Source organism: Puma concolor, chromosome B1 (assembly GCF_028749965.1).
Source record: "Puma concolor isolate L17-30 chromosome B1, mPumCon1.1.hap2, whole genome shotgun sequence".
Taxonomy (NCBI): Eukaryota; Metazoa; Chordata; class Mammalia; order Carnivora; family Felidae; genus Puma; species Puma concolor.
In genome coordinates, this window is record NC_141670.1 from 21,116,213 (window position 1) to 21,241,812 (window position 125,600).

Sequence of the window (125,600 nt, forward strand, 5' to 3'; positions counted from 1 at the left end):
ATGGACCCTTCTGTATGCTCATTATGAAGCATGCTGAGGAGGTGACTAAAATGAAAAGGAAAAAGTATTGGGGCACCTGGGTGGCTCAGTCAGTTAAATGTCCAACTTCGGCTCAGGGCATGATCTCACAGTTCGTGGGTTCGAGCCTCGTGTCCCACTCTGTGCAGACAGCTCGGAGCCTGGAGCCTGCTTCGGATTCTGTCTCCCTCTCTCTGCCTCTCCCTTGCTTGTGCTCTCTCTCTCTCTCTTTCTCTCAAAAATAAACAAATAAACTTTAAAAAGAAAGGAAAAAATATTGCAAACCAAAATATAATTCAATGCTAAGTGGTGTAATAGATACTATTAATAGTGGGGAAGTTCAGAGGAGTGGGAAATTCCAGGGGTAGGGCTTGAGTTTGGAGACCACAGGAGGGAGGGGAGGGGGCAGGAGTGCATCGGCTCTGATTCCTTGGCCAGTGCTCAGGAGAGCACGGGCCAAGGCACAAAGCATAGACCTGGCCCGGTAGTGTGGGCTGGCCAGGCTGGAAGGGTAGCTTGGCTGAAGGACTAGAGTGGGAAGGAGACTGAAGCAAGAGTCTGGGGCTGCGGAAGGTGGGCTGTGGTGGGGTGGAGGATATGGACGTTCATATGCCCCTCTGCAGAGAGGGTCCAGTTACGAGCTTATAGATTCATATGATGAAAGCCGCTCGCAGGTGCAGGCGAGGTGAGGAACAGGTTTTCCCCAGGGGAGGAGCAGGGTCTGGGCTTCCAGCCCACTTTGTTCAAACAGTACTATTAAAGTGAGCTTGATTCAAAATAGCAGGAAGGGGACCTCTCCAACACTCAAGGGAAAAAGTTTAGCACAAACTAGTGCTTATCAGCCACTTCACGCCTGGGGACCCAAGAATTCCATCTGCCATCACCTGCTTCCCTTGGTGCCATTCAGGTGCCAGCTTTGCTATTCCCTGAGTGCAGTGGAGAGAACGGTTTCCTGGGAATACGGGAGATCAAGGTCGGGGCCTGACATTGCCACTAGCTCTCAACTCCTCCCTCAACTCCCTTAACCTCTCTCGAGTGGGGCTCTCTCCTTGGTAGAGGGAGGGGGCTGGATGATTATTTCAGTATGTGTTTACTATGTGTTTCTTGTGAAGGTGGAGACATCCTTGTTGTTTTTATGGAGTGGACACTAGTCTGAAGGCAAGCATCCGAACTGCCCTAACGGGAGGTGTCTCATTCTGGGGAGCACTCAGGAGTAGACCGAGTCTGCCTGGGCTGCCTGCACTGGGATCTTCTTTCATCTTGACTCCATGAAGTTGACAACTTCGCTCTTGCCCTGTGTGGGAGCCTGGGTTCCGTCTACAGCTCCCCTCCCCCACTCCACACACTCAACCAGACCCTGCCTGGTCTACCTGTTGACTGCCTCAAGGCCACCCCTCTTTACACATCATCCCTCGCCTCACTGTCCTGGCCACATCCACCTAGTTGGTCTCCCTGCCCCTCTGTCTTGCGCCCCAATCCATCCTTTCCTCAGCGATCACATCTATCTGTGAATAATACTCTAAAACTCTAACCCAACTGAAACCTTTCAAAGGCCCTCCAGCAAGGCTGAGACTCCTAAGTTCACGGCTCTGCTGGCCTCTCCAGCTGTTTCACTTGGTGCCACTTCCTGTCCCGCCCTCCAAACTAACAGCACGCCGCCCTTGCCCACCCCTCAGCCATCATGAGGGTCCACTGCTCCTGTGGCTCCCTCTGCCCCAAATAGCCCCTTCCTCTGTTTTACCACCTGCCCAGCATCTCACCACAACCCAATCCCTGGCCTCACTTCCCCTCTAAGACTTGGTTCAGACCTTGCCTTCTCCCAGCTGGTCTGAGCACTTCTCTGGCAATAAAAGCTTCCATCATAGCACTGAGAACAAAAGGCAGATTTTAGCTGTGAATCTGGTTACGCCTCTTTCTCCTGCGCTATTCTATGAGTTCAAGGGCAGGAAGTGCATCTTGCTAAATGTTGTGTCCCACCACCAGGTTCTGGAAAATAACAATTATTTGTTAGGAACTTTCTGTGTTCCAGGCAGTGTGTTTCTCATTGATCTAATCAACAAGCCTATAAGGTAGGCTGTGCTGTCAGTATCATCCCCGTTTTATGGATGAGGGTGCCCGAAGTTAAACTTGTAGCTGAGTTATAATCCAAGCTTTGTCTGACTCCCAAATCTGTGGGTCTAACCCCTCACTCTATTGGTTAAAATGAGCTGTTGAAATCGGTATGAATAAAAGCTCTCAAACAGGGGCCTTCTTCCTGACCTGTAAACTGGAGACACCACTAAGTTGTTCGTCTTAAGCTCCTGAGACTGGAGGCAAATGTTGTGCAAGATGGCAAGGCAACCAGTTGAACAGAATTGCAGTTTTCCACAGAGACAGGAAACCCACACTCTTCTCGTTTGCAGGAGCCTGAAGAGTGGCTGGCGGCCGTTAAAGCAGCCATCAGAAGACAAAGCTAAAATGTTAATGAACTGTTATAAAGCCGGAATGTAGAGGGGAATGAAAGCTGAGGGTCCCCGGGAGCCTCAGACTCGAGGAAAGTCTAGAATCACGCAGGAGCTCTTCCCATCAGCCTCTGCCGGCTGTTCACGATGAAAAGAGACAAAATGGCACCACATGGGAAGAAGATTGGCTTTAATGAAGAGCTGCACTCAGCTGCTCCACCTGTGTCTTCTTTTATTTCAAGACCTTTTTTTTTCAAAATTACTCAATTAACCCACTTAAAAATATTTTAAACATCCACAGAATTATATAGACCAGAAAACGATAAGAAACATTAAAAACACCTTTTCACGTCCCCTCCCCTTCCTACTGGCTATAAAATACTGCATAGGAAAGATGCACCAGAGCTTACTTGTTCTGTTGATAGCTAGTTCCGTTGTTTCAAACACTGTCTTACAAAAAATACTGCAGTAACTATTGTGATCCAAATATCTTGATGCTCATGAATATTCTATAAGATAGATACCTAGATATTAAGTTATTTAGCCAAAGGTCATGATATTTAACACTTTTGGTGAACCCTGCCAATTCAAAAAACTCTCCCTATTTACAACCAATTCCACTTTCCTTGGGAGTACCACCCTCACCAGGACTGCATACAGTCATGCTATTCAATTTTTACAGCCTGTGGGTGGGGGAGGGGAGTCTCATTATGCTCTTTTTTTCCCCTTTTTTAAAAGTTTTATTTACTTGAGAGACAAAGGAAGCCAGCAGGGGAGGGGCATAGAGAGAGAGGGAGAGAGAGAATCCCAAGCAGGCTCTGCACTGTCAGCTCGGAGTCCAGTGAGGTGCTCAAACTCACAAACTGCAAGATCATGACCTGAACTGAAATCAGGAGTCTGGCGCTTAACCCACTGAGCCACCCAGGTGCCCTTCACCATATATGCTCTTTTAATTCCCATTCCTTTTGTTACTATCAAGAATGAGCGTGTTACCGTGTTTTTATTTGCCAATTTTTGAAAATTGAGTTATTTTTATTACCGTCTTACCATGGTAGGATCTTAACATATTCTGGCCACTAAGCTCTTGGGTGTTACATATATTGCAGACGTTGTCTTCTAATCCTTTGCTGGTGCTTTAGTTTTGCTAATGGTGCCTTTCTTCAAATAATTACAATCAATGTTTAAGCAATTACATTTTCAGGAACTTCTTTCATGGCTTCTGGGTTTTACATTTTTTTAAATATTTATTTATCTTGGGGAGACAGAGAGAGTGGGAGACACAGAATCTGAAGCTGGCTCCAGGCTCCGAGCTGTCAGCACAGGGCCCGATGTGGGGCTGGAACCCACGAAGCTCAGGATCATGACCTGGGCTGAAGTCGGATGTTTAACCAACTGAGCCACCCATGCGCCCCCATGGCTTCTGGGTTTTATATCTCCTTAGGTAGGTCTTCTCTGCCTCCAATTATCCAACTATTTTTATATTTTCATCTACAACTTTCATGATTTGTTGTGATGTTTGGTCTTTAAACCTATCTATAATTTTTTTTTTCTTTTTTTAGTATCACAAGTTAGGAATCTAATTTTATGTGTTTCCATTTGGATGGTCAGTGTCACACTATCATTTGTTAAAAGGTTGGTCCTTTTTCCATCTTTTTGAATCGACTTCTAGTGTGTGTTAAATCACACATGTATATGGGTCTGTTCTATACTGCTTTAGTCTATTGATTTCTTAATACCTGTAGAAATATCAGACTGCATTAATTGGTACTGATTTATAGTATGTTTTGTCACTTGTTTGGACCCCCATCATTGTTCTATTAATTATCATTGTACATTTTCTCTTCCAGGCGAAGTTGGGAATCAGCTTGTTGATCTCCGTAAAAATTTGATTGTGTCTTGATGATGATTGCATTGAATTTATGTTTGGGGGAAGAATGGTCATATTTACAACATTGAATCTTCCTATCCAGGAATGTGATAATGTAATATAGCTTTCAACTTATTCAAGTCTACTTTTATGTCCCCATTATATTTTATAATTGTTTAATGCTGGTATTAGGACAATAATTTTAGAATTCTGCATTATCAGGTATATTTTGTATCAAATACTCTTTAGCTAAGTGTTGGCTACATAAGTGTGTGTGTGAGAGAGTGTGTGTATATAATTACATAGCTAAACACTTAAATAGTTATGTTCACATAGTTAATCATTTTCCATGTAAGTCTTGCTTAATACCAAGCAATAATAATATACAAGGCTTATTTCTTATTTTTGCTTGCTTATTTGCTTTGCTATTATGAACGACTTTCCTCAAGTACATTGCCAAATAATTAACCAGTACATCAAAAATAATTTTGGAATGCTGCTTTCCCAGCATTTTTTTATCGCATACACTTCAGATAGATTTAGGTATCTGTTTATCTGAGGTTCGTGTTATGACCTGAACTGTGCTCTTTCCTCCTTCCAAATTTTAAATGTTGAAGTCCTAACCTCCAGCGCTTTAGAATGTGACTTTATTTGGAAATAGGGTCTTTAAAGGGGTAATTAAATTAAAATGCGGCCATTAAAGTGAGTCCTAAACCAGTATCCCTGATACTCTCAAGGAGTAAACCTAGACAGAGATACAGGTACAGAAGGAAGGCCAGGTGAAGATACAAGACAGCCATCTACAAGCCAAGCACAGAGGCTCAGAGGAAACCAATCCTGCCCACGCCTTCATCTCAGACTTCCAGCTTCCAGAGCTGTGAGAACACACTTCTGTGGTTTAAGCCATGAGTCTGTGGTACCTCATTATGGCAGCGCTAGGGAGCAAATACTCTATTAGGATGGGAGCAAAAGTTACAAGAAATACGGGGCTTTTCCAAGACATGTAGCTGCTTAATCATAGACTTATTACCCTTGAATGAGGCAACCTCAAGATGACTGAATTTGAAAAATGAAACGGCCAAAGTTGTATTTTTTATGGGTTGTATTTCACTGTAAAAACCCATTTTCTTCTTCTCTAGGGTGAGAAAGAATTTTATTTCTAGAATCTCTGTTTGCTTTGGTCTTTGTGCATTCTTTCTCCCAATAATTGCTGGAATATCGGCCAATTAAAATAAGCATTTACGGACAGCTCCAAGTCAAATACAACTTGAAGCCTGGTTTCCTAAGGCATGATTAATTTTTGTGTGTTTGTATCTGGTCACCTTAATGGACCCTCTTATTAGTCCAAATGGTTTTCTACTGAGCTCTTGGGTTTTTGGATCAATGATCATATTACCTGCAACACCCACTCTTTCTTTCTTTATTAGCTGCTGCCTGTCTGTTGCTTCCACCTTGCTGGTACAGCGGCCTTTAGTGTTTGTAATCCACTGACCCCCAACCTCACGGAGCACAGAGCGGCTCAGGGATGGAACAAATCAGGGACTCCAAGCCTTCCCCGAACCATCAGCTACTTCCTGATGTGGGAAGAGAGGAGGCTGAAAACACGGCAGTGGCCTTTTAACAATAGTGTCTAGGGAACCAGTGTCACCCGTGGGAGGAGACAGCATTACCAGAGCAATTGTGCATCACTGCTTTTCTCTGATGAGCTGGGGCCTCAGTCACCGGCACTGGCTTAACGAATGAAGACCTGAAGAGAAAAGAGGAGTAGCAGAAGGGAGAAACAAAAATCGGGAAATGGAAGAGCGAAGTGAGTGGGAGGCTGTACCTGGAGACATAGGTCTAGAGAAGCATATTTCTTTCAGTTGTCTTTACAAGCACAATTGGTACACAATGTGTGTCTCATGGCCGATGAGACACAGTGTCAGCAATCCCTTCAGGTTACCAAGGGCCAGACTGAAAGGTCAGCACTTCCATTACGATTTCCTTGTTTGTGAGTGATTGTGTAGGTCGCATTTGCATTATAAATTAATGATCATTTTCTAGGACTCCTTTGTGCTGAAGAAATCTCTGTTCCCTCCCTTTTTTCTGTCCCCTTAAAGGGCCTATATTTTGGGCATCTGCTCCCCACCCCCAAAAACAGGACATTTCCCTCCTCTAACTGGTCTTCACTAACTGTGGAAATACAACCAAGATGAATATATATTTTTAAATTAATGTTTCAAGGTTTTAGTAGGAGCTAACGTTAAGGGTTTTAAATACAGCTCTGAAAATTTAATAGAATGCCAAATGTGGATCCCAGAAGCTTGTAGTACTTTCCTACTCCAGGATATAGCATGCTGTAAAGATGTGTTGCCAGTCTGTTGGTCACATGAGCCTACATGTAAGTGTAGGTAAGTGGCTAGGGGAAGAGGGGCAACTCTGAGCTGTGGTGGAAGGGACTTGAAACCCCCATTCTCTCCGTCCTTTTTATTTATTTAATGGTAAACTCTCAACTATCCTTGCTTACTTGCTCTAAATGCTGACCTTTCCAAAGTGTCTTCTGTTATTTACAACTTGGTGCCAAGTGAATGTTTCAGTCCAAGGACAGTGGCATTTTAAGTCTCATTTCTACCAGGGCAGTGAAACCCTTGGCCCTTGTTTGAAGAAATGGCAGACAACAGTGCACAGATAGGGGAAGATTGGGGAGACCTGGAGACTCAGCGATTGGGGAGCCCAGAAATGAATCACAACAATGGTATGGTACTTGTGGGTTAAGGGACTCAGAGCCCAGAAACAAGCTTGTTCCCCATCATCATGGAGATACAGGCCCACCTTGGGCTGTAGAGTACTCCTGGGCAGAATAGCTGATCTTGTTTTCCTCTTCATGGTGGCTGCTCCATTTTTAGGAGAGAGCAAGGATTCTTTACTCAGCTTTGACTAGAAAAGTTCAAGTAAGTAAATCAGTATGGAGCTGAGTTTCTTTCTGGAGTTTCATCTCTTTTTTGACCTACTCTAAACAAGATGAGATAATGTGATAATAGGTTTTGTATGTCTTTGGGATTTTTTTTTTGGAGATATTTTATGGGATGAAATGAATCATTTTTTCCACAGAGATAGGGATTTCTCAGTATAATCTCTTAGCAATCCATGGGCTTTGGGCCCTTTGCCTGAAAAGGAAGGCTACCCGTGGCCTTCTTTAAAGAACACAAAGGAGATGGTATTCTTATCGCCAAGGGTTCCTGGCTGGACCCACAGCCCAGACACAGTTCCTGGCAGATTACTGCCTGCATGTGACCATATGGTACCAGGGCAGATGTGGGTCATCAAAACCTAGTAACAATCCTAATAGAAAACAATTAGATAAATTAGGTTTTAGGCTTCTACTTGGCAAATACTTTGCTGTTTCAGCTTGGTTTTCCATGCTGGCTAAAGTGATAACTACCGTTTTCTTACTTCAATAAGGTGTTCCCTCCAATTTAGTAAAATCAGTGGGAATTAAGTATATACACAAAGACATTTCAAAATTAATTAATTCAAGAGATTTGCAATTTTAAATAACTTTGAGCCCTGTCCAGAACGCTCTTTGAATCCTTTCTTCCAGAGGGTTGAAGTTGGTAAGAATGCTTTACTATACCGTAAAAAATTTGTTAGTTGTACATAACTGATTGCCAATTATTAAAGGCTATGATTTGCTGAGGAGAACATTGAGAAAGGAGTTTCTTACGGATAAAAGCAATGAAAAGACCGGCAGTTGAAGTGGTAAGATCTCAGCTCTTTGGTCCTGGGATGGCATGCTTTAGGACCCAGTGCTATTTTTTAGAACGTGCCATGAGGACTGAGGCTTTGTGAAAACATGTCTTTTATCTTACAGGACTGGGTAGTCCTCAGGCTGCCAGGTGAGTATTCTTGACAATAAAATCATTTCAATTTAGATTGCACCATATTTCTGAGTTTTAAAAGTTCCCAAATTAAAAAAAAAAAGGTTACATTAGATAAGTGTGTGACATGTATGCTTTTTGGGTGTGTGATACATATGCATATTATATTATCATAAGTCATATTACAATTTATTTAAAAAGTACATGGTCACATTAGAAAGCATATTTTACAGTGGTAAAGCAGCAATAGTTTTTATTTATTACACTTCTAAAACATAATCTAATGTTATAAGTAAAAAGGAACTCTGATTATCATTTAAAACACTTAAATTTGAAATTACCTACTCAACAGAAAGTCTTTACATTCAGATCAGACAAGTCCTGTGAACCTGTTGGTTTTTTACAGACATAGAATTTCTGTAGGGTTTTGGGCCCTATCAACAGTTTCTGTTAAGTACAATGACAACAAAATAGAGCAATAAAACAATGGGGCAGCCTAGTGGACACCAAAGACGAAAGGCCCCCTACCTGGGCCTGGGCCAGTGAAACCCACCCTGTTGGAAGTACCAGCTGAGCCTGGGCCTGTGCACTTTCCACCTCAAGGCTGTCCGTGCCGTATGGGGACTGTAGTGGGCCCGACCCCGTGGGACCAGTTCCAGGAAGCAGCCATCCTTCCTATGAGTCACAGACCTTCCTTAGTCCCTATCATTTACGTGATGTGTTGATGGGATATTTGGACCCCACACTCCTTACTTTCATGTGAAGGCTTTCACTTCGTATCCCACCCTATCATCCCAAGACCCCACCCAACAAGGCTAGCTCTAGATGCTTACGCTCTACGGGCTGCCTGACTCTAGATCCAGCCCAGGCTCCTGGTCATGATCCCCATGGGGCACCAGTGGTCAGCAAAGGGTCTTTAGGGCCAGATAATGGCAGCGGCTTCAGCCAGGGTGAAGAAAAGCTAAGTACTACTCTCAACAAGGCTGTCACGAGAGTCGAGCCATCACAAGACACATCTGAAATCAGTGAGACTAAACTGTGCACATATAAACAATGATGAATGTTACAAAAACCAACAACCACAAAAACAGAGCAGGCCTCTCAAAATCCAGAAACCAGAAATCCATTTAAAAATGTTTAAATATAATTATACAAAGAGAAAAAAAAAAAATCTCAGCTAAACAACAAAGCTAAGCAACCTTATCTGCAAATCTACATGACTGAAAAATGACCTGTGCTGGCATTATTTACTACTTGAACTTTGGTACTTTTTTCCCCTTGATATTTTAGGACATGTCAGAGACTGTAAGTAGAAAATGTACAGAGAAGGCAGTATTTTGGCACTAGCAAAAAAAAAAAAAAAAAGAAAAAAAGTTAATCCCCTCTCCCCTCCCCCCCCATTCACACTAATCATGTGAATTTTAATACGCTGTGATATACACTCTAAACCCAATCCTTTAAAATGCTGTGCAAACTGTAGTTTGGGTGTTAAGTAGGAGTTGCTTGAAGGGCATCAGGAGGAAATCAGGCAGCCACATCACGAGGCAGAGTTGGAATCTTGGCACGTTATCACGTGGTTTGTCATCTCAGAATATGCCCTGATTTACAAAGAAAGAAGAGTAATATACTCCTCTGGCATTATCAGTATTGCAGGGCAATAAACCTCCTTATTCCCCCTGCTAAGCATTCCCATTAATTTAGAAAATAACTCAGTAAATACAGACTCTGATTCACAATATGGTTAACAACTACCAAGACTTAGCAAATATGCTGGCTAGTTTCTAAAATTAAAACATAAAAAGTTAAAAAAATCCTTTATTCATAAAATTGAAAGAAAGGCTTTTGGATTTTAAAGGAAAATAATTCTCAAACAGACATTTTCTATTAACTATGGATGGCAACAGTAAAGTTTTACATATATCAAGGTTAGTTTTTCCTCTAATGTATATATCCCAGATGATGTTTTTGGTCTTAAGAAGTTTTCTTGATGTTTATCTCTGGGGAAAATGTGGGTAAGCAATAATCTGTATCTCGGTATTGATCAAAAGTTCTAACATAAGTTTTCTCATAAATAGGTTTTAAACTTGGATTTGTATAGCTACCTTTTTAAACAGAGGGTAAGCATATTGCCTTTATATGGTTATTCATAAGTCATCTTTTCCCTTTTCTCAAGAGCTTAAAATAATGGTGCTATTATAAGTTTCTCACTGAAAATGTTAAGACAGCATATTTCCTAGTGTAGGAAAAAAAAGTAATTTAAACTGTTTTTACTCAGTCACAACTAAGAGATTGTGTGGTATGTATTTTTTCATTCCTGGAGAGGAGTTTGTGTAAGTGTGACTGACTACTAGTCAAATCTATACAAAACCTTTTGGTAATCCTAAGAAAGTAAAAGCAATATTTTGTTCTCAAGGTTATGAATTCAGATGTGGATGCGGGAGGCTAGTAAAAGAGCCAGTAGTACGGGCTTTTACTAATAAACACAGAGCAAGACAGAGATGTCAGAAAAGGGGCCACAGAAACAAGTAAACAGAAATACCCTAATAGCTCCTACCCCTACTCCATTTCAGATTATAAAGCACCTGTTATAATAGAGTTTAGTGATTCCATATTACATTATAAATATATCTTTCTTAAAGAATCTATAGAAAATATCATACATATAAAATTGCTGTATATTGCAAAATAGTTTAAAACCTAAAAATTTTGTATAAGCATACCTATCAATATAAAACATTATTTTTTTCTCCACATCAATTGGGTTTTTTTTTAAATCCATATAATGGTATTGTTTCCAAAGCCCATCATAAACCCAACCGACTTATACACTATTTGAAATACACAGACATATACATATATATATACACAGACTCATACAGGGATATGACTCATACATATTTGAGTCTTCACAGAAAAAAAGCACAGTCACCGACGAAGCATCTTTTCATAGATACTTGTGTTTGCAAAGTGTTTTAATGTGGAAAAATAATTTTTAACTAAATTCTTCTCCTAATTGAACACAGTGGGCATAATAGTTTTAGCTGCCTATCACATTCTAAATAAGTTTCTTTTGTTACAGTAAAAGACCTAAATATTTATGTAGGAAATTCCTTATGTTCCCTGTGTTAAGGGCCTATTCTAGATTGATTATAGAATAAAAGGGTGTTCTCAGTGTATTACTCTAACAGCAAAGACTTGTGATCATACGTAAAGTCCTTACAGAAATATTTTACCCCTTGCATATCCAACTCTTCCTCTCTAGAAAAACATGCTTAAAAGAGAATTCTGGGCTTCAGATTTTACCCTGTGCAGCCTGGAAACTGTGGAATGTCAGGACTGAGTTCTAGGTCAGGGATGCTTCAACAGTAGCAGCCAGAAACCCAGGCTTTCTACCTGTTTACCTGATATTTACTCACAATAAACTCTTGGTTCAACAAAACAATCACAAGTTGCTTTTTAATGGCATCAGTGAAATAACTAATCTCTTGGAAGTGCTGTCAGAAAACAAATGTTTTCCTTGCCTTTCGATTAAGCTGGTCAACTGGTGTGCTTGATAACATTTATCTTGGGAATGTAACCCATATAAGTTTTTAGCCTCTAGCCTCACCTAGTAAACCATGTAATTATTTGTAAGAAAAACAATTCATTAGAAGCAAAGCACACTGCAGATAAACAGTCCACTGCTAGAGAACGCTATCCAGTAAAATATAGTAATTAGAGAATCTTACATGTAAAAACAAATCATTTACTTATAGAAACGTTACTGTGCTTATATAGCTTTAATTTAATTAGGTTACATTTTTTCAGTTGGAGGTTTTAAAAATCATGTATTTAACTAAAATATTTTATTCCCCAAACACTGTTGGGTTACTAGAGTTTTTATTAATAGATTTAGTGTGGTCAATTAAAAATAAATGAGATAAAAAGTGCCAAACAATTTATGGGATTGGGGGAAGAAAAACATCCTTCAATGTTTCCAAAAGAAACAACAAAGGCAAATTAGATCCAAACCCCTCAAACTCGGTCAAATGCAATTTAATATCTGAATAGGCACTTTAAACTCAAAACAGGGCAATTTTTTCTTCTCGTGTCCCTTCAGTTCTCCTCTTTGGCACGTAATAAAGACGTAATTTGCTACTGTAGCCCCTCATGTCTAGGACAAGGCAAAATAATAGAAACAAAGGAGTGAAATCTGTACCTGAGGAGGTTTAAAAAACTGAATTGTGATTAGTTATTAAGTAATAGAAAAAAGTATGAATCGTTCTACCAACTGTGTGAGCTAGAAGATTCTACTGGCTTATTTTAAGTGACTTTAAAGACAAGGATGCTTAGTGTCTACTTTTCCAAGCTTATGTCTAACTCTGATTTTCAAATATACCCTCGTCACTGCCACTCACGCAAGCTTTCCAGCCATGGGGACCAGCTTCACCTTCTAGCATAAAGGGCCCCATGTAGATCACACATACTGCTCTCAAATCCCTGACTGGACTGAGGGATATACAGCACTCACAGGAGGTGAAGTCTTCATATGTAAAGAGCACATCTCTTAAAAAAGACAGCGGTTGAAACAGGCCCCATTGGGTGACACGGAACACCACTTTTGCCCCATGTGGTATATCACAGGTACAAATCCCCGTGGCGGCTGAAGTTTGGGCAAAGTGCCATCCTTCATAGAATAAAAATCTCTACTAAACCCACTGCTGGCATTTATAAGTTATAGAAAAGGCTCATTTCTTATCCCCTCCTCTTGCTCCTGACCAATGACAGACACCAAGATGGGTAAGTGCATTTTTAGCATGTTCTAATTGACATTAATGACACCTAATAAGGAAAAGCAACAGGTATTTCCCCAAATGCACCAGGCACATACAAAACACTTCTATTCAGTGACTGCCTCCATTTCAGCATGTGCTGTAAGCCACCAATTAATGACAACACTGGAAAAATGTAATGTGGTAGTAGTAAAACACAACCAACTTTCCACATTCATATACCCCAACACACACACACACACACACACACACACACACACACACACACACACACCCACACACACGCTCCTGCTATTTGGGGGGTATTTGCCACTGAGGAGAGGGCTTGGGAGGTCTCCCCAGGTACATAATTCACCATCTGAGGAGGTGCTGTTCAGGTAAGCATAAGTTAGGGTGAACTATGTTTGCAGCAAACCCACAGCAACCTAGCGCGATGCTGACACCCTGTCACGGTTTACTCCACGGAGGATAGGTATGTTAAGACTGTGGCCCAACTCAGCTCCTGTAAGCGTTAGCATTCGCTCGTCTTTTCGTGGAATATGAAAGGCAGACTCAGGTTTCTTTGGTGATGGTCATTGGCTTGAATGGCAGATTTTTCTTCTGTTGTTGCATGAATGTTGTCTGAGTACGTCTCTTCTTCATCTTCTTCATCTCTTGGATTACCCTCCAGGCTGTGTCTAATGCCATAAGCGAAGTAGATCAGGAAACCTTTTGGAGGGAAAAGAAAAAAAAAAAATCAATGTTTTAAGTATATCAGAAAATGACAGTTTGAACATGGGAAACTTAATATAGAACTTAATAGAGTTTTCTGCCTTCTCTTTCTGGTCTACTTTAGAACACAAGGCAAGAGGATTCCCCTGCAGAAGGTCCCTGATGGATGCTTTCTCAGCACAATGTGTTTCTCCATTGTTAACACCCAATCTTTATAGAACTTATGTTGCTCTCAATAAGTGTTTTCAGACATCTAGGTCAAAAAAATACACTGATTTTCTCAAAACTCAATACTACACTCTAAACAAAAGGATATGGGGGGGGGGGTAAGATCTCAAATGACATCCCAAACACAAGTGGTGGGGTGTCAGACTCACAGTGAGATATTTTGGAAAGCATGCCCTATGTAAACAAAGGGGGCATGTGTAAACATGTTAATGTCACCAGGAGAGGCCAAACAATCATGTACAAAGCAACTAGTTATTAACAGCTACGTTGGCTGGGAATTAGAAGCAAAGGTTTTAAGTATCCCCACTAGATAGTTTATTACTTACATGTAGGCATTTTGCTTTGAGTTATATATTTAAACATTGGTTGAGAGTTTGGGGTTGATGTGAAATGCATTATAATCTTCCCATCTAGGGGCGCCTGGGTGGCTCAGTCGGTTAAGCATCTGACTTCAGCTCAGGTCGATCTCGCGGTCTGTGAGTTAGAGTCCCGCATCGGGCTCTGGGCTGATGGCTCAGAGCCTGGAGCCTGCTTCCGATTCTGTGTCTCCCTCTCTGTCTGCCCCTCCCCCGTTCATGCTCTGTCTCTCTCTGTCTCAAAAATAACTAAACGTTAAAAAATAAAAAATTAAAAAAAAATAATCTTCCCATCTAAAATAACAGGAAGCAGGCTACCAATTAGCATTTTGGCAGGTATGTTGAGGAATGATTCTACTTCCTCTCATACCTCAACGGTTTAAAGACCCAGCCCTCCCTGTCCTCACATAAAGGTACTATGATCACCATTTTATTTTTTATTTTATTTATTTATTTATTTTTATGATCACCATTTTACAAAGAAACAGGCACAAAAGCAGAGAGGTAACTTGGCCTCGGCCACACAGTGAATAAATGGCAGATGTAGATTCAAACACAGAGAGTCTGGCTCCATAGTCGATGCTGTTAACTAAGATCAAGTACATTAAACTAGAGTGGACTATGTTTGAGGAAAGAAGCAAGGGCTCATGGAAAGGTAGGAAGCATGCTGAAGTTCTCTGCCAGATTTCAAAGAGATTCTTCTGGGCTCAGAGGAGGGGAGAGAGTTCTAGAGTCCTGTGCCCTGGGGGTTTTGGGCTCCGCTCCCTGGCAGCATGTGCACAGGACCCCAAAGGAATGGCTGTGTTGCTACATCCATGAGGGTGGGGCTGACCGGCAGGGGATTCCTGTCAGGATCCTGGCCCTGAAGCAACAGAAGCACCTACCAGAAGTGGCCACAGTGATAGGAAGAGAGGACAACCTGGTGTAACCTGTGTGAATGGATAACCTGTGACCCAAGGCACCAGCACCCCCGTTCCCTGGCACAGTGTGAGGTCCCCAAAGTATGGGCAAAGCCCTAGTGTGGGTGTGGGGAGATGAGCAAAACTGACAGAGGTCAGATCTCCCATCAACTCAAGTGGGTTGGTGGCTTGAAACTAAAATGAAGTTAATTTCTAGCCAAAGCAAACAATTACATACACAAGAGTGAATCAGGTTCATTCTTGCTAAGCCAATGGGAAGACTGACAAAAAACACTCTTCAACTGCTCAGGCAACCCAAACAATGCAGATTTAGCTCTTGTTTCTCTCTGCTTCACCTTACAGACATTTCTCCTCACATTTTCTTTAAAAATGTTTATCTGTGTTTGACAGAGACAGCGGGAGCAGGGGAGGAGCAGAGAGAGGGAGGGAGACAGAGGATCTGAAGAGGGCTCTGTGCTGAATGCACCCAGCCAGATGTGGGGCTCAAACTCGCCAACTGTGAGATCACGACCTGAGCAGGAGTCGGTCGGTCGACTGATTGAGCCATCCAGGCGCCCCTCTCCTCACATTTTTAAGACAAGTGCTCAGGGCTTTAGTTACAACAAATGCAAACTTTTATTTTATAACTCAATTTTTCACATAGGAAAGAAATCATAATGAAAAACAGTATAGTATAGATATAAATAAGCATACTGACGTCATTTAATGCTAAATCCCAAGGTTCAAACAGTAAGAACTTTAGATAACAGAAATTTCTTGCTATCAGCTCACTCAAAATGTCTTCAGGGGCACCTGGGTGGCTCAGTCGGTTAAGCGTCCGACTTTAGCTCAGGTCATGATCTCACAGTTTGTTGGTTCAAGCCCCGCCTCAGGCTCTGTGCTGACAGCGTGAAGCCTGGAGCCTGCTTTGAGTTCTGTGTCTTCTCTCTGCCCCCTCTCACTCACGCTTTCTCTCAAAAATAAATAAACATTTTAAAAAATTAAAAAACAAAACAAAACCCCAAATATCTTCAGAAGTCTACTGGTATACACTGACAAGAACGGGCTTTGGAATCAAAGTCTCACACTGCCATTCACAAATTTGATCCCTGGACTTTTTGGGGCTTCTTTTTTCTCTCACCCATTAATTGGAGAAAGCAGAATTTACAGATTCTACAGGGTTACTGGGAAAATGTAATTTAAAAAAAAAGGGGGGCGCCTGGGTGGCTCAGTCGGTTGAGCGTCCGACTTCAGCTCAGGTCATGATCTCACAGCTCGTGAGTTCGAGCCCCACATCGGGCTCTGTGCTGACAGCTCAGAGCCTGGAGCCTGCTTCGGATTCTGTGTCTCCCTCTCTCTCTGCCCCTAACCCACTCGCATTCTGTCTCTGTCTCTCCCAAAAATAAAAATAAACATTAAAAAAAAAATTAAAAAAAAAGGTATCTGAAAATATTTGGAAAAGTAAGCATGCTGATGATCTAAAATTGGGAAAGGAAGAAACTGAAAAACCAAACAAATAAACAAACAAACAACAAAACCCTTTATTTCCAGGAAGGGGGAGGGGATGAATTTGTCTAATCACAGAGCATGAAAACTGGAGAAACAGAGCCAAGGTTCAGAAAGCTAAAACATTAAAAGACCTACCAAGTGCCATCCAAATGCTAAATCGGATCCACGTGTCTGCACTCAATTGGACCATCAAGTAAATGTTCACCAGGATGCTGAAGGCTGGCAAGAATGGTAAGAATGGAACCTAAGGGGGAAAAATATCTTCTTAACTATACTCAGATTTGGAAAGCACTTTCCCCAAACTGTGTCAACACTAACTTGACATATGTACTTTCACACTGTGTCAGTAAGCTTATATTCTTAGAAAAAGAACAACCTGGAGAAAAATCATTCCTGTAGAGTATACTAAAGGCAACGTCCCATTTTACACTATTTACGTGCAGCCCAGAGCAACAGGGATTTATCCAGCCTGCTAACATCTACATCATCACCAAGATGCAATGGGTTTTAGGGTTTGGTTTAGTTTAGGGTTTACTGGTTTAGTTCAGATATCAGCAGGCACGCCTCTGGAAGTCTGGATACATTTGGCATCTCAGAGGGATCCTTCCAGGAAGCTCTCTTCAAGCCCAAACCTGCTCTTAGTTCAAATCCAACAGGACAATTATAGCAGAAGGGCTTTTAGTGGGAATAATCTTCTTGAGAGAGTACTGAATCTCTAAAATAAAATTTCTTTATTCCTTGATTCCATAGATTACTTGACAAGAAATCTGTTTACTATTATACATAATAATGTGATAGGAGCATATTCAGGGTTTTGAAAAGCCACGTAGAGAGAATACTTATGACAAAAAGTATCATTTCAAAGAATCATGACACTCTAGTTCCCTGGTTAACTTCATCAGAAGTGACTTTTTTTAAACTTATAAAACTAACCCATAAGAGAAAATGTGCGAAATATTTAGGATCTCTAATGTTCACAATTCGTACCATGAAGGCTACTTTTTGCTGATTCTGGGGCTGCCTCCAAATGGTGAGCACGACAACGATGCAGAGAACGAGGAAGAGCACAAGGAGAGCGAGACTCCACGCCTCCAGCCGGGCAATAGCGTGGACTCCGTAAGTGGTCAGGATGCTCAGACCCAGAACCAGAAATGCTGTAAAGGTGATGTGTATGGAAAACAAAGTCAGCACGCGCACGTCACTCATTCCCTCAGCTCAAGCCGTCTATTTTGATAAGATATCAAGTTCTTTCCGGATCTACTTTGCCAAATACTAAGACTCTTCATTTCCATTAGGGGAAGACATGGCTGATCCCACTGACTTAACGTCCACTCGCTTCCTCCTGACGGTCTCCTGCCCCCCTCCTGGGACTACCATCTTGCTCCCCCTCCCCATGCGTCCTCTGGGTCCCCCTTCGTGACATCCTCTGACTGTATCACATGGGTTGATGGGATGCTGTCTGGGCTGGAGATTTCTCTGTTCTCAAATGGGAGATGGCAGGTCTGTCCACGGTTGTAAACAGTGATTGTTAATGCAAACAAATAATAAATGATCTGTGTCTTTTCCCCCTATTTCAGAAGGTGATGTCACCACCCACCCACCCTATCTCTGACCATCACGTCCCTCCTCTGTGCTCTGGAGAAGTCTGTACTTCCCTCAGCTTGCCACCAATAATCCTGTTCCTTTCAGCCCCCCGAGAACAGGGACCATTCTTCCTGCTGTCCCAGGTGCCCAGCAGAGCTCTTGGCACGTTGCCAGTGCTTGGTAAATGTTGCTGAAAATATCACCCATGACATAACTGCGGGTGAGCAAACAAGACTCTCTCTACTGCGTCCCAGTGTGTTACTGGCAGGTGTTCCTGGGAGCCCCCGGATGGCCACTGAGATGTACCAGCTTTGTACGGCTGCCACTCACACCCTAGGGAATGTCTTCCTTTCTTCTTCAATTACATGATAAATCTATCCCACTAATACATGCTCTCAACTACCAGTGACCCATTGGGCAGAAACTTCAGGGCCCGGGGCAGCGGTAAACTTAGTCTAAGGCAAGGTATGGCCTTTTGTCCGTGTCCACATACCCGCTCCAGCTACACACCCCTGGGGGCCTGTGCTCTGTGCGCGGCACGGCGGACTTACCGAGGAACCCCACCAGAAAGCTCACGAGAGAAGATGACTGTTGCGTAGGCAGAGCCGAAGGGCTGAAGAGAATCCGCAGGCTGAAACCCTGCCCCTGCAGCATGGTGACTTGGGACTCGCTTTTCGAGGCAGCGCTGGCACATGATCCCAGCGCTTCTTTTTCAGGACAGCATTTGGGCTGCTCGTAAGACAAGCCGGGCTGGTACCTGTTGCCAAATAAACGTCCGTGTCTTCATTCTCCAACAGACACTTGGCCCAAATGAAATGAACGCCATAAACTCTAAGTGAGACCCCTTGCAGGGTCCCAGCTTGTGCAGTAAACTGACAGACACTTTTCATGACTCCGCCCCAGAGTATGCTGAGCCAGGCCACAAACCTGCTCAATAAAACATCTGCAGCAACTCTGAATTTTCTCTGACAGCCGTTTCATTACAAAATAACACAGTAGATGCGGAAGAGAGTTACGTTTTCCAAGGGAGGCGACTGTGACTAGAGGAGGATTATCCTGAAACTATCTGGGTCCAAAGGAAATGTGTTTCAAGAAAACAGCACAGAAACTCTGCTTAAGCGTCAGCTGCAGAGGGACATCCAGTCTTCAGGTTGGCATTCAACTGCCGCTGGCCATCTGCCTCTCTGGCCTCATCTTCCTCAACCTTCCTCTCCCAGTCCTCCAGTTTAATCCAGATGAGCTCCGCCCGCCATGCTTCCCAACCCCATGTATGCCAAGTCTCTTGATCAATTTATCTCCTTCCTCTCCAGCCTGCGTCAGGACACCAGCCTACTTCACCTCCTAGGATCTGCCCCTGTCTCCTCAGTGTGGTCTCCTTCCCTCTGAGCAGCCTTTCCTTAAATGTAAAAGTAACATTTGACCTCAATCTAAAGAAGAAATATGCTCACTGAGGGAAAAAACTCACAAAATACATAGAAAAGAATCAAAACCACCCAGTGTTTTGAGGCAATTTCAGCCAAACAGAAATGCATATATATGATATGCATTAAAGAGATCATAAAAGATGCATTAAAGTGAAATCATGAAAATGATTTCTTCATGTAAATCTATGGTATTATTTAAATAAATTCAGATGTTAATACAGCTTTGCTGAATCAGATACATTTATCCATACAATTATCATATTATTTGCTGTAGAAGAAAAAGCGTTTACCTCTTTTGTAGAAGAAAAAGGGTACCCTCATTTGTTTCACCGTTCTGCTATTGATATGCAGGTCAGTTCAATTGTTTTCACTTTTGCAAATTGCTTTTTTCATAAACATCCTTTACATATCTATATAGATATCTTTCTCTATATCTATATATATCTGTGTGTGCCTCTTTCATTAAAATCTTTATTATAAAATCTTAGCAGCTGAAATACTGGGACAAAAGATAGAATATTTTTAAGTGTTTTTATACATTATAAGAACTTGCGGTTCATATAGATTAGGCCAACTTACTGCTAATTATCAACTGTATTTAATTCTTTGCTAAGTAAGGACCAGGGCGCCTGGGTGGCTCAGTCGGCTAAGCATCTGACTTTGGCTTAGGTCATGATCTCGCGGTTTGTGGGTTTGAGCCCCGTGTTGGGCTCTGTGCTGACAGCTTGCGGCCTGAGGCCTGCTTTGGATTCTGTATCTCCCTCTCTTTCTGCCCACCCCCACTGGTGCTCTCTCGATCTCTCTTAAAAATAAACATTAATTCTTTGCTAAGGACTAAGTATGTTTATTACACTTTATAGTGATGTTTTTCTGCCCATGACCTCTTGCCTCATGAGACCACTAGCTCCTCGAAAGCAAGGATGGTGAGCCCTAATTTTCTTTATTCCCTGGGCTCCATGTGACACGCAGCACTCGGGACCAATGAGGAAACTCACCTGAGGATGAGAACACATGCTGCAACCAGAGAGTAGGCCAGAAGAGTGCCAATGGACATCATGTCCACAAGGGCCTTCAGGTCAAAAAGAAATGCCATCACAGCTATTGGGGAGAGAGCAGAATGGTAAAGAAAATGGCCTATCATGTAACTCCACACAGTTGATAACTTTCAAGTCAGGGACAGTTGTCATTTTATGGTTCCAGGACCAATGATAAATCAAACAAACCATAGAAAATATATTTCTCTCAGTCAAAAAGGTGTTCCTTAGGTCATACAAACTGCTGGTGAAACTTCCAAACCCCTTAGCTATCTATCAAGTATAAAACACATCTACTTTGATTATTTAAAAAATACTGGCCTGACAAAGAGTGAAAATATCATATGACAGAACACTCTCCTTTGATGTTTCAAAAGAGAAACATTGCTCAGAAATAGGGACTAGCTCTTGTGAAACAACCATTAAAAAATTGAAATGGAAGAACTTTCATTACAGAAATTCCATAATCATTTGCATTTCCATCTGCATCTTGAATTATGCATATATGAAAGAAAGTAATTTCCAATTAAATTACATTTCTGGTATAGGTGAAATTCCATGCTGGTTAAAACTCCTCACTCTGAGAAGATGGGACTAAATTTGAGGGATGAATCTATGTCCTACACTCAAATTGCAGTAATGTTATGAGGCAAAATATACTTTCTAGCTGAACAGTTAACTTGCACTTGGCAATTTTTTTCTCCATTGAAACATCAAATACCGACAATACTAACTTGACTTGACCGCATAGTTGTCTCTATCATTGTTAGGTAGAAACACCACATTCTATTCCCATGGTGTACCAGACGTCTCTTAGCAAGCTTTATATCTCTATGATCTCAATTTATCTTTACTCCAATAATCCTATGAGACAGGGAAATTAAATAGGCTTAACTATATGCAGTGGCCAGAATCTGACTGGTTTTGACCTCCAAACCAGCAATTTCACATGGTTTGACCTGATAAGATAATGATCCTCATTTTATAGACAGGCTAATTTGGCAAGGTTATAACTGGTGGCAATAGAATTCCATGTAAACTCTACTTCTACCCTGCTTCCTCATGTTCTTTCCATGATACATCATTTCTTTAAATGCACCTCATGCCTTACTTTGAAAACCTTCCATTGCTAGTATACTTATATATTAGATTATTACAGTTTCAGTATGTTTTATAAGAATTACAAATAGCAAAATAAGTAGCTAAGAAAGAGGAAGATGATTAATTATCCAGATAAGCTCTCTAATCTAAGCTAAAAACAAGCACAGTAAGGTGTGGGAGTAGAATAACAAAAATATAGTATTTCAGAACGTTTAAAAAAAAAGCCTTCTGCTATAATTATCTTCTTTTGTTATTAATGTCAATATGTTATACTGCCAAATTAAATTCCTTCTCAAGAAAGAAGGATATATTTTGTAAAACTCTGAATACAAAATAAAGTATTACTGGGCAAGATTTCACTGGGAAAAAATAAACATTCTTATGGAATAAATAAAATGTATGATCCTTTGTCAAGATTTATAAATTCTTTTCACTAGCATAATGGACTGTTTAGTAACAAAATGGGCTATAGATCATCTAGTGCAACCCTCATTTTATGGGGGCAGAAACCTAAGCCCCCATTAAGAAAATAAGTGACTTGGCCTTCCAATGTATGTCTAATAAAGTGCCAAATTTATTAAAAAACATTTACAATGTGAAGCTGTTTAGGCAAATATTTTCTGACTCTGAAAAAATACTATTTCATGCATAATTTAAGCATTAGCATTCTGTAATTTCCCCCCAATTCAGAGCCTCAATCAAGTTATCAGTTTTGGTTTGAATTTTTACTACTAAAACAGCTTTATAAAGCTTGCTGACGTCTCTCTCTTGCTTCCTAGAACAGGACCTTTAAGGCCGTTCTCTCAGCCTGTATGAATCTCCTTGAAAATTTCTTCATGGAATAAATAAGAATCTGGCCAACGGCATTTTACAGAGATATTATGACATCCCCAAAGATAGGCATCTGCAAGTTTTTTTTAATATGAGTTAAACACCAAAACACATAGTTGAAAGCAAAAATAGAGTCCAAATGGGGTTTAAGAGGAAACAGTTGTTAGTAAGTCTTAGAGAACCATGGTGGTCCAGGCAGTGCAGATATCCCCCACTCTGAGGGTGGGTAATTACCACAGCAAGTATAAATTACCCTGACATTTCTTATACTTAATTAAAAATGAGTAAAAATACGGTGAAGACCCATTATAACCCTTTGCACATTTGTTAGGTGCCCCAAAAATTAAAATAACGAAATGGTAAAAAATCCCCAAGGGTCAGTTAAGAATGAATTTCAGTAGACCACCACCACCACAATTTTCAGATCTCAATGTTCATAACCTAATTTATCAGTGATTTTTTTTTTTTTCTTAACTTACATGCACAGCAAGCAGACCCTCTTTATAAGTCCATGCATGCGCATAAAACGTTTAAGGCCAATGCTGAAGAATCCTATGTTTGAAAAGCTTACCAGAAATGACCCCTGCCGTCAACGTGGCGGCAACTGGTGACTGCCTCTTACTCACTCTGCCAAGAAATCTAAACAGTAAACCGTCTCGGGCCATGGCAAATAGAATTCGGGGTAAAGGAAACATAGAGCCCAGAAGACTAGAACAGAAAAATTCATAATCCGCATGTGAGTTATTGTGAAGTATTACTCTAGACAGGCATACACAGGTAAAGACCGGACATACTAAAATGCAGAACCTAGGCCAAAAAACCCCACAAAAACAAAAAGAAAACATCAAAAAAGGAAACATTCACAAAAAAAGTTACTGACCTTTACTTAGATCAAAACAGAAAACTACCTAACTGCATTTCTCTTCAGAATCCTTGATGAGAAAAAAGATCCCCCTTTTCTTAACAAAAGTCAACTCTCTCTCACCTGCCACCGCACCCGATGATAAAGTAGCAATTACTGGTGTCTTCGTTTTGGAATTGATTTGAGCTAGACATTTGAAAAGCAACCCATCCTCCGCCATAGCATAGATTACCCGCGGCATTGGGAAAATGGATCCAAGAAGACTGAATAAAAAGCAAACACATGCAGGATGGCAAATACATTCATGCAAGATGACATCTCAGAACTGAAATTAAGCGACTCATATAAAACTCAGCATCACAACCATGATTATGACGTCTTGTTATTTTTAAATGTGTTATGATTGGGCATTTAAAAATACTTGCCAATATTTACCATTGTGCTACCTATTATTCTGTTATAGATATTTGCCCCGCACACTCACCACACTAAGAACAACAGTGCAAGTAATTTGTGCATGCCCGCAATTATTACTGAATTAACACTAAGTAATTAAGATTAAGAAAACCAAAACCAATCATAGCATTAAGACGTTTTTAGTGGCAATAACTCAGAAAACAAAATTTCTCAACGGATATGAAATTAGAGATTAAGTAATTTGAATTCATAGTATAGTCACTTCATTTATTCAATGATTATGATTCTTGTATTTATTTTACCACTATTTTCCCTCCTATTGCTTGGTATTTGATCATATTAGTAATAATACCCAGCATCACAAGATAATCAAGAGAGAAAGGGTAAAAAAAAAACACAAAAATACACCAACTTACTGTAAATTTAGTACATAGAAGTAGCCACGATTAAAAGTCAGGAACAGCAAAGTTTTAAGAAAATGCTCTTTGCTTTAGATGTTTCAAATTTCTTGTGTGTTTACTGGCTGCACGAATCCATACATGACTTAGTTATAAAAAAAATAACCATTTGAAAGAAAATATGTAAAATATTTTGTTTTAAATATTCATTTTATCTTTTGATAAAGCTGGGCTGACTTGGCCATGGATAAATCTTTGTCTATCTTCTAAGACCATGATGGTATGATGTCTTCATAGCTCAGATTTTTTCAAACTATTCAGAATAAACCTCAACATTAGCAGATGGCTGAGAAACCAATGGGGGCAATTTCTACTTGCTACTACATATTATCCTGAATAGAAAATAAATAGGATTTTTTGAGAGCGATGAAAAGCTAGGCTGATGAATTATATGAAAAGATTTTTTTTCTAATTCAGACTTTTAACAACTTATTTTCACTTAAAAAAATTAGTAATCAGGCAGAGATTAATTTTCTCTTTGTAATAATGTTATATAGTATCCCATGATATAAACCAGAATGAAATATCTTATAATGACATGTTAATTTGAAACGTGAATAGCTCAGGGAGCCTGAGAAATGGATTCTCAAGTACGAAAACAAGTAGCCCCTGAAAATCTGGGCACTTGAGATTCAACTACCTTTTTCTTTCCACATAGACATTATATGAACTTTCAGCATTAATTTCAAAACAGTAATTTCTATTTCTAGACCAAGTTCACTCCGATCAGTACTAAGAGAAAGTCTCAGTGTTTCACAGTAAAAAGCATATTACATTGGACAATGTCACAGCATTCAGCTCCCAGTCACAGAGACTTGATATTATTTTAAAAGACGACAGAAAACATCAAGTCTGCACACCAGGTCTCAGTGGTCTGTAACACTACAAGTAATACCGAAGCCAGCAGGGAAACATGCTGGTAAAAGTGTCCTAGAATTTTATAATATATACACATATGAATACGTGTGGCATACATGTGTGTGTATGTGTCCACGTGTATCAATGCCGTATACATTTCTACTGAAGCTTGGACCACCATTATCTTGAAAAACTGACTTTTAACTGATGGGTGAAAAACGTTTTGTCACTTAAGAGTTTCATATGGAAGTTCTGGTCAAACTATTCAGAGAATATGTAGTTGCATAACATATACCTTATACTAGGAGTATTTTTAAAACCTACTGAAGCAATTCTTTAAACAATGACTCCTCTGCAGTAACACCCACAGCCCCTGCCTCACAGGCAATGCAATATACCTTGTTGACAAAGCACAGAGGGAGCCCGCTGCAACAACGTATTTGGCAGGACCCCATCCAACATATTCAAATGCTACTGGAAGAGGGCTTTTCTCATCCAGGAGGTAGTATGGCATCATAAGTGTTAAAGCTGCAGAGACCCCAAAATAGGCCATAAAGCAAACAAGCAAAGAAGTCACAATTCCAATAGGAATCGCTTTCTGAGGATTCCGGACTTCTTCACCTAAGGAGATATAAACAAAATATTTGCATATTTACTAAAACATTAATAGATAAAACACGGATTCTTCTTCTCCTTCATGGTAATTTCAGTCTGCTTTTGTCCCTTCTGTCTTCTTAGCTTGATCCATCTATTCTACATGAAATTTTCTCTCTTCTTAAGCATACTCTGGGGCGTCTGGGTGGCTCAGTAGGTTAAGCGTCTGACTTCAGCTCAGGTCATGATCTCACAGTTTGTGAGTTCGAGCCCCGCGTCGGGCTCTGTGCTGACAGCTCGGAGCCTGGAGCCTGCTTTGGATTCTGTGTCTCCCCCTCTCTCTGCTCCGTCCCTGCTCATGCTCTGTGTCTCTCTGTCTCTCAATAGTAAATAAATGTTAAAAAAAAAAATTTAAGCGTACTCCGCTATTACACAAAATTCCAATTCCCAGAGGCAAGAAGAGAAAGCAAGATATCATGCAGGTCAGTTTCCCATTTCTAGAAAGAAAACATGATATACCAGCATATTAAATTTTTTGGGATAGCATAGCAGTCTTAATCATTTGGAAAGTGATTCATCCACAGAAATTAAATGACTGCCATGGCATTCTGTGGGCCCTTACATAGGAAGGCTTCCATAAATATGAAGGTAAACTTTTTCTACCCAGTGTGCCAATTTATATTAAGATCCAGTTTCAATAACAACAAAAATAGTGCTTTGAATCTTTCTAGTAAGAATTGGCATTTGCAATGCCTCAAAATGGTCAATCACACGGCCATACTGTAATCTGAACCCAGAAGAAGCACGTAAGAGAGTGATTCTGACATGATGGCTTTGTTGCATAAGATAAAGAGAAAAGAATTACCACAATATATTTTATCTTACTAAAAAAGAGACAACTTAAGAGCATGGTCATCATTTGTTACTCATTGTGATAGTACTGAAGGTTACTTCCAGGTTGAAGGTTAAGGACAGTAATTATGACTAACATTTATAAAATATTTGACAGCTTGCAAAGTATTTTTCAAGTGTATTATATTTAAAAAAAATTTTTTTAATGTTTATTGAGAGAGACAGAGTGCGAGCGGGGGAAGGGCAGAGAGAGAGAGAGACACAGAATCCGAAGTAGGCTCCAGGCTCCAAGCTGTCAACACAGAACCCGATGTGGGGCTCAAACTCACAGACTGTGAGATCATGACCTGAGCTGAAGTCGGACGCTTAACCTACTGAGCCACCCAGATGCCCCTCATGTGTATTATATCTTAAGTAACCTTCATAACATGAGGGGTTAACATGAGGGATGGGTACTGGCTCTCCCAATTTTACCAAAGTGGAAACCAAGGCTCAGAGCATTTTGCTAAGTTTCTTTTTTATCACATACCGTAGGCACCACAGCTGGGTCCAGAACCAGCCCTGATTACCCCAAATCTCACTCTTTCCTTGACCTTCTGCTGCCACCCATGGGTACTTGTGTACAACAAGGAACACCTTTCCTTCCACAGAGAACCAAGATTCTTCCCTTACCAGTTGTTGCAATGCAGTCAAATCCCACGAAGGCATAGAAGCAGGTGGCAGCCCCAGCCAAAGTCCCTGCAAAGCCATACGGCATAAAGCCACCAGCCCCATAGATACTTGTTCCATTTTCGGAAGGCAGCTCTCTAAGGCAGAAAATAAGCACAAGGGAAAGTTATTTTCATAGAAAACTTCTTCTGGTGATTTGTCTCAAACTACCTCTTTGGAAAGCTATTGTGTTCACCAGCTCTTTGAAACTTACATATATAAAATTAAGAGTAAATCCTACTTTTCTCACCCTGTCCTAGAGAATGTAGTGGTGTTGCCAACAATGGCGTCCTCCTGGGTTGCTAACACTCAACTGGAGGCTGATCAATAGCATAAGCACAAAATCCAGATCCACTCTGGCTGGAACTCACAGCCAGGCAGGATAGTGAGAGCAGAGATGCTATATATGGGCCACGCTCTGAAACAAACACATGACACTTCCTCTTCTCATGGATAGTTGGGCAGGCGGCACACTTAAAAATTTTCCTAATAAGGCATTTGAAAAGGTGGCATCAAATTCTCTAGGCTTGATTACTAATATTGAAGTTGAATATTTTATTACATGGTAAAAATTGTATAAAACCAGGGGCACCTGGATGACCCAGTTGGTTAAGCGTCTGACACTCAGTTTAGATTCGGGTCATGATCTCACAACTCGTGAGTTGGAGCTCTGCATCAGGCTCCTTGCTGACAGCCTGGGATTCTGTCTCCCTCTCTTTCTACCCCTCCCCCACTCATACTCCCTAAAAAATAAATAAATTTTTTTCAAAATTGTTTAAAACCAGAGGATATTAATTTTTTGCCTCAAAATAATGACTATAAACAACATACATAAAGAAAACCATGTAGTTACACCTCACTTCATGTAACAGATATTTCTGTAACCTTATTTTATTTACACATAGGAATATTAATATAAATCTTGGGCTGAAACCTTCTGTATATAATTATCACAAGTTCAATTTTTGAGCCTATCAGGTTTAAAGTAAAATGCACAGACAATTCTGCTTTTGCAACCAACAACATTTTCCAAAAATCAAGGCCTGAAAAGTACTACAAGGCTGCAAGAATGCAAGGAAACCAAACAGTGTTCCCCAACGGAAGCACTAAGGAATTCAAGTCTCCAAAACACCCATTGTTTGTAAAAGGGGGCAAACCTTTGTGGGGAAGGAGCATCCTTCCTCCAGTTAGGATCTCACTGCGCTCTACTCCCATACCAACCGCAGAGCTTGAAGCTGAGAAGGAGCCGCTGCAGGCCTTCCAAAGGCTGCTCAATAGTGAGCACACGTATGCATTTGTGTGGGGGTGGGGGGACACTGGGAAGAAGGGTCTCGGAAGAGAACAGACCCTCAGAAATCTCTCCTAAGCACAAAAATTGAGAACCACTGTTGGTAAAGGAAAATGTAACATAAGACAAAAGTAGGCAAATTGATGGGGGGGGGGAGGGGGAGCAGGTGGAGAAAGCACTCAAAATAAGGGAAAAACCCAAATATTATACCTGGCACTTGCTGATATATTTTTGAGAAACTCTTCGCTAATCTTCCAGTTTGCCACATTGCCTTTCACAAACCCAGCAACCATAACAAAAAGAAGGACCAGGATGTTAATAGCTGTGAAGATTTTATTCACCCAAGCTGATTCTTTCACTCCAAAAGATAAAAGACCTACGGAAAAAGAAAGGGTATTTTAATTTTTACCCAAGTTTTAGCAAAAGCAATGGCATTTTGAGGCTGTTACACGGTTTAGGATATTATTTCACCAGGATTCATATATTTAACTTACATTTATCCCTTTCTATCGCCCGTTTTGACTCATTTAACTGTGTAACAATGTCTCCTAAACACAACCAACTTGGTCTTAGAAGGCCGGCTGTGCTCGTAGCCAGGAGACGCCACACTTCAAGAAATCAGTAGGTCTAGTGACTTTGGCTGTTATCACCAATAGATAGACAGAGGTAAAGTAACTGAATTTCAATGAAATGCTCGTCTAAAAAAGCCATCTCAACATACATACAATAAAATAATTCTTCAACTGTTACACCAAACGGATATTTTTAAAAGTCAATTCTCATTTTAATAGCTTTATTTTATTTATTTATTTATTTTTTTTAAATTTTTTTTTCCAACGTTTTTTATTTATTTTTGGGACAGAGAGACAGAGCATGAACGGGGGAGGGGCAGAGAGAGAGGGAGACACAGAATCGGAAACAGGCTCCAGGCTCTGAGCCATCAGCCCAGAGCCTGACGCGGGGCTCGAACTCAGGGACCTCGAGATCGTGACCTGGCTGAAGTCGGACGCTTAACCGACTGCGCCACCCAGGTGCCCCTTAATAGCTTTATTTTATATTCTTATTGTAAAAGTAATCAATTTCCTATTCAAGTAATTTGAAGATACAGAAAAAATATGAAGGAAATAAAGATCAAGTATAATCTCTTCTCCAGAATTCTGGGCGTGAGCACGTATGCATGCACACACACACATTTTCATGTTGACAAACAGAGAACCTCATTTTTAACAGCCACATACTCTTCCACAATATGAAGACACTATAATCCCTTATTTATAGACTGACAGGCAGCTCTTAGTTTCTTACAACTATAAATAGTACTGACATCACATCATCATCCTTTTATAAATATCTTTGTACATTTTCTAATTATTCCTTTATAATAATGTTATATAAGGTAATACCACATCAAAGGTATGTCCTTTCATACAAGGCTTTCGGTTCACATTATCAGAAATATTCTCCAGAAAGTTGTGGCCCAATTGAAGCTGCCCATTTTTTCTATTACGTTATTCTATTTATATCAATTTGTTAGATTTATTTATATAATAATGCAAGGAGCTGTCTTCCTGTCATGTATTGCATGTTTTCCCCAGTTTATCATTTACTTTTATTCTTAGTGCTGATTATATATACATATGTAAAAGTTTCAGAACACAAATTTTTCCTCTTTAGTTTCTCTACCTTTAGAAAGAGTCTCCCCAATATTAACACCAAACGTTTACCTTTGTTTCCTTCTATCATGACTGTATTTATCATATTTTTATTTTCAATCCATCTTATGTTAACATACGAATTATGGACCAAAGAAAGTTTACTTGTTCCTACTAGGGAGAGGATGGTGATGAAGGGATTATGTCACATAACTACTTGCTTCTCCCACAAATCCATACCACCCAGGATCGAATAAGCAAAATTACCCAAGTAAAGAAGAGGGAGACTGGGTTTCATTCTTCTACCTATATAATTCCCAGAATTTTATGATAATGTAACTATAATGAAAAAAAGGGAACTGCATGAACGGTATAATTATTGGCTCTTTCACACTAGAAACCTGTATACACCTACACGCTTTGGAAATACACTCTATACGCTGCACCCCTATCCATCTGGAAAAAAATAAAGCCACTGTCAAGTTTTATTAGAGTTTCCCAATACCCCGTGTGCATGCTCTATCCTGAGATCCCTACCTCCTGCCAATAGATTAGAGACCAATGACTATCTCCTCTAAATACTGTATACACTTACTTCCCTGTGTCTTTAATAAAGCAAAAGCTTCAGCTGACAAGACATCTGGTATTACAATATGAATCGAAATTTATATTCAGAGGTTCTGATCTTCAGATATTCTAAGGACAAAGTTATCATGTGAGCTTAGCCTATATATAAAGTAAAAACATACTGGTCAACGACACAGGACAATGATGCAGGCCAAGGCCTGAGTCCTGCCATGGACTTTCATGATTCTAACCTTGTCACAGCTACATGCTTCTCATCGCTTAGAGATTAAAGCTGAATACGTTAAGATCATTGAAACCATCCCTAAATAAAATATGATGTAACTAATTTAATGTTAGCTAGGCTATTTAGAAACCAAAACAAATGAAATCTCTCATCTGTTGAGAACAATTGTTGCAATTTTTCTTGACATTACAGGTAAAATGTCAAATAGTTTTGAGCTATAAATTTTGTTCATGTCCTTAACCCTACATAAAATATTTAATAAATGACTAACTTTTTTAAAGATACAATTTTTTTAAATTGTATAATTGTATAAGTAAAACGTTCATTATAAAAAGATATTTCTGTCACACCTTTGTAAGCATGGGAGAGAGTAGATGGCGAGAAGGTTGGACAGGAAAATAAGGGGCAGCTATCCAGGGCACATCAGGTAGGAAGTGAGAACATAGATTTTATTCTTAGTAAAATCCTTGATTGGTTTAAGCAGGAGTGCAAGTGAGGATGACCATCAAAATAGAAGATGTTCAAATAATCAAAACAAATGTAATGTTTGTTACAGGGATTAAGTATGCCTACAAAATAAAACTGTCTGCCATCTAAGTGCTTCCTATGAACTAGGCAAGAAGTCTGTACAAGACAGACACTGATATCCCCATTTTATGGATGAACAAACTGAGTCACAGAAAGATTATGTCATTCAATGGTCCAAAGATAGTGAGTGGCAAAGTAGGACTGAAAATCTGGTTGTTCTGATTCTAATTCCTTTCTAAATCACTATGCTACATGACTGATAAACATGGGAAAATTCTAGCCTCAAGTATGTTTGGCCACATAATATCTGTATTAAAAAATGACAGGTGGTTTGAATATGCTTCTTTTTCAGCTAGATACCTACATTACATAGATGAAGGCATGAATAGAGAGAAATTCTTCTAGAAACCGTATGTTTGCCAATATGCTTATTGCAGCCAAGATAAAATAATGCCAAAAAGTGTACATTCCTCCTTATTGAAACTTCATCCCTGCAAATCTCCAATTGCTACTATAATGATGTGTCTTATCCTATTCTTCAGTGCATTCCAAGTACCATTTACTTAGAAGTGCTATTTCTCCCCTTCCACACAATTTAGATTTCTTTTTAAAACATGTCTGTCACATAAGAAAAAATGTGATTCTAGCCGGTGACAAGGCCCATGGGTACCCAACAGTAACCTAAACACATAAATATGCCATCTCATCTTGGGAACTCAGGCCCGAAATCCAGTGGTAACTTATTTTGCCAGGATGATTAGTCTGGCTCACCTCAGGGAGGAGTGTGATTGGTCTTCTTACCTGCTAGAAGTAATATAAGACAGACAGCAAAAAAGTCAGGATACTCTGCAAGGCCGGTATAATTCATTTTGAAGTAGGTCCTGAAAAACTGACCAATCTGTTTGCTAAGAAGTTCATCAAAGGTGCCACTCCATGCTCTTGCAACACTTGACGTACCTTCCCAAAATAAAGAACATACAGAGAATACGAGGTCACTGGGAGAAGATTAACATAACACCATTCGCTACTCTATTCGACGAGGAACGTGGGTTAGTTCAGACAGAATTCAAAGTTTTAATCACATATAAAATTACCCTGATAATTTTATATAGAATATATATATTATTACATATAACATAAATATATATATAATAATTTTATAATTATACATTGGTAACCAAATGCTCAAGTATATAACTGTGGAATCAGCTAACTTTATTTGCATTAAAGAACCATGGTTATTTATTCTATTTATTTTATTTTATTTTATTTTATTTTATTTTATTTTATTTTATTTTATTTTATATTATTTTAGAGAGAGGGCAAGAGTGGGAGTGAGGGACAGAGGGAGAGAGAGAGAGCAAGAATCCCAAGCAAGCTCCATACTCAGCACAGAGCCTGATGCAGGGCTCCATCCCATGACCTTGGGATCATGACCTGAGCTAAAATCGAGTCAGGTGCTCAACCAACTGAGCCACCCAGGCACCCCATGGAACCATAGTTTTTCAGAAAGCAGGTTTCCAAACCCACTAAGAAGCATATTCAGAGATGAAGCAGAATCATTGGATTTTGCAATTAGGGAGACATTTTAGAGGTGAGATAAATGGGACATAAAGGGATCAAGTGAGTCACCCACGATCACATGGTCACTAACTAATGAAGACCTACAAAGATAGGCCAAGGCCTCCACCTCAGTGCTATTTCTACCATTTCACAAAATTAGATTGATTTTTTTTTTTTGAAACATACCTATCACATAAGATAAAATGAGATTCCAGCCAGTGATGAATGCCCACAGCTCTCCAACAGTGACATATGTGTATAAATACGCAGACCCAGTCTTGGGAACTCGGGCCCCAAATTCAGCATAGCAAAGGCCTGCCATCACGGAAGCAAGGGCAGCAATGAGGAAGGACACCACAATGCTGGGACCAGAATCTGCTTTGGCCACCTCCCCAGCCAGGACGTAAACCCCAGCACCAAGAGTGCTTCCAACCCCCAGGGCGATGAGGTCCATGGTGGATAAACAGCGGCATAATTTGGAATCTTCTAGACTGTCCAGAGTGACGATTTTTCTCCGGATCAGACATCGGGCAAAAGACAGCACGGCTCTGCAGGGAATCATTCTGAAGAAAGTAGCCTGAGGAAGAGAAGAGAGGAGGTTAGAGGTGGAGCTGGAATCATCATCCCTCCAACTATTGGCCTAGCTTCTCAACACAATTATGGCACCATGTTATTTTTGTTTCTGTTTGACTTTTACTAGAAACACAGCCTAGAGCAATCAGAAAGAGGGCTGGAAAAGTCAAAGTTGTGAATTTCTTAGAGTCCACTAATACATGGCCTTTTCTAAGACACTACAACAAATGGCTTATCTGGGGAACACAGGAATAGAAGCTTTGGGTGGTTAAAAAGATTTGCCATTTTTGTTCATTTGTGCTGCTACAATTTTTAAAGATATGCTGATAGAAATCTCTTCCGGGACACGGCTCCTTTGTCCTCACTACAAGCAAGGAGATGAATTACCTCATCTTTCTTTTCTTCAATCATTCATTCAACTCATGTTTTTTATGCCTTATTGAATGCTAGGGATTGTGCTAAGAAACAGAGCACCTGGGTGGCTCAGTTGGTTAAGCATCTGACTCTTGATCTTGGCTCAGGTCATGATCTCACAGTCTGTGAGTTCGAGTCCTCTGTTGGGCTCTGCACTGACCTGCTTGGGATTCTCTTCCCCTCTCCATGCGTCTCCCTTCCATGAATGCATGCACACGTTTTCTCTCAAAATAAATAAATAAACTTAAAAAAAAAAAAAAGAAACATGTCTAGAATGGGGTGGTATGTATTCACAGTCTCCAATTTTATAGGGCTTGCAGTCTACTTATTGTCTAAAAGCTGGTAAAAAAAACACCATTATTATGTATTTTACAGCTTTATCAAATACATGTGAGCTCTGTTTTCATTTCAGTCTCTTTTAATGTGAAGCCATTTGAACATTTTAGAATAAAAAAAACTCCTCCCCAAACACACTTGAATTTGTCTAAATAAAATTGCTATTCAGTGATAGTTTGAGTGTGAATTTGTAGTAAAACATACACGCTCATTTACAATGACTTGAGATTTCTAAATAAATAAATAAATAAGCCCAAAGTCCATGCCAAATATGCTGTGTTCTTTTTAAAATGGAATGAATAAGGTAGACAGAAAGACTTACTCCCCATACTCTATAGGCCCAAACAACCTAACACCGCAAAAAATTATCAGGCTATAAAATAAAGTATGGATCTTAGTAAGGAAAAAAAATGTATACATATTGCAGTAAAAAGTCTGAAGTAAAATATACCAAAATATTAACCATGATGATCTCTGGGTAGAAGCTAATTTCTACTTCCACGTATTTCACAGAATGTGTATTATATTGCTAATATATATTTCTAAATTATCTCTAGTAGACATGTACACCTTATATGCAAAATACATATTAAAATTAAAAAGCCCTACATGGCCTTGTCTACAGAGACACATAACTCAGCAGACTAGGAAATAACTGAGGAATGGGGAATATAATAGCATATGCAGCTTATCAGTCAGCAAAATTAAATGTATTTAACTTTCAGAAGTTCCGAGTCCTGTTCGCCACTTCTGCACAATGATGCAGAGATTGCATGCGGCCTCCTTCAATCGCATTCTGTTATCAATTATCTAAACTCATGAGATCACAGCTTTGCCACCTTCTCTGAAGAACCTAGAGCTTTCTATCTTACAAAATAAGCCCTTGAACATTTCTCAACCTTCATATCTATAAAAGACAGCTATTATCAAAATTATTTAAAAACAATGAATAAGATGAATATTCTATGTTAAATGTAAACGACTTGGTGCTCAGAAGAGACACAGACATTTCTGGGATACGAATCATCCAGTTTTACACTAAACCTAGCAGACAAAGCTCACTCCCTGAACAGAATTCATGTATCAATGTACGTGCAAGTCCTTGATTTCAAGAACAGCTAGTTCAAAGAAGGTAGAGAAAAACCCTGCAGAAATAGTAAAATGAGTGAAAAGTCCCTTGACAGTGAAAATAAACATTTTTTAAAATGTTTGTTTATTTATTGATTGATTGAGAGAGAGAGAGAGAGAGAGAGAGAGAGAGAGAGACAGGAAGGGAATGAGGGAATGAGAGGGAATTCCAAGCAGGCTCTGTGCTGATAGCAGGAGCCTAACGCAGGGCTCGATAGTACGAACTGTGAGATCATGACCTGAGCCAAGATCAAGAGCCGGATGCTTAAGTGACTGAGCCACCCAGGTGCCCCTAAAGTTTTACGTATCACTACTGTCCACACCCCCTGACCTAGTGCCCAGCACGGCCCTTCACAAATACTTGTTGAAAAAATCTGCAAATACATGTGACCTCTCCAATGTTGCCAATATATTCTAGCTTCCAAAGTCTAAACCGAATACTTCTATAAATCAAATGTGTATCAGTTTCTACCCCTACCTAGCCCTAAGTAGCTATTTCTCAGATAACACAGCTAGAAGATAAGGTAAGAAAGTGATCTGCTTAAAAAAGAATCAAGACTTGAAAAGGTGAAGTTATATAAAAGGCCAAGTGAGAGGAAGTGAAGGGGTTTACTACACTCGCCTTCCATAACACCAAAGTGTTTTTACACAGAGATGTGCAAAGAGCAAGGAGTAGGGATCACTGCCAGCTGAAAAGTGCTCAGCAATGAAGAAGAACAGAGTAAAAAATTTTTTTAATGTTTATTTATTTTTGGGAGAGAGAGAGACAGAGCAGAAGCAGGAGAGGGGCAGGGGGAGAGAGACACAGAATCCAAAGCAGGCTCCATCCACGCTCTAAGCTGTCAGCATAGAGCCCAATGTGGGACTTGAACTCAAGAACCCTGAGATCATAACCTGAGCCAAAGTCAGACACTTTACAAACTGAGCCACCCAGGCGCCCAAATCCACTGAATTTTAGTAATGATTTAAGATCATGTGAAAATGGGACACGTCGCCTACGACTTTAGGAAACAAGTGATAGGCAAAATGAGGCATATCTGTTCCTCACTGAACTCAGTGAAACACTCTTGATAAAGTACTGGATTAACCCCAGTTTTCATGAATAAAAGAAGCAAATTCTGCAACTATTGCAACTATTTCTATTTAAAGGGAAAGCATCTAGAAGGAAGCAAAGCAAACTAAAAAGAAAGTGGCGGGATTCTGGGTGGGCTCTTATTTTTTTAATTCTTTTTTTCTGGTAATAGAGTAACAATGCTGTTTGTGAAATTTCTAAAAAATAAAAAGACAAAAAACAAAAAGCCACACACAGAAAATGCAGCATAAAAATTAAAGGGGCTAAGCAAGCCAACCAATACTACAAACCTCTCTGAAATGTTAAAAACAGCAAAAACTCTTATTAACATTTATCCAAAATGAATACGTGAGTGACCGTCATCTTGTCAACAGAAAAGTGAATTTCATTTCCTCCAGATTACATAGGAAGCAAAATAGTTTTGCAGAAATGTATAGTTTTAATCAGGTAAGATCTACTACCTCTTTTGCATTAAAAATGGAAAGTATTTTCTCTGTTGCCCTGAGGAAATAAGACAAAGCTGCCATTTGTCAAGCATTCATTTGCTTTGAGTAACAGAAACACATACGTCAGAAACTCTTCTCAGAACCAACAGGTTACACAATGTCCCTCACAAACAATCTCAACTACGCACACCTATCTGATAAAACACTGATTACAGACGCTATGACACAAAACCAATTTTGCAGAAATATAATGGGATGAGAGAAAAGCAATGTAAAAACATATGGGGTCCATTTAATGAACCATTATTCAACAAACATATATTCAATCCTGTAGATTTTAGTCAATAAAGAAAAAAGAACTGTGCTTTTGTAAAGTAGGTTTTTGTGGAGACCACCTAATACATGGAAGTAGAATAGCAACAGGGGAATAAGAAAAATAAAAGATATTTGTGCTTACTATCAGTGATATAATTTGGTATTTACATAGTTTTTATAATTTTTCCTTTAAAACATTTAAAAAAGATATGCTCCTGGGGCGCCTGGCTGGCTCAGTCGGTTGAGCGTCCGACTTCAGCTCAGATCATGATCTCATAGTTCGTGAGTTCCAGCCCCAACATGGGCTTTTGTGCTGACAGCTCAGAGCCTGGAGCCTGCTTCAGATTCTGTGTCTCCCTCTCTCTCTGCCCCTCCCCTGCTCACGCTCTCTGTCTCAAAAATAAATAAATAAATAAATAAATAAATAAATAAATAAATAAATAAATAAACAAACCCATAAAAAAAAAAAAGATATGCTCCTTATGTGAGATAGGATAACTTTATCATACTTCTCCAAGTGATTTTCTTTGCTGAAAAAAAATCCACTCATACCTCTCCTTTGAGTCAGGTCTGTATCTACCGTCCTTGCCTGGGCTCCTGTGTGCTGTCTCATCAACAAACAACTATGCAGGGAGAATCTGCAGGGATTTTGAAGGTGATTCTATCGGTCTAGGGTGCACAGACAGTTTTTCCAAGAGCAGACAACAATCCACACCATCATAACCACTGTCAGCTGTTGCTGTTGTGAACAAGGACTGGTATTTAAAACCAAACCTCCAGAAATGTAGTAAAGGATGACCATCTAGACTTTTGGGAGAGGCCCACACAACACTGATTACCTCATGGCCTTAGCCTTAGAATATAAAAGCTCCAGTCAACATTCCTAAAGTCACAAATGATTCCGGTAATAGCAGAAACAGATACGTATCTTTCTTCAACAGTTATTTTAATAATTGCTAAGATAGCAGCCTCTCTATTGAGGAGGGAAAATAAACACACCTTAGCTTAGATCTGAAAATGCTTATTAGCCAACAGAGGGCTAGAAGGGATTTTCGACAGACTCTGCAACAGAGAAGTCTCTGAATACATTTAATGAGACTAATGCTACAATTAGATCGTCCTCAGCCCCCTGCCCCAACCCTGAAGTGTAACTGTTTCAAGACCCCTAACTCTGTGAAGGAGCCCTATTGATTCTTGCCAGAAAACGAAAGTACTTCCTCAGCAGCTGGGAATCACCTCCTTCTCAAACTTCTCCAATCCAGATTGCAAACGACAGTACAGAATTTTAGGTCAAGTAAATTCTTAGCTGTGATGACAGGACACTACCATAGAGCAGACTTTCAACTAACCACAGAAAGCTTCCAGAATCTGCTACGTACAGTCAAAAGTCAATCAAAACTTTGATGTAGTGTTCAGTGTCATAGAAATGGATCTTTCCCCTCCTTCCCTAAATAAAGTGAAATTTCAAACTTAATACTCTGTGTCAGTGTCACAGGCCCTGACAATAAATCTTACAGGAAAAAGCAGCTGCAGCAAGACAGAGGGGTGGGCCTTCCAACAAATCCTCAACAAATTAGCTGGTCAGAATTGTAACCAATTCTTCCCACCTCATTTGAGTTGCTAGTTTCATGGTGAAACAATCTGCACTTTCTGTTTCTGGACTGACAGGGGGAAAGGAATTAAACCACACAGAATTGGGATCCCTGCCCCACTCCGTTTTCCTCTCGTCTGACGTAGGCCTTTGGGGTTTGCAGTCTCCAAGTTCAGCATCAAATACAGTTCTAAAAGTTTAAATTTCAAAACCTTATTTTCAAATTATATTGTAGGTTAAATAATTTAGTGAAAAGGAGAAAAGGGATATGGACATAATACCATGAGATTATTGACTTTTTTTTCACTTTTTACTTACTTTTAAGAGATTAATTTCTCAAACAATACATCAAAAGTATAGCACAGGATAAAAGGCAAAAGCAACAAACGTTTTCATTCAAACCCAAAACTTTTCTTTTTTCTGGAAAACAAAAGTACTTTTTCATATATATTTCACTTATATTTTGTTCCAAAGTTTATCTTTCCTTCAAAGCAAGTTTTCTGAACAAATTTCTCAAAAGTTCCTCCAAAGCTTTCTGCAGCTAGGTGAATGCAAATGTAGAAATAAATAGAAATCGATGACTCAATTCGGGCCAACACAAAGTCAATAGCCATTGTAGCAATCACATTTGTATTTTGGGCCCTTTTATATGAAATCAGTACAAGGATGGTAAACTATTTCAAAATTTCTGACACAAAAATCCAGAGACAAGCATTTTTTCTAAGGACGTGCAACAAACAAACAGCTGATAGAGTTTGCAAAGGTACTTGGCTGATGCTTTAAAATGTGAACCCATTTAGGGGCGCCTGGATGGCCCGGTGGGTGAAGTGTCTGCCTTTGGCTCAGATCATGATCTCATAGCTCGTGGGTTCGAGCACCGTATCAGGCTCTCTGCTGTCAGTGCAGAGCCTGCTTCAGATCCTCTGTCCCCTCCTGTCTCTCCCTCCCCAGCTCCTGCTCTCCGTCTCTCTCAAAAAATAAATAAACCGGGGTGCCTGGGTGGCTCAGTCAGTTGAGCGTCCAACTCTTGGTTTCAGCTGAGGTCATGATCTCATAGTTCGTGAGTTCGAGCCCTATGTTGGGCTCCACACTGACAGTGCGAAGTGTGCTTGGGATTCTCTCTCTCTCTCTCTCTCTCTCTCTCTCTCTCTCTCTCTCTCTGCCCCTGCCCCACTTGCTCTCTCTGCCTCTCTCAAAATAAACAAGTAAACTTAAAAAATTTTTTAAAATAAACATTTAAAAAATTTTAAAAAATAAAAATAAAATGTGAACCCATTTAGCTTTATTTAGCAAAGGCAAAAATACAGGACTAAGGCATCCCCAGTTGCCTCATTTAGATAGATGCAGAGCAATTAAAAAAAACATTAAGTTTTCCAGTTTCAATTTTTAGGCTTGGAGAAGAAAGGAAGCAAAAAAAAAAAAAAAAAAAAAAAGAAGAAGAAGAAAGAAAGAAAGAAAGAAAGAAAGAAAGAAAGAAAGAAAGAAGGAAAGAAAAGAAACCAGAGCCCCCAGTACCTTGGTAACTGGAGTATCTGCCCAGGCAGCGCCCCACTTTCACGCTCAAGGATCTTGGTGGCAGCGTCGGCACAGACAGAACCCCGTTCCCGTTAGGTTTTAGCGATCTCTGGCTAATAAATCACTCGGAATGCCAGAGGGTGCCACCTGTTCCCTCTCCCCTGGCAGCTACGGAGGGAAGTGTCCTCTGCTAGGCCCAGTCACCCTATACCTGCCACATCCAACATCAGGAGAGGCCCTTTCCAAACCGAGGTCCCAACTCCGGAAGTGCTAGGCTAATAAAACCGGCTAAGATTCATTAAGCATTTCCCATGTGCCCGGTATTGATCTAAGCCCTTTTAGTCTACTCCTTCAAGACTCTTCCCAGTATCCATATGAGATCAGGACTGCTATGAATTTCATGGCATAGCTGAAGGCACTGAGACAGAGAAAGTCTAGGCAATATTGCAGACACCGCTTTTTACAAGGCAGAAAAAAATCTGTTCTTCTTGGACGTACCTCCAACCAATGGGGACTCCTGATAACACTATTACTCCAATGCCCCTCGCAGTTTGAATGGTCTCTGTTCCCTGAAACCAGAAGCTACTAAAGAAAATTAAGGTGCTATCAGCAGGGCCTACTCTACTGGGTTCCACTTGCAATCTCAACCCTTCGAGACTGCTGCTACTTCTTGACAATTCTGGTGTATTTCCTGATAACTCCTCTTCTTACCAAGAGCAGGTATCTTCATGGAATTAACTTGAATTTGTTTAGATATTTTTTCTAATAAGGCATTCATTGAGTTTAACATGCATTAAGGCCTTTCCTTTATACCCACTGACATATATATATATATACCCTCTACCTGAAAGACACAGCTTTTAATTTTTTTAAATTAAAAAAATTTTAATATATTTTTTAAATGTTATTTATTTTTGAGAGAGAGGGCGACAGAGTGAGAATAGGGTAGGGGCAGAGAGAAAGGGAGACACAGAATTTGAAGCAGGCTCCAGGTTCTGAGATGTCAGCACAGAGCCTGATGCGGGGCTCAAACTCATGGAACTGTGAGATCATGACCTGAGCTGAAGTCAGACGCTTAATGGACTGAGCCATCCAGGCGCCCCAAGACACAGCTTTTTATAAGGCAGAAAAAAACGTTTTCTTCTTGGACATACATACATCCAATCTGGGCTCCAGATAACATTACTTCTTTAATGCACCCTACATGTAGTCAAGATCCCAGGAATAGCAAACAAGGGTTCTACAGTAATTACTAAAGACATTTAAAACCTTTTTACACCAATGAATTACATTGACGAATCAACTGTTCACTTAATGAAAGGAGGGATAGCTAAGGAAGCACAGGAAGTATTTTACCACACTGGAGAAGGTTAAGAGTTTGCTGAGTCAAAGAGGGATGAACTGGTTTTGGCCATCTGCATGTGCCGTGGGAAGGAGTCCGGGAGGGGAGCGGCTGGGATTATGGTGTTTTGCGTGGAGGGAATGGCAAGTAACAAAAAGTGGTTTTATATACCAAGAGCTTAGGGGCTTGAGGAGAAGCTAGAGGGAAGCACGATAAACAGAGGGGCCCCCAGGTCATGCAAAGAGCTTGGACTTCATCCTGAGAGCTGTAGGGAATCACTAACGGACTTTAAGCCAGATCTACAACTTGACAACTATCGTTCTGACTGTATCATAACACAGGAAAGAATGACTATATTATAATACGGGAAGGGAAGGGATGAGAAAGATCAAGACTGGGGTTATGAAGAAAGGAAATCAGGCTTCTGGAATAATCAAGGCACAACTACTAAGACCTGCTCTCGGGTGAAGGCAGTGGGGTGAAAAGGAATGGATGGACCACTGAGCTGCTCAGGAGGTGAAGGATACAGAAGCTGATGACTGTGGAATTCAGGCCCAGGGCTTCTAGATGGTTTGTGTGTCCTTCACATAAGGAATGAGAGAGAGACAAGGGTGCCTGGGTGGCTCAGTCACTCAGTGTCTTTTTTTTTTTACTTTTTTTTAATGTTTATTTATTTTTAAGAGAGAGAGACAGAGTGCAAGATGGGGAGGGGCAGAGAGAGAGGGAGACACAGAATGTGAAACAGGCTGCAGACTCTGAACTGTCAGCACTGGGCCCGATGCGGGGCTCGAACCCACAAACTGTGAGATCGTGACCTGAGCTGAAGTCGGCCGCTTAACCGACTGAGCCACCCAGGCACCCCTCAGCGTCTAACTCTTGATTTCAGCTCAGGTCATGATCTCACACTTTGCGAGTTTGAGCCCCATACTGGGCTGTGTGCTGGCAGTGTGGAGCCTGCTTGGGATTTTCTTTCTCCCTCTCTCTCTGCTCCTCCCCCATTCTCTCTCTCTCTCAAAATAAATAAATACACATTTAAAAAAATTAAAAAAAAGAATAAGAGAAGGCGGTTCTTTTTGACCACCCTGATTTTAAGGTATGTACAGGACTGTCATGTGGTCTCAACAAAGCTCAAGAGAGCACAGAAGGCAGGAGATATGAGAATTATCAGCACAGAGATGATCATTAAATGGACAGTGTCACCCAGTAACAAGACTGTACATGAGAAGGGAAGTGAACAAAACACCAAAGATCCATACATCTGAGGAATGGGAAGGAGGGGTGGGGGAGTAGGAGGGGGAGGGGGAGAACAACAACAACAACAACAACAACAACAACAACCACCACCACCCATGGAGGGGTGAGAAGAAGAGGCAAGAGCAGTAGAAGGAACCAGGAGTTCTGACCCAAAAGGGGAGTGAGGCTTTGAGGAAGGAAACAGTACTCAACCGGGTCGGACAGTGCTTGAAAAGAAGGCAAGAAGCATGATGTGGGTATGTAGTAACGAGCAGATCTTTGGTGACCCTGACAAAGGAAGTACCTGTGGCTTGGTGGGGGTGTAAGCCGGGTACATTGGGCTGAGAAATGATGAGAGGTGAGGCAATGAAACAAGTTCAGGTGGCTTTTTCAGCAAATGACATGAAAGGCCATGGAGTCGAGGGGGGACTTTGGATAAAGAAGGAATTTACTGCATTTAGACATCGAGAGGAAAGTGTTGGGAGAGAGAGAGAGAGAGGTAAAACATATAGAAGGGAGAATGGATAAAGAAGGTTCTTGAGATGTGGGAGACTGACATCCGGAGCTGGGATGAAGCGTCAGGTAGGAGAAGAAATGGCACATACACCCTAAGAGTCCAGGAGGACAGGGCAGGGCAGGGGCAGACAAGCTGTAGGCCAGATGGTAACTGCTGAGCTCTCTTTCTATTGAGAACTCCTAAAATCCTTCCCGTATGTAGCATATGCAGTTGGCCCTTGAACTGCGCAGGCCCACTTACACACACATTTTCAATAAATACCACACAGCACTACAAACGTATTTTCTCTCCCTTAGGATTTCTTAGTAACATTTTCCTTTCTCTATCTTACTTTAAAGTAAGAATGTTGTATATAATAGTTACAATACACAAAACACGTGTTCACTGTTTATATTACCTATAAGGCTTCTGGTCAACATTAGCCTATTAGTAGTTAAAGTTTTGGGAGAGTCAAAAGTTATACTTGGACTTTTGACTATGAGAAAGGTTGGTGCCCCTGTCCACCATGTTGTTCAAGGGGCAATTGTAATTTATAAATAATAAAAGGGAATGAACAAATAATGTCAGAATGACTTCAACGTTTATTTATTTTTGGGACAGCGAGAGACAGAGCATGAATGGGGAGGGGCAGAGAGAGAGGGAGACACAGAATCAGAAACAGGCTCCAGGCTCTGAGCCATCAGCCCAGAGCCTGACGCGGGGCTCGAACTCATGGACCGCGAGATCGTGACCTCGCTGAAGTCGGACGCTTAACCAACTGCGCCACCCAGGCGCCCCCAGAATGACTTCAGTAAAACTTTGTGCATGGATGTTTCTTTGTTTTGTTTTGTTTTAATCATCGAAAACTTGTACTCTCATTCTAAACTTAAAAAAAAAATAAATGCATAGTAAATTCAAGTATGTGCTTCTAGACTATAGTCAAAATTTCCATGTCGAGTTCTTTGCATTCTCAGAAAACAAACAGTAATATTTGGCACAGTCATTTCATGGAACAAGGTATTCTAAATAAATGGGCTTTCTAGATAACTGAAGTTTATTTTTAATTTTTTAAAATTTACATCCAAATTAGTTAGCATATAGTGCAACAATGATTTCAGGAGTAGATTCCTTAGTGCCCCTTACCCATTTAGCCCATCCCCCCCTCCCACAACCCCTCCAGCAACCCTCAGTTTGTTCTCTATATTTATGAGTCTCTTCTGTTTGTCCCCCTCCCTGTTTTTATATTATTTTTGTTTCCCTTCCCTTATGTTCATCTGTTTTGTCCCTTAAAGTCCTCATATTAGTGAAGTCATATGATTTTTGTCTTTCTCTAATTTCACTTAGCATAATAACCTCCAGTTCCATCCACGTAGTTGCAAATGGCAAGATTTCATTCTTTTTGATTGCCGAGTAATACATATATATATATATATATATATATATATATATATATATATATATATATATATGAGATATACATCTTCTTTATCCATTCATCCATCGATGGACATTTGGGCTCTTTCCATACTTTGGCTATTGTTGATAGTGCTGCTATAAACATGGGGGTGCATGTTTCCCTTCAAAACAGCACACCTGTGTCCCTTGGATAAATGCCTAGTAGTGCAAGTGCGGGATCGCAGGGTAGTTCTATTTTTAATTTTTTGAGGAACCTCCATACTGTTTTCCAGAGTGGCTGCATGAGTTTGCATTCCCACCATCAGCACAAAAGAGATCCTCTTTCTCCGCATCCTTGCCATTCTCTTTCTAAACAGAGCCAAAGTATCCCTCTCAAGTCACCACCCTACACCCTACACCCTCCCCAAAAGCTAACTAATTTAATTCATTGTTAGAATTTAGTCACTTTTGTTTCAGTGCTAAGCAAAATTCCTTCTATCAAACTGTGGCAGAAAAGGAATTCAAGTGGAATTCAGTTCAAGTTCACAAAATTTAGATGGATACTATGCCCAGTGTACTCATGGTTTATGGTTTCACTGGAAAGTCCTTTCTTAAAAATTTGTCATTTTGTTTGAATAACTATATTTTCAATTTTGCAAAGCATGTTCTGATTTGGTACTTCTTAAAATACAGAAACAATGTGTCTCCAGAGATTTTTATCATTAGCATCTTGGCAGATTGTGGAAATACCACTATTGGCTGAGACGGGTTTGGAAGTTCATGCTGGCTTCAAATAAATCTGAACAAAACATCTCCCTTCTGTGCTCAGGGAAAGTAATTACAGCAGTGCCAGTTCTTCATTATCATAATTCAGAGCCTAAGATTTAAGCTCAGAAGATGAAAACAAAGAAGTTTAAAACTAAAATAACTTGAAATAATGTTCCTAACACCGAGGTCTGACATTCTTGTCACATTCATATTCCACTTATTAATATGCCATGACTGCAAATAATTTCTCCAACTTAAATTTTCACCAAACTTTTTCTTAATTTTTGGAATATTATTGCATAGACTGAATTCGACCTATTGATTGCTAAATGAACTTTCAATTTCTCTAAAAGATTAACTCTTGGAATTTCAAAAAGAGGGGTACCCGGGTGACTCAGTCAGTTGAACATCCAGCTCTTGATTCTGGCCCAGGCAATGATCCCAGGGTCGTGAGATGAAGCCCTGAGTTTGCCTCTATGCTGAGCAGGGAGAGATTCTCTCTCACTCTTACCCTTTGCCCCTTTCCCACTCATGCTCTCTCTCTAAAATAAAAACAAACAAACAAATAAATAAAAGGAAAAAAGACAAAAGGAAACAGTCTAAATGCAACTTATATATTTATATTACATACATATATGTTTTTATATTATAAAAATATGTATCTTCTTTATCCATTCATCAATCAATGGACACTTACAAAGGAATATTACTCAGCCATCAAAAAGAATGAACTCTTGGGGCGCCTGGGTGGCGCAGTCGGTTAAGCGTCCGACTTCAGCCAGGTCACGATCTCGCACTCCGTGAGTTCGAGCCCCGCGTTGGGCTCTGGGCTGACGGCTCAGAGCCTGGAGCCTGTTTCCGATTCTGTGTCTCCCTCTCTCTCTGCCCCTCCCCCGTTCATGCTCTGTCTCTCTCTGTCCCAAAAATAAATAAACGTTGAAAAAAAAAAATTAAAAAAAAAAAAAAAAAAAAGAATGAACTCTTTCCATTTGCAATGATATGGATAGAGCTAGAGAGTATTACGCTAAGCGTAATAAGTCAGAGAAATATCATGTGATTTCACTCATAAGTGTAATTTAAGAAATGAAACCAACCCTTTACTCAAAGGGAAAAAAAGAGAGAAAGGCAAATCAAAAAACAGACTCTTACCTATAGGGAACACACTGATGGTTACCAGAGGGAAGGTGGGTGGGGGATGGGGGAAATAGGTGATGGGGATTAGGGAGTGCACTGTCATGATGAACACCGGGTGATGGCTGGAAGTGTTGAATCACAATATTGTACACCTAAAACTAACATTATACTGTATGCTAACTAACTGGAATCTAAATAAAAACTTAAAAATAAATAAATAAATGCAATTTCTAAAGAAAAGTCCAAGTAGCAAGGAGATACAGGCAGAGGAAGACAAAAACAACTGGCTGTTACCATATAGTATGCTTATGGGTAAGGAAGTCCAGAGTGACTGTGGGACATGGGGGTGTCTGGGGGGGGCAGCCTGTTCAGACTGAGGTTGGTGCTGGGGTCTTTAGAGAAAGTACTCCTGGGGGGGGGGGGGAGGAGCCATGACTAATCTGAATACCTTATGCATTCTTCCACTCCAGAAGTCATTGAAAGAAAAAAAAGAAAGAAAGAAAAAGAAAAAAGCCTAATACTGTTTACCTGGTCCTCAGAACAAAGCAGCATCCATAATCTTTAAAAACTAATTTTGAAATTCTGGCAATTAATATAATCAACCACTTCTAAAAATCACTTACTTTAAAGTTCAACCTTTCCTCATTCTTACTTTATTTGAAAATTTCCTTTTCTGGAAAAAGATCCTGAATTTCATATAAATACTTAATAACAACTGAAGTTATTTCCCTAATAAATAGTAGCAAATCCTTAAAATAATTATATATCTGTAAATTCTTAATCAAAAGTTCCTGGAAACATCTATTTTGATCTTAAATTCTAATAGCAGTGGCCTAAGTAGCACTACAATTTAAAAGTCAGATTATCGGGGCGCCTGGGTGGCGCAGTCGGTTAAGCGTCCGACTTCAGCCAGGTCACGATCTCTCGGTCCGTGAGTTCGAGCCCCGCGTCAGGCTCTGGGCTGATGGCTCGGAGCCTGGAGCCTGTTTCCGATTCTGTGTCTCCCTCTCTCTCTGCCCCTCCCCCATTCATGCTCTGTCTCTCTCTGTCCCAAAAATAAATAAAAACGTTGAAGAAAAAAAAAAAATTTAAAAGTCAGATTATCACATCATCTAAAAATTCTATGGGGTAATGGCTGATCAGTAACAGTTCCCTAAACAAATCAATTATTTAAATAATGTGTGAAGAGTGGGCTCTACAAGGAATAGGATTTATAAAAACAAAAAGAATAGAGCATTATAAGACCTGCCAATTAAGCAGAAATTTAAAATATATGAACACATATATGCACTACTCACACAGTTTCTCAAACTTCGTTTTAAAAACACTCATTTGGGGGTACCTGGGTGGTTCAGTCAGTTAAGCGTCTGGCTTCGGCTCAGGCTATAATCTCCGGGTTTGTGAGTTCAAGCCCTGGGTCAGGCTCTCTGCTGACAGCATGGAGCCTGCCTGGGATCCTGTCTCCCTCGCTCTCTGCCCCTCCCCCACTCACATTCTCTCTCAAAAATAAAAGTAAACGTTAAAAACATTTTTTAAGTAAAAACACTCACTCTGTATCACCCCAAAATAAAACTATTATCTTGGCCTTCTTGCCTCTATATTGCTTGCCTCTATATTGCTTCCGTATTACAATGTAGCAATGGTACCCCTGGAGTAGGGAAACAAGAATGTAACAGCAAGATAAATAAACTCCCTTCATACCCATACTCCTGCTGCTCCTTTGCAAAGAGCTGTTTCGGCAGTTCTTAGCACCAACATGCAGAGAGAGAAATATCAAACGCGGGGCTGTGAATTCCAGCTAAGTCCAGGAGACCAGCACTGTTATTTCCCAGTGCTGACGTTAAATGGTCCCTGCAAGAGGAACCAACTATGAAACCATGCTGTGCAGAGATTTGAAAAGAATTATTTTGGTCAAAGAGAGTTTAATGTCTGTCATTTTAAAACATGCCTGGAAATGCTTCTAAATATCAGCATACTCAAAAATAACAGAGGATGATGAAATGCATAGAATGGGCTGAACGTCAATGCTTTGGATCTATTATTGACTTACTTGGATCTAATCTGCCTCCTGCCATTTCTCCAGCAATCCCAACACCGCAGCCTGGACTTCCACAACCACCCCATCTGCCATGGGGCTCAGCCTGCGCTCTTCCTAAGCTTCTATTTTGCTACTCTCCACATGAATGCTGTAGTTCAGGAGCTTCCTTTTGACTCAAAGAAGTGAAAAAACACACACCACACTTTTAAAGAAATTAAAGCCAAAAAGCCAGGCTGATTTACATAACAAAAGGCTGGGGGTGGGGGTGCATTTGGGGAAGTGCTGGTGTGGAGTAAGAGCTCTGTCTCCTTCGGTAGATACAAGCCAAAGTCCAAGTTCCTTCTAGGTATACTTTTGGCAGTGTTTCTTTGAATGTGGCCTCCCCGTAAGGGACTGGGTGCCATGGCACCTGGGTAGTACTAACTTTTACTTACACTGTGCATCCTCCTGGTTCTTCCTTCCCCAATGAATGTAAAGCTGTTTGCTTGGTGTAAAAAAGGATGTACACATTTACATACCATCACTTATAAACAGGAATTATTTGGCTTAACACAAATGACTGGCAACTGATCCCTGGGAACGAATCTGATAGAACAAGCCACATAAGGACAGCTGAGAGAACATGAGGAAAAGGAAAGAGGTATTTGTACCAAGGACGGGAGGGGAAGGACACCCACCACAATCACAGCAGAGTGTCGCGAAAGACCAGCACACTGAAATAATTCCGCAAAGATTTTTTGAATGGAGATATAATTGACAGACCACATTGTATTACAAAGGCTTTTTAAAGAATTCAGTTGTTTCATAATCCCCCATGGACATTTTATCTTAAAACCTTTCTAATGCTCTTACATTTTAATTATAAAGTATGGGTAAATGTATTTTAGAAATCTCAAGGGCACATTTGAAAACCTACCGGATACTTCTCATGGGGGACCCTGGAGAACATCATTCCCCACCTTACCTTCACTGCAGAACACCTTTCAGAGCTGATGGATGGCCAAGGCACAGAAAGGACTCATTCTCCAGGCATCCCCCTGTTCCTTCCCATGTGGCTCCGTGTGGCTCTGACTTCTAGAAGCTTTCCGGTAGCTCCTGCCAATCAGTCTAATTCTGCCCCAAGAACAACTACAGAAAAGTCTTCTCACCCAAATAATTCCAAATGGCTGCCATCCCAAGATTTCTCTCCTCTAGGGCAAATACGTGACTTCAAAGTACAACTACAGGGGGCCTGGGTGGCTCAGTTGGTTAGGCGTCTGACTTCAGCCTAGGTCATGATCTCACAGTTCCTGAGTTCGAGCCCTGTGCCGAGCTCTGTGCTGACAGGCCTGGAGCCTGCTTCAGATTCTGTGACTCCCTCTCTCTCTGCCCCTCCCCCACTTGCATTGTCTCTCCCTCTCTCCCCTCTCTCTCTCTGTCTCTCTCTCTCAAAAATAAATAAAACATTTTTTAAAAGTTTTTTAAAAAACAAGCAAAGTACAACTACTACACTTTGAAAAGCACTAACTTAAAAAATGACACTGTGAACAAGACAAAGCACTCCAGACGTGGTCAGACAAGTACAGTCTCGTGTGCCTATTATCTTTGTCCATCCTGTGTACTTCTATTAATCTTTTTTGGTTTTGTTTGTTTTTAGTAGCCACCCCAAGCCACCTCAACACTGTGTACAAAGCTCTGCTGGATCTGGCTCCGTGCTATCTCCTTAGCTCATCTTCTGCCTTCCCCTCATACCCTTGAGCTACACTGGGTTTCCTTGTAACTTTCTCGGAACTCCAAGCCTCTGCCTGCCTCCAGGCTTTCAGCACAGTTGTTTCTTCTTCCTGGAAAGAGACTCCTCCTCTTTGCCTGGACAGCTCCCAATCATCCTGGATGGCCTCCCCCAAGCTCGTGTTGTTCTCATGGCACTGTATTTTAAAGGCATTTCTTCCCATCAGAATTACAGTCAACCACTTGGACGAATAGTTTTTAATCCTTGTTATGGGTGGAACGGTGTTCCCCCAAAAGATATGTTGAAGTCCTAAACCCTGGTTCCTTATTTGGAAACAGGTCTTTGCAGGTATGATCAAGTGAAGATGAGGTCACTAGGGTGAGCCCTAATCCACTATGACTGGTGCGCTTACAAGAGGAAAATGTCATGTGATGACGCACAGAGGGAGAATGCCACGTGATGACAGAGGCAGAAGTTACAGTGACACAGTTGCAAGCCAAGGAGCCCCAAAGCCTCACAGCCACCACCAGAAGCCAGAGTGGCAAGGAGGGACTCTCCCCTACAGGTTTCAAGAGGATCATGGCCCTACTGCCACCTTGATTTGGGACCTCTAGTTTCCAGAACTGTGAGACAATCAATTTCTGGTCTTTTTAAGCCTCCCAGTTTGTGGTACTTTTTAATAGCACCCCTGGGAAATTAACGTACTCCTTTAGACTAGAAGCTTCTTGAAAGCAAGGTCTCTATTTTATTCACTTGTATTCCCCATGAACTTAGCGATATGGATAGGGGCACAATAAACATTTGTTCACTGAATGAATGAATCGGACTTGATTTGCAGTCAACTACAACCCTAGGTTTCTTTTCTCAAAGATATCAACAGATTGGTTGTTTAGATTAGATTTTGTTTCAGTGATTATTTTAAAAGTCAAATTCAGAATTCTAAGTTTCATATTATTCAGGATTATGTTGTATTATAAATCCACCAATCAATATACTAAGTACTGTACCTATCTTTATGTCGCTGCAAATTTAATAAGCATGTGTTCCATTTTAATCTAATGATAAATGATTAGAACTGTTAAACCTGATGGGGTCAAGGGCAGAGTACCATGGCCCGCCACAAAGAACATCCCTCCAAGCTGGTATCGACCCATTAGTCAACACTCTGGGTATATCATGCAACCAACCAGGAAACCACATTTCTCTCCAGCTCATCCCAAGGTTATCACAACACATAACGTGGAATGCTTTCTGAAATCCTAATACTTTATGTTTAAACTCCTAAATCTACCAGCCTAAAGCCATGTAAAAGTAGAACACAGAGTTTGTTAGGCATAACTTGTCCTTGGTGAACTCATGCCTTTTAGAAATCAGTCACTTCTTTTCCCACTACATGCCAAAAACTGCTAAGATTTTGCTGGTGAACTGTGTCCAGCTCCCTCGTCTGTGGTTTCCAAGATCTACACTGGCCTCCATTTTGAAAAAAGGGTACTGGATCTTTCCTTTTTTCTGCCCTCTTTCTTGTGCTTCAGGGCACCTCCAAGATTATAGATGGCCACTCCACACTCGTATCTACAAATTATTTTAATATCACGAGGCATAATTCATCCAGGCCTACAGTTGGGAACTAGCTTAAAGCAGCTAGGATCCCCCTCAAGAATTTGGGCTTTGGTTCCCTTTCAGTTATTTGTTCTATCCTTCCGTTTAGATGACCACCCTTCTAGTAAAGACAAAAGCCAAACAGGAATAGCTGATCATTTAGGGAATGTTCTAAGGTACAATCAAATGACCTTCTTGTCACCAAAAGACTAACATTTTATGAATATGACCAAAAAGTATAGTTTGTGCAAATTCTTTGAACCTTCTAAACTTTCATACTCACTCTCCCTATTTGGTTTATCTTATGTCAACAAAGACCAAGTTTGTTTAAGAATCTTTCACAGGAAGGTTTCAACAAATCCTGCTTGCGGGAATGTCCTTGTTTGCAAGCAACAAAACAAAGTTTCATCATCTGTGGCTCTAGCATCATCGAGTTGTTTAATGTACTCTGAGCACGAGCCCACACGCACCCAGTCATCACCAGAGAGGCACAAAGAATTCTACTGTGATCCTTTGAATCACAGCTCATTGTCAAATTAAAACCCAGGCAAACAAATCCTTCCGGTTTATCACTTGCGCCTCCCTCAGAACTTGTCAGCCCTAACAGTTCACACATCCGAACCCCTAGCTGTGGTCCTTTTTCCAGGACATTTTTCTGTGAGTGTAAAGATAATTTATTGAGGAATATGAAAAAAATGCAATACTAACAATTACAACTATGATTTTTGGCCACTTTTTTTTTTTTTAACGTTTATTTATTTTTGAGACAGAGAGAGACAGAGCATGAACGGGGGAGGGTCAGAGAGAGGGAGACAGAATCTGAAACAGGCTCCAGGCTCTGAGCTGTCAGCACAGAGCCCGACGCGGGACTCGAACTCATGAACTGTGAGATCGTGACCTGAGCCGAAGTCGGATGCTTAACCGACCGAGCCACCCAGGCGCCCCTGGCCACTTTCTTGTTTCATATTCTAAAGCTAGTTTTTTTCCGCCTTACAACTTCTAAACAATTCCTTTTTTATTTAAATAGAGAAATGCTCATAACCAAAATATCCTTTCTAATGGGGCATACGAAGAGCTTTGCACATCTAAGATACTCAGTGAAGGATACTACTGAACTTAAAGAGTCAAGGCAAACTTCTCTGTTGGGCTGAAAGGCTAACTCCAACACAAATACAGCAAAAATCTAAGGGAAAAATGTGGCAAATGGCTCCATGTTAGATTCCACCTTCACCTAGACACAAGGATAGACAGTCTACCTCTGACTCATTCTTGATTCTTGCCCCAATCAATAATTGTTGGTAATTTCTCCACTTCCAAAAGTTAAAGGGCTATCATTACACAGAAAGTAAGTAAAGAGAAACTAGTCATCTAGGCCAAGAACTTGTTCCTAAGAGCATATTGTGCCTCTGAATTTTTCCCTAATCCAAACAACATAGAAAAAAAAAATCAGTTAGATGTGAAAGTCACAACTATGTACATAAATGCATACACATTTCAGCCAATTATTTTACTTATTCCAGGCGTTGAGCAGGAAGGGGGAAAAGGTGGGCAAAGCACTTTTGTTTGTCCCTTTATAACGGCAATAACAAGAAAACGATAATTATTGCCATCCTTCCAGGCTTCCAACAAAAATTTAAGATGGCTCTCATGCAAAATTAAACACCTCTAGAAAATTCTAATGAGTATCAGCTGTAATTATAACATTGCCACACTCATTTGAACCTATAGTTAAGTGATAAAAGCAGATTCCTAAAAGCAACCCAGTGTTGGAAAGCTTGAGAGGGTTTTAGAGGCAGACAGATGGGTATTTACCTGTCAGTCCTCATTTTCTCATTCTCATTAGATAGTTCTGAGGGTCAAATGAGATAAATACATGTGAAGTGTCCACTACAGAGCAGATACTCAATGGAAGGTAGTAGCTGTTGTTAACTTATTTATTATAATATAAACCGAAGACATGTGTTTGACATTCGCATCTTGGAGCACCAAATATAATCCATTTATAAAAGCCACTTATTTCTATTTCAAAAGACTTATAGAGGGGGAGAAATTAAGATTCAGAATGAAATAGCCTGCTAGTCTAGTACTCTAACTTTTCAAGATGAAAACTGAGGCCAGGGATAGACAGCCAAGGAGGCTGGCTCCCCACTCCCGCCATGCTGGGCTGATGACGGCATACGGCTTACTGCTGTATTCTGTCTCTCACCACCCTCAACCAAATGTGGCACCTTGCAATGCTCGGACAGGAAAGGACTTACTTCCTAAGTAAGTGGCTGATGCTGTACCTCTGCTCAGTGGTTCTCCAGTTGTTCCCTGAAGGCATTTTAGGGGAACCCCAGTAAGACCAAAGGGGTAGGCTCCCTTTCCCTCCTTGTCCCCATCCCACCCTTGCCCCTCAAGAGAGTTCATATAAACAAGTCTACTCCTCCTTAACCAAATTGTAGAGGTAGAGATATTTTAAGGAGAGGGAAAAAAATCCTTGATTGGTGTTCGAGAAGCACAAGTTCTCTCTCTTAACATAAAATTCCCTTGCACTCACACATGAACATTCTGAGATCAGAGTCACTTGAAGGCTCTACAACACAGTCTTCTAAGGATCAGGAGACCTGAAAATCAGAGTTAAATCTTGTAGGTAGAAGGATAACTTGTACATATTGTAACTGCTTATTGAAAATTATATAAAATCTGCCTATACTATTAATTCTTAGCAAGTACATGAGGATTTCTGTTTCCAAAAGTAGACGAGGCTGCATACTCCGAAGCACTATTCTACAAAAAAACCACTCACTCCTGGATAAATGATAACATAATCCTGGATAAATGACAACACAGTATGGTAGGGCTCAGCAGAAAATGGAAATTTCCCAAGGTAAAGAGACAGACTGAGAGACAGAGAGGATAAACATCCACGAGGAAGATGAAAGCAGAATAGTGGGTGGTTAAGTTTATATGAAGGGAATGAATGCCTATGTAAGTACAAAGCCTCAGTCCCTCCCCAAGATGAGGCAGCTGAAATCAGGGCTATTATTCTAAGACAGGACAAAGGGGGTTAGATTAGCCCAGTAGCAGTTTTATGCACCTTCTAAAACTGTCTCCTAGCTTATTTGTATATAGAAGTACAGGGGCGCCTGGGTGGCTCAGTCGGTTGAGCGTCCGACTTCGGCTCAGGTCACGATCTCGCGGTTCGTGAGTTCGAGCCCTGCATCGGGCTCTGGGCTGATGGCTCAGAGCCTGGAGCCTGCTTCCGATTCTGTGTCTCCCTCTCTCTCTGCCCCTCCCCCGTTCATGCTCTGTCTCTCTCTGTCCCCAAAATAAATAAACGTTAAAAAAAAAAAAAAAAAAAAAAAAGAAGTACAAATCCTCTCCCCATAGGAAAGCCCATCCCACTGAGGCCTTCAGGACCCCCAGTAAATAAATTTAATGAAGGAGTTCACAATAAAAATTTCCATTTATCTAAGAAATGCAAAACATGAGAAAAAATATAGAACACACATAAAACACAAAATAAGATGACAGAAACATGTCTAAAAGTTCACTCATTAGAGTAAATATGATTGACTCATTTTCCAGTTAAAAGTCACAGTATCAGATAGGGTTTTTTTAATTCCAGTTATTACTGTTATTACAAAGTAATATCAAGTCAAGGGCCGCCTGGGTGGCTCAGTCGGTTGAGTGTCTAACTTCGGCCCAGGTCATAACCTCGTGGTTCACGAGTTCTGTGCTGACAGCTCAAGAGCCTGAAGCCTACTTCAGATTCCCTCTCTCTCTGTCCCTTCCCCCCGCTCATTCTCTGTCTCTATCTCTGTCTCAAAAATTTAATAAAAACATTGGAAAAAGTTAAAAAAAAAAGAGAAAAGAAATATCAAGTCAAAAGAACCTGGAAATGCTGGAAATAGAGAAAAAAACAACCAGACAAATCCCAATACTAAGTGAACAGACGCAGAAAAACCAAGTAAATAAATACTAATAAAAAACAAACCTGAGGTAGTTATATTAACATAAAATACAATAGACATTAAGACTAAAAACCTTATTAAGTCCATAATGTGAATATATGCAACTTATTAGGGGGAAATTATTCTAGATTTGTATGCACTAATAAGATAACCTCAAAATACATGAAGCAAAATTTGAGAGAACTATGGAAAAAAACTGACAAATGCATGCCCATAGTAGGAGATTTCGACCACTTCCTTCAATTGTTGATGTTAAACCAAGAAAAAATTATCAATGCTACAGGCAACTTGAATGTCAGTTGATTTGACTTACTTCACTTGCAATCAATAATTAGAATCTGCGTATGTCAGTCACCATTCTAGGTAATAGAAACAGAGCAGTGAACAAAACACAGTCCTTACCCCCACAGAAATCACATTCTAGAGGATGAGACAATAAACACTACGGAAATAAATGTAGAGCATTAACACGCACAGAAAGCTGTTTCTAGCAATTATAGAATCCATACGCTTTGCAAGCCCATGAGAAACACACATAAAAATGGATATAACTTTAGACCATTTAACATAAATCTCAATGAACTTCAAAGGAAACCAAATCATATGAATCCGACCACAATGTAGATCGGTCAATTAGATCAATCACAAATCCATTTTATCAATCACAAATCCATTTTATAATCCAAAGTTTTGGACGTTTTGGAAGTTTATGAGCATGCTGAAGAAATTCAGAATAACTTGATAGCTTCCAGAGAACTGCAGGTTTAGAAAAATCTTCCAAGTTTTAAATGTCTAACTTTTATGAAAAGAACTACATATAAGCAACTCTAGTATAGCTGGGCTGAATTGTCTAATATATTTATCCCAGAGCTTAACAGTTCCGTCTAGTCTTTTTTTTTTTTTAACTGTTCACTATTTAAAAAGTTATCCTAGGGGCGCCTGGGTGGCGCAGTCGGTTAAGCGTCCGACTTCAGCCGGGTCACGATCTCGCGGTTCGTGAGTTCGAGCTCCGCATCGGGCTCTGGGCTGATGGCTCAGAGCCTGGAGCCTGTTTCCGATTCTGTGTCTCCCTCTCTCTCTGCCCCTCCCCCGTTCATGCTCTGTCTCTCTCTGTCCCAAAGAAAATAAATAAACGTTGAAAAAAAAAAATTAAAAAAAAAAAAAAAAAAAAAAAAGTTATCCTATACTGAAATTTTAAACCTCTTTTGCATATCTTCATTTCAACTTAGTTACCCCAATCTTATTCACCAGGATTTAGGTTCAGCTCTCAGTGACAGAAAACCCCAGATAACAGTGGCCTGAACCAGAGGATCATTTCACTATCGTGGAAAGTCTAGAGGCCATGTGCTGGGGCTCCACTGGACCAAGGGCACAGGCTTCTTCTATCTTGTTCTCCTGCCCATTCTCAATATACAGCATTCACTTCATGGTCTAAAGGAGATCTTCAAACTTCAGCCCCAGATCTGCCTCCCAATCAGTGAGAAGTAGGAAGCAGGAAGGTGTCTCAGTTTGGGCTGCTAAAACAAAACCACCATAGACAGGGTGGCTTAAACAACAAATGAGACTGGGAAGTCCAAGATCAAGGCATCGGCAGATTCAGTGTCTGGTGAGAGCCCACTTCCTGGTTCATAAATGGCCATCTTCTGGCTGTGTCTTCATGTGGCACAAGAGCTCTCAGGGGTCTCTTTTATAAGGACACTAATTCCATTCAGGAAGGACCCAACCTCATGACCTAATCATACCCAAAGGCCCCACTTCCTAACATCCTCACCCCGAGGTTAGGTTCTCAACATACGAACTGCAGGGGGACACTTTCAATCCATAACAGAAGGGGTGAATATCCTAAAAAAGATACTTCCCAAATGTCACAAGACAGTTTTCCTTACTTGGCATTAGCAGAATTAGTCCAGTGCTTCAAGGGAGGCTGAGAGCCTTGTCTTTATTTCAGGTGTTTAAGTATATACCCAGGTAAAAACTGGGAAGATGGGGAGGAAAAACAGCACTCTCTATTAGATCATCTGAGAAAATGTGATTAAATACAGTTAAGAACACAACAGAGGAACATAGAGGAAGGGATGGAAAAATAACATAAAAACTGAGAGGGAGGCAAACCATAAGAGACTCTTAAATACAGAGAACAAACTGAAGGCTTCTGGAAGGGAGGTGGGTGGGAGGATGGGCTAAATGGGTGACAGGCATTAGGGAGGGCACTCGTTGGGATGACCACTGGGTGTTGTATGTAAGTGATGAATCACTGGGTTCTACTCCTGAAACCAATACTACTCAGTATGTTAACTAACTTGAATCAAAAAAGAAAAAAAGAAGGAAAGAATCCTGGCCACTCTCCTGTGAGCTGTTTACCAGGGTGGTGCAGGTGAGTGTGTGGCACACTCAGGTCTCCGGACACACACTCAGCTTCGCTGGGGCCAGGAGGGTTTTCAGTCTCTAGGGTCTCAAGTACAGTCTGGAGCATTCCTGTCCTCTTGCCTATAAAAGGCGGTGTTGCTGCAGCCATCTGTATTTATTCTGATATTCTGTAGCTTTGGTTAAAGAAACTTAAAAGAAATTCCAAATACAATTTCCTGGGCATGACCTACTGCGTCACATCTCCCTAAGGAAACTGCTTGACAGAAAACTTTCAAGTGGGAAATGAAAGCATTAAGAAACTTGCCTCCACATTTGGGTTTGATTTCTTCCTTTTATAACCGGAGGCTGCATGCTAACAATGTATCATTCTAGGCACCCACGCAAGGAAAGAGTTGGGTTTTCTTCAAGGCTTTGCCTTGGATTTTCCTCCTGAGCCAAGTGTATCCCAGCACCCCATGCTAATGAGGGACCTGTTGCCAGAAAGCTGAAAAGAGGTCACAGCCCAGAGCCACTTCTTCCAGTGAAGAGCCCCTCTCTGGGGCTCCTGGCATCACCTCTGGGCTGGGTCCTGCCATGGCTGTCTGTACAACAAGGTCTGGCCCAGGAGCAGGAGACCCTCAATGGATGGCAATCCTGTACGCATAAGATAGCACAACTGTCCCACTGTAATTCCTTAGCCAAGAAGTTCACACACGCTAACAGGACAGAAACAGTGTGCCTAGAATTAACTAGCAAGGACCTATCAGAACCCTGCCAAGTGAACCTGATGTAAATTCTTCCAGTCCTGCACTGTCCCCTTCCCACCAATCACAAAGAACAAACACAGGCCATCTTTTCTTTCTGTGCGTGGGAAAAACACACCTACAAGTATGCCAAACATTGCCTAAATTCTGTGAGGCTTTCCCTCCATTTTTCTGAAATATAAACATGTCTTTTGACCTCCGTCTATCAAAATACACAACATCATATTTTAAATATACTTTTCCTAGAAGACAAGTACCCTAAAAAGGCTCAAGGGCTATAAAAAAGACTAACAGGAAAAAAAGATGTAGTTACCTCACATAGACATATATATATTAGCCTAAATAATAATATCAACAAATCAGTGACAGTAAATATCATTATGGTCCTATGTTTTCTTTCAAAATCAAATCGTATCTAATCCTGACATAGATTCACAAAGGTCACTTTAGCTTGAGGTTAAAATTTTAAGTGACTTGAGGGGTGCGTGGGTGGCTCAGTCAGTTAAGCATCCAACTTCAGCTCAGGTCATGATCTCAAGGTTGGTGGGTTCGAGCCCCACGTCGGGCTCTGTGCTGACAGCTCAGAGCCTGGAGCCTGCTTCCAATTCTGTGTTTTCCTCTCTCTCTGCCCCTCACCTACCCGCACTCTGTCTTTGTCTCTCTCTCTCTCTCTCTGTCAAAAATAAAATTAAAAAAAAAATTTAAGTGACTTTAAAGCAGGTAACAATTTATTTGCTTTTAAGATACTTAACATTTTATATCACAGGTCTCTGGTCACAAATCAATTCTGGGATATAAAATAAACATGCTATTCTATTTAAAAAGATATCCTCTTTCTTTAAAGACTTGGGAATTTGTAAATATGAAAATACGAACACTACTGTTCATGGGGCCTTCCTTCCCAATTAGGCTCAGTGACCTCATTTTAAAGTGCCAGTGAACACTGTTGTTATTGCTATAGTCTTAGTTCATCCCATGGTCCTTGCTTCACAATTCAGACACCACCGCCCATCAAAATACAAGCTCCTTATCTCATCATTCAAAGTCAAAATTGTGAACCCAATCTATATTTCTAGCCTTATCCTACTTATGATTAAACAGCTAATACAAGTAAAGGCTTAAAACAGTACCTGGCACATAGTACAGACTTAGTAAGTGTGAGGTATTACTATTATTCCTTTTCTTTCCCTCTTCCTCTCCCCTCTCCCCAGTTCCCTCCTTTTCCACCTTACCTCAGTCAAGGCGAATTATGTGCTATTTTACCGATAGGTCCTATACTTTTCACAGTCCTTTGCTCATGCTGTTTCTGTACCAAAAATGTCTTCTTAACCTCATCTCCACTATTGGGTATCCTTTCTGGATATCTTCCTCTTTCTAGGGCATTTTCAAATCCTATCTTCTTCATGAAACTTCCTCTTGATCCCGTCAAGTGGAAGTGATCTCTCTTTGAAGAGCCCTTAATTTCCTGTTGACTCCTCTCTGGATATGGTCTTCATCACCTGTGCCCTGGACTAGAGTCCCATATGTATCTGGCTTATCACCCTGTCCTCAAAACATACACATTATATCAACCTGCTGGGCAGAAACTGTGTTCTATGTATCTTCATATAATCCCTTTGGAATTTACCACACATCCCCTGAATTGAAAAAGATACTAAAATATTTTTAATTGTTTACAATTTTCTTTAAAAAAAATTTTAACTATCTCTGTGTTGAAGAAGTACTGACATTTTTATTATAGCCAAAAATATGTTTCTCATATATCTCTAAACTTGATAGGAGTCTACTCTGAAATATTTCATGGAACATATGCCATAGTAAGAAATTTTCCACCTTCGGTGATTCTTCCCTAAAACACATTTGCTATTTGTTACACATAACTTGTTTTAAGATTTAAAACATCTGTCACTCATCAAAGTTTCAAAATGGCTCCAAATCTAAAATCAATGCCAAATAGTATTCAAACTAATATGGTTTTAATATATGTGTTTTACTATAGTCATCACTAATAATTTTTTTTTTTTTTTTGGTGACTAATAATTCCTTCTTACAGAATACTCTTAATTTCCCCAATTCATTGTTGAGGAATACGATGTTTCATTCTATGAAATCAGTAGACAACGATGGCAGACTGGATCCATTAACAGGATTCATAGAAGCAGCAGCAGAGTATTCCTCTTGGGTCAGTCTGGAAGGCTTCATGGAGAGGACAAAGTAGAGAATACTTTAAGCAATCAGAAAGAGTCAGCTTGGCAAGCTGAAAATGAACATTTGTTGGAGGAACCTGGCCACTCTCTCAGAAGACCTGGAGAAACTCTCATCTTCTGTATCTCAGTAACTCTGAAGTGAATGAAGAAAATAAGAGGCCGTAGCTGGGGAAAAAGAGAAAGATTCTAAAGGGTTTGAAGCAAAACTTAGGGAGCCACCAAGCAATTGGCAACAAGCACCATGCCCTTAGTGGAGGCTGACCTGGAGGCACAGAGCTGGAACGAACAGGATTCTGAGCAAGCAACTTGCTGTTATGCTGGGAAAAGAAAATGGCACAAGAATATGAACAGGGCTTAATGAAAAGTCAATCATCAATTTAAAATTTAAGAAGGGTCCTGGTAAGTTCCTGGAATGAGACATGTTCACAACGTGTATACAAATATATCACCTCTATGACTCACTTTTGCTGCTAGCACTGGGGCTCACATTTATCAAGGGCACTCTTGGTTTCAGGGGCTGGCTAAGTGCATCAAATAGAGTGGCCCACCCAAATTGCCCAAGATTCCTATGAGGTAGGTACTCTTACTATCCTTACTTTACAGATGAGAAAACCAAAGCTCCAAGAGGTACACTAGCTAGTACCTATCAAAGTCAGGACACAAAATCAAGTCAGCCTGGCTCCCTATAATAAGATATAACATAAGCATCAGCTTTTCAGAGGCAATGTCACAGTCTCACAATTTAAAAACAACAACAACAAAAAACTACTACTTCTTTTCTTTCTTTGCTAATGGTTTTCTTTCATTACAGTCACTGAAGCTTTGGGTTGGACTGCACCATCTAAAGAGACAAGCATGAAGTTTACACTTCTTTCAGAGCTCAAAGTTTCCCAGGACAAGGGCTGCGCTGAGGAAACAGTGGTCTGATGAGCGAAGTGTTAACTGCCACATGCCAGAATGAAACACAGGCAGTTCTCGGCCAATAAATAGTCCAGTTATGAAGTCCACATTCTAAACTGAGCAGAAATACGATCCAGAGTGTGCCTTAAGGAAAGAAACTTGTTGCCACAGCCTGCTTAAAAGCCAATGTTAGCTAACGGTTACATCATCTAGCTCAATATAGCACGCTCAGGAGGAGCTCAGAATTGATGGGGTTGCAGGACACTGTTTCTTTACTTTTGGATATTGTGTGGGAGGGGAAAGGAAGAAAAAGGAATAAATATTTGAGACTATTGACTAGAGAGAAAAAAGAAAAACAATTCAAAGGGGGTTCCATTTAACCACAGGCTTTGAGATATGAAAATAAAAAGTATCAGTTGGGGTCATTCTCAGCTCTCCCATGATGTTCTGGGCGCTCGACATACATTCCTTTATTTAATCCTTACAACCACCTCAGGGCAAACACCGTCTCATCTTCAGATGGTGCAACTGCTGTCCAGAGATGTTGTGAGACTTGCTTAAGATCTCAGAGCTATAGGGGCCCCTGGGTGGCTCAGCTGGTTAAGCATTCGACTCGTGATTTCAGCTCAGGTCAAGATCTCACAGTTGATGAGATCGAGCCCCGCGTTGTGCTCTGTGCTGACAGTGTGGAGCCTACTTGGGATTCTCCTTCTCCCTCTCTCTCTGCCCCTTCCCTGTGTGCCCACACATGCACTCTCTCTTTCAAAATAAATAAATGTTAAAAATTTAAAAAAAGGGGGAGGGTGCATGGGTGGCTCAGTCAGTGAAGTCAGGCTCTGTGCTGACAGCTCAGAGCCTGGAGCCTGCTTCGGATTCTGTCTCCCTCTCTGCCCCTCCCCCGCTCATTCTCTCTCTCTCTCTCTCTCTCTCTCTCTCTCTCTCTCTGTCTCTCTCTCTCTCTCAAAAATAAATAAAACATTAAAATTTTTTTTTAATTAAAAAAATGATCTGAGAGCAAGATTTGAATCTGAGGGTGTGTAGCTCCAATATCCATGCCCATTCCTCAAAGTCACATAACCTAGAAGCAAAGAACAATGTAGAATTCCAGCTTTTCCCAGGCTTTTGGCAGCCCACCCAACACTCAAATGATGAAAGACGATTTGAAGAGTATCATTAAGATGTTACCAAAAACAGGGACACCTGGGAGGCTCAGTTGGTTGAGCATCCGACTTCAGCTCAGGCCATGATCTCGTGGTCCATGAGTTCAAGCCCCACATCAGGCTCTGTGCTGACAGCTCAGAGCCTTGGGGCCTGCTTCAGATTCTGTGTCTGCCTCTCTCTCTGCCCTTCCCCTGCTCGTGCTCTGTCTCTCAAAAGGAAATAAACATTTAAAAAATTAAAAAAAAAAAAAAAACAATATTACCAAAAATGTAACTGGAACACTTTGGGATTTAAAAACCTTACTTCCAATAGAGTTTCACCCTTCAAATTCGTGAACCACTACCACCTATGACTGAAAGTGTAATAGTTATTAAAATATAAGTGATGAAGGAAAAACATTAAGAGCATCATAATTTATGTCTACATTAAAATTTTAACATATATTAAAACTCATTTCTTCTAGCTAAAAAAAACCCCAACGATCTAATAGAAGAAAGCTTCCTGCAATTGAAAAACATGAAGGCTTTTACTGCTTTACTAAAATACACAACATTTCTGAAACATTATATTCATTTTATAATTTACCTAGTTCATTCCTTATCCATGTTTTGGGTTCTCAAATATCTAATATTCTCAATTCTCCCCATATTTCTAAATTCAAAACATTGATTCAGAACAAATGAAGTCTTTAGGTTCTGCAAATCACATCTTTCATGTTTCCATTTTGCTTAGGTTTTATTCCAAATGGCCTCTGATAACATCAGGCACCTCTCCCTTTTTTTCTGTGGCCTTGTTTTGTGCCTGGGAATAAACTGATAGAATTCAGTAAAAGTCAACATTATTTTTTTAATCCATAAAAGGAATCTGTCTGAAGGGATGAAAAGGGGGAAGTGAGCAGAGATGTGAGATACGTATTTGATACACCATTTGGAGTTTTATAGAGAATTCCTACTTAACTCCTGAATGGCACAAAGCCTGCTGTTCTAACCCTTCAGTCTCCTGTTTCAAACTCCTCTTGGGTGTTGGCTGTGCAGGAAGGGGCCTCAGCTTCAGTGTAAACCCTCACGATGCACAAGCTTCACAAGGACAGAGATTCCGTTCGATGGCTTTGTTCACTGGTGTTTTCCAAGTCCCCAGAGAGTGCCTGGCACACAGCGGACACTCAAACAGTGCCCGAATGGATGACTGCTTGGCTGTATGTGGCCAGCATCTTTTTCTTCAATGTTGACCAACTATGTCCAGTAAGGAGCAACCTGGATAGGTTGAGGAGTCTGGAAACCATGTCAGCACTTAAACAATTAGAGCAGTAGCAGGTGTTTGGGTATAAAAAGCAGGGGTGTGGCTGGAGCCTAGAAAGAACCCTGCTCTGAGCCTAGCCTGTAAGACTGAGAGTTATTGGCCATGTATCTGGGCAAGTTGCTGGAGTCTCCATCTTTCCACCTTTGAAATAGAACTGCTACAAGCATTAAATAAACAAGAAAGGTGTCTGGCAAAAGCAAAACACTTATGAAAAATAAATTGGTATTATTTCTACATTCTTGCATCTTTTCACTCTTGGGAGAAGAAAAATACTTAGAGACGGTAACTTTCTTCAAATATGTGAATGGCAACATATAAGACAATAACACTAGCCATGTTATACTAGGAGGCAAAACTCCAAATAAAGGCCGTAATACAAAAAGAGTAAAATATTGACGCAATAAAATAAACACTCCCCAATAAAGAGTGTTTCTGCCCAAAGAAGCTGCCCACCAATAAAGGTGTCAGATTTCTGTCATTATTTTAAACAGAGGACAGGTGATTCAGAAATCTGCAGAACTGGGTTTAGTTAAAAGGCTAAGTTTTAGCTAAGGTAACTGCCAACTCAGATTCTCTGATTTAATGATATTTTTCTGTGGCTGAAGAGGTATATTTTTCATGATTCTCTGCATATAAACAAACCAGCAGTCAGATTACACCAAAGTCTATATTGCCAAAAAATCTCCCACCCCAATCAATATCCGTATCTTTACCCTTCTCAAGAAAGTGGCAGTCTCCATCTTTGTAAGACCACAGTGACGAGAAAATAAAAAAACCCACCAGGTATGGCCTCATTACACTGATGACTTTGGGAAGTGTCAAAGGGTATTACACCATTACATTTCTGTTATTCAGATTAAGTAAATACTGACTTGGTAAACTTTCTTAAGTTTAAAGCTTCACCTGCCTTTAATGACAGCTCAACCAATGTATCTTCAAAAACCAATGTCCTACAAGACCAGGGGGAAAAAAAAGCTCTTACTCTCTTAGCCCAGACTATGATAATACTCAACACTGGGACTATACAGATCGCACACTAACAGGAGATTGTCTTTCTCATTTCAGTAAAATTTATCGGGCCCTCTCCTGCCTGTATCCTTATTACTGTCATGCTTCTAAGACTTAAGGTAGTTGTGATCCATCAATTTGAAAAAGTAGAATCTTCTGGAAGATGAGGTTTTAAGTGATCATTTTCACAAGACAACATTTTTGGCTGAAACAAAGGATAGTGAAGCTAGCCTAAAAGGTGAATACAGAAACTGAGAAACAGGAAAAAGTCATTCCATCCAGGCAAGACTGAGCTTTGTTCCCACTCAGAATAGCTTTCAGAGAAGAGGGAAATGTAGGAAATTTAAAAGTTTAAGATATTTCAGAATTAAATGCAAGGAGTCAACTGCCATCAACTGCGGCTACAGATCTCCCAGCTTCATCCTTTCTGTGTGCATTTTTAAGGGAAAAGAGATTTGGAAGTGCCTTGTATATAGCGTGTTCTGACACACTTAAAGAGAGATGGAATAAAAATAGGGTTTTCTCCTGGGCTGCATTCTCAAGTCACATCTACTCTTTCCACAGTTTCCAGGACTCTGCGGACTCTATCAGCCACTCCTCCCACCTCCCAAACTATGCTTCAGTGCACGTGGTACTTTTAAAAGTTTGCTTTCTAGTTCACCACACGCCTGTTTCATCCGTTTGCATTACATACCTGGACCCAGGGAATTGGGACCGAATCAGTGGGAAGCCTCACGAACGTGGAGGGGGGCTTTGACGCCCAAGCAATCCTGTAAGAGTGGAGCGTGTACATCCTTATTCGCATGCTATTTGTGTGTTGAGACAAGCTCAGGGCTTTCTTTACTGACAGATGCTATTATACAAAAGGCAACTTATGTATATCTTTTGCCTGTTGTATACAAAAGGCAACTTACCCCGAGAATAAATGGAAACTTTTAAATCTTAGGAAAACAACCAGGCAATGTTTTAAACTTCTTTTGGTGTGAAGGAAAGTAAAACATTTGATTTTATATTTATTTAGTTTAGAGAAAATTTGTAATTATAACAGCACTCTAACACCTACTGGGATGATTATTAATTAAAAAAAATAAAACAGAAAATACTAAGTGTTGGCAAGGATGTGGAGAGACTGGAAACCTTGTGCACTATTGGTGGGAATGTAAAATGGTGCAACCACTATGGAAAACAGTGAAAATAGCGATTCTTTTTAAAAAAATTTGTAGAACATTTATTCATTTTTGAGAAGAAAGAGAGAGAGAGGGAGAGCGAGAGAGGGGGAAGGACAGAGACAGATGGAGACACATCTGAAGCAGGCTCCAGGCTCTGAGCTATAGGCACAGAGCCCAGCGTGGGACTAGAACCCACGAACCATGAGATCCATGACCTAAGCTGAAGTTGGACACTTAACCAACTGAGCTACTGATGCACCCCTATACTGATTCTTTAAAAAAATTAAAATAACCATATGATTCAGCAATTCCATTTTTGGGTATATATTCAAAATAACTGTAAACAGGGACTCAAAAAGATATTTGCACACGCATATTTACAGCAGCATTATTCACAATACCTAAAGTTGGAAGCAATCTAAATATTCTCTGACAAATGAATGGATACACAAAATGTGGTGTATACACACACTGGAATATTATTCAGCCCTAAACAACAGGATATTCAGGGCGCCTGGGTGGCTTAGTCAATTAAGTGTCTGATTCTTGATTTCATCTCAGGTCATGATTTCACAGTTTGTGAGTTCGAGCCCCATGTGGGGTTCTGTGCTGACAGTGCGGAGCCTGCTTGGGATTCTTGGTTTCCCTCTCTCTCTCAAAAGTAAATAAACGTTAAAACAAAAACAAACAAACAAAAAAAAAAAACAAAAACCAGGCTATTCTGACACATGTTACAGCATGAGTGAACCTTGAGGGCATTCACTAAGTGAAATAACCCAGTCACAAAAAGATAAATACTGTTGAATTGCACTTATATAAAGTATCTAGAGTAGTCAAATCCATAGAATGACTGCCTGGGGTTGAGAGGAGAGAGAAAAATGGAGTTGTTCTCTGGGTATAGAGTTTAGTTTTAAAAAAGGAAAAAGTTCTAGAGGTTGGTTACCCAACTAAGTAAACTAACACTACTGAAATGTACACTTAAAAACGGTTAAGACAGGTGGGGTGCCTGGGTGGCTCACTCACTTGCTTAAGTGCCCGACTCTTGGCTTCAGTTCAGGTCATGACTTCCCAGTTTGTGAGTTTGAGTCCCATGTCAGGCTCCCATGGTGATGGTATGGAGCCTGCTTAGGATTCTCTCCCTCTCCCTCTCTCTCTCTGCCCCTCTCCTGCTCATGCATTTTCTCTCTCTAAAAATAAATAAATGTTAAGACTTTAATTTAAAAAAATGGCAAGGCAGGATATTTTAAGCTATGTTTACTTCAACATAATTAAAAATTTTTTTTGTAGAAAAAAGGACTTTAAGAGTGTTGAGAAAGGCTATTTTTATTTACTCCAGAACCACCTGGGGTTCTATTTTTTAATGATAGATATTGGATTGTATGTCTCTAGGGCTTAGGAAAAGAGCCATGTCGTTTGTTACTCTGTTCTGGGTATAGAGACACCAATAAGTCTGACTTAGAGTATAAATTCTAAGAGCTCAAAGAACATATCCTTTTTAAAATTTGCGTGTGTATCTAAGTACACAGAAAAGTTCTGCATTTAGTGGGCATTCCAGAACTACTGAGTGGCTATATGTTTTTAAAGGAGAAAAATGAAATTATAAAATAGCTTAAAGTTTATCTTTGGGCCAATGAGCCAAAGATTTCATTTCCTTAAAGAATGGCATATAATGCCGTGCAATTATTGGTTCCATAGTCACAGTTTGTGAAGAGGTGGCTTGTGAAGAAACATAAACTCTGGTGGCCCTAGTATGGGTTCAAACCCTCTAAATTCTAGCTTTCAGAGTCTAAGTTGTAAATGGGAAATTCTTTCTTCTTTCTTTTTTTTTTTTAAATTTATTGTCAAATTGGTTTCCATACAACACCCAGTGCTCATCCCAAAAGGTGCCCTCCTCAATGCCCATCACCCACCCTCGCCTCCCTCCCACCGCCCATCAACCCTCAGTTTGTTCTCAGTTTTTAAGAGTCTCTTATGCTTTGGCTCTCCCCCACTCTAACCTCTTTTTTTTTTTTTCCTTCCCCTCCCCCATGGGTTTCTGTTAAGTTTCTCAGGATCCACCTAAGAGTGAAAACATATGGTATCTGTCTTTCTCTGTATGGCTTATTTCACTTAGCATAACACTCTCCAGTTCTGTCCACGTTGCTACAAAGGGCCATATTTCATTCTTTCTCATTGCCACGTAGTACTCCATTGGGTATATAAACCACAATTTCTTTATCCATTCATCATCTGATGGACATTTAGGCTCTTTCCATAATTTGGCTATTGTTGAGAGTGCTGCTATGAACATTGGGGTACAAGCGCCCCTATGCATCAGCACTCCTGTATCCCTTGGGTAAATTCCTAGCAGTGCTATTGCTGGGTCATAGGGTAGATCTATTTTTAATTTTTTGAGGAACCTTCACACCGTTTTCCAGTGTGGCTGCACCAGTTTGCATTCCCACCAACAGTGCAAGAGGGTTCCCGTTTCTCCACATCCACTCCAGCATATATAGTCTCCTGATTTGTTCATTTTGGCCACTCTGACTGGCATGAGGTGATATCTGAGTGTGGTTTTGATTTGTATTTCAATGGGAAATTCCTTCAATGATGGGTTGCTGTTTGGGCTTTGTACAACCTCCAATTTACTACCATGTACCAGCAAGTCCTTATAAAATGGTTATTATCCTTGAAAAGCCTGACCTAAAGTATGTTCTGCCAGTAGATGTCTTTTAAATGCAATAATTTAAAAATATATAATAATTAATGCTTTACAGACAAATATTGCTCGAATAGAAATCTAATTCACTGAATTCTATCCTGTGAGTAATTTCTATAATAACAAATGTCATAACAGGATTTCAAAAAGCAGTAACTAGATTACTCTAATTCAAGCCATAAACTAGCTCCATTTAAAAGTTACTTGGAAAAGCAATAACTAAAAGCGATGACTCATAGAGGGGCTGACTTCTTGAGAAAATGCATTGGCTTTTTTTTTTTTTTTTTTTAGAGTAACTACAAGGGCCTCTTCCACACAAAGTTAATGTGATGCTATAAGTGAAGCAGATTTTTCTTAAAAAGTTATTACAGAAGTACCTCTCTACATCCACTGTTGATTTTTATACTCTGAAAAGGTTGCCCATTATCCTGAAGTTAGCATTTAGAGTCAGGCTTGAGGGAAAGGGAGTATACGAAGAGAATGAGGGAGTGGAGGGAAAGCAGATGCTGACACCAGCTTCTCCACTCAACAGCATGCCCACCAGAGCCTCTGCCAAGTGCCCGTTAACAATGTTCTTCAAGGCTGACCTCATCCAAAGGAGAAAATACACCCCACGCGACAAGGACAGCAGACAGTTAAGGATGACACCAGAGCATGGTCCACAGAAGAGCTCAGTCTTGACAGCTGAGTCTCTGGTGAGCAGTGGGCTCAGGTTCCCCCCACCCCGCGCATCCCAGCCACATAGGTCTCCTACGTCTGAGTGCATCATACCTGACATGGCCACAAAAGACATCAGGAGGCTCTTGATGGGAGCCTAGGAAATAATAGGAAAACCTAGGGAATAATAAAAGGGAACTTGCTATTTTACTTCTAGAGCAGGAAAGGAGCTTAAGGGATCTTCTGATGTCCTAAGCCCTTCTTTTCCTAAGCACTGAAACAGAGTTGGAACCATCAGAGTTGGAACAATTAGTGTTGGGAATTAAGAAGTTAAGGAGAAAATGCTGATTTTTCTACAACTATAGATATCACCAACATTTTATTGTTTTTAAATACAAACTATTATCGTTAATGTTACTAGTTAGGAAATGTTGACTTTTCTACAGATGTGTCTGCACACATACAACCTCCAGCTCACTCTTACACAATACACACACCTGTGAGGAATGGTGAGGCATGATTCTGTTTGGGATGAAATGTACAGGTGTCTTGTGAGCCTAGAATCTCATGATTTATTAAAACTAGGAATGCTGTATATTATGCTTCAGAAAATAATCTCAGTGCAAGTTCTGCTGAAGTGAACCCCAGAGAAAAATTATTTTCTCTGCCTTCAAACACTATTCTACATATATCATTTTCTGGGGGCGGAAAAAAAAATAAGGATCCTTGCATTCTTTGCTCACCTTTTATCTCAACGGAAATTACACTTGGTTCAAATCTTCCTTTTCTTCCACTTCTTGAAAACAGCCTGAATTCTGATTCATGCATACAAAGTTAGAAGTGAAAATATGTAGTTCAACTTTACCGATTCCCCTGTCTGCTACGTAATGCGTTAAAATTATGTGAGATGAAGGGCGCCTGAGGGGCGCCTGACTTCAGCTCAGGTCATGATCTCACAGCTCCTGAGTTTGAGCCTCGGGTCGGGCTCTGTGCTGACAGCTCCCAGCCTGGAACCTGCTTCGGATTCTGCGTCTCCCTCTCTCACTGCCCCTCCCCCGCTCATGCCCTGTCTCTCAAAAAATGAATAAACGTTAAAAAAGTTAAAAAGAAAATCTGTGAGACAAAGTAAAGTTCTCAACTGAGCTTTCAATTACCAACTGCAGGTGTGTCTGCAACTCCTGGCTGGTCAAGTGACTTCCGCGGCAGCCACATCATCCTGCCTGCCTCACGCCTCCGTCACCTCCACCTTTTGATGCCACACAAGAGTTAAGCAACAACTAAGAACAGGCTGGTGGATCGACAGAAAGTCAAACATTAGACAGCAACTGTACTAAACAATTTCAAGACTGGGGGATTAGAGAGGTACGATGGGGTTCCCCAGGCTTTCCTTCAGGTTTAAAATCCTTACAAAAATTAAGTTACTACAATTTCAATGTAGTTCAAGGAGATAAAAGTGCCTGCAGTTTCCAAATTCACTGGAGCAACTTATCAGTTGTAAAATTAGTCAGGGCCTGCAACATGCCTAGAGTTGGCACAGTAGTAAGAGTAAAAAATAGATTCTGTACAACTTTTTTTTTTAATGTTTATTCATTTTTTGAGAAAGAGAGTGTGAGCAGGGGAGGGGCAGAGGGAGAGACAGAGAATCCAAAGCAGGCTCCAGGCTCTGAGCTGTCAGAACACAGCCCGACGTGGGGCTCGAACCCATGAGCCATGAGATCACGTCCTGAGCTGAAGTTGGACACCCAGGATCCCCTGGAAGGAACAGTCATTGTTTAAATGATTGCCTCTAGTTGTTCTGATCTTCCGATGGCAGCAGGTGGTGGGGTGGAGCTATGAGAACTGTCCCCTTCCTGTTACCACACCTTCCAGCTCCTGGGGCATGGTGAGCAATGCCACAGGAGCCCGGAGGGGAGACAACCCACAGACGTGCTCTCTGACTGTTGCGCTGAGGTGCTCAGGACTGGCCTGTGTGTTTTGTTTTGTTTTTAACGTTTATTCATTTTTGAGAGGCAGAGAGAGAGCACGAATGGGGGACGGGCAGAGACAGAAGGAGACAGAATCTGAAGCAGGCTCCAGGCTCCGGGCTGTCAGCACAGAGACCGACCCAGAGCTTGAACCCACAAACTGAGAGATCACGACCTGAGCAGAAGTCAGACGCTTAACCGGCTGAGCCACCCAGGCGCCCTGATACTGTACAACTTTTAAAGTGGCAATGCCAGGTCGTTTGTCCTTCACATTTATCTGGCACTCTGTAGCAGAAAAGATCAGAATAACACAAATATGCTATTCATTATTCAGAAGGTCCATACAACCCATTTCAGTGAGATAAAATGCACCATCAACAGAAATTTTATGCAAAGTCTGCTCTTTGTTTGGTTCACTGAACTAAGTGCAAACCATCTGTTACCTACGATAATCAGAAAAAGTAAAAAATCGAGCCTTTTTTTTCCCTCTAGATAGCACAATAGCACTCCAAACAGAACTTATTTGCTTAAAAGCACCACTTAGGAGGTTTAAATCCTAATGACTTTAGATAGCTTAGAACCCATATTAAAGTCATTTTATTTTTAGGTTAGGATTACATTTTTCCTTTTTTGGGGGGGGGGTGGGGGGTAAAAACAAGCCATTTTAAAAAAATAGTTCACATCCTAAGAATGCCACTACACGAAAATATCTTATTCAAATATGCTAATTTCTAAGAAATTTTACAATCTAAAAACCTAGGTTAAAAACTGTACTTTGATCCCGCGTTTATAAACTTCCTACCACCTAAGTAGTATATTACAAGTGATTATGATTTACTTTCACAAAAGCAGAATAGCCTGATATAAATCCGTGCTTTTGCTATGTTGAAATCTGGAAATCAAGTCTTCACTCTGCCCCTAGCTGTCTAACCTCAGATAAGTTACACCTCTTAATATCTCAGTTTCTTATCCTATAAAAAGAGAGCCCTAAATTGTCATTCTTAGGAGCTTACCTCCTCGTCTTCCAAACCTGTCTAGCACTGTGCTTGGCCGGCACATACACAGTGCCAGGAGCTCAGAAATGGTCCGCGGCCAGGGAGGCAGGAAGCGAACACTTCAAAGCTTCACAAATCGCCCACGAGACAGTTTTCAATGCACTGTTAAGTGTAGGGTTTGGCATGGAAAAACCAGTTATCACCACAGTATCTCCCCAATTTCATAGCGGCAGAACCAAATTTCTGGGATACGGAGCCTTATGCCTGTGTTACCATCTAACCAAAAAAAAAAAAAAAGTGATTTTGTTTTAAATAAACTGTTTCAGGAGAGTTTAAAACAGGCACCAGCCCAAGATATGTTTTCAAAACTCTAGTACTACACATTTTATCGACACCCACTATTGCTTCTCAATGGCATGGAAATGTGCTTTGTGTTCTTTTCTTGATGAATACTGCATACAAAAGTCCTACGCCACCTACACAACCACTATGTCACAAACGTAATGCATTTAAAGAGGGCTCTTTGCAACAAAACGGTACAAATCTTAACCACTTATAAAGCAAGTTTTGCAAAAGACAAGCATGTCAGTGGAGAAATCCACTTTAAAATTCTTCACTCTTGGGGCACCTGGGTGGCTCAGTTAAGCCTCCGACTTTGGCCCAGGTCATGATCCCACGCTTCGTGGGTTCGAGCCCCTTGTGCAGCTCTGTGCTGACAGCTCAGAGCTCAGAGCTTGGAGCCTGGAGTCTGCTTCATGTTCTGTGTCTCCCTCTCTCTCTCTCTGCCCCTCCCCTGCTTGCACTCTGTCTCCCAAAAATAAATCTTAAAAAAAAAAATTAAAATTCTTCACTCTGCCTGTTTTTCATTAGGCACATTATTAAGCATCTGCAGTGATGCAGTCACTCTTCAGTTCTGCATGACGTCTTTAGTTCCATCACACTGAAGTGTATTAACTTCCAGAGATTTCTAGAATATCCACATCAGACTGACACTGAGCCATACGGCTGAATTTCAAATGCCATTCCAAAGATGCTCCAATTTTAGAGAAGAAAAGAGGGCACTGACTATTCTTATCTCTTATGTTTTTCTTCCCATTTATGTATATATTTACAACTATTCAATTAAAGTGATCTCAGCTATGCTTAGAATCAAATTTATTTCCTGGTCCATATGTAGACATAGAAATCTGGGAATATGGAAGAGAGAAAGATGGTGATTCTGGAAACAACGTAAGTCCAAAGTGTTCCTTTGATGTCAGGCCACTGCTTCCCTGGGCATCATGGTGTTACTGTCACAGCTTTCAGCTCAGCCCCCACAGCCACACCTACCTCTGAGCCAGATCTCAGCCCCTCCGTGGGCCACGAGCAGCTTTACATCAGCAAGAAGAAAGGATGTCGGACCCACGAAGAACCCATCCTGCCCCCAGACGGTCTCTCCTAAGATACCCTTCCCAGGAGTTGAAAGGGCTTTCTGAATTGCAGGGGCCTCATTCTGGGTTCCTAATCACTGAATTCAGGGCAGCTTTTACCACCAGATATATTACAGAAAACTACTGGGGCATTTGTATTTTTCATGCATATGTGTGTTTCTTCCTCCTTCCATGAAAATATAATCAGAATGGACAGAAGAAGGAGGTGCTCCTCTATCAAAAAACTGTTAAGTACCATTAGTTCAAATACAGTTGATGCAAATTATAGGAAACTTGTCATGAAACTTTTCATTAGAAAAAACAGTAAGTTGGGGCAGGCACCTGGTATACTCAGTTGGTTAAGTGTCTGACTTCGGCTCAGGTCATGATCCCATGGTTCGTGAGTTCAAGCCCTGCCTTGGGCTCTGCACTCAAGATGTAGAGCTTGTTTGGGATTGTCTCCTCTCTCTCTCTGCCCCTCCCTGACTTGCACTTTCTTTCTCTCTGAAAATAACAAGAAAAGCAAAGCAAGGAAAAGAGAAAAGAGAAAAGAAAAGGCGGGGTGGGGTGCCTGGGTGGCGCAGTTGGTTAAGTGTCCAACTTTCAGCTCAGGTCATGGTCTCACAGTTCGTGGGTCCCAGCCCCACGTCGGGCTCTGTGCCAACAGCTTGGAGCCCGGAGCCTGCTTCGGATTCCGTGTCTCCCTCTCGCTCTCTGCCCCTCCCCCACAAGTGCTCTCTCTCTCTCTCTCTCTCTCAAAAATAAACAAAAAAATTAATTTCTCTCATTTGATTCACTTGTCCAATCTTTTAAGAGTTGGACAGTTAAATTTCAGAGACTGCTCAAACAGCATGGACCACGAGTTGAAAATATTAATATGATTCTACTATAATTGGATTTCATTAATATATCAACGTGGTTCTATAACCTTCCCCTCCAAAACTGTTCATGTAAATTTGTAATATAGATTGAGCAGCCAAAGAGAAGAGGATTTGGTAGGGAAGTAACTCTCAACACCATCAAATTCCACAGAGATTAAATCATGACCCACCAGGGTGGAGATTCACCACACGTCACATCCTTCACACAGCACAGAGTGGGTGCTTAATCTTCAATGCACGCCGGAACTCGCGAAGAAACTTGCTAAGGACCTGGCCAAGCACCTTGGCAGTGCTATTTGTTTCACGTGATGAACAAAATGAACTCTCAGTAGGTTTTGGACTTGGAGGAAGTTTCTTATTCTTCTGTCAAGTCTTTCATATATAAGTCTAGATCAGTGCAAAATGTCACATGTAAGAATTAAAACAGCAGTTTCATTTTGCTTGATTAAACACAGCCAATCTGAAGTCATTTTGTTGCACTGACTGGCCTGGACAAAAGAGTTAAATTCCTAACATGGCCAAGATAACTCCAGAGTGTTAATGAGCCCTCAACATGGAGTATCAAAGCTCATCCCTGGCTCCTTCTAGGTCTCCAAGAAACATCTCCTAAATGATTGCTCAAATAACAACTGAATTAAAGAAACAGAATTGAAACTTGCTGTTGGATTCAAACAGAAATATAAAACTGTGTTGTTTAATATGATCATTAAAAGCAGAGAAAAGGTCATGCAGACTAGCCTGAATTTACCGGACAAAGAATTTTCCCAGAGGAATTCATACCTAAATTTGATACAAACTATCAGTGAAGTTTTCATTCAGACTTTTATCAAGTTGCAAACATCTTGTAGACCATGAATGCTCTGCAAAATATTAAGTATTCTTTGCTTCAGGAGACCAGGAACATTATGGGAGTGAACACTGAGTGAATTTCAGGAGGAAAAAAAAGTCACTCTAAAGAAAACTGTCTTTCTGAATGAAAGGGGAAAACTTCATTTAATACAAATGTTTTCTACTTGAAGGAAAAACACAAAGACATTTGTAAAGATTTTTATTTGCTGATTTATTTAGGAGAAATTTATTTAAAGTTTTGTTTATTCATGTATTATTCTAAAATAATAATACATTGAATATCCATACCCCATCCAACCCAAGAACTTGGAAATAATACTTATTGGTCATACATGAGCCAATCAGCAATGACATGACACCAGTCATCTTGCAAACAACTAGGATTAATGGCATTTTGAGCACCTAAGGTCCATCAAACAAAAACATTGTGAAGCGATTTTTATCTAGTAGAAATGGAAAGATTTGTCTAGTAAACTAAAGATGCAAATTAATTACCTGTCCTTCCCACCTCCACCCCCCTCTCAGGAACAATTATCAGATTTTTTTTTTTTAACGGTATTTTCGCAAGAACCTGAAACCTGGAAGGTGGAGCTCTGGCACCAGCTCCCTGTCTACATGGAGACCTTCCTTGTACCCCCTTAGAGCCTGACTTAGGACTGAAGACAGGAGCTGGCTGACAGGAACTGAAGACTATAGTAAATATAGTTTGGGTTATATAATCTCTTGTAAAACATGTCCCCCACCCCCCACCCCGAGGGGCACCTGGGTGGCTCAGCTGGTTAAGCATCCAACTCTTGATTTCCGTTCAGGTGATGATCCCATGGTTTGTGAGATCGAGCCCCACATTGGGCTCTGTGCTGATAGTGTGGAGCCCGCTTGGGATTCTCTCTCTCTGCTCCTCCCATGCTCATACACTTCTCTCACTCTCTCAAAATAAACTTAAAAACAAAAACAGCATTTTTTTTCTTCTACTAGGTCAATGGTAGACACTAAACTAAATGTGCTTTCTTCTAACAAAACAACCCTTCCCTCTCGAATGTGGGATAGACAAGTATCTCTTCAGCTATCAGCATTTCTAATCAGTCCTTTGTCCATCCCAAGCTGAAAGTAAAGATTGCAACCAACGCTAAAGTGTAGACAGAGTCTGCTTTTCTTGATCTGCAGTGGGTGTTCTGTGGGAGAAGCAATAATGGGAAAATGGATGAAGACCTCTTTCCATTCTTGACAAGGCCCTTTATGGATTTCAAACTCATTAAGTTTGTGCAAATATACCTCCTTGCCTAATGGAACAATTCAACTGTTAAAGAAAGAAATTAAAATAATCTCATTCTCTTAATTTAATAATTTAATAATGTGAGGCACCTGGGTGGCTCAGTTGGTTGAGTGTCTGACTTCGGCTCAGGTCATGATCTCACAGTCTGTAAGTTCAAGCCCTGGGTCAGGCTCTGTGCTGACAGCTCAGAGCCTGGAACCTGCTTCAGATTCTGTCTCCATCTCTCTCTGCCCCTGCCCCACTCATACTCTGTCTCTCTCCTTCAAAAATAAATAAACATTTTTTAAAAATTTTATAATGGCTTTATTCTTCAAAACTTCCATCTAGGGGCACCTGGATGGCTCAGTTGGTTAAACATCCGACTTCGGCTCAGGTCATGATCTCACAGTTCGTGAGTTCGAGCCCTGCATCAGGCTCTGTGCTGACAGCTCAGAGCCTGGAGCCTGCTTCAAATTCTGTGTCTGCCTCTCTCTCTCTCTGCTCCTCCCCCACTCATGCTCTGTCTCTCTGTCTCTCTCTCTCTCCTTCCAAAATAAATAAAAACATTTTTAAAAAATTAAAAAAAAGATTTCCATCTAAAATACAATCTCCTAATGTGTTTTAACTCTTCTTCTAAAACGTTTCAGAACAGTTTGAATTTGCAATTAAATGTAATTTTCTAGAGGTCCCTGAGTAGTTTCATTGGTTGAGCGCTGGACTCTTGATTTCAGCTCTGGTCACGATTCCAGTATTGTGGGATCGAGCTCCATGGCGGGCTCCATCCTCTCTCTCCCTCTGCCCCTGCCCTGCATACTAGCATGCGCTCTCTCTCTCCAAATAAAAACATATATATATATATATATATATACATAATTTTCTAGAGGTCTGGGGTAATAAATGGTACACAATTTTGCCAAATTAATAGTAAGTATTATTGCCCTTCCAAATGCATATTTTGGTGAATAACTGCCCAGCCAGAATTCAAATCCAAGTGACTCAAGTTTTACCAAAAAGCAACTAGAGGAAAAGAAAGAGTAGTTTTAGCAGCAATAATAGTAACTATAATGATGACAATACCTAAATTGGTTGGGCATTTTGTCTATGTCAGAACCACAACACGTATTTTTTTTTTAAAGTAAAGTTTGGAATAGAGTGTTATCTCTCTTTCCTATACCTCCAGCTTTTTTTGCCACCCGGATGACAGCTTTATCATTGTTCTTCCATTGTATGTTTCCTCGTTAACCCCTTCACTGGGTGGTCAATGCCCACAGAACAGGAAACAAGTTACTTATTTTTTGCTTCTCTACAGACTCGAGATCTGGGCAGTAAATATATACAACACATATTTCTCCAAAATGGATTAACTAACCGCTGTTCATCTATTTGGAAGACTCCAAATAGAGTTATCTCATAGGATATTCTTAGAAGCAAAGTTACAAAGTCCCATTTCCTATTCCAGGAATCCTAATGGATCAAAACAGTATTAAGTAACTTGGATGCACATACAATTGCTAAATACTCTAAGTTTTGCATATGAGTTATGGTAAATTCTGCCTAATAGTTTCACAAAAATCAAATCCAGTTGTTTCCACCAAATGCATAACTGCTTTTGGAACCCAAACAGCATGAACAGGGAGAAGGGTGGAAGATAAGTCACGTGCTTCAGGAAATACACTCTGCGTATGATACAGAGAGGACTTCTTACTATTTTAGTGTGACTTTAAAGTTTATTTTTATTTACTTTGAGAGACAGAGAGAGCACACAGGTGCACGCACACATGCCCATGCAAGGGAGAGGGAAAGGGAAAGAGAATCCCAAGCAGGCTCCATGCTATTAGTGCTGAGCCCAATGTGGGGCTTGATCTCACCAACTTCAAGGTCATGACCCGGGCGGAAGTGAAGAGCCAGACGCTCAACTGACTGAGCCAACCAGATGCCCCTTAGTGTGATTTTTTAAAGTAGAAATTGAATTGCATTCTGAAAATCTGTCCTGAGGTCATATTTGAGCATAAAAAAATAAGACTGAACATGCAAAAAAGACCCCATTTTTTCCTTAAGGTTCAATATACAGACACTTAATTCCACTACCACTGATTCCACTGGTGACTCTCATCATTATCATCATCTACCAATACGGCAGCTAGATACCCACAGCCAAGGCAAGAAAAGATCCTAACTAACCAATCTTTATTCCTCTAATGATCAAAGTAACAACTTCTATAACATCTTTTACAGAGAAGTAAAATAAAGAAGCTTTAAGGTGTACTGTCTTGATTTTCTGAAGAGACAAGCATTTGTTTTTAAGCAGAACAGATCCACTTACCTTAAAATCTTAACTAAAAAAAGGGGGGGGGGGGCAAAAGAAGTATCAAATGAGAGACTCTTAATTACAGTATCATTCAGCATCCTTAATGACATGGAGTTCCATCCACCATGATCACTAGGTTCACTAGGAAGTAGGCTTTGAAGGCAATAAACAGCATTGTATTACATATAATTGTATAAAGACCTAGGAAGGCTTCCTGAAGCCAGATTGGGTTAAGGAAAGAAAAGAATTTTCCCCAGAACTGTGGGAAAAACTAGCAAGAATCAACAAGGGAAATAAAAATTCTTTGCTGTGTATTGTTCACAAAATATTCCAAAAATGAATACAACATAGGGCTTTTTTTTTTTTTTTTTTAACTCCTGGAAGAAAGGTTAAGAAACGTTCTTATACCATCTGCCTCACTGAAGAATCCCAGATTGGCTCACATTCTGAAGAGAGATACTAATATGCAGCACCGGAAATGAATGGGTGGGTATGGATTTTATTTTTATTTTATTTCTTGAAGAGGGATGGAGAGAGGCATAAAATTAAATTTATGACATCTGCAGAATGAAATCATCACATAGGACACTGTAGCCTGATGATTCCATCTTAGATGTAAGAAACCCCAAGTTTTATAACCACGTATGTCCATACACACCCAGAAAAATAGATCTTCAATAATGTATGTCCATACATACCCATGGATTTCTCTGAACAGAGATTCCAAAGTAAAAGTCTGAATAGGAACAGAAGAAATGCAACCCACATATTTAAATCCAGCATTTTAAATAAAAACCACTTTACCTCAAATCTTAAAGTCAATACAACTTGTACTTATCAATGAGAAGGTTAACTAATGACAGCGAGGGCTTTCCTACAAACACGTAAAGTTTGAGTCCATAAGCACAAGGAAAACAATAGTACACTGTTTGCTTCCAGAGATTAATATTATGTTATGTTTATTAAGTTGGACATGAAAAATTAATAGATCAATCACGCTCTGATTATCTTAACTAAGTTACTGAGAACCTGGTCAACTATTTAGAGCCCGCTGAGAATGAACCCCTAGCTGTTGGTTTGGTTTTATCAAAGGCATCTACAACACTGCAACAGCCATGGACAACAATTCTAAAACAATAGCCAAAAAGGCAAGTAAGAGACTATATAAGAAGAACCAAGACAAATTTGTTACTACCAATAAAACAAAAACGCCAAGCACAGGTACTTTTGATGATGAAATAGAAAGCAGCATCATTTTCATGTATTAGAGAGCATGTTCCTTACTTGCTTTCTGGTATAGACAGTACCCAAGTCATCTGTTTATAGGTATTGTTACTTCGTATAAAATTACAACAAAAAAACCTACTCATAAATCCATCGATGAAAGGTTTCCTTAATGTAAAACTAACTGAAAAATCCTTCCAAAACTGGAGCTACACATAACTTTTGGTTGTCCAGTGTCTGGAACAGAATAGGGATTTTCAGTGAAGGAAACGTGAATGAAGGAATATACAGTCAAAGACATAAATAGCACCCTTTCTCAAATTATTGAAATCAGTGGCATCCATTCAACAATGACATATTGAGCATGTGTCATGTGCAGACATTGTTAGGCAGTAGAATGAAAAGTTATTGCAACAGGTGACGATGAAAAGAACGATATTAGTGTTTTGTTTTGTTTTTTTTTTAACATTTATTCATTTTTGAGACAGAGAGAGACAGAGCATGAATGGGGGAAGGTCACAGAGAGAGGGAGACACAGAATCTGAAACAGGCTCCAGGCTCTGAGCTGTCAGCACAGAGCCCGACGCGGGGCTCGAACTCACGGACCGTGAGATCATGACCTGAGCCAAAGTCAGACGCCCAACGGACTGAGCCACCCAGGCGCCCCAAGTTTTTTTTTTTAATCAAGGCTTTATCAGTATGTTTTTGAATACTCAGATTAAAGGTGTAGTATGGGTTAACCACGCAGATTTTGCAAACCATTTAGATGAGTGGTCTCATGTAAGTGAAATCTTACCGTTAAATGAGTTTTTCAGTATTCAGTTGGATGCCAAAACATTCAAATGAAGCATACAGTACTAAGCATGTGAATGTTGAGAAATAGATTCAACTGAAAATTCGGCTTTTGTTTTAACTGCCTATCATCCAGTAAGTGGCCTCTAAGAAGCCAGTCCTTAAGAATCAATGTGTTCATATCATGTTTGGGGAAATAATAAAACACACAGCAAGGTAGGATGTTTTCAATATTCTGTTCTGAAACTTGGTCACTGAAGGGCATCAAAATAAAACTAGCAGATGACCCTGAACACTTAAAAAAAATACTTATATAGGTATATAGGTAAAGGTATATGGAATAGCAAACAAATAAAACAGAAGGGAAGACAGAAACTAGGCTAAGTAGAGAAGCCACCAAAGAAAAATGATGAGAGAAAGCCCATTTGAAAAGTGGACTGAAAGAAGAAGAAACGGCCATAAATGAGGGCCCAGGTCTGGCCAAAAGAGCCAAGAAAAGCAATGACAACTTCAGCAAGAAAGCATGAGAAGACAACAGAAGGTGGGCCATGTAGAATGGAGACTAGGCACTCCCACTCCGCAAAGGGGAGCAGGCTTCCAGTGGAAAGCAAGAACTTTAAAATTCTTCAGGTGCTTATGTCCAAAACCCAAAAATATATGAGAATATGAGATGGAAAACTCTAGAGTATTCTGTCTTTTCAACCTTGTTTCCACTCCCAGCCTCCATGCTCTTTTACAGACTCCAAGTCCAGTGATAATGCTTAGAGACTTTGGAATCCAAAGGACTTTGCTGACGATGTGCTGAAGAGGCCGAGGATTCTGCAAACTGAATCCCAGGAGATACCAGACAGAGTTTTACTCGGGTCTCCAAGGCCACATCACACCCTTAAAGATTAAAATGCTTTAAGGTAAATGACATTCCCCAATCAAGGCATGATGTGGAAACGAGAGGCAAGGGAGAAAAGTGAAAAAATCCTAATAAATAATGTGGCCTCTCAGCATTAACACAGAGCAGCCAAGTAGGAACTCTGTAGTAAAGCAAAATATTAAGAAAATGCATATGCTGTTCTGCACTAAAACACTTCATATCAAGCGTCAGTGCAACTAAAAGAAATAAAGGGTTTAATAGTACAAAGGGAAAAAGCAACGATAAGAAAGCATATAAAACTATTATTATCCTGTCCATCCCTTAGACAAAGGAGCATGAACACAAATACTTGTGACTTCCTGGGGAGATAATTATTATTAAGACTCAGTGAGGAAAGAGGTGACTGAGGTTTTGCAAGAGTGCAAAAGTATCAAGTCAGAGGTCACATACGCACTTACTTCATATGCCAAGCCCCCGCCAACGTTCAGAACGCTCCTAAAATCTGACGATCCTCCCTCATTCAAAGATGAATGTTTTCTGTACTTGCGACTAGATAAATCTTATTACCAGTCCTAAGAGTCCCCTAAACGCTTTTGCAGGCAGTTCTGCATGAATACTTGAAAGTCTCAATAGGTTGGACCTTTTTACTCCCGAAATCTGGGCACTGTTTCCACTTATAAAGACTTACAGGACTCCATGAGAGTACTTTTAAGGCCCTTTAAGATACCGTCTTTGAACACGTTGCTCCATCGTCTGGATATGTGTTGGAAAGTTCTCCGCTGGAAGGGTATTGTGAGGCGATGGGCTAGGTGACTGCCGAAGCATCAAGAACGGCATTTCGAGTTCAAAGCTGAAGACTCCAGGCAGTAGGCTTTAAGAGTATAGCCCGTCCCTGACGGGCTTAAAACGGCGCCCCTTTACTTTCAAACACACAGCGCGACGGGCCATTTTACCTGTCCTACCCGTCCCGGTCACGTCTAGGACGTGAAAGGCTTCCAGGGCTCCAGGCGCTGTTCTATATTTAAATCAAAACTCTCTGGAAGGCGACTTCGGGGACCCCTCAGTGTGCCCTCCCGGAGACGGGTGCCCAGGGCCCCTCTCCTCCCCGCCCCGGACAAGAGTGCCTCAAGGGTCCCCCCGCAGGGTCTCCGTGCCGGCCGTCCCCAGCCCCCGCGACCCGCGCAGTCCCCGCGGACCCCGACGCCTCGCGGCACACACGATCGCGCGGGGTTGGCCAGGGCGAGGCGCAGCCCCCAGGGACGAGGGTCTGCGGCGGCAGCCCCCTCCCGCGGCCCCGGGGCTCTCCATCTCCGAGTCCCGGCGGCGCGGCCTCGGGGCCCTCGGCGCCCCAGCCCGGCCCTTCCCGTCCGGCCCCGGAGCCCAGGCCGCCCCTCGCCTGCGGTCCCTCCGCGCTACCGGACCCTTGGCAACTTACTGGGGCGGTGCTAGGGTCGCGCCGAGGGGGCGGTGGTGGGCGAGCGGCTCCGGGAGGCTGAAGGAGCGGCCGCCGCCTCGCTGGTCCGCGCGGAGAGGAGCGCCCCGGGCCGCTGCGCTGCAGAAGGCAGGCTGGGCACGTGGGCGCCCCTCTGTGTAGCCGTGCGGGGGGCGGGGCGCGGGGCAGGGCGGGGCCGCCTCCTCCCTCCCCCGCGCCGGCCGCCCCCCGCCCCGGCCGCGCGGGCCAATCCCCGGGGTAGGCGGCGTCCGGCCGCAGCGCCGCGGGGGCGCTCTGCAGCCCCGAGCGCGGGCACCGCGGCCGTGCGCTCCCTCGGGCTCCGCCCGCTGGGCGCGGGGCGTGCGGCCGGCTCCAGGGGCGTCGGGTCTGGGAAGCAAGGTTTGGCTCCAGGGAAGAGTGAATTCCTGCCTCCCTCGGGGGACCCAACCTCCGGGGCGTTGCCAAAGCTCTAAGGGGAATTCTTCCAAGTGGGGTTTTTGTCCCCCTGTTTACTTGTCCTGCAGAGAAGAATTTGTAAATAAGAGTAATCATAACATGCTGATGATAATGATAAATAGAAGCCCAGACGGGTATGCTTTGTCCAACAGTACTACTTCACCAGTAAAAAGCATGAAAGTTTCTAAAAATGTGCAGCTGCTATTCTGAAAATTCCAGTAATGTGAATAGGCTGTCATGACACTTTGAGGGTGGGCAATAAGAAAATGATACTTGCTTTTTCCAAAAAAGAGCAGAAGTTACACAATCAAGGTTTCTCATACTGCGCTATTGTTTACTTTAGGAGTCTGATAAGATTGAAGTCACAATGTGAAACTGTTGATTTGAACCCCAAAGGGGACAAAACATGGGCCTGAAGTCAGCAGTGAGTATATGTTATTATTTCTGTTTGATAGCAAGATCCACCGTATTTTGTTTGACGTGATGGTAAACATCCTTTTTATTCACCTAATAATACTATTAACTTTGGCGAAGTGCCAGGTTCATATTGATGCATTACACGTATTTTTAATGTGATGTTCTAAATCATTCTTAACTTCTTTAAGACGGCCGTGTGTTACCAACAGAATCTCATTAAAGATTTGGGACTTCACTCCAAAAAATGCTACATGCACAAAAGCTCAGTGACTATTTCCATTGTTGAGCAACTCAGGAAGCTAGGCAACAGAGCCCATTGAAGAGCTAGAAGGTCCAAAGTGAACCATGGCTGCAAGGATATTTGTTTTCTGTTCTGTTAAATGTCCTAAGTAAGAGTTTTTATCAATATAAACTTAGTTTTACAGTATAAAACAGATTTCTCAGGCAAATAATCATTAGTGATATAGAAGGAAGTGATACCTGGTGAATCTGACACAAATGTACTCATCCCACGAGGGTTGGGAGGCATTGCACCAAGGGGTGAAGAAGACTTAAGAGTGTGTCTAATTTCTAAGGGAAAGGGATCTGATATAAAATTTTCTGCCCCGTTTTCTTAAAAACAATAAATAAGGGTTGCTATTTTAAATTTAAGAGATTATTTTCCTACACATTTTTATCTAAACACCCTGAAGGGACAGTCTGTGATGAGGTTGCATGACAATGATTTGAGGTAAACTAATCTACCTGACATTTAAAAACTGCCAATTTAGTCAGAATACCAATCTTTGAGTTTATCTAGTAATCTGACTGATTTTGGTGCTTCCTGAAACACGAACACATTGTGTGCATATGTATGAATAATAAGCTGTTTCATCTCTAAGCAAAAATGAGCAAGTCATTTCTAAGAAGCACAATGTTTGATATAGCTCTCTTGACGCACTAGAGTTCGACTTAGGTATTCCTTTTCCTGTCTGAAGTTATTGATTAACTATTTATCTCACATCTCATTTTTGGTTACTTTTAAAATGTGTTCAGATGAAGAAAGAATAGAACACTCACAGATCTATTATTTTGAGTCTTTAAGATGGACTATGAGAGACAAGGGAAACAGAAGAGTTAGAAACAAAACATTTGAAATGGGTGAAGCTATTTTGACTTCATCTGCGTTTCCATTTGCACTACTCTGTTCCTGCTACCCAGAATGGAATTTGCATCTTCTTCCCCCTTGAATACTGTTTTCACCCACCTCCTTCTACCTCATCCTGTCTGGAGTCCACACTTCTCACTTTCATCCGTCTACCTTCCTCCTTAGGAATAAAACAGAAAATCCAGCTTAGTCATTTTCAGCAGCAGGAGTGATCTAGGTTGTTGTCTTCCAAAGATTTCAGAAACATTTGTGCATATCAGAACTGCTAAGTTTTATGAAATTGCAGGGGATTTCAAGGGACTTTTGTGGCTCAATAAGTTCCACACCCTTTACTCCTACACTCGCCAAATACAACCAAAGTAAATTTCATGTCCGTGAATGAGGGACTTACTTGCAACTACCAAGACCTGAGTTGATTCTTGTGAGTTCTAATTTGACTCCATTATCTGGAAGCTAGTTGAACTAAGACAAAAAGCTAAGATCCCCGTTTTTGGTTTTTTTTTTTTTTTTTTTTTTTTAGATCTTTGGATACTGGACACTGTTATAATTGAATTGGCTTGAAAGACAAAAAGGATTGGATCTGAGTTTCAGGCCGCTAGGGTTTCCAGGACTTTTCGGGCTAGTGTTGTTCTCCATTCCCCTTTCAAAAACGTGTCAAAACTTAAAGGCAATTTTCCACTGGATACGTTCCATGTTTGCCCATCCCTGAAGATAAGCAATAAAATATTGAAAAAAATGGTTGGAAAAAACCCACAGTAAATCCTTAAAAATTATCTTTTAAATTTGTATTTTTCTGCTTGTCTTTTAACTAAGACCAAATAATGGTTTCGCAACGGTTTTTCAGTCCTGTGCTGCTCTCCCTACGAATTTCCCTGCATCCTGTCCCTTGGCTTGTTTCTGGGGTTTCTTTACATTGGCCATTAATCAAGAATCACCCAGAGCTCCACCCGCTCTGTGCTGGTCTCTGTTTCCTTCTGCCAGGATTCCTGCTGGGACTGTATCTGCTGGAAAAAGTCAGCTTTCTCAATCCAAACGTCTTCAGTCGGCCTATTGGTCTAAGGATTGAAAACAAGGAGTTTGGAAGAGAGCTCAGCTAATGTAAATCCTCTTTGTTCCTTCAGCCTTGAACAAGATTCTAATTGCTTCAGAGATGGCTTCCTAAGAACGTCCAATGGACTTTTCTCTGTTCTTATTCTGCCTCAAATTCTCTCCTGCTTGCTGTCCCTGTTTTGAAATGGTCTCCTCCACCCTCTTGACTTCCGTGATCTCTTCATTTTTTTCCTACCATTCTTAGGACTTTTTGTCCTGCTTGCTAATTATGGAACTCTTAAGATTAAATTTTTGAATCATTCTTGTCTCTATCTGCCTTCACAATCGTAAGATCCTAAGTCGCAACCAACTTAATGGCCTTGATCTGAAAAGCTACTTTACTAAGCCTCATCTTTCATCCTTGCTCCAAACTGTGTCTCTGGTGAGATGAATTTCCCAGCGCCTGAAATTATATGGTTGAAAACAAATCCCTCTCTTTCTTACACTCGTCTCCCTCTCTGACTTCCATCTTACCATTCTGGTACACTAGGCTTAATACCTTGAGTTATTATTTACTTGTTTCTCTCCTTTATTTATTTTTGTTCTGTCATCCACAAAGTTCTGCTACTATTCCTCTGTTTGTTTATTCTTTATAACGGAAATACTCCTTTCTTTTGACTTCTATGAATTTGTATCCTTAATCTCTATCTTCATCATGTTAGGAAATACTATTGTAGTCTTTTTAAAAACTTTTTATTGATGATAAAACCAAACTAAACTCTTCTGTCATGGAAGTCTCCATCAATTGCTTCAATACATTTCCTCAAATTATCATTCAGACCTGTGCTGTCTGATATGGTAGCCATTGGCCACATGTAGCTCTTGAGCACTTGATTTGTGACTAGTCCAAATTGAGATGTGCTGAAGAGTGAACTACATACTGAATTTCAAAGACTTAGGACAATCAAAATCATGTAAAACTGTCTCATTAAGAGTTTTTTCCCATTGATTCCATGTTGAAATAATGTTTGGGAGATCCTGGGCTAAGTAATGTATATTATTAGAATTATTTTTACCTGCTTCTTTTGATTTTTTTTTTTTTTTGTCAACGTGACCGCTAGAAAATTTTAAATTACAAACGTGGCTCATCTTATGTTTCTATTGGGCAGTACTCTTTTAGATAATTGGCGAGCCAATTCTGGGCTGGACACTGTGAAACAGATCAGAGGCAATTTTTAATAAGGAAAGAAAAGTTCAGACAGCCCACCTTTCACAACCCAGCTGAAGAGATAAGACATTGATACAACCAGAAGGCAGACACCAAATGAGGCAAGAGGATTCCCCTTGTGGGAGCTTAGAGGAGGGAATTGGTCAGAAATACCTTTTCTGAAGAAGCAGAATTTCAAAAGATCCTTTCAGGGTAAATAGTATTTCTTTTCTGCAGCTGTACAAGCAAGAGGAAGGCATTCGGAGATAGAGGAGGTAGAAAGCACCGAGTAGGCTTGGGGTAAAATTCATCGGCCGATTTGTCTGGAATGAGCACTGTGCCCTGAAAGGGACTCAGGTCCACACAATCTCCTGTGCCTCGATGCACTCAATCACCTCCAGAATGACTTCTGCCTGCTTTCCATCAACTTCTGTCCTACTGCTTCCTTCCAGACTGTACCATACTCCGGACTTGAAGCTAGAAACTAAAAGTATATGCACATTGCCAGCCAGATCTTTACCCTGCTTCTGACCAAGCTTCTGGAACGTGTGCTTCAAATGCATGCTCCTGGACAATGGCACAGCATGGTGTTTTCACTGAGGAAACATTCTCCTCAACCAGGTAATCCTTTGAATGGAGAGTCCCACCCATGTAAAGAACAGAGCTCAGTGTTTATTTAAATTGCCACCTACCTAGGTTAACCAACCATTCTGATTTGCCTGGGATTTTTCCAGTTTCAGCACTAAAAGTCCTAGGCCTCAGGAAACCCTCCAGTTCCAGAGAAACTGAGATGGTCGGTCCATCTCACCTACTCTGCCATATTCCAGGCTCTGACTTTGTTTCTCATTTCTAGGCTCTGGCCTCCTGCTAATTTGCTTTCTCTGGCCACACCAGTGCTGACTTGACAACATTTTTTCTTAACCTCGGTTTTGTGATTTCTGTGGGGGAGAGAGAGGGTCACCATTCTTCCTATTAAATTCATTCATCTTCCATTTTAAAAACATGTCACTGCATAGTGTAAGGAGGAAAGGCGTTATATACTCAATCAAATCAGGGGAGATATTTCAGTTCCAAAAAGTGGGAACAGAAGTCCTACATGCAACAAGACTCATCTCGTCATTGGAACCTAATTATCTATGTCAGTTCCATGTTCTCCTGGGACCACTTCCTGCACCTCTGAAGCCATGCTTCTCATGTAAGTCCTTTTCTTGTTCTCAAGGGCTATCAGCTAAGGGACAGCATCAGAATGAAGTGAAAAACCCCTAGATAAGAAATTCAGAAAAGCAGGTTCTATTCTAAGTTGTGGCAGCAAAAGGGTTACGTGGTTCAGAAACTTCTAGTCCAAAGGAATGAAGCCATGATGATGAAAAGGGCAGGCTGTGGGTTTGAACTTTTAAGATACTGAACTGCCCACCCATGTCACAGATTCATAAAACTAGCTGTATTAGAAACAGCCACCCCAGGGGCGCCTGGGCAGCTCAGTCGGTTAAGTGCCCAGCTTCGGCTCAGGTCATGATCTCATGGTTTGTGAGTTCGAGTCCTGAGTCGGGCTCTGAACTGACAGCTCAGAGCCTGGAGCCTACTTCAGACTCTGTGTCTTCTCCTCTCTCTCCCCCTCCCCTGCTCATGCTCTGTGTCTCTCTGTCTCTCAATAATAAATAAACGTTAAAAAAAATTTTAAAAATAAAATAAAATAAACACTAAGAAAAAATTTAGAATCACCTACCCCAAAGTTCTAGCATCAGTCTGAAAAAATATCTAAATTCCAATTTCTACTTAGCAACAACTTCTTGCACAGGGTTGTGAATTCTAAGTTGCAAAACTTAAGTCTCAAAATATTCATGTGGAAAATGTTACTGTCTAGCACCTTCCAGGGCTTCTTGGTAGCCTTGTCAAAAAATTAAATTCTTTGAGGGGCGCCTGGGTAGCTCAGTCGGTGAAGGGTCCTACTCTTGATTTCAGCTCAGGTCAAGATCTCACAGTTTGTGAGATTCAGCCCTGAGTCTGCCTCCGTGCTGGCACGGAGCCTGCTTGGGATTCTCTCTCCCTCTGCTCTCTCTCTTTCTCTCTATTTCTCTCAATAAATAAATAAGCCTAAAAAAAAATTTAAATTCTTTGAGATCAAACAATGCAAAGTAAATGAGCCTCTGGTAGTGGAGGGAAGGATGGACAGTCGGCTCCCTGCGAGGCATGACTTTGATGTGTTTGACTGTCTGGCTTAGACTTGCAAGATCCACTCCTTAAAAAGCTCCATGGGTTGGTAATGTGTCCTGAGACCTCAGGGGCTACGTGCCTCAGAGAGGATATTTCAAAAGATCCCACCCGTTTTGCTTTTATATTTGGATTGGCATGAATTGATGCCTCTTGGCTCATTAGTCTTTTTTCCCCCTTTTGTGTCCCAGACAGGGAGGCAAAGTCTGCTTTAACGATGAGCAGTCTGGTCCACCACACTTCTTCATAACAAGTCAATGCTGGCTCACTCAGGGAGGGCCAGAACACCTGGGATTCTCCCTTAATTATACGGGAGAGTCGGAGCTGCTGACTCTCAGTGGCTTGTCCCCTAATCTCAACTATCAAATCAGACCACACTGTGCAGAGCAACCGTGCATTTTTTTCCAGACGCTTAAGAGGAAACCTGACCTTTTGTGATTTTGCATGGAACTGGAGGGAGAATTCCCTCTCTCTCTCTCTTTTTTTTTTTTTTTTTTTGGTTTATTTTGAGAGAGAGAGAGTGTGAGCGTGCATGTGAGCGGGAGAGGGGCAGAGAGAGAGAGAGTGAGGGAGAGAGAGAATCCCAAGCACATTCCATCCACACTGTCAGTGCAGAGGCTAATGCAGGGCTTGACCTCATGAACCATGAGATCATGACCTGAGCCAAAATCAAAAGCCTGATGCTTAACTGACTGAGCCACCCAGGTGCCCCAAGAGAACTCTTATATAACCAGGCTAAACCTGAGTAGGATTCTGGCCTAATCTGGAAAGCACTCCGGTTCTGCTTAGGTTAATTTTTATCCTTCCCCAAATTTAGTTCTGTGGCAAAAGATCATGAAATAAAAAGATACAATTGAAGGGCGCCTGGATGGCTCAGTTGGTTAAGCATCCAACTTCGGCTCAGGTCATGATCTCACGGTTTGTCGCTTCGAGCCCCGCGTCAGGCTCTGTGCTGACAACTCAGAGCCTGGAGCCTGCTTCAGATTCTGTGTCCCCCTGTCTCTCTGCCCCTCCCTGCTTGCGCGCTCTCTCTCTCTGTCTCTCTCTCTCTCAAAAAATAAACATTAAAAAAATTTTTAAAAAAGGATACAATTGCATACAGAGGTACAGTGAAAAGTATAAATCAATCCTATTGGTTGCTGACTTAACTAAATGTATAATTTTGAACAAAAAATTCTCAACTGCATTTTTTCAGTTTCTTTTTTCTGAGCAATGGGAATCATAATACATTAACTCCTTCAAAAGATTGTGAGGAAATACACAGGCACGCAAAAACTGTGAACAAGTTAAGTCACTGAGGTTAAACTCTTGCATCATTTGCATACCCCCATCAGTTTAAACTTCAGTTCCAGAAACGATTTAAAATTAAAAACCTACCAGGGCCACCTGGGTGGCTCAGTTGGCTAAGCGTCCCGCTTCGCCTCAGGTCATGATCTCAGGGTTCATGGGTTCCAACACCACATCAGGCTCTGTGCTGACAGCTCGGAGCCTGGAGCCTGTTTCGGATTCTGTGTCTCCCCCGCTCTCTGCCCCTCCCCCGCTTATGCTCTGCCTCTCTCTCTTTCTCTGTCTCAAAAAACTAAACATTTCAAAAAATCTACCTCTTAATTCTTATGTTATACATGTAAAGCATGTAATGTAGCATTATCTCTAACATTACATGGAGACAAATAAAATAGGGTTTTAGAAACTGACCTTTTAAACCAAATTAATCTGTCCAAATAAGCCCTTCAGCAATGGTTCCATCTTTGGCACCATTTTCCACTGTCAGCAGCAGTGACTGCACAGAGTGACCCGTGACTCCATGGACTGGCCAAAAGGACTTCCGCATGATGGTCATGCTTCACCCCCTTCTTCTTTTTTTAAATTGAAGTATAAGGGCGCCTGGGTGGCGCAGTCGGTTGAGCGTCCGACTTCAGCCAGGTCACGATCTCGCGGTCCGGGAGTTCGAGCCCCGCGTCGGGCTCTGGGCTGATGGCTCGGAGCCTGGAGCCTGTTTCCGATTCTGTGTCTCCCTCTCTCTCTGCCCCTCCCCCGTTCATGCTCTGTCTCTCTCTGTCCCAAAAATAAATAAACGTTGAAAAAAAAAATTTTTAATTGAAGTATAACTGACAGACGACATTGTATTAGTTTCATGTGTATGACATAGCGATTCAACATTTGTCTCTACTGCAAAATGCTCACCACGATAAGTCTAGTTACCATCTGCCACCGTACAAAGGTACAAAATTCTTTTTCTTGCGAAGGGCAGTCTTGAGATTGACCTTCTCGGCGTCTTTCAAGTTTACAATACAGTATTGTTCCTGACTCTTTGCACCGTCTGTGTGTTACATCCCCATGACTGATGTATTTTATAAGTGGACGTTTGTACCTCTTGATCCCCACTGTTTCCCCTTCTCCTGGCCCTGTGTAGACTTCTTACTAGTCTTCTCACAATGTGGAGCACCTTAGTGAAAAAGTAGCTAGCAGAAGAAAAATAGGAGAGGAGAAAAAAATCTTGAAATGACAACATTTTAATTTTAAGCTCTCAAGTATATCAGAGCCTCCGCTGGTATGTAATAATTTCTGAAAGGATACAAAGAGATGTCTGTATTTTGTTAATATGTGCATGTAAGTATGGCTCTCGAAAAAATCTACGGGGCCCCCAGTTCTATGGCAGGAGCTGCCATCTCAGCCTTCCAGGGAGGCCAGGCAGCTAACACCAAAATGTGAATCCAGACAGGCATCGGACCATAATGAGGTTGGGGAGGAAGACAAGGGAACTAACAAAGCATTCCAATACAAAAATTTAAGAACACTGAGCCAGATAGCAAGACACAAATATAGCCTGAATCATACCTCAGGGCTGCAAATTTTCAACGTCTGCTCTAAGGTTTACTTATATAATCAACAAGACAATTGAAATCGTTTACCAAAATTATTTTTTAAACCCCATTCGCTACAGGCTTAGTATTTAGTATTCTGTAATATTATAATACGGTTTTCAATTGAAGGTACTGTTTTAGTTGTTGATTTTTAGATGAATACAAGGTTTAGTATAAATTTCTTTCAGAAAGTTACATAACATTTCCCATGAGAAACTCCACTTGTTCATGTGGGAAACTTACAACAGAGTTTTTTAGCAGTAAGATTGTGCATGATCATCAGAATAGCAAAGTGATCTTTTTTAACTGAGTGCATATTCTAATCCGCCTCTATGAATTATGTGAATAAAATCTTTGAAGTATTGTTGACGAGGTCATCTTGGCTAAATTGAACTTGACAGAGCCCCTTTATCTAGTTCCAATGTGATTATACTTTGAGGCACATATAGAATCATAGAGAATACTGGTTTAAAATATGATTCAGTGAGTACATTCCGGCATTAGATAAAGCAACTCAGGACAATGAAAAGAGCACTGAATAAAAGGAAATTTGACATCAATAATTTAACATTAACTTTGCGGGGCGGGGGTGTTCAACTTGACAGACTGTTTCACATCATTTTATATTTAAGTAATTTGGCAGTAATATCTAAAAGAGGAAGCATTCCTGTTACAACTACATGTTGTATAGTTGTAAACCCACCCAACATGTTATATGTTGTAGACCCACAAGGCGCCATTCACGTGGACAACAATGTAAAAGCCATCCTTCTATTTGGAGTACAATTTACTCAGCCATAGAAGCCTCATTGATGGATGATTCAGGAGTTAAGTAAGCTCTTCTGCATAGGTACAGCAGAACAGAAATCTGTCCATTTAAGTACTCAAATTTAAAGTGCCCATGTGTGCGTGTATGTACATATAAATATATTTTTAATGGAGTTTTTAAATTAGTGTAAAATTCCCTGGAACCTTAAAGAGACTATGCAGAAGGAATTGTCTTATACCTTTGGGTCAGGCTTAGGAGCATATCAATAATTAGAGTACTGTTTTATCATATATATTATCCCACTGGTTATTGAAGTGTGCATGGTTGACGACATCTTCAACAGTGTTTTAAAGAATGTTGTTGACATGTCTTTAGAGAAAAGACAATTTTCCAGGATCCTACCTTGGAATTTCTCAGAAACAAACACTTGAGACAAGGATTTGACTGCAATAAATTTATTTGGGAAGAATAAGGGAATGGGGAATTAAGACAGGAAGGAAAGGGAACAAATAAAAGGTGTGATATCAAGAGGAGTGCACCACAGGTGAAGGGGCCCCTCAGTGGCTCCATTGATTAAGTGTCTGACTCTTGATTTCAGCTGTAGGTGATGATCTCAAGGTTCGTGGGACAGAGTCTCAAATCAGCCTCTGCACTGACAGCTCTGCTTGAGATTCTCTCTCTCTCTCTCTGCCTGTCCCCTGCTTATGTGCGTGCACTCTCTCCCTCTCCCTCAAAATTAATAAATAATTTTTAAAAATTACATCACATAGAGGGACATGGCACTATTGGAGAGGCCACAGACCCCAGTTGAGAAACTGCCGGGCTGAACTGACAGAGTTTTGTATCCATTTTAAGAATGTACGAACTCGTACTGGCCAATGTGGGAATTTGGGTTACAGAATAGAACGTGAATGACGTAAACCTTGACGATACAAAAATGTAATGAATCCAACCTAGTATGTGGGGCTGGAAACATGCAAATGTCTAACTGTAAGTGCTGAGGTCATCATCTTTCAAAACATCCCAAAGTTATCTGTAGGTATCTAAAGGAATTCTGTATTAATAAATAAGTAATAATAAATGGGTAATAAATAAGGTATCTAAAGGTACCGATAAGATCATAAAAATACTGTGATATTGAATATTCCAACTTCTTAAAGATTTTTATTTTTTCTTGATTTTGGAGACATTTTTAAGCAACATATTTTTAATAAAGAAAGACTAATCTCAAATTTATCAGTTCTATCAGTTTTTCATTACGAACTTTTTCTTTGGTTGAATTAAAGTTATACTGAATACCATTAATTAAAAAATAACGTGGGGGCGCCTGGGTAGCTTAGTTGGTTAAGCGTCTGACTCTTGATTTTGGCTCAGGTTGTGATCTCAAGGTGGTGAGATCAAGCCCTAGGTTGGGCTTCCCGGCTGGGCATGGAGCCTGCTTGAGATTCCTCTCCCTCTCCCTCAACCCCTCCCGTGTGTATGTTCATTCTCTCTCAAAAAATAAGCAAATAAAAACATTACTGACTTAAAAAAATTACATGTACACCATGATCCTAGTGTTTTTTTGTTTGTTTACTTGTTTTGATTTTTTTCCTCTTTCCCTTCCTTTTTTCTTTCAGCAGAGAGAGATGGCTGGAAGTTACTTACTTTTGACTATTTAATTTTGGCTATTTTATTTCTGGGTGGTAGGAATTTGGGGATTTTAATTTTCTTTAGATTTTACCTGAATTTTTATAATTAACACATTTTTACATGATAAAATCAGGAAAAGTATTGGGGAAAATAATGTAATTAAGCTTAATTGCCATTATTTGTCTTTAATTATGTCATAGCTTCTGTACTGATCTAAGATCAAGACGTATTTTTAATCCAATCCTGATTTTTAAAAAAAAAAATTTAACTTTTATTTATTTTTGAGAGACAGAGAGAGGCAGAGCATGATCGAGGGAGGAGCAGAGAGAGAGGGAGACACAGAATCCAAAGCAGGCTCCAAGCTCTGAGCTGTCAGCACAGAGCCCTACGTGGGGTTCAAACCCACTAACTGTGAGATCATGACCTGAGCTAAAGTCGGATGCTTAACTGACTGAGCCACCCAGGTGCCCCAATCGTGATTATTGAACCAACCTAATTTCTAGAAGCCAAGTGGTCCAGGCACAGTTTTTTTTTTTTTTTCAATATATGAAATTTATTGTCAAATTGGTTTCCATACAACACCCAGTGCTCATCCCAAAAGGTGCCCTCCTCAATACCCATCACCCACCCTCTCCTCCCTCCCACCCACCATCAACCCTCAGTTTGTTCTCAGTTTTTAAGAGTCTCTTATGCTTTGGCTCTCTCCCACTCTAACCTCTTTTTTTTTTTTTTCCTTCCCCTCCTCCATGGGTTTCTGTTAAGTTTCTCAGGATCCATCTAAGAGTGAAAACATATGGTATCTGTCTTTCTCTGTATGGCTTATTTCACTTAGCATCACACTCTCCAGTTCCATCCACGTTGCTACAAAGGGCCATATTTCGTTCTTTCTCATTGCCATGTAGTACTCCATTGTGTATATAAACCACAATGTCTTTATCCATTCATCAGTTGATGGACATTTAGGCTCTTTCCATAAGTTGGCTATTGTTGAGAGTGCTGCTATAAACATTGGGGTACAAGTGCCCCTAAGCATCAGTACTCCTGTGTCCCTTGGGTAAATTCCTAGCAGTGCTATTGCTGGGTAATAGGGTACAGGCACAGTTTTATATTCATTTTTTAGTAGTTCCTTTTTAGCTTTTGGGTTTTAATTGAGATGAATCTCTTCAGCCCAAAGAAATGAAAAAGACTTCTTATTATCCAGTTCTGGTTGAAATCTGTCACTCCTCTGTGGCTGAACTCATTGTTTCAGCCCCTGAAATCTATTGATATGATTAGAGCTTATCGAATTAACAAACCAGAGCCAATGTGACCCTGTGACAGAGTGATCCTCCAGAAGCCGCAGGAAACAGAGTGGTTAACCCCCCATGTAGTTCTTGAAATGGAACTGGACAAAAATCAAAACCATATAAAGGAAAAAGGCAGTTTTAGGGTAAATATGAGCTCAAATGTCAGACATTAAAGTTCTATATCCCATGAAATGTAATGTCCTAAATTACATTCCTTGCTAATAAATAGGCAGCAAAAAGCAAGAATCTAGAACGTCCACACAACTAAAATACCATTTTACTTGAAATATAATACCTGCCTCAGCTACAACTGCAAGCTCCCCCCAGTTCAGGTGAGGTTAAATTCAGCCGCAGAATTCACACGTCAGAGCGTACAAGGACTCATGTCTATTAAAAACAGCCATATGCCTGGAAGTCTGCTGCCGCTGTGGCAGGGTAACAGATAGTAAGTGGGATTTTTCTTGTTGTCTCAGAATTGCTGTTAAAGCCAAGCCCGCGGCAAACAGGGGCTGAGTATCCTACATTCTAAGTTCAGAGACACCAGCAGTTGGGGCCTGGGTGAGAGATGTGGGCTTTGGCAGGATGTGACATTCATGGAAACAAGTGATTCCCAACCTTCTCTAGAGCCAAGGATGGGGATGACCCAGGAAAATCATTTCTAAAGATGGGAAGGAGAGTTTAGCATGGAAGTTCGCTATTTAACATATATTGGGTCAACAAACTGGGCGACCTGATTGGCTGCTGGCGTAAGAGAATAAAGAGGTAATGTTGGTGTGGGGCTGAGATGCTCAGGGAGCTAAAATCCCACCAGAAACCATACTGAGTTCTTGGTTTAAGAAGAGGACAGAGCTTGACCTTCATGTGCCCACTGAACAGAGAACAGCATTGCAGGGTAGATTGTCAGCATTGCCAGGACCGTGGCAGTGTTGGGGACAAGGAGGTGGACACATTAGAGCAACTTGATACGAGGTTACCAGCTGGCTGGAAGTTATGACCAGCTCTTGAAAGGGGCTACCAATGACTAAGGAAGTTTCTCCAAAGTGATCTGTCTTCAACTATTCCCACCAAGACAGTGAACTAGAGTGGCAGTTGAGATGGTCTACAGAAAGGGACCGTATCCCTGCAGATTATAGTAATGAAATGTCTGTCTGTCTCTGATTCTCCAAAGTCAGAAGTCCATCTCGTGCCTCCCTCTGTTTCCTAGACTGGCTCCTCTGTTGGGGTGAAGAGAGGTGGCTAGCTTTGAAATAGATATGAGATTAAAGTTTTGAAATGAACTGGATGGGACTTTTGGCTGAGATGCTCAAAATTGTTGGTCATTATGGAAGTGCAAATTAAAACCAGAATGAGATACCAATACATTCCTATCAGAATGACTAAAATGAAAAATATTGACAATTTCACACATTGGAGGACTTGGAGGCACTGGAACTCTCAACCCTTTTGATAGGATTATACAAATATGTTGGAAAACAATTTGGCAGTTTTTAAAAAATACATTAAGCAAATACCTATAATATGACCCAGCCTTTCCTCAATTAGGTATTTATCTAAAATTTTAAAAGCAAAGGTGCAATGAAAAATTAATAAAATAAAATTAAATAAAATTAAATAAAATTAAACTGAATTTAAAAAGGGGCACCTGGGTGGCTCAGTCAACTGAGCGTCTGACTCTTGATTTCAGCACAGGTCATGATTCCAGTGTCGTGGGGTCAGCTTTGAATTGGGCTCTGTGCTGAGGGTGAAGCCTGCTTAAGATGCTCTCTCGCTCTCCTTTAGTTCCTCTCCCCTGCTCATGCTCTCTCTGTGTCTCTTTAAAATAAAATAAAATAAAATAAAATGATAAATAAAAGCACAGGTGCCCATATAAAAACTTGTACACAAATTTTCACAGCAGCTTTATTTGTAATAATCCCAAACTGGAAACAACGCAAATGTCCGTCAACATACAAACGGATATACAAATTGTGGTATAACCATATAATTGAATACAACGAGTCAAGAAAAAGAGATGAACTATCGGTACACACAACAACATGGATAAACCTCAAAATATTTGTGCTGAGGGTAAGAAACCAGAGAACAAAATGACTGCATGCTGTTTAAGGGAAGGAGGGGTTAGGAAGGGGTAGGAGTGAGAGTTTCCGAGGGGCAAGAGGGAACTTTGCAGAGTGATGGTTGTATTCACTACCTTGACCTTGGGGACAGTTTCACAGATGTTTATATGTGTCAGAACGTATTGAATTGTACCCCTGAAAGATGTGCAACTCATTCTATGCCAATAACACCTCAATAAAGCAGAAAAAAATAAAGAACTGTATGTAGCTATAGGAGCTAAAATGAGACTTATCTAGTAATCAAAGGTATTGGAAAGTTATGGAATTGACCTGAGAGAGAATTGAGTCCCTCCTCAGACAGAAATGGAGTAGGTTAACAAACACAGTTGGGGGGACTGCTATTCTTTATAGTCTAGTGAGCTCAAATTTTGCAATACACATTGGTTACAAAGCTAGCCATTCATTTGCAGTCACCAAATGCTACAGCCAACGCAAAAGCCCCACTACCCTATGGTATCTTCATAACCCTATGTTAGTTCTGCTAGTTCATTTTCAAGGTCCCTTGGCCAATGTGTCATGTGCTCAGGCTCAGGAATTAATCTCATTTATTTTCCCTCAGGGTTCTGAGACACTCAAGAAATAGACACCAATAGAAATTGGGGTCAAAATATTATCTTTGATTCATTATAACTGAATTGGTGAATTTACTTGGACCTAAGGTTCTACACCTCCACTTTTGATTTGAATTTATTTTACCAGAACCTTGGACAGCTTAATTTCCTCCTCATTTTTTTCAGTACTGCTCCCCACCACCAAGGCTGAGACAACTGTAGTAGATTCACATAAAGAAACAGGTGCAGAGAAAGAGAGAAAGATTCTGTCTGTTCAGGTACTAATATGGGCACTGGGATGAGCTACTTGAGAAAATGTTTGGAATTATAGAATGAGTCAAATGTCATTATAAGCATCAAGCTGGCTGCTGTCCCCTGTAAATAAATCAGTGGATTGGCATTCAGATGCCATGTTTTTTGTTTTGTTTTGTTTTGTTTTTTAATTTGCTTCACACATCGCTAATATCAGCACTAATCTCAGTACATGTTTTTTCAGCTGATATCTAGTTTATTAAATATCCTTTAATTGAAATCTATCTCCTTTGCGGTGCCTGAATGGCTCAGTTAGTTAAGAACCCAACTCTTGACTTTGGCTCAAGTCATGATCCCACAGTTCATGAGTTTGAGCCCCACATCAGGCTCTGTGCTGACAGTATGGAGCCTGCTTGGAATTCTCTCTGCCCACACCTCTCTCTGCCCCTCCTCTGCCTCTGCTCACTGTCTCTCTCTCTCTCTCTCTCTCTCAAAATAAACATTTAAAAAATAAAATAAAATGAAATGTGTCTTCCCCCATAACAAAGTTGTCTAATACATTTCTTTCACATATATTTCAAGAACTTCACCATAATTATTGAAGTATGAAGCAAAATATGACAGATAGGAAGACATGCACAAGATTTGCTCTTTCATTAAAACACACTGATGCAAAAGTGTTGTGTCCCTTGCTCATTTAATTTAGGGATATTCAACCTTATTACAGACAGAAAGTGAGAGAGGGGAACAATTAGCAAGTTCCACCAATTATGACTCTGTGGTTTAAAGGTACATATATTTTGTATACTATGGTCTCTAAATGCAATCTGTCCAACTCATGCAGTGCCAACCAAAAAGGAGTAATCTGTCCCAGTGTTGGAGGAAAAACTGGTCTTGTAATGAGTAAGAGATTATTTGTCTCTTGTGTGGTGACCGATGACATCCCAACATCATCATCGCAAGAGATTTTCAAGGGGAATGCTATTGCTTTGTCTTTTGTGCTACCTAATTAACCCGAACCCCTAGATAAGACAGTGTCTTTGTAATATTTGCCATTCACCAGTGGTATTTAGTAAAGAGATTTGGGGAGGAGATAATTCTATTTTCTCTCAGCATAATATTTGCCTTCAACTTCGTAGCTGGTTTGCCAAGCTTTATTGACTCATATGTGAGGCTTACCTATTTTTTTGTCTCTTCTACAAAGTACAATTTCGAATATCTTTGTATTTTGTTCTCTTCTCCATCTTTAGCAACAAAACTAATCAATTTTATACTAGAAGGTATTATTTTGTACTCGTTCTGGAAATAGGTTCACCAGAGGGGTCATTGAACTTTTTGTGTTAAGGATATGAGAGCTTCCATGGATTTTTGCCATTCTGACAGTTTCATAACAAACAGTGACCTGGGGACTATGGGTGGCAGGGTTGAACAGTGTAATAAGAAAGTTTTCAGATATTCCCAGGATCCTTCTCCTTTTTTTTTTTTTTTGTAAGATTCTTCTTATTTACTTCTATACAAAATCATCTTTCAGATTCATTTGTCTGAACTCATGCAATGAATATTCTATATTCATGCTGATGTGTTGTGTTCTCTATTTGCAGTTATGACTTTACTTGGAATTAGATGTTTAAAATATTATTTATTTATTTTTGAATGTTTATTTATTTTTGAGAGAGAGAGAGAGAGATTAAGAGAGAGCATAAGCAAGGGAGGGGCAGAGAGACAGGGAGACACAGAATCCGAAGCAGGCTGCAGGCTCTGAGCCATCAGCACAGAGCCTGATGCAGGGCTCGAACCCCTGAACCATGAGATCATGACCTGAGTTGGATGCTTAACCGACCAAGCCACCCAGGTGCCCCAAAATATTTATTTTTAATAATTACTCTTGGGCTGTCAATCTATTTTTGATTGATTAAACTAATAACAACATAACTTTAGATTAACTAACATAAAGAATTTATACCTTTACACTTGTACTTCTCCTCACACTTGAGGTTATTTTTGTCACAATTTGCATGCTTTTTTTATTGTGTAACTACTAACAGAATATTGTAGTACCATTGTTTTTCTACATTCTTTTTTTTCTTTTTAGTTTTAAACTAGAGTTGTAAGTGAATTATGTACACTGTTACCTTATTGCAGAATCTAACTATGATTATCCATTTACCATAACCAGTGAGATTTACACTACCTTACTGTGTTTTTATTATGTTAATTAGCATTATTTTACTTCCACTCAAAGAACTCCCTTTAGCATTTCTTGTAAGGCAGTTCTAGTGGTAATGAACTACCTCAGCTTTTGTTTGCTCGGGAAAGTCGGTATCCCTCCTTCATTTCTGAAGGACAGCTTTTCTGGGTATCGGATTTGGTTGATTTTTATTTTCCTTCAATATTTTGAATATGATGTTCCATTTTATCCTGGCCTGAAAAGTTTCTGTTGAGAAATCTGCCAGATGTCTTATGGAGTTCCTTTGCATATAACTTCTCTCTTTTATCTGCTGCTCTTACAATTCTTTCTTTGTCTTTGACTTTTGAAAATTTAAGTATAATGTGTCTCAGTGTAGCTCCATCTGGGTTCAACCTATTTGAAATCCTCTGGGCCTCACGGATCTGGATGTATACTTCTCCCCCCAGGTTTTGGAAGCTGTCAACCATTATTGCTTTAAATACACTTCCACCCCCTTCTCTTCTGGAATTCCTGTAATATGAATACTGTTTCTTTTCACTGTGTCCTATAATCCCCACAGGCCTTCTTCATTCTTCATTATTTTTTCTTTTTGTTCCTCTGACTGGATTACCCTTGTGTCCTCAACTTCAAGTTGCTGGTTCTTCTGCATGATTGAGTCTACTTTTGAAATGCTGTACTGAATTCTTCAGTTATTTTCCAACACCAGGATTTCTGTTTTTCTTTCTTTCTTTTTTTTATGGTTGCTATTTCCTTGTCAAACTTCTTTTGTTCATACTTTGTTTTCTTAATTTTGTTTAGTTATCTGTCCGTGTTTTCTTGTAGTTCACAAAACTTCTTTGAGAGCATTATTCTGAATTCTTTGTCTAATTGTTCATAAATTCCCACTTTTTAGGGTCAGTAATTGGAACTTCATTATTTCATTTGGTGGGTACATATTTATCTGATTCGTGTGTGTGTGTGTGTGTGTGTGTGTGTGTGTGTTCCTTAATTCCTTCCATTGATATCTACACATTTGGGTAATGGGACTCCTCTTCCATACTTCACAGGTTTACTTTAACAGAGACCATTCTTCACCAGTCCGCTTAGTTTGGATTTCTGGGTGTGTCTACTGGTAATGTCCTTGGGCAGATAGAACTACTATTGTGGTCTGTTTTTGTGCAAGGCAATTGTTTGAGCTCTGAGGACAGGAATGAGTGGGGGTGGTGGGGGATGCCACTGGCTAAGAATACTTGCCTAGGACTGCTAGCTTGATTCCTTACCCAAGTGAGCTGAAAGATGGGCTCCATGGTTGGTTGGATTCTCTGGTAGGCTTATTAGATGGTTCAGGACTAGATAAGACTATACATTAGCTTCCTTGCCTGGGCAGGGCAACAGGACAGGACTCAGGGCCTGTACAACTCATTGTTTGGGGACCTGAATCAGACCAGAGCATGCACTGAATTCCCTGGTCAGTTGAGGCCACTGGTTTTGCTCTGCAGATGGGGGAAGCCATGCAATATACTCTCCATTCAAATGTTGCTGCACATAGGGCTGTTGAATTGGCTACACAGCTGCCCCTGTGCTCTGGTTATTTTCCCTTGTGGGAGAAGCTAAAGGCTATCTTCAGTAATTTGAGTGTCTATGGATTAGATTCCCTGCCCATACACAGTGGGGAGGCAGCTCTAAACCTAGTAAAGCTCTTTGTTGTCTTTTCTCAAGCCAACCTGAACCCCAAGTTCCCTGGCCAAACAAGGTCACTGACTTTGCTCTGTAAACTATCAGCTCTGCCTGCTTTTCTCGAGCCTTGAACGCTGCTGAGCTGCACAGCTTCTAAGAGTTGTCACCAACCCTTCTGGTCAGAAAGGGCCAAAAGACACTCTCCACAGTGGGTGGGGCTGTGACTTCACTTCTTGCCTGGGCATGGGAAAACCTGGCTGTAAGGACAGCAGAATTCCTTGTTTGAAAATTTGAACTAGGTAGATGTGCACTTTGCCAAGTTCCCTGGTCAGATTGAACCTCTGACTCAGTTGTGCAGAGGAACAAAGCTGCTGGTTGGGATCATTACCTGAGCACTGCAGGTATGAACTCCATCTGCCAAGATCCTTGTGCTGGTTGTTACAAGACCCTCCCTCCTTCTTCTTCACAGTCAGATTTTCGGTGGTTGAAATCCCAGGTTTCTCTGCAATCCCCATGGTGTGAGATCAGAGTAGGGGCTCCCACAAAGTGACCCACAATACTGGAGAGGGCTGGTGGTAGCCCTTGGGTGTTCTTTTCCTACTGTGGGAACCAGAGGCTCAGGAGAGACCTTTCCATGAGACTGGCCTGGGGAAAGGACAATGCTGGCACATTTAGCTGCTTCTCTTTATAATGCAGTCTGTCTTGGTCTCTGGGGTCCAGGAGATGTTCGGCCTCACCCCTATGTTCTAGGTTTCAGTGGTGATCCATTCCTGAATAATTGTTGGTTGTTCTTCTTGTGAGGGAGAGCAAAGTCAGGAATGACCTGTGTTGTCCTTGGTGTCTTCACTACCAAGACTGATTATAAAAAGAAATCCAATCATCAAAGAAAAGCCCCCCCACACACATTTTTCTCTGGTGTCTACTCTCCAGTGAACTTCCCTGATAATAGAAAAGTGAAATGTGTAACATTTTCAATACTCTAACAAGTATGTGCCTATGGGAGCAGGGGAGTGGATATCACCAAGCTTGGATTAGGTAACTTCTTAAGATTATTCTTTATGCTTTGGTTCACTACTACCTCCAAGAAAATGAGGCAAGTTGCAAACCAAGGTGTCGTAGGGTAGTGGAGAACCTGGATTTGTATTCTTGCTGTTTGGTGTTCTTCCTGTCCATTGGTAAAGCACGCTGTTGTCATAGAACCTTTGAAAGCTAGAGCTATGGGGAGCGGGGGCAGCGGGAGGGGCTCTGGCTTAACCCTGTGCGGCTATCTCATTTGTCACAAAAGAAAAGAGAAACATGGATAATTTAAATTTCCTTTCCCAAGGCTATAAGCCTAGTTAGTAGAGGAAGGTAGAGGGGAAAAAACCCCAAAGTGGATGTTATGGTTTTTCTGCTATCTTGTTGCTTCTCAAAGTATCGTTTTATTTCTCAAAGCAAGTTCCATGACATTGCCTCTATGTAAGGTAGGGAGGTTCTCTGGAATTTCTCCAGTCCGCTGGATATCTTGACTCCAGGGAAGAATGTAAATGGCAGGGGAGATACACCACCAACGCATCACCGCTCTTGTAATGAAGGTGGTAGGTGTCCTGTGGGTCAAGGTTGAAGCAGTTGGCAGGAGAGTGGTTCCTGCCTCCAACATGCTTCAGCACTAGACAAATATGGGATTTCAATACTTAGGACAACTTGTCCTTTAACCTTGTGATTTCAAACAGAGATGTGAGTGGAAATGTAGGTGGAGAGACAGTGAGACAATGACTAGGCATTTGTCAAAGCCATTTGTCAACTGGTTGAAACGTGCCACAAGCCAGTACAAATACAAAAAGCAAAGTACCCGGGGTAAGTAATTATAAAAATACTAATTTTCGAACATTGCTTTATCCATCTCTAATGTATTGCTTGATTTTTCTCATCAAGAATTAAAGCTACATCTTTTTTAATGGCCAGGAGAGGTTAGGGTAGGTCTCTACAGTTAGGTGAGGTTAAAAAGAGAACATTATACAAAAGGCAAAGCTTTAAACACAACTTAGGGAAAAATAGAGTAAGGCTAAATAATTTTATTGTCCCGTCTGGCAGCCCTGTGATTAGTGATAGCAAGGGGTGTGTGGAGGGGGTGTGTGGAGGGGTGTAGCTGGGGAGCTGCAATCACTGCTTTCTATCTGGTGTTGACGTAGGTGTCAAAAACCAGCTGACAAGCTTGATGTTGGGCAATTCTTGTGATAACTTAGTTCAAGCTTCTGCTCTTAGGCAAACACAGTGAAAAACAGACTGTAAATGTCCACCCGCTGGAAGTTCCAGACACTAATCGGATTTTGCTGCATGTATGGTATACATTTCATCTCAGCTGACGGTTAGGCTGGGGCGGTGCAAGGCAACATGTGCCTTCTTATTCAGAAACCCGCCAGTGACAAAGTCCCTGCTTTGTACCACGCACTGTAGTTTGTTTGTTTTTTTTAATTTTTTTTTAACGTTTATTTATTTTTGAGACAAGAGGGAGACAGATCATGAACAGGGGAGGGGCAGAGAGAGAGGGAAACACAGAATCTGAAACAGGCTCCAGGCTCTGAGCCATCAGCATGGAGCCCGAAGCGGGGCTCGAACTCACGGACCATGAGATCATGACCTGAGCCGAAGTCGGACCGAGCCACCCAGGCGCCCCCCATGCACTGTAGTTTAATGTGATTATGAAAACACAGGTTGGGCTAACATGAAACAATGATTTTAGGGAAATATATCACAGTGGTAACCTGATTTTGTGAGCATAAAAGGGAATATTATGACACCTCTGCAGGGGTTTGAATATAAAAATGATGCCTAATCTGCTGTGACCGTAGAGTTCGCTATAAAAAAATCACTTCAAGAATATGCCTTTACATTTCTCTGGAAAAAAGTAGACCTTTCTAAAAATGGCAGAGAATACATACATAGACAATTTCTTTTCCTTTGGGGTACACATAAACTTTTGCTTAATAAAAAAACGAAAGATAATCCCGTGTGATTCTGAAGTGTAATTGATAATATGTCTGGCACTTAAAAAAGTAAACTTTGTAATAAAGGAAGAAGGAGTTACTGGGGTTTTGAGTTTCTTTGTCAATAATCATGAAGCCTTATAATGCTTAGAAAATTCTTTAAGGCAATTGCATTGGTCACTATCTGGTTCATAGAGAAATATGGGGCTTTAAAAAAAAACCAAAACACCGTACAAGCAGATAAAACTTAGAGTCTACTTTCCAAGAGCTTTCAGTTGAAAATAATAATCAAATCAACATGTAGGGAAAAAAAATTCAAATATGAAACATTACAGCAAAATACAGATAATATAGCAAGATCCACATTCCTGAACCTCCTTCTTTCAAACACGATAGTTGACTTTATATAAATAATTGTTTTCCAGGGCACCTGGGTGGCTCCGTTGGTGACGTGTCCAGCTCTTGGTTCGGCTTAGGTCATGATCTCACAGTTGGTGAGTTCGAGCCCCGCATTAGGCTCTGTGCTGACAGCACAGAGCCTGCTTGGGATTTTCATTCTTCCTCTCTCTCTGCCCCTCCACTGCTCTCTGTCAAAATCAATAAGTAAACTTATACAATTTTTAAAGAATAAATAAATAATTTTTCCCCTCATATCGGCTCATTAACTCCTAAAGGAAAGAAATACAGTTGACTTCACATCCACTTAAATTAGTAAATTTGAACACAGGACTTTTTTTTTTCCTTTTTAGTTTCATGTTTTTAATAGAAATCCATAAGCAATACAGTGGTGATCCATAAAGCCTAAAATTAAAAAAAAAAGAGCTATTCTCAGATGAGACATTAAAATAAGGAAAAGTAAAATTCAACCGTGTGCCAAGTTTTGACTAGAATTCATTAAAGGATACAAATGAAAAGGATTTCACTGAATCTGCTTGAGGAAAACACTGTACCACGCTTTTCCCAGAGCATATGTTTTGACAACCACTGTTCTACTTGATTTTTAGGCTTATATGTATTTCAAAGCAAATGAAATCCGTATGTTTCTGATACACTGACACTCAACTCATCAAAATGTGCTTGTGCGAGCTTCTTGAAGTCTGAGCAGCTTCTAAACCATGCTTATCCTTGTGAAATAAAACTCAAAGGCAAAATTGGATTGCATTTAACTGTATAATTATTTTTAAACCATCTCAGGAATTTTGCTGAACTCATGTGGCTTAATACACATTATTATGCTATCTTTTGGAAATAGGCAAGCGGTATAAAATGTTTAGCCAAATAAAGCCTCACTATCCCTTCTGCCCACTGCCTTTTTGCTTGCATTATTTTGAAAGGGAAACAGAAAGAATTTGGCCTGCAAAGAGAAATCTGTTCTCTCCTCAAGCAACGTAAAATATTCTATTGCTTTCCTCTCTAATTCTTCATGTAAGCAATAATGCTTGTCAGCTGAGGAGTCAGGTAGTTCTCATTTCTAGTTCTTCACTGGACTTCCGTTCAGGGAATTTTGGTTAGAATTTGATTATGGTTTATAATAACTTAAAGTGTTAGTGCCACGAAGCCGGAAACCAGTGATTGTGTTCTTCAGCCATGGTTCCTACATCCACACAAAAGACTGCTAGTTGAAGGAATAAGTATGTCTGGTTTTGTCAAGGTGACTGGCATCCTGCTTTTGGTTCTTTGGTCTTGGATAGAGTACAAGTGGCCCTATATTTATTTATAGTAGGCATGCTTCAGAGATAATGTAAAGACACAACAGTAACTCTGATCCTGGGTTTTGCTGAAGATTTAAAACACTTCAACTACTCAGATCATTACATCATCAAAAATTCCCCAGGCAGCCTTTCAAAGCTGAAGTGATATAACCAAAATGAGATTAAGGAGAGTTACAAAAAAAAAAAAAAAAAAGGAAAAAATCCATAGGATGTCTTCACTCTGGCGTCAGTGACATTCCATGCTACCCCAAGAGAGAAGTTTTTCTCCCAAGACAGTGCTTGTAGGGCTGGGGGTTTCTCTGCCACATCTTCACCCACGTGGGGGTGCCTGGGGTTCGGCCCTAGTTTGGTCCCTTTCCTCCATTAAACTTATTCCATACATGGCCCCACCATTATCTTCCAGTGCCGTCTAAAGGCAATTTTGTCATTAAATTCTCTCCTCTCAGTAGGGCTTAAGGTGCCTGCGAGACATAGACAAAAACAAAGTATTTACGGTCAGACAGATCTGGATTCCCAAAGAAACTAACCGTGGGGAAATAGTTCAACCTCTTTGAACTTAAATTCGGTTATTTCAAATGCAATTATAATAGCCAGCTTGAGGACTCTAATGAAAATTATATAAGAAACTATGCACAGTGCCTAGCACATAATTGACTTTCAAAATTTAGGTTTTTTCCCTGTCTATTCCAACACTCAAAAGAGCATCACAACCACCTATACCTGCGTATTTATGATTTCAGGGCATTCTTGTCAGGTACCAACTACGAGCCGGGCAGTCTGTCGGGTCACTTGAACCCTGGAGTGCAGGTAAGGGACGTGACCGTGTTCTCTTGGGGTTTCCAATGAGTGAGAGAGAAACATTAAAACCTCATACAAATGAATGTGTATTTACAAATTACACCACATTGTGAAGGAACAGTAGATATCTGTAAGCACTGTTACCAGACATATCTCCTGGTCAGCTGGCTTGTTTCCAGGCAAATATCAGGATTCATAACACCCAATGCATTTTCATGGTCCTAGCTGCAGCCACATGTGATGCTTTCAAGTCCTATTAGATTTTTATGAAGTAGGGAGGGGTAAATACTTGTGTTTATGGGGCACCTGGGTGTCTCAGTCGGTTGAGGGTCCGACTTCGGCTCAGGTCATGATCTCGCAGTTTGTGAGTTCGAGCCCCGCGTCGGGCTCTGTGCTGACAGCTCAGGGCCTGGAGCCTGCTTCGAGTTCTGTGTCTCCCTCTCTCTCTGCCCCTCCCCTGCTCATACTCTGCCACTCTCTGTCTCTCAAAAGTAAATAAATGTTTAAAAAAATTTTTAAATCCTTGTGTTTGTAAGACATGTATGAACACATACAAACAATAAATATAGAGACTATCATCATTTATTATAAACTGCCAAATTACTAATAGATTTGCACCTAGAAGACTATATGATGGATACGCTTGCCCTAAGGATATCCTATATTGCCCAAAAAGGCAGTGTTGTGTTTTTTTTTTTAGTTTTATTGAGATATACTCTATATGTAAAAAATGCATGTATTTAATGTATATATGTTGATGAGTTTGGACATATGCACACACCTGTGATACCATCATCCCAATTAAAGTACTAATCATAGGCATGATCACCAAAAGGTTTCCTGTGCCCCTTTGCTTTTGTGTGTGTGTGATAAGAGCATTTAACATAAGATCTATCTTCTTAACAAATTTTTAAGTGCACAACACTGTACCGTTAACCGTAGGCACTATGTTGTATAGCAGATCTCTAGAATTTATTCATCTCTTTTAACTGTAACTTTATACTCATCGAACAACTTCCCATCCCACCCCAACCCACCCCAATTGTCTGGCAACCACCATTCTATTCTTCTGTTCTCTGCTTCTATGAGTTTGACTCTTTGGATACCTCCTATAAGTGGCATTATACAGTATTGGTCCTCTTATGACTAACTTATTTCTCTTAGCTTGATGTCGTCTATGTTGTTGAAAACGGTAGGATTTTTTTTTTTTTTAAGGCTGAATAATATTTTATTGTGTGTGTATACCACATCTTCTTTATCCATTGATCTGTCAATAGACTTTCAGGTTGTTTTCATATTTTGTTAGTGTAAATGATGCTGCAATGAATATGGGGATGTAGACACCTCTTCAAGAGAGTTATTTCATCTCCTTTGGATGTATATTCCGAAGTGGGGTTGCTGGATCGTACAGTATTTCGATCCATACAGAGGTTGGGGAACCTCTGTACTGTTTTCCATAATGGCTCCACCAATTTACTTCCTACCAACTGTGTACAATGGCCCTTTTCAATTTTGTTGACAGCAATTGAGAATTCAGAAATAATGCAATGAGTGATGAAGAGGGGCCCAGACCAGCTCACATGCCATAGATTACCCATAGCATAGCTAAATCATTATTGTTATTAGTGCTAAGTTGAGTTCTGGGTTGCGTGAAATAGAAAATAGAAAGCAGAGAATATCTTCCTCCTGATGTAAGGCTGATATACGCCAAATTTGAAAGTAGGCAAGTGTGATCTGTGCTCTTTCTTGTCCTTCCTACCTATTCCCACCAAACACCCAGAGCCATAATGTTATCCAGGAGCTATGCACTTGGGTCTGCTCAAAGTGATTGATAAATGTATAACTTGGCAGGTGGCAGATTTTCTCTGTTTGTTTTGAGTATGAAAAGGTAACATTATATTTAAAAAACATTGAAAACGCAGAAGAGCAAAAACAATCCCAAGTTTTCATCATACCAACACACATATTCTTATTTATTTTTGTTCCCTCCTTTTTGCATAAATGTAATCCAAACTATTTGGCATCCTAATTTTGTCCTTTTTATTTTGCTACTTTGTGTTTTTAACCATCACATTGAATTACAGCTGGTGTTTCACTGGATAGATGCATGTCGTATGTCAGTAATCCTCCCACTGATACTTGAAAGTTATATTGCATCCAATTTTTTTTGTTACTACAAATAACACTATGAAACATTTCTTCCTGTTTATACTTTTCTCTTATTAAGGATACTCTCTCTAGAGGTCCCAAAACGGAGACTTCTAGGTAAAAGTTTGGAAAAAAATGTGTGCCAAGTGGTTTTTCCCCAAAGACTATCTCTTTGAAGTGCCCTTAGAAAGGTGTGAGAGCACCAGCTACACTTATTTCTTGACCATCTCGTCTACCACCTTGTTTTTCGAAACCTTTTTATTTTGAAATATTTATAGCTTCACAGACATCTGTAAGGAAATGTGAGGAGAGGTCCTGTGCAACCTTCACCCTGCCTCTTCCAATGTAACGTCATGAATAAGTATAGCAAGTTTTTATAGAAGTATAATATCCAAACCAAGAAATTGACATTGGTACAATCACAGAGCAGTGTGTGTGTGTGTGTGTGTGTGTGTGTGTGTGTGTGCGTGTGTGTGTGTGTGTGTGTGTGTGTTTAGCTTGGTGCAATTTTTAAACATTATTTTAGAGAGAGAGCGTGCACGAGGAGAGGAGGGGCAGAGGGAAAGGAGAGAATCCTAGGCAGGGTCCATACTCAGCGTGGAACAAGCCCAACTCAGGTCTCAGTCCCACAACTCTGAGATCATGACCTGAGTTGAAATCAAGAGACGGACACCCAATGGTCTAAGCCACCCGGACGCCCCACTCTGTGCAATTTTATCACACATGTAGCTTCATGCAACCAGCATCATAATTATGATACGATACTGTCACAGCAAGACTCCTCCCTACCACCCTCTTATACCCACACCCATCTCTCCTTCCCACCCCTAACCTATGGTGACTACTTATCTGTTCTCCGTCTGTATTGTTTCACAAATGTCACATAAATGGAATCTTGTAATATGTATTCTTAAGAAGTTTTTTTTTTATTCTTCACAATTTCCTTGAAGTTCATCCAAGTTGCTGCATGTATCAATAGTTTGTACCTTTTATTGCTGAGTAGTATTCAATGGTATGCATATACTATTTGTTTGTTTAGCTATTTACTCAGTAAAGCACATTTGTTTAATGGCTAGCTTTTGACAATTATGAATAAAGCTACTTATGTACAAGTTCTTCAAGCAAATGTTTTCATTTCTTGGGAATAAATGCTAGCAAGTGCAATCGCTGGGTTGTAAGGTAATTGCATGATTAGTTTTATGAAACACTGCCAACTGTTTTCCAAAGTGGCTGTGGCATTTAACATTTCCATCAGCAATGAATGAGTGATGAGTTTCTCTGCATCCTTGCCAGCATTTCCTGCTATCATCAATTTTTTTATTTTTGCCTTTCTGATAGTTACGTAGTGATATCTCATTATGGTTTTAATTTGCATTTCTCCACTGGGTAATGATATTGAACATCTTTTCATGTGCTTATTAGATGTCTATTCATGTCTTTTGCCCATTTTCTGACTGAATGTTTTTAATGTTCAGTTTTGAGAGCTTTTTATGTATTCTGTGTATAAGACTTTTGTTGGATGAGTGATTACCAAATATTTTCTCCAAGTTAGTAGCTTTTATTTTTCATCTTTTTAACAAGGTCTTTCATAGAGGCAAAGTTTGTATTTTGATGAGGTCCAATTTATCAATTTCCCTTTAATGAATATGCATTTATCGTCAAGTCCAGAACTCTTTGTCTAGTCCTCATTCCCAAAGACTGTCTCCTTTTTTTTTCTAGAAGTTTTATAGTTTTATATGTTATTTAACTCCATGATCCATATTGAATTAAATTTTTGCATAAGGTTTGAGGTTTAGATTATAGATTTTTGGGGGTTGTTTTGTTTTGCATGTTTTGTTTTAGATGCCCAACTGTTCTAGCACCATTTATCGAAAAGGCTATATCTTCTTCATTGAATTGCTTTTGCTCCTTTGTAAAAAATAAGTTGAATCCATATTTGTGTGGATCTATATCTGGGTCTCTATTTTGTTCCACTTATCTGTGTGTCTATCTCTCTGCCACTACCACAGTCTTGGTTTACTATAGTTCTGTAGTAAGCCTTAATCTTGAGAAGAGTGATTCTTCCCAATGTATTCTTTCTCAAAATTGTTTTGGCTATTCTAGGGTTTTTCTTTTTCTGTATAAATTTTAGAATAAGTCCGTCTATGTCAACAAGAAAACTTGCTGAGATTTTGATAAGAATTTTGCTAAACTCATAGATCAATGTGGAGAGAACTGACATCTTTATTATGTGTAGTCCTCCAATCCATGAACCTGGTATGTCTTTCCAATTATTGAAATCTTCTTTGATTTCTTTAATCAGTGTTTTGTAATTTTCATTAACTAGATCTAGTACCTGCTTTGTTAGATTTATACATGAGTATTTCATTTTCCTTATAAATGGTATTGCATTTTTAAATTTGGTTTTCATGTGTTCATTGTCAGTATGTAGATTTAATTTCTGTGTGTTGATTTGCATCATATGACCTTACTGAACTCACTTTTAAAATCTAGGAGATTTTTTTTGAAGATTACTTCATGTCACTGTCTGTAATAGAGACAGTTTTATTACTTCCTTTTTAAACTACATGCCTTTTATTTCTCTTATTTGCCTCGTTATTATGGCTACAACTTCCAGTAAAACATTGAATAGCAATGGTAAGGGTGTGTTTCCTTGCCTTATTCCTGATGATCTTATAAGGAAAGCAATCATTGTTTCATCATTAAATCTGATGTTAGCTATAGGTTTTTTGCAGATGCTCTTTATGAGGTTGAGAAAATTTCCTTTGACTCTCATTATACTGAGGGTTTATTTTTTTTTTTATCATCCATCATTGTTGAATTTTATCAAATGCTTTTCTCATATCAATTGATATGATCATATGATTTTTCTTCTTTATCCTGTTGGTATGGTTGGTGGGTTACATTGATTGATTTTTGAATATTGAACCATCTTTCTACACCTGCAATTAATTCTACTTAGTCATGGTGTATTATTCTTTTTATACATTATTGGATTACTAGACTATTCTTGGGGGTTTTTGCATCTAAATTCACAAGAACTATTGGTCTGTAGTTTTTTCTGTGTGTTCTTGTTGTCTGGTTTTGGTATCAGGGTTATAATAGCCTTGTAAAATAAATTGGGAAGTATTCCCTTCTCTCTCTGAAAGACCTTGTATAAAACTGGCATTAATTATCTGAACGTTTGGTACAATTTTCCAGTGAAAACATGTGGGCCTAGATAGTTCTTTCTCAGAAGTTTTAAAATTACAAATTTAATTTCTTGAACACTTACGGAGTTATTTAGGCTATCTATTTCATCTTGTCTGAATTTCAGTAGTTTGTGAAGTGCAGGAAATAAGGGAAGGAGAAAGTATTGGGGTAAAAGCAATACTAATAAGCAAACTATATCTGGAAGCCAGCCCCAAATAACTTCCCGACAGATACCTCTTGTTACTTTTCTCACAAACAGAGATTCCAAACTCACAGATTTTCCAAAGGATCCATTTTTGTTTTGTTTTGTTTTTTTCCAAGATGGCACATGCCCAGAGTGGGTCACTGTGGCATAGCTGTCAGTCTGTATCTGTAGCTCAGAAGTCAGTACCTACTTTTACAGTTATAATGTGTGGTGATATAGGCTCACGACCAGTTTTAGAGCAGTGTCCACTCTGAGGTACGTGTGAACTTAGTCACGTACAGGGTGGTGACCAAAGACGCAAGCATCTGCCACACGATGAACTAAGCTGGAGCAACCCCAGATGCCTCTGAAACAAATACATGCCTTAAAAGCCAACGCGGGGAAATATGCTCCTTAATTTCAATCTGAGAATATTGGTTATAAAAAGAAAAAGAAAGGCTGAGATGTGTTTCTCAGGGAGATTGGTCTCGACGTTAATGAAACTGTTGTTGACTACCAGGAGCAGCAGGTCTACATTCACCTCCTCCTCTCCGCCGTGGCCGAGCCTGGTGGCCAAGAGTTTCCTAGCACCACGCCCTTGGAACCCTGGCTGGAGGCTGTTCCAATGTCTCCAGCCGGTACGGGATCCATATTCTATAAACAGAGTTCGGTCACCCAAACCTTTGGCTGTTTAACCAGATATTTGGCAAGGTTGCTGTTGGCTTGCTCACAAAGAATTCTGGTTTTGTCCAGAGCACACCTGTTGACTTAGAATGGTATTTTTGGGTTATCATGTTTTCATTTTTATCAGTTGTTAACAAATATTCACTGCATGGGTATACCCCCTGCAGAAATAGATCTGAACATCTACATCCACAAGGAATCAATTTTGTTAAGCCTGCTGGAAGAACACGAGACTTGAAGATGTCAACCAAATCTCCAGGCCTGGGTATGAGTGGTCATTAGATCCATCAAATAATCAAGGACCCCAGCTGGTCACAAATACCAGCCAGGGACATCCAAAAGTTATCCTGACACATATTAAAACTATACACCCATTGCTAATCCCATTCTTGGCCTGAATGCCTTTAAGAATAGAATCTAAATTTCACAGGTCACCATAAAGGGGATTTTTTTGTTTTGTTTTGTTTTGTTTTGTTTTCGAAGAATAAGACACTGACGAGTACTGTATCTTCAAACTACACAACTATGCATATTGTAGGATTCGATCCTATAACATTGCACATTATAAGGATCCGGTCATCATATGAAAATTTTCAGCCTCCTAAAACATGTTCTATTCACCTTTCTGCTGTTGTAGTTAAGATCATGAAGGAATAAAAATACTTAAATCAGAGATCCACTTCTAACATTTGAATCCAGACAGTCTTTTGTTCTTTCCTGGACAGATTATTTTGGCGTTGCTTTATAAAATGAAAGTGAAAACATATGTCCTTTAGCTTTATGAACACATGTCACTACCAAGGAAGCTAGCAACAACATCTTAAAGCATTTACGAGGTATAGGAGGGAGGACATGAAAAGTTGAATTTACTTCATGTATGATCTTGTAGGGTGTGACCACTGGAAAGAGGTATTGTGGACAGAAACCCCGTATTAGAGCGGCTCATGCTTACAACTGCAAGGGAAGTGTTCCTAATTTCTTCTCTGAAAACATGCAGCTTGTTTTGAGTTATCATTCTTCACTGCACTTCGAACTTCCTGACCGTTTTCCAAGTCTGCTCTTCTGTTCGTATTATTTTGTCTTTCTGTTCCATTCTGAAGGACAGTATGATCTGGAGTGGAAAGATGCCTCCAATTTCCCGAGATGGGAGAATATCCCAAGGACACAGGTTGTCCCAGTACCACCCCGTAAGTCAGTGTTTCCTAAACTTTTCTGAGGATAAGAATGACCAAGGCACGTGTTTAAAACACTAATTCCCGGGGCGCCTGGGTGGCGCAGTCGGTTAAGCGTCCGACTTCAGCCAGGTCACGATCTCGCGGTCCGGGAGTTGGAGCCCCGCGTCAGGCTCTGGGCTGATGGCTCAGAGCCTGGAGCCTGTTTCCGATTCTGTGTCTCCCTCTCTCTCTGCCCCTCCCCCGTTCATGCTCTGTCTCTCTCTGTCCCAAAAATAAATAAACGTTGAAAAAATTAAAAAAAAAATAAATAAATAAATAAATAAATAAATAAAAAATAAAACACTAATTCCCAATCTGTGCCTTTGAAGAGTCTAATTCAATAGGCTTAGAGTTGGACCCAGGCATCTTTCATTCTAACAGGTTACTAGGATATGGTTGTCATCAGGACAGCTTGGGAAATGTTGAATTAAAGGAGGTTTTCTCACACTGTGATTCAAGAATGACCTTTAAAGGATCAGAGTGCCTGAAACAGACTGTGAAGGTTGAATTGTGCCCAGCCAAGGAGTCAGGAGCCGGGGCTGACATTCCACCAGCACTCCTGGCTAGGATGTGCTCACCGGCAGGAGTGTGAGGGACCTACGAAAGGAGAACTCTTTAACTTGGTCCACTCACAGGAGGCACTTTTTTTCTAACCGATACCACATTGCGCATGTGCTAACAGCTGGCCCATATGAGAATGGCCTAGAATGCTGGTTACATATACAGATTTCTGGACTGTTGCCTCAAATCTATTGAAAGAGGATCTCTCGATTGGGTTGTATTTCAAACGAGCTCCACCGCTGTGACTCTAATACGTGTAAAATTGGGAGAACCACCAACAGCTTAGATCCCAACCCCTTCCATGGCAATCTCTCTGATAGATGAGGCTCTGTATTCTTTGGATCTCTCATCTTTGAGGACTAACATCAGAAGCTGCAGGTGACACTAGACAGAAATTAACAAGTCTTCTGGGACTCTAGTGCTCTCACAGCACAACTTGAAAAACCAGAGTTCATAGGTCCTCAGTTCCTTGAGCCCAAAGGCACTTCACCAGTTCCTAGGATCTTTGGATCTGGAGCCTAGTTACAATAAACACAGCACACCCAAATTGTGACTCTTACCGGATTTCAACCTACACCATCCTGACCTGCACTGCCGCATTAACCAGGTACCTATGTCGCCCTCATTTTCCTCTTAGTTTCCACACTTCTATTCCTCGTGTGCCAGTGGGACTGCAACTCATTTCAAAGTTTGTCCCTATTCTCTATACATCTTGTAAGGTTCCTGAACCCGATCTCCTCTGATAGTTTAGTTCATTTCATTCCTACCACACTGCCTCCCAATCACTGATTCTCTCTGAAGCCCTTTCTCCTCACCCCGCTCCCTTCTCACCACCCAACTGGCTGTGATCCACCCACAGGGCTCAGCCTCATGTAAACTTGGGACCGGGGATGCTGGCTCAGGACACACTGGGTTTCCTTCCTGCGGGACAGAACAAATGCTCCTTTGAATACAACCTATGCAGCAGTGCAGCTGCCTGGGTCCAGATATCTGAGAGCAAATGCTAGTGAATTGGTTTTTATTTACCTTCTCATTTAGTTCTGTGATTTGGCTATTGTTGCGTTAATTTAGTCCAACACATTTCATAAGGCGGTCTCTGATGTAAAGCCTAGTGAAATGAGGCACAGGAGAAAGGGCAAAATTGAGAATCACCACAAAACTTAGGCAACTCTCCCAGGACTTACTTTTAACTAGAAATTTGTCCTTTTTGTTCACATTCACCCAATTCCCCTATCTCCTAACCCCCCACCTCTGCTAACCACAAATCTGATCTCTTTTTCTGCAAGTTTGGTGTTTTGTTTTTGGTTTCGGTTTTGTTTTTTAGGATTCCACATAGAAGTAAGACAATATAGTATTTGTCTTTCTCTGGCTGACTGTGTCATTTAGCATAATGCCCTCAAGATCCATTTATAGTTAACACTTCTATATAGGGTATTTGAAAATTGCTAAGAGACTAGATCCTAAAATTTGTCATAACAAGGAAAATAAACTTTTCGTAACTATACAAGGTGATGGATTTTGCTACCCAAACTTATAGTAATCATTTCATAACATATGTATATCATTATGCTAAACACCTTAAACTTTTAAGTGGCATATGTCAATTATATTGCAATAAAACTGAAAAAAAACTTCACATCACTTCATATTTGTCTGTAAACTACACATAGTGATTTAAACACTGCCGATGACATAGTATTATATATCAAAAATCCTAAACATGCCACAAAAAAACTATTAGAACTGATAAGTGAATTCAGTAGGGTCTCAGGATACAAAATATGAAAAAAATCTGTTTCATTTGTGTATAATAAACATGAAGTAGCAGCAAGAGAAATTAAGAAAAACAATCCCATTTTCAATTGCATCACAAGAGTAAAATATGTAGGAATAAACTTAACCAAGGAGGTGAAAGACCTATACTCTGAAATCTATAAAACTTGGATGAAAGAAACTGAACATGACAGAACCAAATGGAAAGATTCCATGGCCATGGATTGGAAGAATTGATATTGTTAAAATGCCCATATAATCCAAAGCAATCTACAGATTTAGTGCTAGCTTACAAAAATACCAACCGCGTTTTCCACATTACTAGAACAAATAATTCTAAAATTTGTAGGGAACTTTAAAAGACCCTGAAGAACCAAAGCAATCTTGAAAAAGAAGAGCAAAGCTGGAAGTATCACAATCCCAGACGTCAAGGCACACTACAAAGTTGCAGTAGTCAAGACAGTATGGTACCGGCACACAAAGATCGATAGAGAGAACAGCATAGAGAGTCTGGAAATAACCCCGTGGCTTATATGGTCAGTTAATCTATGACAAAGGAGGCAAGAATATGCAATGGCAAAAAGACAGTCCCTTCTACAAAAGGTGTTGAGAAAACCGGACAGCTACATGCAGAAGAATGAAACCGGATGACTTTCTGACACCATACACAAAACTAAACTCAAAATGGATTCAAGACTTAAGTGGGAGACCCGAAACCATAAAACTCCCAGCAGAAAACCCGGGCAGTCATTTCTTTGGCACTGGCCATAGAAACATTTTTCTGGATATGTCTCCTCAGGCAAGAGAAATAAAAATATAATTAAACTATTGGGATCAGACCAAAAAAAAAAAAAAACCAAAAACAAAAACTTCTGCTTCCTTCTTTCTGGGAGTGTTTTCTAATCTTAGAATTTCCTTTTGAATCTATATCTGAATTTTTCTTCTGATCCCTGTCTTCCAAAGCAGAGGACATCTATAAATGCTACCAAGTCCAGGGGCACCTGGGTGGCTCAGTCGGCTAAGCGGCCGACTTCAGCTCAGGTCACGATCTCGCGGTTTGTGAGTTCGAGCCCCGCGTTGGACTCTGTGCTGACAGCTCAGAGCCTAGAGCCTGTTTCAGATTCTGTGTCTCCCTCTCTCTTTGACTCTCCCCCGTTCATGCTCTGTCTCTTTCTGTCTCAAAAATAAATAAATGTTTAAAAAAAAAAATTAAATGCTACCAAGTCCACCCGCTTGGAGACACAGTGAGGGATGGCTTTTCTATGCTCAGATTCCTTCTCTGTACCCATCACTGCTGCAGGCTCCTCTCGGTCCAGATTTCACATGATTCTATTAGACATGTCTGGAAAGGAAGACATTTCCCTTACGAAAGAATTGCTCTTTAATGTGGTTTTGCTAAGCTTCGTGTAACGAGTGTCATAAATAACATCATAGGAGATGAAAAATAATCTTTAATCTTTCAATTTATTACTGAAAATTTTTATTGATGTATAGTTGACATACAATATTATATTAGTTTCAGCTGCACATCATAGCGATTCAATGTTTATATATATTACAAAGGGATCACCGCAAGAAATCTAGCTGCCATCTGTCACCACATAAAGTTGTTAATGCTTATTAACTATATTCCCTAGGCTGTACATTATATCTTCGTGTCTCATTTATTTTATAGCTGGGAGTTTGTACCTTTTAATCCTCTCCCTTCTTCACCCATTCCCCTACCCCCTTCCCTTCTGGCAACTACCAGATTGTTCTCTGTATCTATGAGTCTTCTTCTGTTTTGTTTTGTTTGTTTATTTTGTTTTATAATATTCTTAAATAGCTTTCCAAGGGGCAAAAGAGCCCCGATTTTCAGAAATTGTTTGCTGGGAGACAAAAAAACACAGCTGCAATCAACTGGTTTGTTCTAAAAGGTATTATCTTGTCACGAGACTGGAATGAGCTATGATTTGTAATTAGTGTATGGTCAGTAGAAAATGATCATTTCTGAGAGGGGAAAGGATACACATTTTGTTTATTGTTATTAACGAGGTGCACTGTTTTCTTCGGCAATACAAAGTGAGGTTTTAGTCTCATAAAGCAATTTTCCCTCTTGAAGTTGCCCTTACAAAACTGTGTGATGGGTGGCTGACTACTGATCCCACCTAACAACTTAACTGAGCTTGAATCATCCTTTGCCAACGCTACTCAGTGATGTCAAGTATCTTGAGACACAGGTGTCTTAAAAAGTGATGCACTTTCCGTGGCCTTGGGTACAGAAATCCGTGAGTGAAAGTAAGGTCTTAGATTTAAAGTGAGTCTCCCCTTGGGACCACCTGACACTAGTAAGGTTCTACACGTGCTTTGGTGACCAACTCATGTGGCGGGAATGATGCACCAGCTCAAGTGGTAACGTCACAGAGGAAGCGGAAGGGGACAGACTCCGGCAAATTGCCAAATGCCATTCTGTCACCTAGCACTGTTTTTCTGCCTGCCCCTCTTTCGTTTGTATTTAAAGCTGCTGAGAGAGGGGCACCTGGGTGCCTCAGTCACTTAAGCAGCCAACTCTTGATTCCACCTCAGGTCATGATCTCACGGTTCTGTGAGTTCAATCCCCACATCAGGTTCTGCTGTCAGCGTGGAGCCTGCTTGGGATTCTGTCTCCCTCTCTCTCTGTGCCTCCCCCGCCCCCACTCTCTGTCTCTCAAAAATAAATTAAAAAACTTAAAAAAAAATAAAGCTGTCGAGAGAACACTGGATTTAAAAAGACTTCCTCTTTTATTTGCAAGACCAAACACAGAAAAAATGTAAAATCTGTTTACTTACTCAGAGAATCTGGGAAATATTTAATTGCTATCCCACTCTGTGGTAGCTTGGATTATGGGGTTGGTGGTGGGGGGACTGTCGAGCAGCGGAGGGCCAGGGAATAGATGGGCTTGCATAGGGCACGCCTCCTGGTGTTTTCACTCAGCCCTGTTCTGTCTTGAAGAGAAAATAGATCAGTGCTCTAATATTACAAGTGATTTCCAAAAGAGCATACATAATATGTGAAAACTAGGATTTACATTTTGAAAGCTTTAGAAAGCGATCTGGTGAGTTTCTTTGTTGGTTTTGGAGAGGGTGAGGAGATAGATGGGAGTGTTGTGGTTAAGGATTTTGCCAAGGTAACAGGTAGTTTGGGATTCCCCCCCCCCACCCCCGCCACGCACGTTTTTAAGTTCCACGTATGAAGACATAGGGCCTCAAATCTTAGTGGGTGGGGTTGTGAGGAGGGATGAAATAATGGTGAGTCACTGGTTAGCGTCAATTAGATAGCAATGCAAAGTTTATAATAAGCTCATAAATATCTGGAATCCCCCAAACCTGCCTGGCTTGGTCGCAAGAAAGACTCGTGAGATTTTTCAGTTACTTCCTGCTCTAATCAGGACGTGTATGTTTTACCAGTGTGTCTTCACCTTCATTCAGGTGAAATGGGATGTGTAGGTATGATTGGGATGCAGAATGAGACAACGTAGATGATTATTTCCATAGCTTCAATCATAAGCCTTCAGTAGTCAGTAAGATCTATCTGGTAATTTGGTTAAAATGTAATTTGAATAGAGCTCTCTCTGCCCCCGTATGTATGTATTTATGTGTTTACTTATAAAAAATTAAGAAGAGGGCAAAACATTCTGGTGTCCAGAGATAAGGTCATAAAAATAAAAATTCTGTAATCTTTTCGTGTTTTAGGGAGAAAAAATGTGGTAGCATATTTAAAGAGACTTGACTTTACCTTTAGTAAAACTCCCCATAGGAAATGATAAGACACATTTTAAAGACTTCTTTCTGCGTTTCTAAAAAACAAATACAGTAATTGGCTTAATGAAGGGAAAAACAGATAAGAATAACATTTAGAATGCCCGTATTTTTCTCTGGGGAGCCACTATTTGGTACTACGAAGAGTTGCAAACATTAATATTTTCAGTTTCCAGGGAAAGTTTGAAACTTATACCAAAAGTTTCAAAGTCTAACTTCTGAGCCCTGAGCCTTTGCCAATATACAACATTTATTTTTGGCTCCGTGTGTGCTTACAGAGTTTCGTTATACCAAACTTTATGTAGCCTTTGATTTTTAGCCAAAAGTTTTGTCCAGCACTCCTAAATGAGCTCCCCCTTCAGACAGGTTAGTGGTCTTTGCATAGGAACTGAAACGTTCGCACCAGTTTGGCTCATGTGAAATAAACATAGAAAACCACTGATGGCAATGGAGAAAATACGCAGGAACCAGGTCTAGGGATTGTGTTACAGGGGCAATGATTCATCAGTAAGGCAGTCAGAGCTCCCAGAGAAAATAATTTCCATTTTACCACTGGACTGGAAGATAGAGATAGAACTAAATTTAAAAATTAAGTTTTAAAATGTTGACGTCTTACATTTGGTAATATTTTAGAAATATCTGTTATCTTAAACTGTATCCTTCCTAGTTCCTAAAATACTTGGGTGGAGGAGATCTTACCAATGAGGGAAAACTCCCCAGGGCTAAACATGAGGATCAGAGGTTACTTGATTATGAAGCCTAATCCCATCTAGTTAATAAAGGACAAAGACATTCCTTACAAGAAAAGGCAAAAATAGTGAAACTCTAATTTTATTTTGTTTTAAATTTGCTGAGTCTGGTGATCAAATTTTTCTAAGGTGAAGCCTGAATGACCCTACACGCCTTGAATTTAATGAATGGTAGGTTGTGGTTATTCATTTATTCAAACACATATCAAGGAATTTGAAAACAAGCAACCATGCTAATTCAGTGTATTATCCAGACAGCGTGGGGCTCAAAATTATTATGCAAGTAATAATTTCAATTTAGAAAAGAAACAGATCTGAGAATGTGTAATCAATGTACTAGAGCTGAGGAGAACCGTATGCAAGCTCCAGCCAATCATTAGTCATCAGTTATCTGCTTATGTGGTAAGTGCCGTGCTAGGCAATGGATATATAAAAATGAAGAATTAAAACTGAGTCACACACAGTCCAGTGAGTGGCTGGATATGAAACACATTATTGTAATATACCATGATGGAGCTATCAACCGGGTACTCTAAGAAGACACGGGGTCAGGGCTTCGTTCAGAGACCTGGGAACGGCTCCATAGTTGAGGCAACTTTTGAGTTAAGTCTTGGAGTATGAGCAGGCACGTTGCTGATAAAGGAGGGGCTGTCATTCCAGGCAAGGGAAGTGCCTGTGCCAACATATGGAACCCTAAGATCACCAGATCTTTAAAAAATGCTTAACGTTTCTGGAGTATAGTTAGCTTATAGGTGAGTACAGGGTGGGAGATGGGGTATGTGGGTAGATTCTCCCATTATTTTCTTGCCTTATTCTTGTCTGTTCATTCAGTTTATAAAATTAGCCTCGATGATCTCTAAGTTTCAAAATTCTACAATCCTATGAAAGGAAAAAAATCTGTTTTTAGTTGGAAGAAAAGAGCTCTTTGGGGTGAACAAGGGTGTGGGATTGTTTCCATGAAAATGAGGATTTGCAGCTGCCTCACACAAGCTACATTAACAGTAAAAAAAATAAAGAGAAAGAGAGAGAGAGAACTTTTTTCTTCTATTATTAGTATGTTTTGACATGTGCCTCTAGCACTATTTGGAAGGAAAATGACAATTTTTCCTCCAATACTAGATATGTTTCTTTTCATTTTCTTTTATTAGACTCCCTCAGCAAAAGGAAAGTTTTTATCCTGGTCTCATTTTTGGATAGAAAGTGTGCATTTTAAAACCAGGCAATCTACCTCTAAGAACCAATTTGTTGTCCATTTATCTATTTATTTAAAAAAATGTTTTAGTGTTTATTTATTTCTGAGACAGAGAGAGACAGAGCATGAGTAGGGAAGGGGGAGAGAGAGAGGGAGACACAGAATCCAAAGCAGGCTCCAGGCTCCTAGCTGTCAGCACTGAGCCCAATGTGGGGCTCGAACTCACAAACTGTGAGATCAGGACCTGAGCCGGAGTCGGTCGCTCAACCAACTGAGCCACCCAAGCGCCCCATCTATTTATTTATTTTAAATTTTATATTTTGAGAGAGAGAGAGAAAGCATGAGCAGCGAAGGGGAGAGAGAGAGACAGAGAGAGACAGAGAGAGAATCCTACTTGGGGCTC

At 40.4% G+C, this 125,600-nt stretch overlaps 1 protein-coding gene and 1 long non-coding RNA gene across 6 annotated transcripts; one reads left to right on the plus strand and one right to left on the minus strand.

Annotated features, from left to right (window-relative positions):
• Window positions 1-8,356: 8,356 nt before the first annotated feature.
• SLC7A2 (solute carrier family 7 member 2) lies at window positions 8,357-84,619 on the minus strand. 5 transcript variants are annotated; one of them, XM_086702857.1, is made up of 13 exons: window positions 84,469-84,600; window positions 41,112-41,198; window positions 33,410-33,800; window positions 32,462-32,617; window positions 28,880-29,045; window positions 27,346-27,479; window positions 25,626-25,848; window positions 23,618-23,757; window positions 20,662-20,764; window positions 18,794-18,999; window positions 17,646-17,812; window positions 16,794-16,902; window positions 8,357-13,663 (listed from the first exon to the last, which is right to left on the minus strand). In XM_086702857.1, exons 3-13 carry the CDS (start codon window positions 33,783-33,785, stop codon window positions 13,467-13,469), a joined length of 1,977 nt encoding a protein of 658 aa, XP_086558983.1. In that variant the 5' UTR covers window positions 33,786-33,800; window positions 41,112-41,198; window positions 84,469-84,600; the 3' UTR covers window positions 8,357-13,466. The 5 variants fall into 5 exon arrangements, with proteins under 5 accessions (XP_086558983.1, XP_025788696.1, XP_025788695.1 ...); XM_025932911.2 differs by lacking the exons at window positions 23,618-23,757; window positions 41,112-41,198 and adding an exon at window positions 23,204-23,340 and having other exon boundaries at window positions 84,469-84,619; XM_025932910.2 differs by lacking the exon at window positions 41,112-41,198 and having other exon boundaries at window positions 84,469-84,619.
• Window positions 84,620-84,698: 79 nt separating this feature from the next.
• Window positions 84,699-108,512, plus strand: LOC147581504 (uncharacterized). Its single transcript, XR_015249658.1, has 3 exons — window positions 84,699-85,345; window positions 89,174-89,342; window positions 107,639-108,512. It is a non-coding gene; the product is annotated as an uncharacterized LOC147581504 (long non-coding RNA).
• Window positions 108,513-125,600: the final 17,088 nt, after the last annotated feature.

Coding starts and splice junctions, on each gene's coding strand:
- SLC7A2 (XM_025932910.2), bottom strand. CDS start 33,785: ATGATTCCCTGCAGAGCCGTGCTGTCTTTTGCCCGATGTCTGATCCGG. Junction 29,046..32,461: donor TCTTATATTACTTCTAGCAG/GTAAGAAGACCA, acceptor CTTTTTCCGTAG/GTCTTTTATCTTTTGGAGTG. Junction 20,765..23,617: donor ATCATCGGGTGCGGTGGCAG/GTGAGAGAGAGT, acceptor TCTCCCCAATAG/CTGTGATGGCATTTCTTTTT.